This window comes from Danio rerio, chromosome 5 (assembly GCF_049306965.1).
Source record: "Danio rerio strain Tuebingen ecotype United States chromosome 5, GRCz12tu, whole genome shotgun sequence".
NCBI lineage: Eukaryota > Metazoa > Chordata > Actinopteri > Cypriniformes > Danionidae > Danio > Danio rerio.
Window position 1 is genome coordinate 8,857,904 of NC_133180.1, and position 121,896 is coordinate 8,979,799.

General features: G+C 38.1%; 2 protein-coding genes and 1 long non-coding RNA gene across 13 annotated transcripts; 2 read left to right on the plus strand and 1 right to left on the minus strand.

Moving 5' to 3' along the window:
• Positions 1 to 27,004: 27,004 nt before the first annotated feature.
• Positions 27,005 to 61,729, plus strand: lmbrd2a (LMBR1 domain containing 2a). 2 transcript variants are annotated; one of them, NM_001327914.1, is given in 18 exon segments: positions 27,005 to 27,150; positions 29,414 to 29,652; positions 31,641 to 31,738; positions 31,901 to 31,999; positions 34,395 to 34,562; positions 34,667 to 34,877; positions 37,244 to 37,318; positions 37,411 to 37,524; positions 39,399 to 39,582; positions 45,009 to 45,190; positions 46,880 to 47,013; positions 47,096 to 47,201; positions 49,601 to 49,698; positions 49,802 to 49,905; positions 51,572 to 51,618; positions 53,038 to 53,146; positions 57,249 to 57,348; positions 60,792 to 61,729. In NM_001327914.1, coding segments are annotated over 17 exon segments (2,067 nt in total). In that variant the 5' UTR covers positions 27,005 to 27,150; positions 29,414 to 29,478; the 3' UTR covers positions 60,856 to 61,729.
• On the minus strand, positions 52,475 to 57,907 carry LOC141385748 (uncharacterized). The gene is made up of 3 exons (XR_012406681.1): positions 55,780 to 57,907; positions 54,385 to 54,579; positions 52,475 to 53,724 (listed from the first exon to the last, which is right to left on the minus strand). It is a non-coding gene; the product is annotated as an uncharacterized lncRNA (long non-coding RNA).
• Positions 61,730 to 64,327: 2,598 nt separating the features above from the next.
• On the plus strand, positions 64,328 to 97,923 carry fam111.2 (family with sequence similarity 111.2). 10 transcript variants are annotated; one of them, XM_073951939.1, is made up of 10 exons: positions 64,332 to 64,470; positions 64,618 to 64,708; positions 70,043 to 70,139; positions 70,231 to 70,293; positions 70,621 to 70,689; positions 89,463 to 89,577; positions 89,671 to 89,733; positions 90,510 to 90,578; positions 90,739 to 90,792; positions 93,382 to 97,923. In XM_073951939.1, exons 5-10 carry the CDS (start codon positions 70,667 to 70,669, stop codon positions 95,155 to 95,157), a joined length of 2,100 nt encoding a protein of 699 aa, XP_073808040.1. In that variant the 5' UTR covers positions 64,332 to 64,470; positions 64,618 to 64,708; positions 70,043 to 70,139; positions 70,231 to 70,293; positions 70,621 to 70,666; the 3' UTR covers positions 95,158 to 97,923. The 10 variants fall into 10 exon arrangements, 8 of the variants coding, with proteins under 8 accessions (XP_073808042.1, XP_073808041.1, XP_073808040.1 ...); XM_073951938.1 differs by lacking the exons at positions 64,332 to 64,470; positions 64,618 to 64,708 and adding an exon at positions 65,069 to 65,170; XR_012406678.1 differs by lacking the exons at positions 64,332 to 64,470; positions 64,618 to 64,708; positions 89,463 to 89,577; ... (2 more) ...; positions 90,739 to 90,792; positions 93,382 to 97,923 and adding exons at positions 65,069 to 65,170; positions 71,327 to 71,380; positions 74,272 to 76,533; positions 77,703 to 78,579.
• The last annotated feature ends 23,973 nt before the right edge of the window (positions 97,924 to 121,896 follow it).

Consider the following 121,896-nt stretch of genomic DNA (forward strand, 5'->3'; position numbering starts at 1 on the left):
TCCCCATCTACGAGACGCGGCGGGGGGGGAACTGGAGTGTGCGGATTAATTGCCGTATGAAAAACGGGCTTTACTTTGGATACATGAAATACGGGATGAATTCTCCTGTACGCTGGAGGTAATTTGAGGCGGATTGCCACTGGACTAATGATTTTAGTGACAATAAAAGGGCCAATAAATTTAGGAGCTAACTTATTGCAAACGGTGCGGAGAGGAATGTTTTTAGAAGAAAGCCACACTTTTTGACCGACAACGTAAACGGGAGGCTTAGACCGGTGGCGATCGGCTTTAGCCTTGGTGCGCGTCCCCACTCGAAGGAGGGTCTGTCTGGCCCTGTTCCAAGTGCGACGGCACCTCTGGACAAAGGCGTGAACAGAGGGAACCGCGACTTCGGATTCCAGACTGGGAAAAACTGGTGGCTGGTAACCTAGACTACACTGAAACGGAGAAAGGCCCGTGGACGACACTGGTAACGAATTATGTGCGTACTCCACCCACGAAAGTTGTTGACTCCAGGAGGAGGGATTCTGCGAGACCAAACATCGCAATGTGCGCTCAAGATCCTGATTGGCTCTCTCGGTCTGGCCGTTACTCTGGGGATGAAAACCAGAAGAAAGACTAACAGTGGCCCCCAATAAACGGCAGAATTCTCTCCAGAATCTAGAGACAAACTGAGGCCCCCTGTCAGAAACCACGTCCATCGGGAGGCCATGAATGCGAAAGACATGATCAATGACAGCAACCGCTGTCTCTCTGGCTGATGGTAATTTGGGCAGAGAGATAAAATGAGCAGCCTTCGAGAACCTGTCCACCACGGTCAAAACTACCGTGTTACCGTTAGAGGATGGAAGACCCGTAACAAAATCTAGCGAGATGTGTGACCAGGGTCTTGAAGGTACTGACAGCGGTTGAAGGAGCCCAGCAGGTGGGCGATTGGAAGACTTAGAAACCGCACAGACAGAGCAAGCCAATACAAAATCGCGCACATCACGAGCCATAGTTGGCCACCAGAATCGTTGTTTGATAACGAATAACGTGCGACTCACCCCTGGGTGACAAGCTACCTTGGAGGAATGACCCCACCGGACAACGTCGGACCGTAATTCCTCCGGCACGAATAACCGACTCGGTGGGCATCCGATCGGGGGCGTTACCCCATTCAAGGCTGTGCGAACCCTCGACTCGATCTCCCAGGAAATGTTCGCTACAACAATCCCCTGAGGAAGCACAGGATCAGGTGATGACGTGCGATCCGACGAGTCGAAAAGACGTGATAATGCGTCAGGTTTGATGTTTTTGGAGCCTGGTCTGTAAGAGATCGTAAAATTAAACCGTCCGAAAAATAATGCCCACCGAGCCTGCCTGGAGTTTAATCTTTTAGCGGATCTAATATATTCAAGATTCTTATGATCAGTCCAGACGATAAAGGGCACCCCCGAGCCCTCTAACCAATGACGCCACTCCTCCAAGGCAAGTTTGACGGCCAACAACTCTCGATTACCAATGTCGTAATTTCTTTCAGCAGGAGATAATCGATGAGAGAAATACGCGCAAGGATGGATCTTGCCATCCGAGGAGGAGCGCTGGGACAGAATGGCTCCGACCCCAACCTCAGACGCATCGACCTCCACCACAAACTGCCGGGAAGGATCAGGGGCAATGAGGATCGGGGCTGAAACGAAGCAGCCTTTTAGTTTGGAAAAGGCAGCTTCAGCTGCACTGGACCACCTGAACGGCATCTTGGAGGAGGTCAAGGAAGTCAGAGGTGCGGCGAGCTGGCTGAAATTGCGAATAAAACGCCGGTAAAAATTGGCAAAGCCCAGAAACCTCTGCAGGGCCTTACGGGAATCTGGGGTTGGCCAATCTACCACAGCCTGAATCTTCTCTGGATCCATGCGCATCCCCTCGACTGACACAATATGTCCCAAGAACTGAACCGACTGTGCATGAAAAACGCATTTCTCCGCCTTGACATAAAGCCCATTCTCTAACAGCCTCTGCAACACTCGCCTGACGTGTTGAACGTGTTCCTGGAGAGAGTGAGAAAAAATCAGAATGTCATCCAGGTAGACATAAATAAACTGATCTATCATATCTCTCAACACGTCATTGACGAGTGCCTGGAAAACAGCCGGAGCGTTGGAAAGGCCGAAGGGCAGAACGCAGTACTCAAAATGCCCTCTAGGGGTGTTAAACGCTGTTTTCCACTCATCCCCGGGTCTTATGCGAACCAAATGATAAGCATTGCGGAGATCTAACTTTGTGAAAAAGTTCGCCCCCTGCAGGCGCTCGAAGGCCGAAGACATCAACGGCAAAGGGTAGGTATTCTTAACCGTGATGCTGTTCAACCCTCGATAGTCAATGCATGGGCGAAGGGAACCATCCTTCTTTTTCACAAAAAAAAATCCCGCTCCCGCCGGTGAAGAAGACGGGCGGATGATCTTGGCTGCTAGAGAATCAGAAATATATTTCTCCATGGCCTCCCTCTCTGGAACAGACAGTGAATACAACTTGCCCTTGGGCGGAGACGTACCTGGCAATAAGTCTATAGCACAGTCATAGGGACGGTGAGGAGGTAGAGAAGCAGCCCGGGACTTACTGAACACTCTCTTCAGGTCATGGTACTCACGGGGCACGTTTGACAGATCCACCTGCTCCTCCTGAAACACAGAACAAGGAACAGTGGAACAAGCAGACAATAAACAAGACTTGTGACAACTCTCACTCCATGAAAAAACTGCACTGTGGCCCCAGTTAATGTGGGGCTTGTGTAGGACCAACCACGGATGTCCCAAAATGACAGGATTATTAACAGATTTAGTAAGAAAGAAAGAAATGCTTTCAGTATGATTTCCTGAAGTGACAAGTCTAATAGGAGCTGTGATGTGTGTGATGGTTGGAAGAGATAATCCGCTAAGTGCTTGGACTGCTATGGGTGAGGAAAGAGGAGAGAAAGGAATTTTTAACTCATTAACTAAATCAGAGTCAATAAAGTTCCCTTCAGCTCCTGAATCAATGAGCGCATAACAGGAATGAAAACTTGAATTAAATCCCAACTTAATGGGTAGAGATGTGGTATTGGGAGAGTCCTTTCCAGTCATAATCTCTCCCACCAAAAAACGCTTACCATTAGGTGAATTATTGTTCTTGACCGTGCATAAGGCTGCAAAATGCCCTGCAACCCCACAGTACATACACAAACCACTTGTGCGTCGGCGGTGTTTCTCCTCCGCTGAGAGGCGAAATCCTCCCATTTGTTTGGGCTCGGATTCTGGAACAGGAAGTGTAGCCTCCGAACAACCGGTCTGTGAAGCCAAACATTGTGAACGAAGCTCTCTGTGGGCACTCCTGCGCTGAAGGCGATTGTCCACCCTTATGGCCAGGTTAATGAGACCGTCCAGTGTCTTGGGAAGCTCCAAAACGTAGATCTCATCCTTAATACGGTCCGCCAGTCCGTGAAAGAACATGTCCCACTGTGCTTCGCTGTTCCACCCGCACTCGGCCGCCAGGGTGCGAAAGTCGATGGAATATTCCGCCACACTGTGCTCCTCCTGACGGAGCTCAGCGAGTCGTCTGGCTGCCTCTCTCCCCGAAGTCGCTGGATCGAAAACCACCCGGAGTTCCTCTGAAAACGCTTTAAAAGACACACAACAGGGAAGTCTCTTCTCCCAGACCATTGTTCCCCATAATGCAGCTTTGTCCGTCAGTAAGTTGATTAAAAATGCCACCTTGCTCGCCTCAGTGGGAAAAAATGAGGGCTGGAGTGATATAAAAAGATCACATTTGGTAATGAAGGATCTGCATAAATGGGGTTCACCTGAATAACTTTGTGGTGGTGGTAGTCGTGGTTCGGAGGTCCGTGAACTCTCATTAAAAACAGGACTGGGTGGTAGTTTGACTGGAGACACTGACAACGTGGATCCGGCTTGGAGACCCGAACTGAGTTGCTGAACTTGATTAGACAGCTCGGTGATTTGATTAAAAAGTGCTTGGATGGTCTGGCTGGAAACCTCCATACTTGCTGGGTTCAAATCTGGTCAGTTCGTTCTGTCACGTGACATAAAAGATGAGGAACCCAATTGCAAGAAAAAACAAAGTCTTTTAATATAGTTCTCACAATTAGACAGATAATTGGTGAGTGGCTGGAGGCACTGAAAAGGTGAATAATATAGCGGTGGTCTGGTTCGGCAGCACTGATCAAATGTTTATAAACTCATCAACAGAGCAGATAAAACATTCGTCATAGAAGAGACCGGGATGTCTCAGATGTACTTCATCAACAGAGCGGATCACACATTCATCAGGAAGAAACAGGAAGCATCAGATACTGCAACATGGAATATAACCAGACCACTCACCACCAGCGAAGAGAGGAGCCTGACAAAACACAAAGAACCGTGAGCAAAACAACGAACTGACAACGTGAGACAGGAACGCTGAACATTTATAGGCACAACAAATGTGCTACACCTGTAGCGCGCTGATTATCAGCCGAGCGGCGCTACGGAACAGTTCCGGTAACAAAGATCATGTGACCGCTCAGCTGATGACATGAAAACAAACACCCACTGACAGCCACGCGACACCCACACAAACACAGAGAGAGAAAGGCACACATACTTAGAAACACGTATAATAATAATGAACTGTCACACAACGCAGACACTTCAAATAAGGAGCAGATGAATCCACAACCGTGACAATAGTACTTAGTACTAGTTAAATAAGCTTAAATATGTAAGTTTTGGGAGACTCCATTACTCAATTAAATTAAGGCAATGAGTTTACTCAATTATTTTAGTTCAGTCAACTTATTAGGGTTTTCAGTCAGTGCAACTGATGTTTTCAAGAGTACACATGAAAAAACTAATGGTCTCAAGAAGTTTTTTTGTTCACTCAACTTCAGGCATTTCTGCAGAAAATATTCAGTAACTTAAAATATTTTGTTACAGAGTAGTTCACCTCTCCAGAAAACTAATAATCTTATGTTAACCCAACTAAATGTTTTTTGTATTACTGACTAATAATTTTAGGTCAGTGCAGCTGATGTTTTCAAAAGCTGAGTGAACAAGAAAGAACAAGTCTCCTGTGTGTCTCCAAATAGTCAGCATTTCAACACTTTTTCAGCATTTTTTTCCAACCCTGAACAGAGTCTGCTAAAGGCTCTAAAGGGGCTCATCATGGAGACACAGTCCGACCCTCAGCAGCAATAGCAGTTGTTTCGCAATTATGTTCAATGAGCTGATGATTTGGACAAGGATATCAGGTGATTCAGCGCCCACACTCGAAAAAAAAAATAGTTTTGCTGCTCCTTCAAACTACTGATTTAAAATGAGCTGAAACAACACAATTATTGAGACTTTTTGGGACAACTTAATCAATTTATGTTCAATCTACTTAAATTAGTAAAAACGAGTAGGTTAACGGGCGAGGCAGTGGTGCAGTAGGTAGTGCTGTCGCCTCACAGCAAGAAGGTTGCTGGGTTGCTGGTTCGAACCTCTGCTCAGTTGGCGTTTCTGTGTGGAGTTTGCATGTTCTCTCTGTGTTCGCGTGGGTTTCCTCCGGGTGCTCCGGTTTCCCCCACAGTCCAAAGACATGCGGTGCAGGTGAATTGGGTAGGCTAAATTGTCCGTAGTGTATGAGTGTGTGTGTGAATGTGTGTGTGGATGTTTCCCAGAGATGGGTTGCGGCTGGAAGGGCATCCGCTGCATAAAAACTAGCTGGATAAGTTGGCGGTTCATTCCGCTGTGGCAACCCCAGATTAGTAAAGGAACTAAGCCGACAAGAAAATAAATGAATGAATGAGTAAGTTAACAGGCGACATGGTGGCTCAGTGGTTGGTTCTGTCATGTCACAGCAAGAAGGTAACTTTGAGTCCCGAATAGACCAGTTGGCATTTCTGTGTGGAGTTTGCATGTTCTCCCCTTGTTGGAGTGTGGTGCTCTGGTTTCCCCACAGTCCAAACACATGTGATTTAAGTGAATTGGGCGAACTAAATTGTCTGTAGTGTATGAGTGTGTATGGGTGTTTCCCAGTGCTGGGTTGCAGCTAGAAGGGCATCCTCTGTTTAAAACATATGCTGGAATAGTTGGAGGTTCATTCCGCTGTGGCAACCCCTGATACATAAGAGACTAAGCCGAAGAAAAATGAATGAATGAGCTACATTCTTATATGCACATATTGGCCCTAACGCAGCTTAAACCACAATAAATGCTTGCAGCTATACTTACTGTACTTAAATTTCATTCTTTTTTTATTAAACTGTCTGACATATATAGAGATTGTGCATTATAAAGTATCCTCTAAAAACATTCAGCTCCAGGATGGTGAATGAAGCCTCTTAATAATAAAGCTCTTGCCTGAAGGGGTGACCGTGGGGTTAAAAAGTCAATCAGATCGAGGGTTGTAGGGGCATATGGGGGGAAACAAAAGAAGGATGTGTGACTTACTAGCCCACAGAAACCATGCTGAGAAACATCTGCTTGAGTCTGCTCTCTGTTTCACATTTATTTATGATTTTGACTTGCATTATGGGAGCTTGATCTTTCTTTTAACAACTTTTAACCATGAAAAGTTCAAAAAAGAGGCTTTTATGAACATTTTTAATGGTTTAAAGTGATTTATTGTCTGGGTTGGTGTTGAATATTATGGTACGAAAACCTTGTAATAAACTGACAACACATTTACATTTGACTTGTTGCTCTTTTTAATATTTCTTATACTAGTTCAACCTAAAAAATGTCAATAAAGTCACTTTGTTAAACTGAAGAGTTGAATTTTTAACATCAAAAGTCGACAGAACAAAGATCAACATCACATAATGCAATTCACAGTCGTAAATAAACAGAAAACCCCTTGTGAATTACAAAATACAGAAACTGTTCATTAACAGATAATTTTCCAGTGTATACTTGGAAAACACTTTAATTTAGGGACCAAATCACACTATAGACTATAACTTCTGCCTCAAATAAACATCTAATTGCTGTCAGGTTAAATCTGGTTAAGTTTTAAGTTTATGTTTCTAAGGGATCTGAAATTTGATGATGCAGAATAAGACATTAATCTGTAATGAAGTGCCAATATTCCAGTAATATTCCCCTAATAGTTATTAATCATAATTAGTTTAATATTTTTTTCTGCATGTGAATCAGTTAACTGAGGTTAAAGTGATTAAAAGAAAACTGTTCCCCCAAAAGTGTAAATTCTGTCATTATTTACTAACACACATTTTCAAGTGTTCAACAAAATGAAGAAACTAATTGAATCATTTGAGGGTGTGTAAACTGTGAGCAATTTTCATTTTTGAGTGAATTATCCCTGCAAACTGAGGTATGGGAAAAGTCTGTTTAGTGAATGTTTAAATGTGACGTCACTGAAAAGCAAGTGTTTAGTTTAGAGCAACAACATCTCTGTAACATGACAACTGATGAATTAAATGTAATGATATGACAATTTTTACTGATAAGATTTCATTATTACTCATAATAAAAGTGTGACCTTATATTACAATTATAGAAGCTTGAACCACATCACATCTAAGTGACACACACACAGTCACACTTTATTTTAAGGTATAATTCTTGCAATTGACAAAGTATTAACTAAGACTTTTAGCTTAAGAAAGTACTAATTGTCTGCTTATTGAGTAGCTATTTAGGTAGTAGTTGGATTTAGATATTGGGTAGGATTATTTTTGCACAATAATCTAAAACACTTTATACTATAGTACTAATAAACAGCCAACATCTTAATATTATATTATATTATATTATATTATATTATATTATATTATATTATATTATATTATATTATATTATATTATATTATATTATATTATATTATATTATATTATATTAATTTATATTATATTATATTATATTATAGTATATTATATTAATTTATATTATATTATATTATATTATATTATATTATATTATATTATATTATATTATATTAATTTATATTATATTATATTATATTATATTATATTATATTATATTATATTATATTATATTAATTTATATTATATTATATTATATTATATTATATCATATTATATTATTTACTATAGCAGTTAATAGTGGGAATTGGTACTAAATTAAATTATAAAATATATTTATACAACAGTTTATACTATTTATACAGTTATTTATACAACATACAATATATATATATATATATATATATATATATATATATATATATATATATATATATATATATATATATATATATATATATATATATATATATATATATTAGGGATGGGAAGATTAACCGATATGTATCGATACGCGGTCATGCGCGTGCACGATGCGAGTGCATCGGTTGAGCAGCAGAGGATGAATGAAATTTTGGAAGCAAATCGAGATGCATCGGTTTTTGCGAGATGCATCGATTTTTCCGAGATGCAGCTTATATTTTTAATATAGAATGTATTTTTTATTTATTAACAAGTGTTGTCAACCTGTTTTTGGCGCATAATTTAATCGACCTACATAAAGTAAGCCTTAGCAACGGACTTGCGGATGTGCACACACTACAACTCAGTGTATCAGGTGTGCGGATGAAGCTAGTGGAGCGCCCTCAGAAAGCGCGAGAAGCAAAACAAACATTTTATTCCCCACTGAGTTTTAAATCTAAAGTATGGCAACATTATGGATTTAAGGATGGACGACTTGACAGGACAGATGCAATTTGCAAAATGTGCCGCGCATCTGTAAAATACGAGGGCAGTATGACTAATCTGAAATCTCACTTGAAGCCGCGCCACGGTGTTGTTGTGAAAGCATCTTCCAGTGTTTCTGCATCCCCGGCTTTCGCACTGCTTCAACCAGCTCCAAAAGTGGTGAGAACAGCATTGCAAGTTTTTTTTCCATGCGCAACAGTTCTGCTCGCTCTACGCCAATAACGAATGCTATTGCATTGTTCATCTGCAAAGATATTCAGCCTACTGTCACGGAGAACGAAGGTTTTAAACACCTCCTCCTGTTTATTTTTATTTAATTATAATAATAATAATATTAATAATAATAATGATAAAAATAATGGGTGTCACGGTGGCACAGTGGGTAGTTTGACCACCTCACAGCAAAAAGATTGCTGGTTTGTTATATTTTTATTAGCCTGTTGTTTACAGTGACAGTGATGTTTCAAAGCAGCATAACACTGCTAGTTCACAACCTTAAGTTTTGAATAATCAGTGGCAAAATATCTTTGTAAAACTTGTTTTCATAGTTGAAAAGTTAAATCACAATTCTTGTTGTGCAATGCTAAATTTATTTATGTTGAAAGAGTGCAAATATATACATATTTTTTTAATATATATTGCACTTATACATTCTGTTTATCTTGAAAATACTTAAATAATATGTGCTATATGTTCTAAAATGGCACTCTGGCTCTGAGAGAAAAGCCAGTTTGTAAAAAAAAGTCTTGGTTTTGCTTGGTTTATAAATAATCAAACTCATTCAATGGCACAGCATCCTCTTTTACATAATCTCATAAACTTGATCTAATTAGTTAGTGCTGAATTATCGCATTGTATCGTGATATGGGTGTGAATCGTATCGTGTTGCATCGCAATATGTCACAAATGTATCGCTAATATATCGGATCGTATTCTTTGTATCGAGATGCGTATCGGATCGGCATTATAGCTTAGATGCCCAACCCTAATATATATATATATATATATATATATATATATATATACCAATCAACATTCATATTTAAACCAAAAAATATACAATTTTTATATAAATATAAGAATAAATATTTCAAATAAATATAAGAATACTTTATAAAGATAAAATATTTTACATATTAGATTAAATAATAAATTATTGGCTCATTTATCAGATGAAGAACCATATGTTATTACTTAATTGACATAAATAACAATATTCATTCATTCAGAATTACTTTTAACCCCCTTCATGTTATCTTGTTCTGCAATAACAATCAGTATTAACCGTCAATATTTCAGTATTCAGTTCAAAATAATCAGTATTTCAATGAGGGGCTTAAAAAGTGTTAAATGGTCCTACTTTCTATCATTATTTGTATACACCATAACATCTTGATAAACTATATGCAAATGGGACCAAAGTTTCAATTCTGACCTCAAACTGTGGGGTGACAATTAATGGGACAAATCTATAAAGAAAAACTGTGGATTTTTAGTGTCTCTGTCTAAAAACAGAGTGTGCCAAAAGCTGCAGCAGAACTTCTTAGGGTGTACTTACACTAGGCTATCCTATCTCAAACCTGTTTGACCTCCATTTCCCGGTTCGTTTGACAAGTGTGAGTGCTCTGAATCAGGCCCAGGTGCATTTCAGTCGGGCGGCCCTGGCCCGGTTGGAAGAGGTGTGCCAGACTGGGTTCAGTTGGGATTTAGCATGGTACACTTATAGTGTTAGTGCAAATCGCAACTGAGCGCAAAACTGAAGACATGACGTGACTTTTAAGGGACAGCTTCATATGGATTTATTAATCATTCTTTTCAATGAACATGAGCTGTCATAGTTGATTATGCAACGCCCTCACTACACGTCAGCTGCATCTTCAGCAAACCTCTTAATACATGCAGCAGATGACTTTATGACAGTTAATGATCGTCAAAAGTTGTGGATCTGTTCAGTAAAATATTTGACTGTATGTCACCGCATACCAAATGACTTAAAATTAAACAAAACAATATAACTAAAGCAGTCTCCATTCTAAAGCTGCGATCACATTAGAGTTTGTGTGTGCGAAATTCTGTCGTGCGGCGCTGCGAAAAGGGACGCGATTACTCCATGTTTTAAATTTCTGTCCAGAGAGATCATGTTTTGATCCTCGACGGGTCTCACGCAGTCAAGTAATGCGATTTAGCAGGTCAGAGTTCACCAAGCTTGAACTTTGCACCGAAGCAACCTGCGAAATTTGACGCATGACCTTGCGTTTTCGGTCTGACTCATTCGCGTGCGTATGAATGAAAGTCTACGGGGAGTAAAGTCAAGTGTGACCGCAGCTTAACTGAGCGAGAGCGCTTCTCTTCCTAACTGAACAGTCGCATCAGTGACGCAAGTGTGTTCAGCTCGGAAGGCAAAATTGCAGTGTGTGTGCAAGCCGAGGGGTACAGGGGGACAGGGGACAATCGCGCTTGGGTACAGTTCAAGATAACCGTGCCTAGTGTGAGTACCCCCTTACACTCAAAAAAAACATGTTTGCTGTTTGTTCAAACTACTTACTTAAAATAAGCTGAAGTAACACAATTGTTAAGTTTTTTTTTTTTTTGCAACAACTTAATTGTTTTGTGTTCGATCCACTTAACCCTTGTGTGCTGTTGGAGATGTTTTCATCCACTCTGGGGCAAAATTTGGCCACAACTTATTTGTGCCTCAGCAAATAAACTAATTTTTGCCGACAAATCTCATTTTGACACACAGTTTTGGAAAATGCTTTGAAATTTTTCAAAAACTCAGCAATACACTTCTGGCAAATTGACTACACTTTAATTATATCCGTGGCTGTTTTTGCTTGATTGACTTTTATTATTATCACATTTTTTGATTGCGAAGCTATGACATGATATAATGATGCATTCTTGATTGTTGCTGGTTTTCCCTGTTAGGAACAGGTCACATTTGTAATTTGTACTGTTGGTCATCAGTTACAGTCCAACAAAAGCTAAGTTTCTTGCTTTTATATTGAGTATAGTGTGTGTGTGTGTGTGTGTGTGTGTGTGTGTGTGTGTGTGTGTGTGTGTGTGTACGTGTTTTTGTGACATATCAGGACACAAATCTGTATAATGACATGGGTATGATACAGGTATTACAAAAAGGAGGTGAAATATGAGGACATTGGTGACGTCCTCATTTCTCAAAATCCTTATAAATCCTACAGGATGAGTTTAATCAGGGAGTAAAGCTGCACACAGTCTCCTGTGATGGTAGGGTTTAGGGGTGGGGTGGGGTGAGGGCAATACAATATACAGTTTGGGCTGCATAAAATGAACGGAAACCTATGTAATGTCCCCACTTCTCACAAAAACAAACAATACATGCCTGAAGTTGAGTGAACAAAAAAACTTCCCGAGTCCATTAGTTTTTTCTTGTGTACTCTTGAAAACATCAGTTGCACTGACTGAAAACCCTAATAAGTTGACTGAAGTAAAATAATTGAGTAAACTCATTGCCTTAATTTAATTGAGTAATGGAGTCTCCCAAAACTTACATATTTAAGTTTATTTAACTAGTACTGAGTACTATACTTAATTTGGTGATCTGAACAATTTAAGTATAGTCAATTTAAATAAATTAAACTGAGGCAATGAGTTTACTCAATTATTTTAGTTCAGTCAACTTATTAGGGTTTTCAGTGTGTGTGTGTGTGTGTGTGTGTGTGTGTGTGTGTGTGTGTGTGTGTGTGTGTGTGTGTATGTGTGTGGTGTGTGTGTGTTTGTGTGAGAGACCTTTGCACACATACCTTGATTTATTTGAGAAAACAAAAATAAGCAGCTCAGCTCTCAGACCATAGTAAACATTGTAAGTGTATTTAAACTCTATAATCTGCTGTTTTACTCCATATAAAAGCTAGAAACCTTTTTTGCCCAAGGCTATCTAAAGGTTTAATGCTGCCAATTGATGATCAGCAAGTGAAATTACTTATCTGACCTCTTTCCAACAGGGAAAACCACCAACAATCAGGAATGCATGATTACATGGCGCCATGCCTTTGCAATCAAAACATGTGGTTATAATGGAAGTCAATGGGGCAAAAACAGTCAACAACATAACAAAAGAGCTGTTAATTTAAACACTACAGTAGGGTTAAATTTCTAAAAACTGACGTTAACTTAATTCCTTATGTTTACCGAACCCGAATCGATTGTATGAAACCCAACATTTTTTACAGTGTATACTTCATTTCTCGCTCTCCAAGTCAACATTACATCACTTCAGCTCTCCATCTGTCCCTTCAAGAAGCCCTTTAGTGCCATGTGCAGAGTCAGGGCGGGTGTCTCCCGCGGGACTGGCCTGTATTTGGGGCAGGAGATGCGATCCGCTCGGCTCTCCTCCCTCCAGAGAGCACAGACAGTGGGAACGCGGGGAGCTGTGCACCGGCTTTGTGCTGCGGGGCTTTTGTGCGGCGGGTTTCCCAGGATCAGACTTCAAACCTCAGGACAACGAGGCCTAAGTACATCAGTCTCAATTGACGAAGCACAAAAACACTGGTCCTGGAGCGACGCTGGGGCTGCGGCGTGGGGGCGGGTGAATGAAGGCTGCTGATCTCAGGTCAGAGGAGCAAGTACAGTCTACTCGCTTTAATGTCTGCCAGATATCTGCTGATTGTCTGCAGGTGTACAGATTTAGACACACCCCATTATGATGATCTATTATTAGGTATTATTAATAATGACTATTCAAATAACAAAAACAAACACTATGAATGAACTCGATGGAATTATGTTGTGAACATAAAACAAATAAAAGATTCATAATGTTTGGGTTTTATATAGATCCCAGTTATATAACTAATATTATTAGCGGCTAATATAGTTAGCATATTACTTTTGTCAGGTAGTGCGTGTATGTCAGGGTTCTGCCACTCTGGTCTTTGTAAATTCTTGTTTTGGTGGCAGAGCTCTGACACTACCCATGTCCGGTCCTGTTTCTGTCTCTGTGTGCGCGCGCGCCGTCGTGGGTGTACGCAGAGTGTGCGCGCTTCTGCTTGACGCGGCCGCGCGCGCGCTCTGCGTCCCTCAGACGCGTGCGCTCTTGTACTCGTGTTTGTGTTTTCGTCTGTCAGCAGCGTGGTGTTTCATTCCCAGCGTCTCAGTCTTGTTGGTTTCGGTTTTGGTCGGCGCTGGGATGAAGCATGCATGCTGCATATGTGAGCGCATGGTGAGTGTTTTCATTCATCGTGTGCTCGTGTCTTGCGTCTTTTGTCAAAGCACATGGCTCGGTGTTTACATTGGTCACGTGCTTTTGTCGTGTGCTTCAGTGTTGTGTTATGTGAGCGCATGGCTTGTATTGTCTCTCTGTGTCATGCGCTCTCCCGTCTATTGTCTAGTCCCACCCTCCTTGTCAACCTATTATTAGTTAATTGTGTTCACCTGTGTGTCAATTTACTTTTTTGCTTTATAATCCCCCTCATGTTTTCAGTCCTTTGCGAGTTCGTTGTCTACACTCCCCGTGTTCCTGATCCTGTCTTGCCTTGTTCTTGTTGAGCCAAGTTTGTGTGTTTTGTTAATGTTTTCCCCCTCGGGGTAGTTTTGTTTTGCTTTTTATTTTTATTTTTATTAATAAATACCCATTGTTTCTTTGCACTTGAGTCCTCGCTCCTTTTCCCCACCACAACCGTGACAGTACGAACTCGCCATAACAGAGGACTCAGCAGAAATATGGGTATCTTCCTTTTCCCATCTCCCAGTTCACGTCCCTCTGCATGCCAGCAGAAGGAACGTTTGGGCAAACTCTTTGGTCTTCATCAAGGGGAATCTTCAGTCAAGGAGTTTGCCTACCAGTTTGTCTACGCAGCAGAGGGGCTTGAGTTTACCACCACAGCACTGAAGGAGGCTTTCAATGCTGGACTCAACAGCCCCCTTCAGGCCTGGGAGATGGGGATGCTGGGGATACTGTCATTCTGGCAGTTTGTGAGCTATTTGTACCACAGCCAGGGAGACGGTGGCCTGCCTCCCCTTGGCCCACCGCCAATCCCGCTCACAGACTGCCAAATCCCCAGTCCTCCGATGACCCACCAACGGAGACGGAGGAGGAAGAACGGGCCCTCCTCACCTGTCACCCACCTAGAGGTGACTGAACCCACTGCAGCCCATCCAGCAACCACCCTGGCGGCAGCAACATCCCTCGAGGTGCCCGAAACAGACACTGCAACACTGTCAGAGGTAGTGGAGTGCCCAGCAGTGTCTGAAGAGGTGGCCAGCTTCCCGCCACCAAAAATAAGGAAGCGTAGGAGGAGAAAGGGCTCCTCCACCATACCGGCTCCAGCCCCTGAGCGCCCTCCAGTGTCGGCTCCAGCCCCTGAGCGCCCTCCAGTGTCGGCTCCAGCCCCTGAGCGCCCTCCAGTGTCGGCTCCAGCCCCTGAGCGCCCTCCAGTGTCGGCTCCAGCCCCTGAGCGCCCTCCAGTGTCGGCTCCAGCCCCTGAGCGCCCTCCAGTGTCGGCTCCAGCCCCTGAGCGCCCTCCAGTGTCGGCTCCAGCCCCAGAGCGCCCTCCAGTGTCGGCTCCAGCCCCAGAGCGCCCTCCAGTGTCGGCTCCAGCCCCAGAGCGCCCTCCAGTGTCGGCTCCAGCCCCAGAGCGCCCTCCAGTGTCGGCTCCAGCCCCAGAGCGCCCTCCAGTGTCGGCTCCAGCCCCAGAGCGCCCTCCAGTGTCGGCTCCAGCCCCAGAGCGCCCTCCAGTGTCGGCTCCAGCCCCAGAGCGCCCTCCAGTGTCGGCTCCAGCCCCAGAGCGCCCTCCAGTGTCGGCTCCAGCCCCAGAGCGCCCTCCAGTGTCGGCTCCAGCCCCAGAGCGCCCTCCAGTGTCGGCTCCAGCCCCAGAGCGCCCTCCAGTGTCGGCTCCAGCCCCAGAGCGCCCTCCAGTGTCGGCTCCAGCCCCAGAGCGCCCTCCAGTGTCGGCTCCAGCCCCAGAGCGCCCTCCAGTGTCGGCTCCAGCCCCAGAGCGCCCTCCAGTGTCGGCTCCAGCCCCAGAGCGCCCTCCAGTGTCGGCTCCAGCCCCAGAGCGCCCTCCAGTGTCGGCTCCAGCCCCAGAGCGCCCTCCAGTGTCGGCTCCAGCCCCAGAGCGCCCTCCAGTGTCGGCTCCAGCCCCAGAGCGCCCTCCAGTGTCGGCTCCAGCCCCAGAGCGCCCTCCAGTGTCGGCTCCAGCCCCAGAGCGCCCTCCAGTGTCGGCTCCAGCCCCAGAGCGCCCTCCAGTGTCGGCTCCAGCCCCAGAGCGCCCTCCAGTGTCGGCTCCAGCCCCAGAGCGCCCTCCAGTGTCGGCTCCAGCCCCAGAGCGCCCTCCAGTGTCGGCTCCAGCCCCAGAGCGCCCTCCAGTGTCGGCTCCAGCCCCAGAGCGCCCTCCAGTGTCGGCTCCAGCCCCAGAGCGCCCTCCAGTGTCGGCTCCAGCCCCAGAGCGCCCTCCAGTGTCGGCTCCAGCCCCAGAGCGCCCTCCAGTGTCGGCTCCAGCCCCAGAGCGCCCTCCAGTGTCGGCTCCAGTCCGGCTCCTTGCCCTGCCGGCACCACCCAGACGTCTAGCCCTGCCGGCACCACCCAGACGCCTTGCCCTGCCGGCGCCACCCAGACGCCTTGCCCAGCCGGCCCCAGCTCGGCTCCTTGCCCTGCCGGCGCCACCCAGACGTCTTGCCCTGCCGGCGCCACCCAGACGCCTTGCCCTGCCGGCTCCCCTCTGGTCTCCTGCCCTGCCGGCTCCCCTCTGGTCTCCTGCCCTGCCGGCTCCCCTCTGGTCTCCAGCCCTGCCGGCTCCCCTCTGGTCTCCAGCCCTGCCGGCTCCCCTCTGGTCTCCAGCTCAGCCGGCTCCCCACAGGCCTCCAGCTCAGCCGGCTCCCCACCGACCTCCTGCCTTGTCTCCCCTGATAGACTCTCCCTGGGTCGTCCCTCCTGCTCCTCCCTGGTGTTCCCTCCCTGCACCCTGGACGGACCCTCCGGCTCCACCCTGGCTCCCTGCCGGGGCCCCCGACCCACTGAATCCACCCTGGACTGTCCCTCCTGATCCTCCCTGGTCTTGCCCTCCCATCCCTCCCTTGTTTGTCTTGTTGGGTCTGGCTTGGCTTCCCTCCCTCCCTCCCTTCATGTCGTCTTGCCTGTTCACCCCCCTGTCTTGTGTCTGTTGATGTTGCCTGTTTTGTTTTCTTGTCTGTCTTGTACCTTGTTGGATGTTCCCTTTAGGGACGCCAGGTGGCGTCCCTTTTGGGGGGGGCTAGTGTCAGGGTTCTGCCACTCTGGTCTTTGTAAATTCTTGTTTTGGTGGCAGAGCTCTGACACTACCCATGTCCGGTCCTGTTTCTGTCTCTGTGTGCGCGCGCGCCGTCGTGGGTGTACGCAGAGTGTGCGCGCTTCTGCTTGACGCGGCCGCGCGCGCGCTCTGCGTCCCTCAGACGCGTGCGCTCTTGTACTCGTGTTTGTGTTTTCGTCTGTCAGCAGCGTGGTGTTTCATTCCCAGCGTCTCAGTCTTGTTGGTTTCGGTTTTGGTCGGCGCTGGGATGAAGCATGCATGCTGCATATGTGAGCGCATGGTGAGTGTTTTCATTCATCGTGTGCTCGTGTCTTGCGTCTTTTGTCAAAGCACATGGCTCGGTGTTTACATTGGTCACGTGCTTTTGTCGTGTGCTTCAGTGTTGTGTTATGTGAGCGCATGGCTTGTATTGTCTCTCTGTGTCATGCGCTCTCCCGTCTATTGTCTAGTCCCACCCTCCTTGTCAACCTATTATTAGTTAATTGTGTTCACCTGTGTGTCAATTTACTTTTTTGCTTTATAATCCCCCTCATGTTTTCAGTCCTTTGCGAGTTCGTTGTCTACACTCCCCGTGTTCCTGATCCTGTCTTGCCTTGTTCTTGTTGAGCCAAGTTTGTGTGTTTTGTTAATGTTTTCCCCCTCGGGGTAGTTTTGTTTTGCTTTTTATTTTTATTTTTATTAATAAATACCCATTGTTTCTTTGCACTTGAGTCCTCGCTCCTTTTCCCCACCACAACCGTGACAGTGTATCAATAGGGACAATTTATATTTACAAAAAATTGTATAAAACTCCAAGTTAACCAATATTGTATTAAAAAGGGAAAAACTAGTAAAATTGACCAAACACATACAATTATTAAAAGCTAAATTAATTGGGTAACATATTTACAGTTCAGAATTATTAGTCCCCTGAATTATTAGCCCCCCTGTTTATTTTTTTATTCCAATTTCTGTTTAATGAAGAGCAGATTATTTCAGCACATTTCTAAACATAATAGTTTTAAAAACTCGTCTCTAATAACTGATTTATTTTATCTTTGCCATGATGACAGTAAATAATATTTTACTAGATATTTTCCAAGACACTTTTACACAGCTCAAAGTGACATTTAAAGGCTTAACTAGGTTAATTAGGTTAACTAGGCAGGTTAGGGTAATTAAGCAAGTTATTGTATAACGATGGTTTGTTCTGTAGACTATCGAAAAAAAAAAATTAGCTTAAAGGGGCTAATAATTTTGACCTTAAAATGGTGTTTAAAAAATTAAAAACTGCTTTTATTCTAGCCGAAATAAAACAAATAAGACTTTCTCCAGAAGAAAAAATACTATCAGACATACTGTGAAAAATGTCCTTGCTCTGTTGAACAACATATGGGAATATTTTAAAAAGAATACGAAATTCAAAGGGAGCTAATAATTCTAACTTCAACTGTATTTGCTAATTTGTAAAAAAATGTTTTAGTGAAAACCCTAAAATTATAAATTGGAAATTACTAAAAAATGTTATTAACTCTAAATAGCTATAGTGTATATAAACATAACAAAAAAAAATCTTAATAATAAAAAATAACAAAATCAATTAGCAAAAATGATTAAATATTAAACAAAAATCCAAGTGAGAACTAATAATAGTTACTTAAAGGCAATTTAAAGACAAATTTGGATTTATTGCTGCCTTGGAGGTGAAGAAATATAATAAACTGAAAATATAAACCATAAAAGCTAATTCAAAAGAAAAATTACTTTCTAAAATCATACTGAAAAGTGCAACTTTAATAAAAATGTAGAAACTTATTTGAAAGTAGTCTACACTACACTACACTGCAAAAATGCTTTTCTTAAGTACATTTGGACTCGTTTCTAATCCAAAGGTTTTAACATTTCTAAACCAAAAAGCATTTTCTAGACAAGCAAAAAAATATTGTCTTAATTTAAGAAATAATATGTCAAAATTAAGTGAGGTAAAACAAGCAAGATAATCTGCCAATGGGGTAAGCTAAATCATTTTAAGTCATATAAGGAAAAACAAAATTAAATGCTTACCCCATTAGCAGATTGCTTTGCTTGTTTTAAGTAAAAACTCACTAATTTTTGATGTATTATTTCATAAACAAGACAATATGGTTAGCTTGTTTAAAAAATGTTGATTTAAATTCTTACTTTAAGAATTTTTAGATGTTTGCACCAGAAACAAGACAAAAATTTTCCACTTTTTTGCAGTGTAAATGTACAAATAATACCAAAACGATGGTGATGGCACTGAATTATGTCATTATTCACATGCACTTTGATTTAGAACAGCCGTACATGTTCACGGTTAATGACTTTCGTAAATTACACATTAACTATAATATGAACTGTATTTTACTGTAGGATGGTTATGCATATGGTAATGTATTTTAAAGTTGCATTGTGAAAAATACTGTATATTTACCAGTAAAGACGTATACACCACTGTAAATACATATACAGCAAAATAAATGGTGCTGCGAATGTAAATACAGTATTTTTGCTGTAATTGTTTTACAGTAAGTCGCTGTAGATTCTGCGGGAAATTGTTAACAGTGTTTTATTTATAAGGTCAAGAATAGTTTAGTGTTTGCGTCTGCATGTGTCTGGTCTGTGGTAGTTATTGTACATTCAGTTGTAATAATGAACCGCTGTGAGTTTGTGATCAGTCAGAATGGAGCTGAAAGCAGACCCAGGATCAGTTTGCTCAAGCTTTTGTGCTCTGCGTGTTTTAGGTTTCTCTCTGGAACAAGAGCGCAATAGCGGCTTCCTTCATTTTTAATTGACGCACTTTGAGATATTTGATGTAATAAGCCAAGATTAACAATAGCCGTTGATAATGGGCAGAATATAAAGGCAGCTGCTGTAACAATAGCACATTATGGCTCTTCTCAGGCGTCTGATTTCTTTATCATTCATCAGCGTTCGGCGAGAGGAGGCCTGAAATCCAGCCGTGGGAAGAACAAAACCAACTACGCAGATGAACGGCTTATAGAGCCACTGTAGAGCTGCAGCATGAAACAAATTACTTTTAAAATGAAAACAGACATGCATGACAGATCTGCTGAACTGTTGCGCTTTCATTATGAACATGTTCAACGCCGACATCTAGTGGACAGATTGCGCATGTGCGACGAGACGAGCGAAGAGGGATTTATTTAAAACATCGCCAACTAGTGTACAAATCAGAAAAACATTTAGCCTAGCCTACGAGTGAATCTAAAAAAAGCGTTATTTTTTATTTATTAAATTGTTTTTTAAGTGTTTTTTTTTTTGTAAATGCTAAAATAGTTTTCCATATTTTAAACGGCTTTTTAAAAGCATTATTTTAAATAATAGGAAAAGGAAAAATCTGATAAAAATCTAATGAATATCCGTGATGCATTTTTTAATTTTTCAATAGCAATTATTCATTCATTCATTTTCTTTTTGCCTTAGTCCTTCTAATGATCTAGGGTTGCCACAGCGGAATGAACCGCCAACTTATCCAGCATGTGTTTTACACAGCGGATGCCTTCCAGCTGCGACCCATCACTGGTAAACATCCATACAGACTCATTTACACACATACACTACGGTCAATTAAGCTTACCCAATTCACCTATAGTGTATGTCTCATGCCAACACGGAGAGAACATGCAAACTCGACAAAGAAAATACCAACTGACTCAACCGAGGTTCTAACCAGCGACCTTCTTGCTGAGAGGCGATTGTGCTACCAACTGCGCCACTGTGACACCCCCTCAATAGCGATTATAAATCCATAATATCCAAATATTCACAATGCATTAAAATAAGCCTTCAGGGTAATCTGACCTGGACAAAACTGTCCTGAAATAAAGGAATTGCTGGGTAAATATTGATTAATTCATTCATTTTCTTTTGCTTTTCTAGGGCCACGTCGTGGGGGCAGCAGTCTCAGGAGAGAACCCCAGACTTCCCTCTCCCCTGACACTTCCTCCAGCACCTTTGGGGAGATCCCGAGGCATTCACAGGCCAGCCAGAATGAATTAAACACTTGCAACAATACTTGAGCTTCTTGCAACAACTTAATTGTTTTCTATTCAATAAACCAAACTCTTGTGTGCTTTTGTGGATGTTTTCATTCACTCTGGGGTGATTTTGAGGCTTAATTTGTTTCAATTTTTTTTTTAACTCAACAATACGCTGGACAAATTTACTACCCTTTCATTATGTTACATGTATATATATATATATATTTATATATATATATATATATATATATATATATATATATATATATATATATATATATATATATATATATATATATATATATATATATATATATATATACACAGTTGAAGTCAGAATTATTAGCCCCCCTGATTTATTAGGGCCCCTGTTTATTTTACTCCCCAATTTCTGTTTAACAGGGGGAAGATTGTTTCAACAGATTTCTAAACATAATAGTTTTAATAACTCATTTCTAATAACTGATTTATTTTATCTTTGTCATGATGACAGTAAATAATATTTGACTAGATATTTTTCAAGACACTTCTATACAGCTTAAAGTGACATTTAAAGGCTTAACCAGGTTAATAAGGTGAACTAGGCAGGTTAGGGTAATTAGTCAAGTTATTGTATAACAATGGTTTGTTCTGTTGACTATCGAAAAAAAAAATAGCTTAAAGGCGGCTAATAATTTTGTCCCAAAAATGTTTTTAAAAAAAATAATAACTGCCTTTATTGTAGCCGAAATAAAACAAATAAGACTTTCTCTAGAAGAAAAAATATTATCAGACATACTGTGAAAATGTCCTTGCTCTGTTAAATATCATTTTGGAAATATTTAAAAGAGAAAAAAAAATCAAAAGGGGGCTAATAATTCTGACTTCAACTGTATCTTTAAAAAAAGTTGAAATAATGAATTAAAAATGTAAATTAAAATAGCTAAAAGGAAAAATCTGATATCGAATAACCATATTGCATTTTTTTAATTCTTCAAATTAAAAAGCATCCAGAATGCAAAAGTAAAACTTTATCTTTAAACTTTATCTTTAAACAAGCAGGAAAAAGTATATATACAGTTGAAGTCAGAATTATTCGTCCCCCGGTTTATTTTTATCCCATATATCTGTTTATCAGAGAACGGATTTTTTTCAACACATTTCTAATCATAATAGTTTTAATAATTCATCTCTAATAACTGAGTTATTTTATCTTTGTCATGATGACAGTAAATAATATTTGACTAGATATTTTTCAAGACACTTCTACACAGCTTAAAGTGACATTTAAAGGCTTAACTAGGTTAATTAGGTTAACTAGGCAGGTTAGGGTAATTAGGCAAGTTATTGTATAACGATGGTTTCTTCTGTAGACTATCGAAAAAAGAATTAGCGTAAAGGGGCTAATAATATTGACCTTAAAATGGAGTTCAAAAATTAAAAACTGCTTTTATTCTAACCAAAATAAAACACACTTTCTCTAGAAGGAAAAATATTATCAGACATACTGTGAAAATTTCATTGCCCTGTTAAACATTATTTGGGAAACATTTAAAAAGAAAAAACATTAAAGGGGGGCTAATAATTCTGACTTTAACAGTATATCCATACTCCCAGGGTCATTTTTATCAAAGTGGATATTTAGCCGCACCATGTTGGTGTTTTGTAACACCTCTTTTTCACGAGGTGGGTCATTGGCCCAATGCTCATCACCCAACCTGGAGGACCTCGACATACTCACATAAACTACTGACAATTTATATTTAATAATTTTATTTATTTTATTTATAAGTGGTCATCACAGAAGAATGAACCACCAACTTATCCAGCAAATGTTTTACGCAGTGGATGCCCTTCCAGCTGCAACCTATCACTGGGAAACATCCATACACACTCATTCACACTCATACACTACAGACAATTTAGCTTACCCAATTCCCCTATAGCGCATGTGTTTGGACTGTGGGGGAAACCGGAGCACCTGGAGGAAACCCACGCCAACACGGGGAGAACATGCAAACTCCACACAGAAAGGCAATTGACCCAGCCGAGACTCGAACTAGCAACCCTCCTGCTGGAAGGGCATCTGCTGCGTAAAGCATATCCTGGAAGAGTTGACATTTCATTCAGCTGTGGCGACCCCTGATAAGGGACTAATGTTGCATTCGCAAGTCTGTGTGTGTCTCTGTTGCCCCATGTGCTCTCTCTTTCTCTCTCTCTCTCTCTTTCTACCTCTCTCTCTTTCTTTCCCGCTCTTTCCCTCGTCGCAGGTCCAACCCTATTTACGTCATCGACGTCACTGGGGATTGGCTGGAGTGACGTGGGGCCTCTTTTAAAAACAGGAACAATCGTGGAAAGCGGAGAGGGAGTTGCATGGCATGTTGTTTGCAAGTGTTGTTAAAAACTATAAGAGTGATACTTGTTGTGGTTTGTGTATTTCTGTGTTGAGTGTATAAATTTGGTTTCTTGTTGTTGTTATCCCTCCTGTGTCCACCCTTCCCTTGTAATTTTTGTTCTGGCTTTGTTTGTTATCACTGTAAAAATTATTATACGGTTTGAAGCAGTAGGGGTTGAAATTTATATAGCTGATTGAAACGTATATATATATATATATATATATATATATATATATATATATATATATATATATATATATATATATATATATACATACAGTATAAATGAGCAATATCACACAATTAGCAGTGTATTATGGCTGTATATCGGCACTGGTGGGAGGCGTGCATTAGCGCCCCACCAGTGCAGATATACAGCCATAGCACACTGCTACGAGTGTGATATTGCGTTTATACAACAGTTCGATGGCACAATCATGTACATAAAAAAGAAAATCAAACACGGAGAGTCTAAAACCCTTTTGTATTAGGAACTACTTTCTTCCGCCATTCATTCACATCTGCAGCTGACGTCAGAACAGCAGAAGCCGTTACTAATTCACCAACGTCACTTTAGAGCTAGTATTTGAATGATTCTCTATAGCGCAATGTGAAGCAACGCTTGTGGTGTGTGACCCCCTTAAGGTGATGACATAACAGCAAATTTTGCTCACATTTTAAGATTATAAGGCTGAGCGTGACATGAAATGCCATCCATCTACAGAGATTTCTAACCAGACTGCTGTTGAGTTTGCGATAAGGAGAGACAAGGCTGAATCCAGCTTCTTATTCGCAGCTTCTAATTGACTCTATCCGGTCCACCTTAAAACCCAGAGACTTCCGTTTTTCAGCTTTTTAATTCGCGCTCAAGAGAACACACTGAGGAAGGGCTTATTATGCAGTTCTGGCGCCATCTTGGGGATAGACAACATCAACCGCCGCCGACGAGCTTTCAGAAATAGTAAATATTTTAAAATAGGCACTATTCTTACAAAGAAACTGCATAGTTGCAATCTGAACAACAACATTCTCGACTAAAAAAGCCTCAAAAGTACATTTTGCTGTCTAACAACAGTAATATTTGTCAAACTGTAGCCTGCTTGTTGCTTGCTGTATGTGGGCGGAGGAATACACAGAGGTGAAGAGGCCTTTGTGTGATGTTACTGGCAAAATATTGCACGGCTATCAGCCAATCAGATTCAAGAACAAGACAGAACTGTTGTATAAATATATATAGGTAGAAAGTAAGGTGTAGTATTGTATTTTAACTTCTGTTATTTTCTTTGTAAGGTGTAGGCAGTTTTATTGTGTGTGTTTAGGTAGAGTGTACTTTTTGTTCATAATTTTTTTGTTGGTCCTCTCCGAGGTATAGGCTTCACGTTTTGGGTGTTTGAAAAGAGAAAATGACAAAAAAGGCAAATAAACAGACCTAACTCTAAGGGTTCTTATAAGTTATTTTATTTGTCCAGTGTTTTAATTATGTTGCGCCCTTGACCCTAGACACTTATCGTAACACAAAGCCGAAGGGAAACAAATATATATATATATATATATATATATATATATATATATATATATACACACACACAGTTGAAGTCAGAATTATTCGCCCCTTTTTTAATTTTTTAATTATATATATATCGTAACACTAAGCCGAAGGGAAACATATATATATATATATATATATATATATATATATATATATATATATATATATATATATATATATATATATATATATATATATATATTTCTCAAATGATGTTTAACAGAGCAAGGAAATTTTTACAGTATGTCTGATAATATTTTTTCTTCTGCAGAAAGTCTTATTCGTTTCATTTCAGCAAGAATAAAAGCACCTTTAAATTTTAAGGTTAAAATTATTAGCCCCTTTATAATAAAGCTAATAATTCTGACTTCGATTGTGTGTGTGTGTGTGTGTGTGTGTGTGTGTGTGTGTGTGTGTGTGTGTGTGTGTGTGTGTGTGTATATATATATATATATATATATATATATATATATATATATATATAGTTTCTATTTTGGTATGAGACTTCTTTTTCTGACTTTCAACCCCCCCCCAAAATATATTGCACCCTAATAATAACCTAATAATGCACCATAATAGCATCAGAGTGAGCGGTGAGCTTTGGCCGTCTGGTGTTAAAGTGTTTAACAAGATGAGAGTAAGCAGCACACAGACTCTTTATCTCCCGCCCATCTGCTCCTCTCAGAAAACTGCAGGAACTCAGAGCCTGCGGGACGGACTGACCTGAACTGAAGATGAGTCTGCAGGAGTGGCTGTGCTCTGCGGACGCTCTGCTGTCTCTGCTGCTGGAGGACACACAGCCCGCGGAGGACTGGGATCTGTGTGTGCGTCTGCTGGAGAACCTGAGTCTGGATCTGATGGGTCAGCTGCAGTGTCTGCTGGAGGACAGAGGGGTGTGCGTGCGTCTGCTGGGCTCTCTGTGGGCCGATCAGCTCTCCACATGGGCTTTCCTCAACATGTAGAGCTCTGGGGACGAGGATTTCAATGCAGAGATGACATCTGAGTGACTCTTTCTGATATCTTCATTATATCCTGCTCATCATGCTGCATTCACAAACACAGGCAGAAATCAAATGGAAATACACATTGTAAACAAGGATTAGTTGACTTTACTTAAAATAAGTGAGTAAACTTGTTTTCAAACCTCTCACCTATGGTCACTAGCTTTGGGTCATGACCAAAAGGATAAGATCTCGCATACAAGCGGCCGAAATGAGTTTCCTTCGAAGGGTGGCAGGGCGCACTCGTATGGATAGGGTGAGGAGCTCTGACATTCGGGAGGAGCTCGGAGTAGAGCCACTGCTCCTCCACATCGAGAAAAGTCAGCTGAGGTGGCTCTTGCATTTGTTTCGAATGCCTCCTGGACGCCTACCTAGGAAGGTGTTCCAGGCATGTCCCACCGTGAGGAGGCCTCGGGAAAGACCCAGGACACGCTGGAGGGACTATGTCTCTCGGCTGGTCTGGGAATGCCTTGGGATCCCCCCTGGAGGAGTTGGAGGAAGTGTCTGGGGAGAGGGAAGTCTGGGGTTCTCTCCTAAGACTGCTGCCCCTGTGACCCCAAAAAAGTGGCAGAAAATAAATAAAAGAATGGATGTTACTAAAATTAACATTCATATTTAAAAATTAGAGAAAAATTTAACTCTATGTAATAACTTTATAAAATTTCACAGGATTTAATCTTTAAACTAAAACAATGCATATTAATGTAAACAGTAATGTGAAGCATAAATAAATGGGCAGATCTTTAATAGCTACATTTATAAAATATTTACTTCAACACAATACGAATTGTAAACACATTAATATTACACTTTAATCTCTTGTAAATACTAAAATTTACTTCACAAATAATTTTTTGAAGTAATTCAGTAATATGAAACAAACTCGACGACCTTTAGTCTTCATCTTAGTACGAAATTGTTTCATTGACAACACTTGAAATTCAGCGTAAAAACACGGTAATATAACATTTAAACAAACAAGAACACCTCGAATCGTCATGTATGTGCATGTTACTAAAACCAACCTTACTTAAAATGTTTAAAAACTCATCCTACCACAAATAAAACCAACCTACGCAAAAACATAGAAGAAAATACAACTACCACAATGCATCACGAAAGTCGGAAGTGCATCACTGCACAGTTACGTGACACGTCAAGAGATACAGTACACAAATATCTCGGGCTGCTTAATTTTTACCACGAGAATGTGACCTGACTAAACACTTTCTTCAAGATTTCGTCCCGAGTGTCTGCTTTACCTCGTAAGTTACTGTCCAGCTCTTTCTCTAATGCTTCATTGACGGTTAACGTTAGAGGATGAACTAACGTTAGCGGAAAAGTCGTCCGGTTGCTCTGACAGAACATCTTTGACTCTGTACTATTAATTACGCAATAGCTACGTGTCAAAAATACATATATCCAACGCTATTTACAACATGTGGCTCATCCACATAATTTCAAGTAGCCGATATTAGCGACTGTAATGTCAATAGTTTGACAGCAACTTGTTTAACTTGTTTCTGATGCTTTATTTATTCTGTTTATTGTAGAATGTAAACAATAATCAAAACGCTAAAGCTGGTTTAAACGATGATTTGAATTGTTTATGATATTTTGTATGTATGTTCAATATGTTCAATTATTAACTGGTTAGGCAATACAACTGTCTTTTTTTCATTTCTTAATATTATTATTATTTTTATTATTATTATTATTATTATTTATTATTATTTTTTTAATTTTCTTTTTCGGCATAGTCCCTTTATTAATCTGGGGTCGCCACAGCGAAATGAACCACCAACTTTTCCAGCACATGTATCATGCGGTGGATGCCCTTTCAGTTGCAACCCATCACCAGGAAATATTATTATTATTATTATTATTATTATTATTATTATTATGACAATTTGTATAATAAATTAATTATTTGAATAAAATATTTTATTTTCATAATTTAATTTTAGTATTTAGTATTTTAGTATAATTTTAGTAATAGTATTATGCTTTATAAATTATATTTTTGCTAAAAAAATAAATTTTCTGAACAGTTGGGTATTACTGTGATGATTGTCAATTTGTTTTTAAATTACAATCTAAAAACATGCTGACCAAAAAGTGGGTCATATGTAAACAAATAATAATATAGGGTTAATTTTTCCAATAAAATTTTAATTACACTTTTTAATCCAGTGAATGTGGTTTGTCCATATTTATTCCAAATTTAGGTTACAACTTTTCAGAGTGTAGGTTAAAAAGTGTTTTTTAAATCTAGATTCTTATTCTTAAAATGTCATGATCTTACTTTGGATTTTGTGGTACAACTCCATCGAGAATTTCTACTTAAAACTTTTACCTTTACGTCCAGTATTGCGTGTTTAAGATGTTAAAGTGGGATGCTGTAACATTTTGGTGAGACAGGTGTAATGTGTGCGACAGATCAAGAATGAGGCAAGAATCAATTCTCTTAAGAATTCTCTCTAAAAAGACAGAAAGAAAACATAAATCATAACATCCAGTATTAATTAACCGTTTAAAAATGTACTTTTTAGCAAAATATAGTACAAAAAGAGTAATATGATAAAATATGAAATAATGAAACTAAAATATATAATTTTAATTATTATTTTACTAAACAAATTGTGCAAGTATTAATAATAAAAATTTTAAATGGAAAAACACACTTGTTTTGCTGAACCAGTTTATAATAATTAATCTGAACCACATTAATATAAAAGTGTTAAGCAAACAAACAGCCCAAAAGGTAAGGGTTTTATGTAGAAGTTTGAGTTGTACCACAAAATCTAAAGTAAGAATTTGAAAAATAAAAATTGTGAATCTAAAAAAACAAAACAAAAATGTTTGAACCTACACTCTATAAAATGCTGTGTTGTTGTAACCCAACTTTAGGTCAAATATGGACACTGGGTTAAAAAAAAAAGTGTAATTTAAATTTAACTGAAAATATGAACCCCATGTTGGGTTTGTCCATATTTGACCCAACCTTGAATTAGGACAACCCAGCCTTTTTTTAGAATTTGGTTTAAAAACAAATTGACAATCAGTATAACAGCATTACCTAACTGTTCAGAAAACATACTTGGGCTTTCACTTGGGCTTCGGCGCAGTAAGCTTGTTGTGTGAGTGCAAAGCGCGCCTGAGCACAAAACTGAAGGCAAGACGTGACTTTTAAGGGACTGTTTTATATGGATTTTTTAATCATTCTTACTGTTCAATGAACACAAACTTTCGTAGTTTAGTAAAGACGCAAACCCTTCGCTGCATGACAGCTGCACCTGAGCAAACCTCCTAATTCCTGCAGCATGAAGACTTTATGACAATCTATCAGCTTCAAAAGTGGCTGATCTGTTTGGCGAAATATTTGACTGCGTGTCATCGCATCCCAAACAACTAAAATGAAATAACTAAAATATGCATTCATGTTAACATGGTTCAAATGAACTTGTTATGAATGTCAATATGTGATGTATATTCCTGAATCTTGATGAATTTGCTGTACCCAAACAGTGCTTGTGTTGATGGCGTGTGCTGGTCCAGTCTGACGGGTTACAGAGAGAGAGAGAGCAGTCAGGATGAGTGGTGTGGCTCTGGCGCTGGAGGTGGTGGTGGTGTTTTTCCTGGCGCTCTTCCTGCTCCATCGATATGGAGATTTCCGCAAGCAGCATCGGATGGTCCTGTTCGCCACGCTCCTGGCCTGGTTCCTGTGCTTTCTCATTGTCTTCATTTTACCGCTGGATGTTAGTACGGTGAGTCCTGCTGGATGACTGAAAACAAACTGAAGTAAAAAATCTACACGTTTAATGAGGAAACGCATTAAAGGGATCTTTCAACTAAAAATTTAAACTCTGTCATCATTTACTCATCATCCACTTGTTCGAATCCTGTTTAGGTTTCTGTTGACCACAAAGGTAGATACTTAGAAGAATGTTGGGAAAAAAAATATCGTTTTTTTCCAACATTCTTCCAAGTATCTTGTATTGTGGATTCACTTGAATGTAAGTAAATGATGAGGACATTTTTAGTTTTAGGTGAACTTTATCTTTAAATATGGATTTAAATGTTAGTTAAAAACATTCATGAAAAGTTTAAGAAAATTCAAATTCAAATGTAATGATATTGAAAATGATTATGCAATCACTGAAAGTTTCGCACAAAAGTTATGGATTTCTACGAGTCCTAAAAGTGACTTACTTTCTCATATTTAAACATAGGTCTCAAACTCGATTCCTGGAGGGTCGCAACTCTACTACAACCCTAATTAAACACAGCTGAACCAACTAATAAAGGTGTTCAAGACTACTAGGGACTATTAATCAGGTTTGAGTCGAAGATGTTTGAGGCTAAACTATGCAGAGTTGTGGCCCTCCTAGAATTGAGTTTAAGACCACTTAATTAAGGTCTTGAAATGACTCTAAATCAGAGAAAGTTAAAACTATTCATGTTTTATGGAAATAAACGTCAATAAAAACCATTATTTCTGTATTGTTAATAATACAAATATGTAGACATTAAATCCCACGCTTTGATTTCTGGGAAACTGAAAGAAAAAGCGTATGCTTAAAGTAAGAACAGTATTTGTGAATCATGTATAAAAACCTGTTTTAATCAGAAACTGTTGTTTTGACCTTTTTATTTATAAAACAAGACCTTTTGCCTCTTAAATAAATCACCTATTAAGGATCTTTAATAGTTAGCACTAAAAAACAACACTGAATTACTGAAGATCAACACAATTGTGCAGTGTGGTCAGAGGTTAAAACTATTTCCATATATTAATTCCTGAGAGCAGAGTTTATTTAGGCTATAAGCATGTTTTATGTAATAAATTAACTAAAAAGACATTGGTTGAAAGTTGTAATTTCAAACCTTAAAGAAATACTATTCATTCATTCTTTCATTTTCTTGTCGGCTTAGTCCCTTTATTAATCCGGGGTCGCCACAGTGGAATGAACCGCCAACTTATCCAGTAAGTTTTTCTGGATAAGTTGGCAGTTCATTCCGCTGTGGCGACCTTGGATTAATAAAGGGACTAAGCTGACAAGAAAATGAATGAATGAATGAATGATTTCTTGCCGTGATTGACATAATATTTTATTAGATATTTGTCAAGATACTTGTATTTAGATTGACATGAAATTTAAAGGCTTAACTAGGCTTATAAGGCAAGTCATTGTATAATGATGGTGTGTTCTGTCGAAAAAAATTTTGCTTAAGGTGGTAGTAATATTGACCTTAAAATAGTTTAAAAAAATTCAAAACTGCTTTTATTCTAGCCTGAATAAACAATAAGACATTCTTCACAACAAAAAAATATAATAGGAAATACTTTGAAAAATTCCTTGCTCTGTTAAACATCATTTAGAAAATATTTGAAAAAGAAAAAAAAAAAATCTGAATAATTCTGACTTGTACATACTGGCATTTCATTCTATTTACTCCTCGAATTTTCTTGGTCCCAAATGAACCTGCATTTAAACGCCTGTGCAACTTAAGACAGAATAAACTCAGAGGATGATGTTTGCATTTATAATTAAGACATGTGACACGAGCTCTCATCTACAGCCTTTTTCAGTTGTGTATAATTAGTGTATACGTGACTGTCACGATCAACAGATGGCAAGCGTGCAATTCAAAACATTTCCTGAGGTGCTCTTTAAACAAAAAGGTGAAATACCAGTCTGTTGTCTTTTACCCTTCACCCCTGCTAATGCTTTGTTTCTTTTTGCATCTGCAGACCATATATAACCAGTGTAAGATTGACAATCAGGTCCACCTCGTGCCCAGCAACAGTAATGATAACTCCTCCAACACTTCGGTACTTCCAACACAAAGGTAAAGAGGTTTGCTTTGCTCTATTGAATAGCACTAGGATGAAGTAAAGCTGTGGGATTTGTTTAAACACTGATGTGCAAATAGTGCGAAGACTTTTTATGTTCGGTTAATATTGTTATACATTAACTTCATCAATGTCACCTCACCTTCTCCTGATTAAAGGATCCCAAAGACTTGCTATAAGCCCTGGAGTTATATCCCAGATGGAATCCTGCCTGTATTTTGGAGGGTGGTGTACTGGACTTCACAGTTCCTGACATGGTACGAAAGAAAAATGACCTTATTACTCCATTTCATAAAAATTTTTTCCACTTCTGAAATTACTTATTTTTTTAAAGCACTGAAAGAGTATTCAACTTAACATATATACAAAGCATAAATGAGTACACCCCTCACAGATCTCTTCTTTAAATGACATTTTGTTATAGGATGCTTTACAATAATATAGTTGAGCGTTTATGTAAGATTAATCTGGACCAAACGCCAAAACTGGAACTAATCTAACAACAACAAAAAAACTTTAAGTCACAGAATAAAAATGGTTACACACAAATTAAAATGATGGGAAAAAAATATTAAATCAAATTTTAATAAACAGGAAAAATCAAGAGAAACATAAATATTAAATTAAGTGATAAAAAAAGTAAATTATTATCTTTCTATTCCTAATGATGTCAAGTGACCAAACTCTTCTTTTAGTGGATATAACTGTTTAATAAAACATTTTTGTTTAAATGCACCACAAATTATTGGCGATATTCACAGAGAAATTGATAAAAATATTCATATTTAAAAAGGGTGTGGTCATTTATAATAAGCACTGTACATTTAAATGATTACATCACACAAAAAAATATGTATTACATTTATTTAAAAAAAAAAAAAAAGATATGTCACAAAATTATGTTATTCCTTTGCTTTTTACAAATGAAAAAAATAACAAAATCAAGGCAGACTTACTGTGAACCCTGATATTGTTGAATGATGGATACTCATTATATAAATATACTAAAGCCACAATTCAATATTTTGTTCTTATTAAAAAATAAATTGTTTAAAATGAATTGTTATGAAATAGTTTACTGTAGAAGCTGCTGTTGAGAATGCCCCCCAAAAACCCGTCCCTTAAAGCATTGCAAATGAAGCAATTTTGTGTTAATGCATAGAATTTATGTACATATTGAAATATTTTTAAATAAATCTATTGCAAACTGTTAGCATTTTTACCCATAGCCATCACATCACCGTTTTTGACAAGGTGTTAGAGCAAAATAATGATTTCCACACACACACAAAAAAAAAAAAAATCAATCTTAGGGTTCTGTAAATAAACGGAAATGTTTTTTAATTATTAATTAAACAAGACAGACTTACCATGAACTCTGTTGCTGTTGAATGATGGTATATTATAGGCATTCTGTATCCACACTGAAACCACAATTAAATATTTTTACTAATTAAAGAAATTAAGTTGTTACAGAAGTTGCTTTTATTAATGCCTAAAAAAACTAAATTTCTTTAAATTCCCTGCAAATCATACACAGTACATTATTTTATTCACTTTAATCTGCGATGTGGAAGTGTGCTCGCTTTTTGCACTTGCTTTAGCTTCCGCTTCAGTCGCCTATGGGAGAAATGACTAGTAATAATAATAAAAACAGTCAAACTACTTGTTCTACAAGCAAGTGTGTTTATGACTATACATAACAAGTGCAATAACACAATAAGAAAATATCAGTTTTCAACATCAAGCAGCAGAACATGCTGTTTTTAATGTCTAGAAATCAACAGAAGTAAATAAGATCAGAAGTAATGAGCCAAAAAGATTCCAATGGCGGCACCTGATTGTACGTCAAGAATAAGGTCAATAGTGTACACACTGTATTTTCTATCAGTCTACCACAACCCTACAGCTAAACCCAGCCCTCATAGGAAACTGTGTGCAGTTTTACTTTCTAAAATTAATTAATTCTTTAATTAATTAATGATTTATATGCTTTTTAATTTAATAATTACCTAAATAATTCAATATTGGATCATAGTGGGGGTTTTTTGAGCAGCACTTGCTTCTGGAATGACATGCCTGTATGAAATAATACTATTGAATATTTCTTTAAAATTATTATTATTGTCACTTATTTTGTCGTTTTCAATTTTTTCAATTTCAATTTTTTTTTTTATTGGAGTAGATTTCTTTTGAGTAAATAAATGGGAATGAAACACCTTTCAGAAATATATTTGGTTGCACTCCAGAGAACATTTCTATCAACAATAAATAATTTCTATTTTACTGCACATTTTTTCACCTTTGGTTGCACAAACGTTTCTCTTATCGAAGTAAAATTCAATTCAAGTTTATTTGTTTAGTGCTTTTCAAAATAATTGTTGTTCCAAAGCAGCTTTACAAAAGATGCACATTACTGCATTACAATCAAATCTGGAAAAGTTAAGGTTATTAGTTACGATATACCATAACCTGAACTAATTAACTAGTTACTAAGTTAAAGTTATTATATAAAAGCATAGTTAACCTGCAGTTATATAGTATATAGGTGATGTCTATGTGTGCATGTTCAATGAAGTGTATTAAGTGTATGTGTAAAAAGAAAATTGGTTTTAAAGTGTTGTTTAAAACGTCTTGTTTGTATGTGTGCAGGCTTCTGATTCCCTTCATGCAGTCGTATGCACGTTCAGGAGGTTTCTCCATCTCAGGAAAGATAAAGACAGCCCTGATAGAAAACGCCATTTATTATGGCACATACCTGCTTATCTTCTGCTCTCTGCTCATCTACGTCGCCGTCAGTCCACAGTGGCATCTCACCTGGTCTGAGTCCCGCCTTCTTCCTTTTCCTACAAGCAATCACAACATTCCTGTTTATGCACATCTAACATTTCTTTAACTTAAATGTGTGTTTTTTTTTTTTAAAGGTATGGCTTGCGTACAATTGGCATCACTGCCGCTAACACCTGGGGTTTGTTCCTGCTGGTGCTGTTGTTGGGATACGGCCTTGTTGAAATCCCACGCTCCTGCTGGAGGGCATCGTGCCACGGGCATCTGCTTGCAAAGACATACTTTAAAGCAGCAAAACTGATGACCGAAAAAGCAGATGCTGAGGAAAACTTGGAAGATGTCATGGAGGTGATTTTTTTCTTTTTTTCACATATACAGTTGAAGTCAAAATTATCCGCCCTCCAGTGAATTTTTGTTTTCTGTTTTCAAATATTTCCCAAATGATGTTTAACAGAGCAAGGAATTTTTCACAGTATTTCCTGATATATTTTTTCTTCTGGAGAAAGTCTGATTTGTTTTATTTTAGCTAGAATAAAAGCAGTTCTTAATTTAAAAAACAAAACAAAAAAACATTTTAAGGTCAAAATTATTAACCCCCTTAAGCAATATTATTTCTGATTGTCTACAGAACAAACCATTGTTATACAATAGCCCCTTTCACACAGTGGTACCAGTAAATATCCGGAAAATTTCCGGAACGACTTTACCAGTGAGTTCAAAAAAGCGCTGTTCACACAGGCAAGGACGTTGCAGAATTTTTCCGGAAAAGAGCATTCACACATCCATTCCAATACTGGTAAATCAACAATGGCTTATCATAAGCATATTATTCATAATTATTTACACGGTTGGCATTAAGATGAACATATAAACGTTATCTGACTAACATCTAAATGTGTCTGGAAAAATATTCAAAGGCTTTTATTCTCATAAACAGCGCAGACGTGAATGCGTCTGACTGTTCTGATTGGCGTAAATAGAGGTTTCACGTCAGCACGTTCTAGACGTGCACGCGCTCTTTCCGGCAATTTTCCTTCTGCATTCACACAGCGCAGCATTCCGGCAAATTACCGGTAATGTTACAACTTCTCTTTCCGAAAAATAGCTGGAACAAATTTACCAGTATTTTTAAAAAGGACCTGCTCACACATAGAGACCTTTCCTGAAAATTGTCGGTAATTTTCTGTAAAGGTCTGTATGTCTGAAAGGGGCTTATGACTTATATAAGGGGCCTAATTACCCTAACTAAACTAATTAGCCTAGTTAAGCCTTTAAATGTCACTTTAAGCTGAATACTAGTATCTTATAAAATATCTAGTAAAACATTATGTACTGTAATCATGGCAGAGATAAAAGAAATCATTCATTCATTTTCATCCGCTTTTCCGGGGCCGGGTTGTGGGTGCAGCAATCTTAGCAGAGAACCCCAGTTTTCCCTCTCCTCAGACACTTCCGCCAGCTCCTCTGGGGGGATCCCGAGGCATCCCCAGGTCACCTTTCCGGGTGACAGAGCTCCTCACCCTATCTATAAGGGTGCATCATGCCACCCTGTAAAGGAAACTCATTTCAGCCGCTTGTATCCGAGATCTTGTCCTTTCGGTCATGACGTAAAGCTCATGAACATAGGTGACAGTAGGAATGTAGATTGACAGGTTAATCGAGAGCTTTGCCTTTCAGCTCAGCTCCTTCTTTAACACAACGGGCCGGTACTTCAACCACATTACTGCTGCTGCTGCTGCTGCTGCTACGATGTGCCTGTCATTCTCACGTTCCATCTTTCTCTCACTTATGAACAATACCACAACTTGAACTCCTCCACCTGTGGTAAGGACTTTCCTCCAACCTGGAGGTGCTGATTATCATCCCAGCCGCATCACACTCGGCAGCAAACCGCCCCAGTGCATGCTGAAGGTCTATGTTCAATGAAGCCAACAGAACAACATTATCTGCGAATAACAGAGATGAAATCCTGTGGTCACTGAACCGAATCCCCTCCAGCCCAAAGCTGCACCTTGAAATTCTGTCCAAAATAATTGTGAACAGAATTGGTGACAATGGGCAGCCCTGCCAACATGAACTGGAAACAAGTCAGACTTCTTGCTGGCAATGCAAACCAAATTCTGTTCATACAGGGACAAGACAGCCCTTAACAGAGCACCTCTTACCCCATACTCCCCAAGCACCTTCCACAGAATGCCACAAGGGACACGGTCAAATCCCTTCTCCAAGTCCACAAAACGCATGTGGACTGGTTGGGCATACTCTCATGAACCCTCGAGCACCCTGGTGTGGGTATAGAGCTGGTCCAGTGTAAAAATAAATAAATAAATAAATAAATAAAACTCTTCTTTTATTTACATTACCAAACTTAATAATTTAGAACTTCAGAATTTGCCAGGGGTATGAATAATTTTGGTCTTGACTGTATATCAATAAGAATACTATCCATATTCATGTAAATTAATGTCACTTCTTTAAACGTTTAAATGTTGCCCGTCCTGTATTCAGGATGTTTTTCAGTACATTTTACAAACAAAACAAAGATTTCTACGCCTAAACTTATTTGGACAAACTATGAATAATATGTATCACCAATAATTTTCTAGTGTGAATTCCAAATTGCTGGTAACAGTTATTGTGTTAATTAATGTCCATGCTTTACCCAATCAAAACATAATAAAAGCATACTTATGTGTCCCTTTCTATGTGTACAGGATGTCAAAACCGTTAATGAAACAATAAAATATAATCATCCTCTAAGGAAATGCATCGACACTATTCTAAGGAAGGTAAGATTCATGTGATCTCGATTTACATCTGTATTTTACTGACTCTGCATGTGGAAATATATGGAAAATCAACACCCTCATGTCTTTTTCAGTGTCCTGTAGAATACCAGGAAAAGTTGGGCAGAAACATGGACGATTACGAGGACTTTGATGACAAAGGAAACCCTTATCCTAGTAAAAAGAGTTTGGTCAAACTACATAAGCAGGTAATACAACTGCAGCAACTGCATGGAATATGAATATAAAGCAAATTTATTGGCTTAGCCGTTTATTATTTATAAATAGTATTATTTAATAGAGGTGTAACGGATCAAAATCTCACGGTTCTGATCACATTATGTTTTTTTTTGTAACGGATCGGACCATTTTTCAGATCAGCCAAAAAGGGGAGGAGACAAATATAATTTGCTTTCCATTAATTACAGAAACAGTATTGCAAGCACTTGGTTTTAACAAACAGAACTGAAGAAAATGAAGAAAATAATCAGCTGAATAACAAAGAACTAAAACATTCAGTGCTGTAACTACTGTTGCTGATAACGCTAAATGTAGAAATCTAACATAATTTGTACAACCCATATTTATTTTTAGTCTCATTTTCAATAAATGTTATATAAATATAATTTGTACAACATAAATTAGTTCATGTTAATATCTGATAATTTATTTTATCTGATGATGTTTTTATAATAATTTAACGGTATAAATCATGATAGTAACTTTTCATTTATAGCTTGGATATAATATTGTTGATACTGTACAGTGATGCCGTTTGGATGAAATACTTTTTATAAGTATTTTTTAAAAAGTAAATACTCAAAAACACACACATTCAAAAATGATTAATTATTTTTTTCTTACTGTATTTAGAACTTCAGGGAAAATATTTAATTATGTAGAAATATCAGATAAATATAATGAAATATAAAACACTTTTTAAAAACTAAAGATTACAGACTCAACATAAAATATAGCTAAATAAAATACAAAATGAACCTCGGCTTAATTGGCGTTTCTGTGTGGAGTTTGCATGTTCTCCCTGCCTTTGCGTGGGTTTCCTCTGGGTGCTCCGGTTTCCCCCACAGTCCAAAGACATGCGATACAGGTGAATTTGGTTGGCTAAAATTGTCCGTAGTGTATGAGTGTGTGTGTGAATGTGTGTGTGGATGTTTCCCAGAGATGGGTTGCGGCTGGAATGGCATCTGCTGCGTAAAAACTTGCTGGATAAGTTGGCGGTTCATTCCGCTGTGGCGACCCCGGATTAATAAAGGGACTAAGCTGACAAGAAAATGAATGAATGAAAATACAAAATGTAAACATGTAAAACAAGAATGTGGTTGTCTAAATTGTAAATACCAAACATAATTAATGTAAACAATGTATTTTGCGACACCACAACATAAACGACAGGGCATGATATGAAGTGATGGACTTTTTTTTTTTATTATGTTGCTATACGCTCTTGATTTGTTCTTGATTTAATTTCATTTTCTTGTTTTACATCTTCATGCAAGGTTGTTATGGAACTTATGAGCTCAGTTTTCAGTTGTTGTTTATTTATTTTGGTGTTATCAGTTTCTTGAGCCATTCTACGCTGAGTTGATAACACTAGCCATTTCATGCATGGGCAGATCTACAAAACCATTTTGCCTGAAATAATAAAATAAGAATAGAAAATGCCTGATGGTGGTTTCAGAAAACCCCACAAAGCAAAATTCAGATGCTTAATTGCTTATATAAACTATTATCTGATTGTTAAAGCTCAATTCAATTAAATAAGTCCCATCTGGGGTGCCAATTTTTATGAAACTGACTGACTGCTTTGGGGTGCCAACTTATAAATCATTTATAAGTAAAAAAAAATTCTACATAGGATTCTTTTGAACATAAACATAGTGAACCAACAATAAATTAAACAAAAACTAAATCAGCTTAAATTGCATGTGAGTGTCATACAATTTTCCCTCTTTATGAATAAACAATTTTACAATAACACAAAAGAAAATATTCAGGACAAAATGAACTGTTATATTTCCCAATCCCATGTCTGAGACATCTGTATTGTTCTTTATCCTGTCAGGTAATCTATGCTGTTCAGAGGCACAACCGCACAAAAGTTCAATGGCAGATTCTATTGGACGAGGCCTTTCACTTAGAGGACGTGGCCAAAAATGAAACAAGCCCCGCCCACCAGTTTGTCCACAGCTTCCCCTCCACAGAAACGCCTGGATGGATCAGCAAGTACCTGTACACACCCACAATGGGTGAGAAAAGCCCGCAATACAATACCTTTCTGCTCTCACTACAATAAAAGCTTTATGAGAGAACACAAATCAGCTCTTCTAAAGCCTGAAGGCCTGTTCACTGTCTGCCTAAATGCTTTTAAACAATGCATTGCTGTCAACCTATTAACAGACTAAAGTTGTGTGTATTTTAAACAATCTATGAGTGGTTGAATTGAATGAGTTGTTGAGATGTAAAGATTTTTCACAAGAGATACACCCGTATGCATTTGATGATTAAGGTATTAGAGGCTATGTTAAAAAAAAAAAAAACATTTAAATATACTTGTATTTAATTAAGATTTATTTAAAATAATTAATAAAAATGTAATGTGCATAAATACTTTAATAAAGCTTTGATTAAATATGAAAATATGATTATTGAAAATAAATAATAATTTATTAGGATGAACACACAGTTGGATTTTAAAATAAAATTATTTTAATTGAAAATAAAATAATAATAAGTATAATGAATATAATATAATATAATATAATATAATATAATATAATATAATATAATATAATATAATATAATTTAATATAATATAATATAATATAATATAATATAATATATTATAATATAATATAATATAATATAATATAAAAATAAATATAATGTAAAAATGTTTGGGGTGATAGCAAAAGGGGAAATTGGGTGATATTACAAATGGACGGTTTATTCATTTACTTTGTGAAGGCTTTAAATTGTATGTCTGTTGCATTAAAATAATTACATTTAGTTATAATAATAATTCATTCATTCATTATCTTTTGGCTCAGTGTGATTGATCAGAGGTCGCCAGAGCGGAATGAACCACCAACTATTATGGCATATGTTTTACGCAGCGAATGCCTATCTAGCTGCAACCTAGTACTGGGAAACACCCATACACTCACATTCACACACACTCATACACTACGGCAAATTAAGTTTAGCAAATTTACCCATAGCGTATGTGTTTGTACTGTGGGGGAAACCCACACCAACATGGGGAGAACGTGCAAACTCCACACAGAAAAGCCAACTGATCCAACCGAGACTCTTCTTGCTATGAGGCGACAGTGCTAACCACTGAGCCACCGTGCCACCCTTATAATAATATTAATGTTAATAAATAATAATATCATTAATGTTGGTCTGCTGAATGTTAAATGCAACAAAACAACATTGTTTTATTTCATGGCACAGCAATAAATTGCTAAATGCATGTCTTTCTAAACTCTGCTAATTTAAAACATAAGTATATCTTAAGTACATGACAAAAAAAATGGCTTTATTTTTTACGTAAGATTGAAAGTGAGCATTGTAACCTAATTGTGTCAAGACTTCTGGGGCCTCATGTATCAACGCTGTGTACCACAAAAACTTTGCGTACGCCAGGTTTCACGCTCAGAATCGCTCACGTTTGGATTTACTAACAATGAAGTGAACGTGGGAATGTGCGCAGCTTCACGGCAGCTTTATGGCTGGCGTACGCACTTTTTTTGTGTGTGTCTGTTTTATTTCCATTGGCGACTCCTAGAGGCAGTTGTGTTAAATTCCTCTCTACAAAGTGTCTGAGCCTTGCAATGGCAGCTGTATGAGACGGGTTCATCTAGTAGGTATGTAAGGTTTCCATACCATACAGTTAACCAGCCAAACATTAAAGCGCAATTTGCAGCGGTCGCCTGTTTCCCCAATGTAATCTGAGCTATCTACTGCACGCACATTGCTATAAAGACACTATCTGAAGATCAATTTGCATGCGTGAATCAGAAACATTTCCATTCACTAAATGTGCAAATAAAATATGATGCACAGACTTATTAATGATTCCTACTTGTCTTTCTCGTGATAAATAGTTGGCAAAATCTGATATGTAGCGGGGGAAAAAAGAAGAAAGAGTTCATCAGACGCTGGATTCGAACCGATTCATGCTTGATCGTGTCAACACATGTTAACATGCGATTTACGAGTTGCGCCACTGAGACTGTTAAGGGTACTGCAACATTTTACACCTATAAATCACACTATTTCTCTTTTAACTCCACAGTGCGATGTTCAGACCCAACTGTGTTAACCGCATCAGCTAAACTCTCCCACTCTATTTTTTTCTTTTGTTGTTAATTCCGGAGAACAAATTTGCAAATAACACCGCTTTTCTCCGGTCTACATCCGAAAGCAGCACCTCCAATTCACATTCTGTTCAAAGTTTCTCTTTTTGCTTGCTTTTGCCTTTGCTTTTTCGTTGGGTTTTGCCAAAGTAGAGTCATTAGCATATTCATACGGGGGAGGAGGCAGGGAGGGGTTTTGTGCTCGTGCATGTTGCGCTCAGTTTCACGTTCATTCAGATGTACAAAAGAATATGCGTGAGATTCGGCGTACGCAGTGTTTCATACATCTGAATTTTTTTCTGCGTACGCACATTTACAGCTTTGTGCGTACGCAATGTTTTAGTATGATTTCCACGCAAGTCTTCGTACATGAGGCCCCTGGTCTTATTCACTTTAACTTATTTTCTACTATAAAAAGCAGCTTGTTATGCTGCCTAAAGTTAAAACTGTTATTTTCTTGCGTTATTATTTTAACATTATTTTTTAAAATTATTTTAATTTTAGTAAACGCATAAACACAGAGCAAATATTTTGACCGTTTACTGTCATTTGTTTCTAGACTTTTCCCTGTTGTCCAATGAATCAGAATTTTAACACATTAGCAGAAAAGATCTTTCTTCTGCATTGTAAAATAGGATAAATATCTGGGCTTTTACATATCCCAACCATAAAAGAAAACACTTTTATTATTATCTTTAAAAATAAATCTACACAAGCAATGCAGACATTGAAACCTAATTCATAATGCTGCGCAAATGCTTATTATCTATTACTTCTATAGCCACCATGATAAACATGATCATAGACTGATGTTTTCAGTGATCAGTGTTCTTTCTCAGTACATAGCATCTAAATTAATATTGTGACATGGCAAAGTGTAGAAATGTTCCAGACTTGTAAAAAAAACTATTTTAACATTGCATAATTTATTATTTTAATAAATATAAGTATCAAAAATATACATTGTATGACTTCTACTAACATTAATCTGGTGCCTGCAACTGTTTGCTCATCTTTTCTTTAATTCATGTTTAACCTGGATGATTTCAACAGCTTTTATTTACAGTTTTTACAAAGCCAGACTGTTGCACAAAAAGTTTAGCAACACTCCTTAGCCTCTATCAGAAAGCTAACGGAAATATCAATAGTTTATTTCAAATATTAAGCCACTATCAAGTCTGCATAGTATGTATGTTTGGATTGGTTGGTACATTAAAAAAAACACACAGATGACTAATATCACCCACTTGTGACCTTTCCGTTTGCTGTAGTTTGCTTTCATCATTGAACAGCTGCACAATTAATGTTGTCATTCAAATCAAAGCATATTGAAGGTTAGGGCTGCTGGAAAAATTTGTAATGTTGTTGCGATAACGATATTTCTTAAAATATAAAATTTCCCTGGAAAAATGCTATTTTTTATTAGCTATGTTTTTAAACTATTGATTTATTTAATGATATTAAAATAAACATGAAAAATATATATTTTCAGATCTAAATCATTCTAATTCAGGCTAAAAAACTGTTGAGATGCTAATATTTAGGGCTCTGTTTTAACAATCTAAGCTCAAAGTCTAAAGCGCAGGGCGCAAAAGCATTAAGGGCATGTCTGAATCCACTTTTGCTATTTTAAGGACTGAAAAATACGCTCTGCACCCCGGCGCATGGTCTAACAGGGTTGTGCTTATTCTCTTAATGAGTTCTGGGTGTGTTTTGAGCATAACATGCATTAAACCAATCAGAGTCTCATCTCCCATTCCCTTTAAGAGTCAGGTGTGTTGCACCATGACACGTTTGCTATTTACATGATGGACTTTGTAAGAGGAAAAACTGAATGATTCACTAGCGAGAAAACAGTTAAACAGACCATCTGCAGCGCAAGGATAAAGAATGAGCCTCCTCCATTCAGCCTCTTTACTTTCTCTTTACTTTACTTTTACTCTTTACTCCTTTACTTTTGTGGAGTAAGGAAACGGTGGAAGCTCACTCCACTGAAACATCCGTTTCATTTATCCTTTAATTTGTTAAACGCAAATATTTGTTTCAAAACTATTTTAAATTCAATTCTAATTTCCAGCAAATGAATAAATGAACAATAATAACGAAGTGTGGTCAAAAAACTGAGTTTTATCCAAACACGCGTCCTGACAGGTGGCCAAATTGACACTTGTTTTTATTAAAACAAGTATAAATATACATAATTAATACTACTACTACTAATAATAACAATATTATCCAAATGCAAATTGTCATGAATAAATTGAAAAAACAATGCGTCTTAACACACCTCCTTTTTAGACCAGCACGCTCCACAAAGTGCCTCAAATAGATTTGCTATTTAAACAAAGTTGCACAAAACGTGAAAATTAGGTTTGATAATAGAAACAAATCACGCCAAACATGTCTTATGTATGATATGTATGGATGTATGATAGGGCGCTTTGTCTTAAAAACAATATGGGTGCTTTCACACCTAGACTTTTGTTTCGGAACCTGTCTCGTTTGCACAGTTAGCGTGGTTCGTTTGGCATATGTGAATCCAGCAATCGTGCTTAGGTCCGTGCCAAATAAATCGGTCCCAGATTGCCTGAATGAAGTGGTCTCTACTCGATTAAAAACTCGGGAGCGGATCGATTGTAGTGAGAAAGCGATACAATCTGAGCCTGAGTATATCAGAGTGTATCATGGATATGTCATAGGCATATATATTGCTCATCTTCACAAATTAAAATAAGGATGCATGACAGTTGAACGGGACTCTGCTAAATAAACCCTGAAACTCTGACCAATTTGAGGAGATTTTAATCGAACATGACTTGTTTTAGCTCTTTTGTTCCGATTAGAAACTTTGCCATGTGAAAGCGAACCGCACCAAGAACAAAGAGCAACATTGTAACAATTTAAATTCCTGTTTCGGAACAAATGAATCGATTCACAGGTGTGAAAGCACCCTAAGAATGAGTGAAAACCTCAACAGATATTCTGACTCTGATTGGCTGTTGTCGTTTTCCTCTCTCGTCTCGACTATTAGTGTATATTTTCAGCTCTGGGTTCACCTTCTAGCCATTAGCAGAACCGCAACTACTGGGGAGATGGGGATAAAGATAGGATTTAGATAAACTACCAATGTATAAAATGAATTTAATTTATCACGTCTGGGTTACATATATGCATATACTATTATCGCAATAACAATAATTTAGCCATATATTGTGCAGCCCAAGCTAGAGGTTTGTTCAAAATCGCTAAGCTTCAGTAATAATGCTGTAAATGAGAAGTTTGTGTAATGAGCGTCTCTTTCTCTTCTCTAGAGTGGTACTGGGAGTGTGTTTTCCGCCGCTGGTGTTATCGCGTGCTGGCTGTGGTTTTGTGTGTGTTTTCTGCGGCCGTGGTTTGGTCTGAATGCACCTTCTTCAGCACACAGCCTGTTCTATCTCTGTTCGCCGTCTTCATTCAGCTCGCAGAGAGAGACTACAACTACGTTTACATAGAGGTGAAGAGAAACACACATGCAATGATGACAAAAGGCCAGTCAGAGTTGAAGCAGGAATATAGAATAAAACTTTTGAGTTTTTGGGGACCATAATAATGTATTTTGAATTTATTATTATTATTATTTTTTTAATCTGATAGGGTTAAGCCCACCTATTAGTTTGAAATCATATGAATAATTGTTTTTTTAGGGCATCTTAGATTAACATTTGCTGCTTATTAGTCTATTAAAGTTCTTTTAAAAGCAAATACCATCCACAGTTGGTGCAAGGTTTTTATTAATAATTTTTAAGTGCCTGTTCACAGTTGTTTGCTATTTACACAATAAATGTGCAGTTTAAATAATCACACTTTGTAAACCAAGTGAGGTAAAATTAATGTGAAAAATTGTCAAATATATCAAATAAAGGCCTATAAGTTTATTCAGGCTGCATTACATTATTTTATATTATATTCCACTACATAAAAGTCAGTTCTCTGCTAGATTTATTTATTAATTAAATTATTATTATTATTATTATTAAATTATTATTATTATTATTATTATTGTTGTTGTTGTTGTTGTTGTTGTTAGGTATGGGTCTGAGAACATTTGTCCACATTTTTCATTTATAAAATGTTATTTTAGAGCTTTTTTTTTCTTAAAAATGACAACTGGTCAGAATAACAAATGTTTATATTTACTCTGCTTAAAAATCAGGCTTATTCCACGAAATACACTTACTGGCCACTTTAGTTCTGGGTTCGACCCACTTTTATCTTCAGTACTGCATTAGTTTTTTGTGGCGTAGATTTAACAAGGTACTGCAAATATTCCTCCGAGATTTTGGTCCATATTGACCTGATAGCATCAAGCAGTTGCTGCGGATTCGTTGGCTGCACATCCATTATGCGAATCTCCTGTTCCACCACATTCGAAAGGAGCTCTATTTGATTGAGGTCTGGTGACTGTGGAGTCCATTTGAGTACAGGGAACTCATTATCATGTTCAAGAAACCAGTCCGAGATTATTTGTGCTCTATGACATGGCATTTGCGCTCGCTGGTTATTTTCTCTTTTTCTGACAATTCTCTGTAAACCCAAGAGATGGTTGTGCATGAAAATCCCAGTAGATGAGCAGCTTCTGAAATACTCAGACCAGCCTGTCTGGAACCAACAATCATGCCATATCTAAAGTCACTTAAATCACCTTTCTGCCCAATTCTGATGCTCTGTTTGAACTGCAGCAGATGGTCTGGACCATGTCCACATGCCTAAATGCATTGAGTTGCTGTCATGTGAGTGGCTGATTAGAAATTTGTGTTATAGAGCAGTTGGACAGGTGTACCTAATAAAGTGGCCGGTGAGTGTATATCTGAATATGTAATGATCTTTTAAATTAAAAATACATTCTGAGTTGTCAGTAAACATGTCTCCTTTTTAGTTATTTTATGCAAAGTAATGCTCTAAATTAAAACGTATTTAATTAAATTGTAGAAGCAGTAGTACTTAATGTAGTAGTTAAAAATAAATAATCATCAATTAAAGTTCACACATGGTGCAGTAAAAATTAAATAAAAATTTTACTTAGTTGTAATTTTATATAAATACACTCACTTGATTTTATGTATCATGATTGAGTGATTTAAAAGTGTTTGGAAGGGTTGCAAAACTAAAACTTCCATATGGTTATTTTGTCTTTGTCCACCAGATGGCGTGTTTTGTCACTATATTCTTCTTGTGTTACTGCGTGTACTCCACTGTCTTTCGGATACGAGTCTTCAACTATTATTACCTGGCCCCACATCACCAGACAGACGCCTACAGTCTGCAGTTCAGCGGCATGTAAGAGACACCATCTGATTGTCACAAAATACTATTGATCAGTTTGTGTGTTAGTATTTAGCATGTCATTGCGTTTGTGCAGGTTGTTCTGTCGTCTGACTCCTCCACTGTGTCTGAACTTTCTGGGTGTGATTCACATGGACTCCACCATCTCTCACCAGCAGAGACAGCCCACAGTGTACACTTCAGTGAGTCACACACACACAACAGTCAGATACAGTATCATTACATAACTGTACATATAATAAATGCGCTAGATTTTATTTCTAATCACTAAGGCTGAATGATATTAACCCGTATAGAAATCTGATATATGGAAATGTATGCAAATTCCATACAACAGACAACTTCATATTTGAATTCAACATATATAAAATAATTGTCATATATATAAATACACACACACACATATATATACACAACTTGTATTTCAAAATATTGTATTGCAAGAAATGGCCTTTTATACATGCAATGATGACAAAAGGCTGAAGAAAGCTTAAATCGGAGCTTATTTTGAAGAATAATTCAATTAATATAACTTTATATGTGGCCATGTATGAACATATATAAAATATATATGTAATTTTATCTAATGTATTTTAACATATGCTGCATGTAGATGTTTGTTAATCCAATGGTTGAAAAAAGATAAATGGAAACATCCATTTTTGCAGTATTTTGAAATGCATGTTGCATATATGACACATTTTATATATGTTGAATTCAAATATGAACTTGTCTGTCATATATGTAATTTGCATATTTTCCATATATCCGATGGCACTATAATAATGCATGTCCAAAATGTTTATTTTTTCATACGAAATACATGTTCATGACTGCAGAAATCACTTTTAAATAAAAAGTAGAAATAATTTGTAAAAACTACTATCAAGAATTGTATTATTAATAAGAATAAGAATGTTTGTGATATATTTAACATGTGCCAATACTTAATTTAATCCACAATAAACAGGAATATGCAGTTTACTAAATTAAATATTATTTATTTGTTAATTAAAAACGCAGTATGGCATCTGTATTTGATGATAAAAACAAAAGACTGAATATTCAAATTCAAATCAAAATCTTTGCATATGAAATTGTGCTTAAATCTGATATATATATTTTTGATATCTGATATCAAATATTTTTGATGTATACGTTACACTTTACATAGTTTTTTTTTTTTTTTTTGTACTTAGTAGAAATCAAGAATTTGTTGTTAGATACAGATCTGGCACTTTATCTTGTGACTAGTTGTATTAATAATATAATTTTTATGGAATTAAATTTAATATTATTATTGTTTATTTTTATTATTATTATTATTATTATTATTAATATTATTATTATTATTATTATTATTATTATTTTATTAGGTTCATCTTAGGTCATACATTAAAATCTTAGGTCATACATTAAAATATATATAATATTGATACATATAGATATACACACTGATACAATTCACCAAACAAGAAATTTTCAGAAAAACATAATAATACACTAAATAAGTATATAAAAAAAGATAAAATACCACATTTATACACAAAGATATACAAACACAAGATAACAAAAATAAAAGAATAAACAAATAAAAATAAATAATACAAAGGAAAGAAAGATAGAAAGACTTTCTGGAACTGTTCTTGCTTTTGTTTTATTGCAAACCGAATCTTTCGAAGAGCATGCAGGAAATCAAAAACCCATTGCCGATAAGAAGGGGGAGCTGCTGACTTCCAATTCATAAGAATAAGTGGTCTAGCCAGTAAGGTTTCAAAGGCTACGCTTTCGGCCTGTAATGAATTTAATTCATCACTTTACATAGTTTTAACATAGTTTTAAAGTAATATTTTGTCAATATGAAATGCTTATAAAAAATGCTTTTTTATTTTCACTTCTAACACTTTATTCTAGACCAGGGATCACCAAACTTGTTCCAGGAGGGCCGGTGTCCTGCAGATTTTAGCTCCAACCCTAATCAAACACACCTGAACTTACTTGAAACATCCAGGCAGGTGTGTTGAGGCAAGTTGGAGCTAAACCCTGCAGGGACACCGGCCCTCCAGGACCGAGTTTGGTGATCCCTGTTGTAGACAATGCATAGTTCATAACATTGAGTATAATTGTTTTAAATTGCTATCATTTAATGCATTATTGTATTAATCTATTATTTCACTGTGATGAAATGTATTGTTTTGCAAGTCGAACATGTTTAAAAATGTAATTTATTAACAATGTTTAACCACGTCATTGTCATTACGTTATTTTAGTATCATTAGATTTGTTACGATATTATAGTTTTATTTGTTTTAGTTTAGTCACCTAAAATTAAGAAAAAAATCCTTCATGTTCAACAAGATGTTTGTTTACTTATATATTTATTAATATATTATTATATATACAGTTAACCTATTTTATAAATAACAAAAAATGTTAATTACTGTAGTTTAATCTTTTTTATTTTAATTATTTGTTATAGTTCTGGTCCAATTTCTATATCATAACTGGTTTTAAGTTAAGTTATCTCTTAAAATATCTTTCTCTCTCTTTCTCTCTCTCTGTTTTTTTCTCTTTTTGAAAGATAATGGGATCCATGCAGGTCCTGTCATTCATTGCTAATGGATTTTACATTTATTATCCTATGCTCATTGTTTTGCTCTGCATCGCGACTTATTTCAGGTGAGATGTAACTCAAATATTTATATATTTTGCTTTCAGATAACCACAGAGGTTGTTTAGCTGTTAGCTAATGGTTTCTCCTCATGTTGTTGTTTTTTTGTAGTCTGGGCACACGCTGTTTGAATCTGCTGGGTTTTCAGCAGTTTATGGGTGACAATGATCTGACCTCTGACCTGGTAGACGAGGGGAAAGAACTCATCCGGAGAGGTGCTAACACTACTCAAAAGACTATTTACCTAAAAACTTTACATTTTCTTATATTTTTAAGAAAGTATAATCAAATCGTTAAAAAAGACACATTTAGATGAGAGTTTTTGAATTTTACTTACATTTTTACTTACATTTCCTTAATAATTAATACATTTATGAATTTAAGCAAGTTTAAGCATCTGCTAAATATTCAGTTTCTCAGCATCCAAGCAAACATACCTCATGTCCATTTCTTGCTAAATAATTGCATGCTTTAAAGTGCTGTTATATTTTGCCATCTGAATAATGTACAGGGTGTCCGTAGGGTCTTAAAAAGTAGTAAAAGTTGATAAATCAGTTATGAGAAAATTAAGGCCCATAGTGAAGTTTATTCATAAACTAATTTCAAGAGGATCACGTGCTTATGATTGACACGGCTGGCCCAGAGTCAAGCAAACGTACGAACCACCAATCAGACTATTCCTAACCAAGTATAAATAACCAAACACCTTACCTTTAGTCATCTTCGTCTTGAAGAATCCCCCCCTTCCACCCCTTCGCCTCCTCTTTTGTCTACAGGGCAGCACGGCGGCCCAGTGGCTAGCACTGCGGCCTCACAGCAAAATGCCTCCGGCTCGGGTCTCTACCCAAGCGGTCAGCATTTTCGTGTGAAGTTCATGTTCTCCCCGTGCTTGCGTGGGTTTTCCCCGGGTCCTCCGGTTTCCTCCCACACTCCCAAAAACATGACACCTAAGTAAATTGACTAAACCAAATTATCACCTTTGCAACCCTTACGCAGCAAGAGGGGGGGGGGGGGGGGGGTTTCTCGAGATCTACCCGGGCTCAAACTCCCCTCTCGCCCTGCAACGGGAGGGAGCCCTGGGCTCGAGGCTCTCATGAGCTTGGGGCTCTCTCCCGGGACAGCATGCCAAACTAGCTTATTACCAATCATCAGCTAAGTGTGAACTCTTGAAAAGGTATTAAAAAGTCTTAATCCCATTTATACGAGGTCTTAAATTTTGTTCCAGTGTTGTCCAAAGTGTTTGACTTCAAAAAAGCATAAGTATATATTTTTTTCTCCTAATATTACCAACGACATGCTCGATCCATGCGATTGGTTTAGGCCGGGGCGCGTCTGGCCATGCTACGAAACCATAGAGCGAAACAGTCGGCAAAATGGGAAAATGTAAGTTCGCGTACTCCTGGTTGGAGAAAAACAAGTTTAAACAGTGGCTGAAGCCTGATGCTGAAAACAACCACGTAGTTTATTCCTTCAAGCTTTCTTTCTTCTGAGCTTAAGTTCTGTTGCATGGTTGTGATCCATTGATTTATGTAACTACAACTGTTTATTAACAACCGATTATTAAATTAAAGGTTTGATACTGATTAGAACTTGAAGTGGCGATGAGGTCTTAAAATATTCTGAGAAGGTCTTTAAAAAGTCTTTAAAAGGTATTGAAATTACCTTTAGGACTCCTGCATATACCCTGATGTAATAGCATAGCATACGGTTCACCTTAAGGGGTGCGTTGAGCCTTTGACGTAAATGAAAGGTCACTAGGCTTTTTAAAAGCTGCTTCAGTCTTATCTTGCATATTTCAGAAACAAATACAGGACAGCAAACTGCACGTGTCAAGCCATATCATTGTTTTTGTAAAATGCTGTAAAATGTCTTCATTTTCAGAAAGAAGAAAGCGTCAGAGAACAGAGGACGGCGAGAGCAGACGGAGAGTGAGTTTGATCCTTTTAAACCCATTTTGTTTTTAATCATTTGAATTCTTTGCTTTTTTTATTCCTCGTATGTTTCCTTTATTCTTGTTTATGTAAAGCACTTTGAATTACCATTGTGTATGAAATGATTTGCCCTCCTGTGAAATTTTTTTTTCTTTTCCAAATATTTCCCAAATGATGTTTAACAGAGCAAGAAATTTTTCACAGTATTTCCTATAGTATTTTTTCTTCTAGAGAAATTCTTATTTGTTTTTATTTCGACTAGAATAAGCAGTTTTTATTTTTTTAAAACCATTTTAAGGTCACAATTATTAGCAATATAAATTTTTTTTTTGATTGTCTACAGAACAAACAGACTAATGACATTTGTCATTAAAATAGCGCCATAGGTAGTTGGAAGATTTGTGTAAAGGGCCTGCCGCCCTTCCCTCTAGTATAAGTTGGCGGTTCATTCCGCTGTGGCGACCCCGGATTAATAAAGGGACCAAGCCGACAAGAAAATGAATGAATGAATGAATAAAATCAGTGCATTGTACAATAGGCTTTTTTTTTTAACAAACATTCAAATGTTGCATTTCAAAACACAACAAAGGCAGTGCATTGCAGGCTTCTTCTACATTCAGATATGTTCATTCATTCATTCATTTTCTTGTCGACTTAGTCCCTTTATTAATCCGGGGTCGCCACAGCGGAATTAACCGCCAACTTATCCAGCAAGTTTTTACACAGCGGATGCCCTTCCAGCCGCAACCCATCTCTGGGAAACATCTACACACACATTCACACGCACACGCTACGGACAATTTAGCCTACCCATTTCACCTGTACCACATGTCTTTGGACTGTGGGGGAAACCGGAGCACCCGGAAGAAACCCACGCGAAGGCAGGGAGAACATGCAAACTCCACACAGAAACGCCAACTGAGCCGAGGTTTGAACCAGCGACCTTCTTGCTGTGAGGCGACAGCACTACCTACTGCGCCACTGCCTCGCCCAGATATGTTCATATGTTATGTTTTGAACTGCATAACAATTAGGGATGCAACAATTATAGATTTTGGTTGTACGATTCTGAAGAATAATCATGGTTTCACTGTTATCACGTCTAATGTAAATTTAAGCTTTATATTAGCTAAGTATTTAAATAAACTGTTGTTATCATTTGAGTTCATACATACATTTTAATAGTTTGTTATAATTCGTCTAACATAGCTTTTGTTTACACTGTTTACACTGCAATGAAAGCCACGCACAACTCTCACCACTACATAAAATAAAAACTAATAAACAGGAGGCTAATAATTCAGACTTCAACTGTATATAAATAAACTTGTCTTGCCTAAACTGCCTCTCAATCAGTGATGAGAATAAATCAACACTAATGCCTGTCTAAACCCTTGTTCATTGTGTCTCTGTCAGGAATGGAGGGAACGCTATGGTGAACAGAGGGAAAGATACAGCGGGAGGAACAGAAATGCTTACTCTGAGCTGAAGGAGACGGATGGATCCAGCACAGAACCAAGCAGAGGTGATGCACGCCTCACAAAAACACTGTATTGAAAGCGCTACTGCAAAATGCATTGAGCAATAATAGAGTTATATTAGGGCTGCCAAACTTGTATTAATTTATGTGGACCATGAGAGCATATGATTCTCACCAAATGTGAATTTAAGTATTTGTGCAAGTAGATTAAATGCAAAGTCAATGCAAACTGGGTGGTGTGAATGATGTGCGATGTGTTTGCTGGGATTGCGAACATGCAGAATCCATTTCAATTGTGTCTTTTCATATTTAACTTGAGCTGAAAATTCGCTTGAGGCGAATAGCATCCCATGAGAAATCTATTCTACAGGGTTCCCACACTTCTTGGAAGTACTTCCAAGTGCTTGATTTTCAGATATATGAATTCAAGGTCTGGAAAGTACTTAAAAACAAACACAGGTCCTTGAAAGTGCTTGAATTTAAAGATTATGCGGTTATTTCACCAATTGTACTATACTGCTTTTTAACGCCTGAACGAAAAAAAACTGAAGAAATTCTTAATTTAATAATCTTAAATCTCAATGAACTATAACAACCCACATAGGAAAATTTCTCTGGCCCAGCTATGGCCCACACCAGGGGTTTTCAAAGTGTGAGTCGCGCCTCCCCTGGGGGGCGCCAGAGCATGTCAGGGGAGGCGCGGGAAAAAATATTATATAATAAAAATATACTTAAGTTTAATTATTATATGTATTTTTTATAATTTTAAAACGTTTTATTTAAACAAAGCTAAAAAAATATTACGTCAAAAATAAGAAAACCTTTTTTACCCAGAAGGCATAGCTGTGAATTCGCTTCTGTTTGGCAAGCCCGCCAATACAGGTATATGCCTGCTAATACAATGGATCGGTTTCTGAGACCCCCCGATTCAAAGCCTTCAAGCTCAGGGCTTAAACCCAAAAGACGACGATATGATGATCAGTATTTGAGTTTAGGATTTACGTGGACAGGACCAGCTGATGAACCACGAACTTTATGTGTGGTTTGTCAAGATATTTTGGCTAATGACAGCATGAGACCCGCTAAACTTCGGCGACACCTTAAAACCAAGCATGATGAGGTAGCAGGAAAACCTCCAGAATTTTTGTGTGTGTGTGTGTGTGTGTGTGTGTGTGTGTGTGTGTGTGTGTGTGCGCGTGTGTGCGTGCGTGTTTGGGAGGAGGGGGGCGCCAAAGGATAAGTTGTGTCAAAAGGGAGGCCCACTGTCATAGATTTTGAAAAACCCTGGCCCACACAAATCAGGTTTTGCTTAGCAGTGAATTACGGTACATGACTGAACCAAGTCTGGCTTCCAGACAAGGGCCAAACATGGACATATTTGGGTCAAGTCACGGCCAAGTTAATAACTCATAACTGGGCCTGAGCTGAATATGTTGGTGTGCGCCGATTGCAATGAAATTGATAACCCACAAACAGGGCTCGAAATTAAGCTTTTTGCTTGGTAGCACCGGTGCTACTAACTTAAAAAATTTAGGCGCATCAGTCAAAATTTAGTCGCACCCACCAATTATGAGCACCGTTACTACAAGGTTTATACAAACATATTTATTGAATTTGAAATCAACACTAATCAAACTAACAAGCAAAAAAAATTTATACATATATGTAAGCGTGAGGAAAATATGTCTCGACGAAATCCCGTTATCACAAGAAAATATATTTTTATAACAGAACTGAGTGACCAAAACATACACGGAGCGCTCACCGGCCCTGCACGCACTGCTTGAATGAATCTGTTAACGGTAAAACTGTGCTGTTCTCACAAGTGCTGTCAGATATTGCACTGATGCTTTTGACACATACTGTACCTTATTATATGCATACATGTTAATAGCAATACCGTTTTTTTTTTTAGGAGTAGCGATGTTAGTTTATGTTTCAAGCCTGTCTGCGATGGTGTACGTGGTGTTAAATTTGACATATAGCTGCTACTTGCACGGCGGACAGTATCTGGCGATTATCTGAAGGATTAAACAGAAGCTCTCGTGCTAGATGTGGCAAACAGTTACCTGAAAACTCCATCCCACAGACTTTTCATAGCGGACTTGAAGCCAACGGAAGTCTTTTATCCACTCTTGGAAAAGTGTAGATGGTTGATTAACATTCAGCACATAATCACTAGTAAGATGTGTCATTATTTGTAACTTTAGATGCCATGGTTTCTAAAACTAAATCTGTCAGTGTTGTCTTCATTCTCATCTTCAGCGCTTTACAATTTTTCGCGGTTGCAGCTTTCTCTGTCATCCCAAGCCACAAGGCGCTGAGTGATTGACAGCTGATATTAACCAATCATTCGCGTTCAGTGCTAGAGCAGTGGGCCAATAAGAAGAGCACGAAGGCGGGGCAAGCATTACGGACTTGGATTTGTTTACTGCAGCAAGTTGACATGACAACTGTTTTAAACCATTCCTGAGCGGTGCGTTTCAAGTGCAGAGATGCATTCTGCGTGAATGCCTCCCGAATCCGCGCATGTGGTGAACATTTTGCAGAAAAACTGGTCGCACACAACAATTTTAAGCACTCGCAGAAATGCTCTCAAATATATTTTAAGGTCACATAGATAAAATTTCGGGCGCATATGCGACCAAAATGGTCGCAATTTCGAGCCCTGAAAAAGCATTGAGCTTTTGGCACACTATGGGCATGCTTTTTTCTCAAAGCGAACTGATTGGTAGATTTTTTTTCAAAAATTATTGTAATATATTTTAAATGTGGGTCAAGACAGGCAAAACTTACATGGTCCACATATTAATTTTTAACATCTGGGCCAAATACTACATTTTACATCCGGCCCAAATCTTGTGTGCTGCCTTAAAGACAGTGCCACCTCTGCCAAACCCGGGCCATGTTTGGCCCACATGCTGTATGCCAGTGCCGGATGATGCCTGCTGTGCCAGAATTCTATGCTACCTGCAAATAATGCATTTTATCAATATGTCAGAAACTGCATTTGAATATCGCCAGTAAAGAATTCACCTCTTTAAGCATGACTTTAATATTGTTGTTTAAAATGGTCAACATTTTTAAAAATGACATTCAAAACATCATCATTATCACATTTTGATGTAAATATTAAGTGTAAGTGAAATGTTAATTACAGGAAGGACTTTGATGACGCTAAATGCTGGGGGTGTGAATTACAGAGGTAATCGATTTAAACTATTTATGATTTTAAAAAGTCCTTGAATTTGGTGTCCATGAAAGAGTGGGAACCCTGATTCTAATGAGTGAGGGACAAGGTGCTTTTGGTGTAAACCCAGCATTATAAATAAAAATCTATGCTGTTGTTAAAATCTTGATCTTAAAATAAATTAGTGCACTTTTGTCTTGTTAATTTGTTTCAAATTGGACACCAGTAATAATTGTTTTCTAAGGCATATTTGAAAAGATTACTTTAAGATCTTCAAGATGGCCTAATTCTGGTTTAATCTAAGCCTGTCTGTGAAACCAGGCCATAAATGGATATATATAGGTAAACATCCACTTGTTAAGTGTGACGTCACGTGAAGCGGCTTCCGAGTCCAAGCGCTATATACAACTGTATAGGGAGACTCAACAAATGGGAATAATAAACGTTTACAAAGTTCTGTAATACTTTCAGAAATTACGATTGTATTGGTCATAAAGTGAGTGGTGGCTTGGACCAGGAAACAGTATTCCATATGTCACGACTTAGCAAGCAGATAGCATAATTTTGTGCAAATTTAAATCTTTGTGCAACTAAATTACATGAGAAGCCATTGCAAACTGGGCAGTGCGAATGATGCGTTTTGGTTTTTATTATTATTATTAGTTCTTTTTTTTCTGCTGTGAACACACAGAATTTGCTTCTATCGCACAAGTTTAAGATATTCAACTCAAAAAATATCCCATGAGTAAACTAGACTAAGTGACTTGGTGCTTCGAAATTTGGAGTGAACCCAGGATTATAATACAAATCCATTCTGCCTTAAATCGAATGTTGACTATAAACTACATCTCCCATATTGCATGACAGTTTTGAGACTCAGCTCAAAATCATCTGTTGGTCGAAAGTTCTGCTTCTCTCAAATGTGACAAGGTTTTGTGTGTGTGTGTGTGTGTGTAGCTCCGTCTAGAAGAGATCGAAACGACAAGGCTGAATTACTACAAGACGTTGAACCGTTGGACTTTAATGGAGAAGAACCGCTGGAAACAGACAACAGGAGGTCTGTATGATTATATCCCACTATATAAACTCATTATATTGCGGAAAATAAGAGCATGTTCAAAGTAAAACTCAAGAACGTTTTTCTGATCCAGTCACTCTAAACATTATTGAAAAGTACATATTATATAACCTTGAATGTCATATATTTCATTGTTTTAATAGAAAATTATTTAACTATTTTGTTTTTTTATTAATATGACATTACTCATATATCCAAAGTAAATGCTTTTGTCTCATGTTTGACGATGTTGTTGAATCATACATTATTTAACTGAACAGATGCTAAAGTCACAGGTGAGAATAAGAAAATCACTCATTTAGATGTTTTGCATATTTTTATTATATACACACATTAGTTCATGTAGATTATGTTTAGCTTTGATAGATAGATAGATAGATAGATAGATAGATAGATAGATAGATAGATAGATAGATAGATAGATAGATAGATAGATAGATAGATAGATAGATAGACAAATGGATAGATAGATAGACAAATGGATAGATAGACAGATAGATAGATAGATAGATAGATAGATAGATAGATAGATAGATAGATAGATAGATAGATAGATAGATAGATAGATAGATAGATAGATAGATAGATAGATAGATAGATAGATAGATAGACAAATGGATAGATGGATAGATAGATAGACAGATAGATAGATAGATAGATAGATAGATAGATAGATAGATAGATAGATAGATAGATAGATAGATAGATAGATAGATAGATAGATAGATAGATAGATAGATAGATAGATAGATAGATAGATAGATAAAAACAGTTGATAGATAGATAGATAGATAGATAGATAAAAACAGTTGATAGATAGATAGATAGATAGATAGATAGATAGATAGATAGATAGATAGATAGATAGATAGATAGATAGATAGATAGATAGATAGATAGATAGATAGATAGATAGATAGACAAATGGATAGATAGATAGACAAATGGATAGATAGATAGATAGATAGATAGATAGATAGATAGATAGATAGATAGATAGATAGATAGATAGATAGATAGATAGATAGATAGATAGATAGATAGATAGAAACAAAGAAAGAAAGAAAGAAAGAAAGAAAGAAAGAAAGAAAGAAAGAAAGAAAGAAAGAAAGAAAGAAAGAAAGAAAGAAAGAAAGAAAGAAAGAAAGAAAGAAAGAAAGAAAGAAAGAACATAACCCTGGTTTCACACACAAAGTTAACTATAGTCAGAGCTGTTTCAATTAAAGGAAACTTTCACTGCCTGATCTTAAAATATATCACCAGTGCCTTTTATCTAGTTAATGGACACCATCAACCTGTAAGAATCATTTTCTAAGGCATATTTTAAAAGATGACTGAAATTTCTTCAAGATGGCCTAATTCTGGTTTAATCGAAATCCTGTGTGTGAAACCAGGCCATAGATGGATAGATCTAGATTAACATAGCATACTTTTGACCATTTATTTGACACTTGACATCCACTTCTAAGACTATATAAGTATGGGATTAGAATTACAGTGTAATGTTTTGCCCAAATAATAATGTTGTAAATGTTCTTTTATTTCATTATTTCATGTTTTTAATGCATCCAAAGTGCTGTTTAATAAAGTGAATATTTTTTTCCAACACATTTGTAAAACATAATAGTTTTAATAACTATTAACCAATTATTTTGTCCACTGTCATGATGACAGTACATAATATTTGACTAGATATTTTTCAAGATACTAGTATTAAGCTTAAAGTGACATTTAACTAGGTTAATTAGGTTAACTAGGTAAGTTGTTGGACACAAGTGGTTTGTTCTTTAGCCCAGTGGTTCCCAAAGTGGTCGAGATCCCCTGGTGTGTCGTGGGACCATGAGAGGGGGGTGGGGGGGTATGGTCGCTTGGCAATTACCAAAAATCAAATTTATTTTATTGAACTATTAGAAGGACCATATTTTATCCATAACCTACTGAAGAACAAAATAGTAGTAAATATTGACAATGAGAAAGTTTATATGAACATCAATAATCAGATTTGAATGCGATTAAAACAATACTCTGATTAAGAGTCTAACAGCGATTTTTGATTAACTTAATAATTTATTACCTCCGACTAAGGTCATAATCGAACTAAACAGAAACGGAATTAGGGCATGTGGAGTATGCCGATATGAGTATGGAGTATGTTGATTTTCGATGCATTTTGCAACAGGATAGTCCATATACACACGGCTCCGAGGAAACGTGGATAGCGCGATGACACAATGACGTTAATCAAATTATGTGCTATAACATGTGAAACAGGTTCATGAAAGGAACATTCAAAAAGCACCTCATGATGTAAACACATTAATCATATTATTGTCTTATTCAGATTAAGGGAAATCATTAGATTACTGAAGTTTATGTAAACGTAGTCATTGTTAACATGTTAATAATAAACATTACATAAACAACATGCAAATAAAAAGTCATCAACCTTTTGATTTTTTTTTATTTGATTTTTATTTTTTAACCCTAACCCCTGGGGTAATTACATTATATTAAAGACACAGCAGTAGTGTCAGATGCAGCACATTGATTTTGGTCGCAGGCTAAAAAGTTTTAGAACCCCCTGCTTTAGCCAATCGAACAAATCTCATATTTTAAGAGGGCTAATAATATTGACCTTAAAAATGATTTAATTTCAGTCTAACTAAAGGAAGGGGCGACACGGTGGCTTAGTGGAAATCACAGTCGCCTCACTACAAGAAGGTCACTGATTCGAGTCCCGGCTGGGTCAGTTGGCATTTCAGTGTGGAGTTTGCATGTTCTCCCAGTGTTGGCGTGGGTTTTCCCCACAGTCCAAACTCATGCGCTATAGGTGAATTGAATAGCTTAGCTCATTGAATTGAATAGAATTAGCTCAATTGACTGTAGTGTACTGTCTGTCTGTCTGTCTGTCTGTCTGTCTGTGTGTGTGTGTGTGTGTGTGTGTGTGTGTGTGTGTGTGTGTGTGTGTGTGTGTGTGTGTGTGTGTGTGAATGGGTGTTTCCCAGTACTGGGTTGCAGCTGGAAAGGCATCCGCTGTGTAAAACATATGCTGGATGAGTTGGCGGTTCATTCCCCTGTGGCGACCCCTGATGAATAAAGGGACTAAGCCATGAGTAAATGAATGAAACAAAAAGAAATAAAACTCTCCAGATTCAAAACATGATAGAAAATACAGTGAAAATTCACTTGCTCTGTTAAACATCACTTGAGAAATATTTGAAAAAGATTTAAAAGTTATAATAATAATAATATGTATGTAATAATATATATATATATATATATATATATATATATATATATATATATATATATATATATATATATAAAATAATAAAACGATAAAATTATAATATAATAAAATGTAACAATTCTAATAAAAATATTAATTTTGCATTCAACTGTATGTAATTGTCTTTCTGTAGGTACCCTGGAGGACATTACCTCTCCACGTCTGCATCTCGCACCCGCATCTTTGATGATGTATAAGAACAAGCAGAACACTGAAGGGAACTTGTTTGCACTTTTTAAATCTTCACACTTTTCCTGAAGTGTCCATTTAGAGACTGCAGCTGTAATGCTCACTTGTCTTTCTCTAATGATTTGTGTGTGTGTGTATGTATGGTGTGTGTGTGTGTGTGTGTGTGTCTTACATCCATCCATTGCCCCTTTACTTCCAGATGAAGCCAAATCTGCTGTAGAATCATGGTTGTGGTGCACTGACTAGTGTGGCATCCTCACGGCAGAGACGGTTATATTTTATGTTGAAGATCTTTATTATTATTATGTGGCTGAAAAGGGAAAGAAAAGGGTTAGGTTTGCTTTAGAATGCTATTTTGAATTTTTGAAACATTCTTTAGAATCCTGTTTAGAACTTTTGAACATTCTATTTGCGATGAAAATGTATTTAAGGGATGTTTTTGGAATGAGTCGGAATCTAGCTCACACTCTGACCTTTGTGCTCTATTGTGACGTCTGATCTAGCGTTGTCACGATATTGGAATTCGATACTAAAATTTTAAAAACTTCCATTTTCCGCTAACATTTGAGCGTTGTTGAGCGCGTTCCTAAACAGCGCTGATTTACCATTGTGTTCACATGCTGAACAGAAATGACTGATCGGGCATATGTAACCACGGATAAAAGGACACTGGAGCATTTCAAAGTCATGTCGATCAGGTGGTTTGTCTATAAGCTGACATGCTGTATGAACAATCTACAGCTTTAAAACACTTAAGAACGTGGATGATTCCGGTTAATCAGTGAATGTTTAAGAACACGTTCAACTGGGCTCAAATGTTAGCAGGAAATGGACGTTTTTTTTTTAAATTCTGTATTTATTGGTACCAAATTCCAGTATCATAAAAACCCTAGTTCTATTTGACCTCTGACCTAGTGTTGATCATGATACTGGAATTCGATACCAATCGGTACAAAATTTTTAAAAACATCCATTTCCCGCTAACATTTGAGCGCTGCTGAGCAAATTCTTAAACAGCTGATTTGCCATTGTGTTCACGTGCTCAACAGAAATGACTGTGATTGGCCGTGAAGGTCATTCAGTGAACTCACCGCTGTTTACTGAGTGTAACCACAGATACAAGGATACAGGAGTGTTTTAAAGCCGTGAAGATCAGTCAATTAATCAGCAGATAACTTGTATGTCAGCTTTTAAACAGACCAGCTGATCGTTGTGGTTTTAAAACACGCCAGTGTCCCTGTATCTGTTGTTACACTCAGTAAACGGTGAACTGTAAACCGGTGAGTTCGGTGAACTGATGACCTTTATAAGCTGACATACGAGTGATCCGCTGATTAATCAACTTATCTTTGCGGCTTTAAAACACGCCAGTGTCCCTGTATCTGTGGTTACACGCAGTAAACATCGGTGAGTTCAGTGAACGGATGACCTTCACGGCCAATCACAGTCATTTCTGTTGAGCATGTGAACACAATGGCAAATCAGCGCTGTTTAAGAACTCCGATTGGTGTCAAATTCCAGGATTGTGACAACACTACTCTGACCTTTGAACTTCAGGATGGGAATCTGTTCGACCAGTAAATCACCAAGAGGAAATGCTTCTGTCTTTCTGTTTGACTGTTTTAGTTTAATCATTCATTATTTAACAGATCCGACTATATAAAGGGTACAGGTTTTGGCTGTACATCTCTGGTTTTGTACTGTAAACTTCAGTTCTTTTCTGAAAACATGAATGCTGTTTTACTTTATTTATTATAAACCTCCCTGAATTTATATTAATTAATTGCCAGATGCTACTGACATGTTAAAGGATAATGAAGGAAGTGCTTTTGTTTATTTCGGGGATGATACAGAAGCTGGTTTTATAATTATTTTCTTTTATTTTGTGCCCTTTTTTCGCATTTCCTCAATACCTCAAATAAAAGAGACCTTTACTATCTTTCTGTGCAGTTGTGTTGAACTTGGTGGAAAGAAAAATAGCTCAATGCTGCTGTCGGAACCTTTCATTTTCTATTTAAAGGCACACAGTATGTAATTTACACCACATTTCTTGGGATTTGAACATTTTTCGAAACATTTGGGATAATGCAAGTATGTCAGCAAAATATAAAACACTGTTCTTGTGGGTTTTCAATATTTTAAAGGAAAAAAAATCCCCTTTATGTTAACAGAGTTCTTTTAGCTCAGCGTTATTAACGTGTAGAATGACACACATGACATTTCACTTGCACTTTTTCTAGTGCAGTTACACTGACTGACATAGGCATTTTATTTAAACTGAAACACCTGTATTAACTGATTAAATCACGTGACATGATTGACAGTGATGAATATTTTAAATAAATACAAATAAATATGAGAGAATAAACAAACATTCAACAATTTACATCTTTGACCTGTTGTTTTCCCCTACTATGCTGCCACCTACAGGGCATCCCGGTCACTGCACTGTAGAGAAGTGAGAGAGTTTTTAATCCAGGGGTGTCCAAACTTGGTTCCTGGATCCTGCTGAGTTTAGCTCCAACTTGCTCGAACACACCTGCTAGGAAGATTCTAGTAGACCTGGAAATAGCTTAATTAGCTGGTTCAGGTGTGTTTGATTAGGGTTGGAGCTAAACTCTCCAGGACACCGGCCCTCCAGCACCGAGTTTGGACAGCCCTGTTTTAATCACACTGGTTTTAGACTAGGGGTGTCCAAACTCGGTTTGACAAAGTTTGCCCACCACTGGATTATTTTGTTTGTTTTTTTGTCCTTTTCTTAGAAAATTCATTCGTTTATTTTCTTTTCAGCTTAATCCCTTTATTAATCAGGGGTTGCCACAGCAGAATGAACCGCCAACTTATCCAGCATTATGTTTTACACAGCGGATGCCCGTCCAGCTACAACCCATCACTAGGAAACATTCATACACACTCATTCAAACACACACACACACACACACACACACACACACACTCACACTCTACGGACAAATTATTTTACCCAATTCACCTGTACCGCATGTCTTTGGACTTGTGGGGGAAACCGGAGCACCCGGAGGAAACCCACGCCAACACAGGGAGAACATGCAAACTCTACACAGAAATGCCAACTGACCAAGCCGAGGATCGAAGCAGTGACCTTCTTGCTGTGAGGCGACAGCGCTGCCCACTGCGTAACCGCGCCGGCCCTTCTTCAACATGTTTTGGACGCATCAAGGAAATGGACGACAAAACAAGCCAATTACCTGTGTAAAAACAGATATTCATATGTAACAAGTGAATTCGCTTGACAACTGAATGGTAGATTTGGCTGTTTTAAAACTTACCAAATCCCCTCCCCCCAAAAAAACAGTTTGAGACCTTGAACAACTCCAATGCGACACAATTCAAAGTCTGCAGTTAAAAACCTGTTTTTTATGTGGTAAAAATTGTGATTTTGCTACATTTTCGTTTACACTAAGTGACTGAAGCCATCAAGCTGTTTATTTTTGAATCCTTGTGCACTGTTAAAATTCTCTACCCCTTTGTTATGATGAAAACATCCACTGAATTAAGCTGCTGTAAAAATCCATCAAATAAATGATTTTTCCTTTCTTTTTTCTTTTTTTTTTGCACAAATCTGTTAATCAACCCCAGCCCTGGTCAAGACTATTAAATGTTTAAAAATTACAGGATTTTTAACTCCTAAATTGCCAAATTCACAAATGATGTCACTGATTTGGTGAAAAAACACAAAATGACGTATTTGTGGACTGGATTTTTTTATTATTTTTTTACTTTTATCACAGTCCTGGACATGTGAAACAACATTTTAAGGGTCGTTTGACTGCATGGAAAATCGGAAAGTGTACGGAACATGGGTAGTCTTTACATTAAATGGTGAGTACATTTTCAGTTTTGGGTGAACTATGCCTTTTATTACGGTTTTAGAAACCAGAAAAACAGCTTTAGTTCACATCTAAATAATATCTGAGGAATAGAGATAAGAGAGTTTTCCAAATTGCATGCTGTAATTGATTTTACTCACTCCAACATAACAGGTGACTTAAAAACTTGACTGTTTAGTAAAGTGGGAGTGGAACAGAGTTTATTGTTTGCTTAGAATAACTGAATTGATCAAATTAATTATATATAAGTAGTTTATGTTTTTTTGAGAATACACAAACTCTTGTTCACACTGATTCCGTCTCAGTAGGTGGCGATAAATGAATATAAACGTTGGTGTTATCCGCCATTAAAGAAGACATTTGATATGTTAGCGCGCGAAACAGCAGCATATGATCACAAGACTGAAAAACAGACGACGCGCACTTTCTCCAACTTCATTTTAACTCACTCAAGGTAACATTTAAACACGATATACAACATTCCCCTTTGGACTGTTTGTGAATGACTAGCTTTTGACTTTTGTCAGCGACTAATTCGAGTTATATATGTTAAACATGGACAAACGAAAACAACTGGAACACTATGACATGTAACGTTAATGTTATGGCGGTTTACACTAATTAATCCAACAAAAGCCGTATAAATACAATCTTGTGACTTATTCGAGAAGGCAAAAAAAAAATACATTGTAGTTTGTTTAACTTTAAACCCCGTAAAACTTAATAGCACTTAAGTAGTTTGGATGAGCGGTGTTTTAGCTGTGGATGATTAACGGCAGTCACTTTTTTCCAGGGGTTTCAGTAAAGCGTAACCGCTACTACGTCATCAAGTGGGCGTGGCCTATCTGTGAATTTGCATAGGTCACGGATCATGCGCAGATTATGAAAACAGCCGTTTGATTCAGATACCTGTACGTATTCGCAGGGGTTTCGTGTCCAATGCCTTTTATATGCAGTACTTTAAAATAGCTGTCCTGATCGCAGGTGTTTCATGTGAAGTCAGTGTATGTTATATTAAACAAATTAACTTAAGATACCTCTCAGATTACATTAATACTGTAATAACTTAAGATACATCTCCTGATCCCAGGGCTTTTGTGTCAAATACTTTATATATCATATACAGTAGCATCAGATACCTGTCCTGATCTCAGGTGTTTCATGTATGATCACTTTTATATTATTTAACATCAGATACCTGTCCTGAACCCAGGTGTTTCATGTATGATCACTTTTATATACAGTAGCATCAGATACCTGTCCTGATCCCAGGGGTTTCATGTATGATCACTTTTATATACAGTAACATCAGATACCTGTCCTGATCCCAGGTGTTTCATGTATGATCACTTTTATATACAGTAGCATCAGATACCTGTCCTGATCTCAGGTGTTTCATGTATGATCACTTTTATATACAGTAGCATCAGATACCTGTCCTGATCTCAGGTGTTTCATGTATGATCACTTTTATATTATATACAGTAACATCAGATACCTGTCCTGATCCCAGGTGTTTCATGTATGATCACTTTTATAAACAGTAACATCAGATACCTGTCCTGATCCCAGGGGTTTCATGTATGATCACTTTTATATTATATACAGTAGCATCAGATACCTGTCCTGATCCCAGGTGTTTCATGTATGATCACTTTTATATACAGTAACATCAGATACCTGTCCTGATCTCAGGTGTTTCATGTATGATCACTTTTATATACATTAACATCAGATACCTGTCCTGATCCCAGGTGTTTCATGTATGATCACTTTTATATACATTAACATCAGATACCTGTCCTGATCTCAGGTGTTTCATGTATGATCACTTTTATATACATTAACATCAGATACCTGTCCTGATCCCAGGGGTTTCATGTATGATCACTTTTATATACAGTAGCATCAGATACCTGTCCTGATCTCAGGTGTTTCATGTATGATCACTTTTATATTATATACAGTAGCATCAGATACCTGTCCTGATCTCAGGTGTTTCATGTATGATCACTTTTATATTATATACAGTAGCATCAGATACCTGTCCTGATCCCAGGGGTTTCATGTATGATCACTTTTATATACAGTAGCATCAGATACCTGTCCTGATCTCAGGTGTTTCATGTATGATCACTTTTATATACAGTAGCATCAGATACCTGTCCTGATCTCAGGTGTTTCATGTATGATCACTTTTATATACATTAACATCAGATACCTGTCCTGATCTCAGGTGTTTCATGTATGATCACTTTTATATACAGTAACATCAGATACCTGTCCTGATCTCAGGTGTTTCATGTATGATCACTTTTATATACAGTAACATCAGATACCTGTCCTGATCCCAGGTGTTTCATGTATGATCACTTTTATATACATTAACATCAGATACCTGTCCTGATCTCAGGTGTTTCATGTATGATCACTTTTATATACAGTAGCATCAGATACCTGTCCTGATCCCAGGTGTTTCATGTATGATCACTTTTATATACAGTAACATCAGATACCTGTCCTGATCTCAGGTGTTTCATGTATGATCACTTTTATATTATATACAGTAACATCAGATACCTGTCCTGATCTCAGGTGTTTCATGTATGATCACTTTTATATTATATACAGTAACATCAGATACCTGTCCTGATCCCAGGTGTTTCATGTATGATCACTTTTATAAACAGTAACATCAGATACCTGTCCTGATCCCAGGGGTTTCATGTATGATCACTTTTATATTATATACAGTAGCATCAGATACCTGTCCTGATCCCAGGTGTTTCATGTATGATCACTTTTATATACAGTAACATCAGATACCTGTCCTGATCTCAGGTGTTTCATGTATGATCACTTTTATATTATATACAGTAACATCAGATACCTGTCCTGATCCCAGGTGTTTCATGTATGATCACTTTTATAAACAGTAACATCAGATACCTGTCCTGATCCCAGGGGTTTCATGTATGATCACTTTTATATACAGTAACATCAGATACCTGTCCTGATCCCAGGGGTTTCATGTATGATCACTTTTATATACAGTAACATCAGATACCTGTCCTGATCCCAGGGGTTTCATGTATGATCACTTTTATATACAGTAACATCAGATACCTGTCCTGATCCCAGGTGTTTCATGTATGATCACTTTTATATTATATACAGTAGCATCAGATACCTGTCCTGATCCCAGGTGTTTCATGTATGATCACTTTTATATACATTAACATCAGATACCTGTCCTGATCTCAGGTGTTTCATGTATGATCACTTTTATATACATTAACATCAGATACCTGTCCTGATCCCAGGTGTTTCATGTATGATCACTTTTATATACAGTAGCATCAGATACCTGTCCTGATCTCAGGTGTTTCATGTATGATCACTTTTATATACAGTAACATCAGATACCTGTCCTGATCTCAGGTGTTTCATGTATGATCACTTTTATATACAGTAGCATCAGATACCTGTCCTGATCTCAGGTGTTTCATGTATGATCACTTTTATATTATATACAGTAACATCAGATACCTGTCCTGATCCCAGGTGTTTCATGTATGATCACTTTTATATACAGTAACATCAGATACCTGTCCTGATCCCAGGTGTTTCATGTATGATCACTTTTATATACAGTAACATCAGATACCTGTCCTGATCTCAGGTGTTTCATGTATGATCACTTTTATATTATATACAGTAACATCAGATACCTGTCCTGATCTCAGTTGGTTTGTGTATGATGACTTTAAATAAAAATAGAAAATAAATATGAGTTATGTTAATTGACTAAGATAGAGAAAGAAAAATTAACCACGGTTTAATAAAGAAAATGTGGTATTTATTTGTTTAAACATGACTTAATACCATATTTTAAACTACAAAAACACGGTTAACCTTACCACAACCATTATTATTTGGTTTAAAATGGAAGTACAAAAGCCCAGAGACAGTAAAACGGAGTAAAACGAGGTCAGCCGTTTTTGCTAATGAAATCTTTAAAATATAACATTATAAAAACAAAAAAATAACCTCTAAGATTGTTTTTTTCCCTCGTTATCCTCCGCGGTAGGTTCTTTATCCATAATCATCCTGTTTGAAATGACCGCGCTAAAAAAGAACCTGTACTGCGCATGATCGGTGACCTCTCAGTATTGTTTTTTTTAAGGGGGCGTTTCCCAAACACCGACCGAGCCATGCCCATTTTACGTCGTGGTAATGAAACCCCTGGAATTTAGTGCATGCCGATGATTAACTTCTCTGCTTCCTGTTCCTGACGCTTCTTTATGGAAGGCCGCTGGGGCCAAAACGTTTGCACCTAACTCGTTTACACTATTATAACGTTTTTTTTTTTTGTTTTTTTTTTTTAGTTTTTTTGCATGATGACGTATTTTTAAGGATATAATGAAATATGTGAAATTGTGAATAATTACTATATTGAAAGGCTAAAACTTATGTAGTTCAACTAATTATAATGGGAAAAAAATCCTATACACAAAATGAACTGGTCAGGTGGTAATGTATTGTATTTTTTTTTTAAAACAAATTCAAACAGTATTGCAATATGGTGTATAAATGTAAATTAAATAAAACAAGTAAATTCTAAATTGACTTGCGTCTTACTACTTTTATCTTAATTTTAGTTTATTTTTTGTTCTTCTGGCTGTAGTGTTTTATTTTATTTTATCTACTTCCCATAACATGTACTGTTGGCATATTGTGTGAATCTTTTGTTGGAATATTTGTTTATATGCAAATATATATATATATATATATATATATGTGTGTGTGTGTGTGTGTGTGTGTGTGTGTGTGTGTGTGTGTGTGTGTGTGTGTGTGTGTGTGTGTGTGTTTGAGATTAGTATATGTCATAAATTGTTACAAATTGACTGCTTATTTTAGAGAAAAAATATTATTTGAAAAATGTTTACATTCGTTCATAAAAGTACAGTAAACGCATTATTTGTGATAGTAATATAATCAGCATTTGTAATGATTTATCTGATCTATATGAGTTGCACTTTTGAAACAATTAAATTGTATGCATTTTCAGTTACACTTTATCACAAAGTCCAGTAGTTAATACTTAATATTAATGAGCAATAGATTTGTTACATTTATTAAACTTTCTTAACACCTAAGAAATGAGGGCAATGTCATTTGTATGCAAGTTATTGCATTCTTTAAATGTACCTCTATTTTATTTAATTGCTGCTGTTTACTCCCATAATTCATGTAAAGCATCATGGGATGTGAGAAGTATTGTGTCAGCTGTTTTGAGAAATAATGTGATTTGTCTTCTTCACAGAAACGGTGAACTGTCAATGTCACGTTTGGTCATCAAGAGCAAAAAAATGAAGAAAATGGACAAAACTGAGATCAATAGCATTCACAAATTCTTAGTGGTGACACCATTTAAATATTGCCATATTTATAATATTATATTGAACTGAAGTGTTTATAGTGAGGTCTGTTGATTTTGTTTTTATTTTTCAGAAAAAGTCGACTGACAACAGCAGTGGAGCCAGGAGGATCTTACAATCCAATGCAAATGTTCAGGTATACTATAATAATGATGATGATGCTAATTATGATAGTTAACTAATAATTTACAAATACATCTACAGTGTTTAATTATTGTATAGTTTTAGCAAATGAGCATTATTGTTAAGCCTCACAACAGATTTTGTCAATCAGCTTGGGCAAAAGAACCAGTAATTTCATTAATTAAAAACATAAAAGTACTTTAGTAATGCATATAAACAATATTTCATGTTTTGTCCTGCATATAGTTTAAAATTTTACAAACAAACAAACAACTAACTTTATTTTAATTATCAATAAAAAAAAATAGATAAACAAATTTGCCATCTACTGTCATTTTAGGAAAGAGAAAACTGTACAAGCATGAAGAAAGAAAAACTGCTCAGCAATGATCATCGTAATCCACTACAGGTTTGTTGCATACCAACATACATTTATAGTCAGTATTATACGCCCCATGTTTATTTTTTTCTCCAATTTCTGTTTAACGGAGAAAAATTAAACACATTTAAAAACGTAATAGTTTTAATAACTCGTCTCTAATAACTGATTTATTTTATCTTTGCCATGATTACAGTAAATAATATTTGACTAGATATTTTTCAAGACACTTCTATACAGCTTAAAGGGAAATTTAAAGGTTTAACTAGGTTAATCAGGTTAACTAGGCAGGTTAGGGTAATTAGGCAAGTTATTGTATAATGATGGTTTGTTCTGTAGACTATGGAAAAAAATATAGATGAAAGGGGCTAATAACATTGACCTTAAAATAGTTATTTAAAAAATTTGAAACTGCTTTTATTCTAGCTGAAATAAAACAAAAAAGACTTTCTCAAGAAGAAAAAATATTATCAGACATACTGTGAAAATTTCCCTGCTTTCTTAAACATCATGTGCGAGATGTGGAATTTACCAAAACTTTTTGCAAAGACAAATTCTGGTGGGCTGCTTTGAAAATCCAATGCATTGCACACTCTCATTATGATTTACAATATAATAATAAACAGTGCGCTGGTGGACTTGATGAATGCTGTTGACATTTACTCAGGAGAGGACCAACAATATTTCTGAAGAAGGACTGTTTAGCAGCTTTTTGCAGCAGGTATTATATTTTATACTACAGTGTGTGCTGAATGCTTGATTCTGATTGGTTTATTAACCCTCTAGTTGTCTTAACTCCGTATACACCATTCCACCTTCGGGTCAAAAATGAGTCGCCTTTACTAAACCACTAAAATAAAGCATCAAATTTAATTCCAATCTTTAAATCTATTTTGCTTGAAGAAACAACCCCATTTTCAACACAAACTGTGTGAATGTCTAAGTTTTTCCCTGATCAGTGTTGATTATTTTATCAGTGTTTAATCAGAGTGCACCATTCGTTTTTGACTAAAGTAAATGGTGTATTATCTAATGCTAAAAGTGTAAAGTTTTAGCTAGACAGTATTCATAAAAGATAAAGCAGCAGATTTATATTGTTTGTGAAGGTGTGTCTTGGAATGTGCACATGTGTGCCAGTAGTTTTTGTGGTGTGCAAATGGTTTTGTTGTACCCTAAATGTGTACAGCCTTCATGGAAATAGAAAATTTATTATTTTTTTCTATGTTGGGGTCATTTTAGGAAAAGTCACCAAAGTTCAAGATGTTTTTCGGCTGTTAAATATGGTTTTTGGGTTAATTTTGACCTGTAAGTCAAAAGTAGGGTTAATATTTGACGGTGCGCATTTGTTTAGAGAAATGCAGAGCTTAAGTAGTTTCTGGTCTTGACTAAATTAGTTTCATAACACTCTGCCAAACAATTTCACCTTTTTTTTTTTAATCCTACAACAAATTACATGCCTAATTTGGCCTACAACCACAAAAGAACCACAGAAACACACAAAAACATCAACCAAGAATGTAAAAAATACACTTTAAAATTAGCAGTTGAGGTTTTAGATGAGATGTGTAAGAAAAAGCATTTTTTGGACAAAAACTTACACAGGGTATATGCAGGAATCCTAAAAGTAATTTTAATACCTTTTTAAGACCTTCTCAGGAATATTTTAAGACCTCATTGCCACTTTAAATTATAATTAGTATCAAACCTTTAATTTATAAACAGTTGTTAATAAACAGTTGTAGTTAAATCAATGGAGCACAACCATGCAACAGAACTCAGAAGGAAGAAACAAAGCTTGAAAGAATAGATTATGCGATTGTTTTCAGCGACAGGCTTCAGCCACTGTTTAAACTCGTCTTTCTGCAACCAGGAGTACACAAACTTACATTTTCCCATTTTGCCATCTGTTTCACTCTATGGTTTCGCTACATGTGGAGAGCGTCACATCACCTTCCCACGTTTGTCACAAATTGGCCTGACGCGCCCTGGCCCAAACCAATCACATGGATCAAACATGCTGTTGTTGTTGTTGTTATTAGGAGGAAAATAAATATATTTATGCCTTCTTGGAGTCAAACAGTTTGGAAAATGCTTGTACAAAATTTAAGACCTCGTAAAAACGTGATTTAAGACTTTTTTGAATACTTTTTAAGAACCTTAACTTTCTCATAATTGATTTATCAACTTTTAAGACTTTTTAAGACCCTACGGAGACCCTTTTACAAATGTCCTGAAATATAACATCTAAACAATGTAAAATTAGGGACTCCAGAAAATTATTTATTTAAAAAAATACACAAAATTGTTGGATACAAAGAAATGCATGTTAAAAGAAGAATTAGCAAATGGTGCAGCTTCCAGTAACTAACTTATTCATGCCACAATCAGGAGCAATTATATACAGATACCTTACCAGTCAACCTAATTTATAGTACCTGAGAATGAGCCTTTATTGTTTAAATCTTGAAATTCCATTATTTTTGGATTTTTATTATATGGGTTAACACTGAAACTACCAGACTTCTAAAACTGCTAGAATTACCATAGCAGTCACTCTGACTGTCCTCATATAAGATGTCATATTTACAATCAAAGCTTCTATTAAGATATTAAAATTGAGATTGGAATGTCTGTCATCCTATTTAAGCCATCATCCTAAAACTGCCCCCCCGCCCCCCCCATCTGAGGGTTTTTCCCCAAAAAAATTATTTAAAAAAAATTGCATTCTCTATTGTGAAAAATATATCTATGTATAGCTAAAATAATTTATATAATAATACAAAATAACTGTTGTTCTAAAATAAATGTGTAAATAGAAAAAAAACTGCAACAAATGCATTTAGAAACAGTCGAGCGCCTGCTTTCCCAGTTAATATCACCTACTCTACACACACACTTGAGTCAGGTGTGCGGCTGTGGCTCAGTTAATGTTGAACAATTAGCATATTGTTTAGCTGTGCATTTACTAAATGAGCACTGTGCTACGTCCAAACTGACCCCACATAGTTTTTTTTTTTTTTTTTTTTGTACAACCTTTTTGGTAATAAACATTTAGCTATGCTACGTAAGAACACCCGCAAATACCTGCAACTCATTTTCACTTTCTCAAGCAGGGGTAAAGACATTTCGAAGCACTGAATATGTTGTTTTGAAAGACATATCTAAAGTAAAGTTTTTGGCAAGAGAAAGTTATGTTCTTGATAGCGGGAAGTGGCTAGGCAACAGAGGCATGCAATTTTAAAGTCACAAGGAAAAGTAGCAGACACTAAACATATGCAGTCATTTTGACAACTGTTCTAGGTAGAAATAATCAGAACAGTTTTGTAATTTTAATTAAACAACAATATTAGAAGGAAATATATTTATTAAGTCAGGGAATTATTGATATTGGTGTGTTTTTTACCAAATTATTAAATTGCAAAAATTAAAAGGTCAAAATGACTGCCTTGGTAGTTCTAGTGTTGACATACCTTGGAACGTTTTTAATTGACCAATCAGAATCAAGTGTTCCAGAGCAGTGTAATAATTATTTATATGACATCTAAATAGTAAAATATTAAACTATATTTAATGGAAATCTTTAATGCATAACTGTTATTCTGAATTTAACAGAGTGAAGAAGGGAAAAGTCACACTTTCAATTTCCGCTACAAATACAAGAAACATGCAGTGGCGTCTGACATGTCCAAGACTGTCCTTGATGCTCTCAGTACAAACAAGATGTTTGAAAAAATTATGGGAGAAAACAAAAATAAAGAATTAGTCATCCAGAGATCCCAAGGAGACGTTCCTAGAGCTGCTGTGAGGAGAGATTTCCCTTGCTGCCTTATTGAAAAAGATGAGCTGTTGGATATAACCTTCATCAAGAGTAGTGGAAATGTTCCTACAAAGCGAAGGACTGGAAGACGCTCATTATCTAAAGAAACACAAAATATAATAACCTTTAACATCAAAACTAAAGGAGGCAAGAAAGTGAAACGCTTGATGAAAAACAACGAGCTGAGGAAGAAAGTTGAAGATGAGATGTTTGTGTGTATGCATTCAAAGAAGAAAGAATCAAGGATGCACTTCGGCACGACGGACGGTTCATCAATGCCATTTACAAGAAACATTGTGCACTTACCGAATTTGGGAGTGAGACCATCTATGAAATGACACAAACTGTAGAGCATCTGGACGGAAAGCATTTCGAGATCATTGTTGTCAGTGACAGTATCCAGCCAGAAAGTCAAGATGCCTTCTTGAGTGATGAACCGTATGAAGCTTGCTCTGCTGATCTGCAAGAAAACATCAATCCCAAGCAACATCCTATTAACAATAAACTAGAAATTAAATCCGTTATGAAATCCACAAATCCAACCAATTCCTGGACTCTTGAAATGATTCCAGACTCTGAAGAAACTGTGAGAATTCTGCGCTATCAGCGTCCATTTTACCTGGAGAGCTTATTGAAGCAGCCAGAGAGCAGAAGGAAGAAATCTGAGGTCCGAAAGCTGTTCAGAGCAGAATATGATAAAAGCGTTCAAAGCTTCTCTGAGGTGTTTAAAATAAAGCAGATCATGAGACTCTCGGACTCTGTGTGTCAGATTCGAGCTGAAGGGTCTGCCAGAGGATCAGGCTTCATACTCTTTAACAGATTTATCCTCACCAATGCACATGTTGTTAAGGATTTTCTGCAGAATCCAAACAGGCTCTCCGCTTCAAAATATCTAGAGGCTGCATTTGATTTTGATCGTCTCGACTCCAAGGTGAAGCTGGTGCCAATCAAGAAACAGATTCCTGCTTACTGTTTTATAACCGATGCTAATAAAAGCCGTCTTGACTTTGCTCTTCTTGAATTGGATGCTGCTGATGAAATCTCAGGTCGCCCAGAGTTGCTCAGTTATTACAGCCCTGGAGTTCCTTCAACTGGTGGGGTTTGCATTGTGGGACATCCTGATGGCGGGAATAAGAAAATGGATGCCTGCTTCATCATTGCTAAAGATAAAGCACTAGAGGCGGCGGATGAACACATCTCTAAGAATGTCACTTTCATTCATGTGGTTTCAAAGAGGTGTATAGAAGAGAAATGGGACATTTATGGAAACCAGTTTAGTTATAACTCCTGCTTCTTTTATGGATCTTCTGGCTCTCCGGTTTTTGATGAGGACTGCAAGCTGATTGGTGTGCACACTGGTGGATATGTGTACCCGGAGAAAGGAGGTAAAACTAGAAGCGTAATGGAGTACGGCTATACCATGCAGTCCATTCTGGATATGATCCGAGCTCAGGTGAAGATAAAAGGTTTGAATGAGATTGTCAATCTCTTGGAAAACTACAGCGGTGTGTTTGAGACTCCAGAGAAAGAGGAGGAGACCGACTGTGAGATGGAAGATGTTGAGTGAAGCAGTCCATTTATTTTGGGAGGAAATGACTAAAAAGTCTTAATGACAACAGTTTTGGATGAACTAATCATTTAATTACTCACCCTCACGTCGTTTTAATCTCCTGAGACCTTCATTCATCTTCAGAACACAAATGAAGATATTTTAGATGAAATACTGGAGCTCTCTCATCCTCCATAGACAGCAATGGTTCAGAGATGTTCAAAGTCCAGAAAAGTAAGCAAAAACATTGCCAATACAATTTCAGTGGTTCAACTGTAATCATACAAAGCTCCAAGAACACTTTTGTGCTAGAAAAAAAAAGTAAATACAACTATTACTGTCTATTTAGATTTTTTGTATGGCTTTATGTAGGGCTGGATGATTAATCGAAATGAAACCACAAATGCGATTGAGCAAAGCTGTAATTGTCATGCACATTATTGTGATTCGTAGTAAATTTCCTCTGAATGCCAGAGGGCGATTTGAGAATCCCTGGAAATCCCAAGCGGCAACCTCCCACTCTCCCTCAGGAAGCCAATACGGAAGTAACTAAAACTGCAATTCATCCGAAATTCCGCTAGTCCTGGCCGCTCCTGGCTCCAAAACAGAGCAAATTTCAATTGAGCCCACTGTTAGAATGGCCAACTTTACCGCAGAAAAAAAGTTGTTTACAGCCTGGTACAAAAAAAGATTTTGGTTAATACAGCTAATATTACCCTTCATGACAACTGTGAGGGGGTGAATTTTTTTATAACTCATCCGTTTCCTTTATATTAAGTTATATTAAGTTTGCATAATTAAGGACGTGGTCACTTGAGTGACAGCTAGGTCTCGTTGGTTGCCGTCACGTCACCTCAGCTGAATCCTGCAGATTAGCCACTGAACTCTGCATATTTATCGTATTTCTGTGTTGTTTTATGTGGCTTTACACAGTCAACTGCCTTTTGGACTTGTTTCCCACAATTATTAGATGGCATGGCATGCTGAGGGCACTTAATTGTGCTCACAAACCATTCATGTGGCCTCTGTTTCCCATGTGAGTAAAGTTATATACTTATCTACCATCTCCATACATGTATTTGTTTTATTTAAGATCATTTATGGTTTATATTTATATTTAGAGCTGTAATGCACTCCAGAATCTGTCAGATTGATTAGCTGTAGGCTCTAGAACAGTCATCTGAAGCGTTGTCATACAGTGTTATGCTGGATTTCATCAATAGTCTAACATTAACTAACACAGACTATATCTGATGTGTTTGTAAGTAATTCGCGTTTTCCTCCTGTTGAAAAACGTCATAAGAGCAATGTTTAGTGGCTCAGTGTGTTACAGCAGTGTTTTTAAAAGTCTAAACACTTTATTGATATAGTATAAAACCAAGCACAAGTGGTCAGAATACAAACGATTCTCAGGTGATAAAGTATTAAGCATTTCTCCCAAAGTAAAGTGTGTCTGAACCAGGTCCAAGTTAAATGCTAGCAGGTGTCTGTAGCTCCGCTCACTCTCCGCCTCTTTGCCCTTGTTTGGTATCCCGCCGTGGGTGTGATGACGCGCGAACAAAATGGCGACGGTTGGCCGCGACTACTTGTGGCTTCTTTTGCGCTCTTCAGAAACCTATGGGTGACGTCACGGATACTACGTCCATATATTTTACAGTCTATGGGAAATCCCCATAGCATTAATAATGCATTTTATTTCTAGACCATTGTGAGGGATGTAAACAAAAACAATGGTCCCAACGACTTCCTGTTTTACATTTTTAATTAAAGTAGCTTACGAGAATCCAAAAAGAGCAACATATTGATTAATAATGTTATGAGAGCTGTTTTAACATTAGGTTATGATTAAATTGCCTTTTGTTACAGTTATGAAATAGTTTGATAACAAGCAGGAAATGTTCATGGGCCAATGACATGACCACATTGAAATGGTCTATACCAGGGGTCACCAATCTCAATCCTGGAGGTCCGGTGCCCTGCAGAGTTTAGCTCCAACTTGCCTCAACACACCTGCCTGGGTGTTTCAAGTATACCTAGTTAGACCTTGATTAGCTTGTTCAGGTGTGTTTGATTGGGGTTGGAGCTAAAAATCTGCAGGACACCGGCTCTCCAGGAACAAGTTTGGTGATCCCTGGTCTATACTGTGCTTTTCTTACACCCAAAGTAATTTTAAGTTTCTTACACCCCAAGTAATCTGGTCGGGTTCCACGGCTCCTGCAGTACAGCCGCGGGAATGCAGACCTCTATCCAGAAGTATCACGGTAACAGCCGAGAGGAGAGGAAAAGTCACGCCAGCAGGTCAAATGGGCCACAGTGTGTGTGTGTGTGTGTGTGTGTGAGAGAGAGAAAGAGAGAGAGATGGTGTTTACTTTCATTCTCTCACTTACAGTGAAATAGGGGCTTCTGCTGTAAGTGTCAGTGACTGTCCAGCAAACAGACTCCCAGTGAAATTGCGCACAGTTTCTGCGTTTTTAAGTAGTCAGAGCATTGTAAATACTCACGCTCGCCTCCCTCACCATAGTAAGCTATGGCGACAGAGTGCATATGAGATAAATGACGTCAGTACATAACAACCGGTTATGATTATTACTGAACCAATTCCAAATTGTCTGCATCTGCATCGCTGTGCACCGAAGAAACAATTCATTTTCACACCCCTACTGTGCTGTATCTGACAGCATCTGCCAGAGGTTCACTTGAACCGGCTTTACTGACAAAATGTGCATGATAATCAGTTTTGAGTAAATACCCATTTTTGTTTTTTTTTTAAGATAAAGTGTTAATAATTAAAAGTTTTCCTTTAAAATTTTTGGTTTTGATGTGATTGTAGGTCTGTTTGATAACCAAAGCAGAACAATTTGGCAAAGTCCAAGTACAGTTTGGTTCATTTTTTACATGCTTATGTGTTTGTATATTCTCTAACACAACAAGAACACTCGTATAATTGTTTTACATGTTTTATTTTATTCATTCTTTTCTATATTGATGTTTAATGCCGTTTATATGATTTACAACACGTTTCATAATCGTCATCTCTGAATCACATACTGAAAGTACTTTGGGCAGTGGTGCTGTCAATGGGCAATCAGGTGAGAGACAGGGCAACTGGATCTAGATGCGGTTTTGTTTCATATATATATATATATATATATATATATATATATATATATATATATATATATATATATATATATATATCATCTTCTTTACAGTACACAAAACTTAATGTTATGGCAGAGTCATGTAATGAGACTACAATCCACACTTAAAATTGTATTTCTACTAATACATTTAAAAAGAAAATCTAGGTCTCAAATCCAATTGTGTTGCTGAATGTGTTGATTACAGCAAGCACATACATTTAATATAACAAATACAGCTTTAATTTTCATTACTTCAGTATCCATATAACTTGACCTACGGTTTGTTTTCGTCTTGCTGTTCATACTGAATGATTTCTTTGTACATTTATACAATAAACATGAATGAAAGCATGAGGAGTTTTCTTGTATTAATGTATTTCACAGGAAAACAGGAAGTTCTGAACTATTTAAATTTTTTGTAGGCGTTTTTATGCATTATATTTTACCTTGAGGACAAACCAAAAAATTTATATGAAGATTCATTCTTTTTTTTTTTTTGTCTTAGTTCCTTTATTAATCAGGGGTCGCCTCAGCAGAATGAACCACCAACTTGCAGCACATGTTTTACACTGTGGATTCCCTTCCAGCCACGACTCAACACTGGGAAAACACCCATACACTCTCATTCAGAACTCCACACAGAAATGCCAACTGAACCTACTAAAAACAGTCTGCAGAATTCATGTCATTGCATGCAAATACACAAACGGCCCTCAGCACATCATTTTGGGCGTATACATTTTTAAAACGAAATATAACAACATAAACTCCCTTTGTAATAAAGAGATGTGCAACCACTATCATTCTTGATGGCGTAAACAAAAACGTTATCGCTCCAGGCACAAAATAAACCGACACCTGTATGGCACCCAGAAGGTAACTTCCAATGACTCAGCAACGGTTATAATGTGGTAACAAGCATATGGCCTACGTGTAAAAACAGATATTCCCATCTGGAACAAGTGAATTCACTTGACTACTGAATGGCAGATTAGGCTGTTTGAAAACTAACCCAATCCCAATAAAAACTGCAGTTTGTGGTCTCATGCAGCTCCAACTCGACATACTGTAATTCAAAGTTTGCAGTTAAAAACATGTTTGTTAGGTGTTAAAAATTCTGATTTTGTTTAGTTATTCGTTCACATTTAGTTACTTGAGGAAGACATCAAGCGGTTTATTTCTTTAATACTTAAAGGGACAACAGCAGGGCCAGATTAACCAATGGGCCTTATGGGCACAGGCCCAGGGGCCCGTGCGCACTCTGGGCCTCAGTGAGGGGGGAGAAAAAAAAAAAAGACTATTTCGGAGTGTCTTTTTAGGCTAATTGCAATTAGTGCACCTAGTTGGAATAAGCTGTTCACGGTTTACGCCTGTCGGTGCCTGATTGACATCGACAACATTGAGGCCTTTTCCATACACACCTTCTTCAAACAGACCCATGATCTGGAAAATGAGGGTATAGAAGAAGACATTATAACGTTAAATGAGTAAGCTAGCATTAACCAGGCGGAGAAGACTAACGGCAGCGCAGCGCGGACTGGATTCTTTGTCAGAGAGACAGACAGAAAAGGAGAGAGAGAGAGAGTAAAGCCTTGAAGAGAAGAGAGACGGGAGTAAAGAGGTATAGTGTGTGTGATTTCGGATACTTTAGGAGGAGGAGGAGAGAGACAGTAAATCATTAATAAGTGTGTGTATTATGAAAGAATCAGATTCATAGAACTGGATTGGAGAGGCATTGTGTGTAATATGCCATGCCAATAATATGCTTTATACGTTTGTAAAAGCAATACATTAAAATACTCTTTAAAAATTATATATATATTATATAGTACTGTTTTAGTGAACTTAAACAAGTATACTAAATAAAATTAATTTTCACTAGTTTTATTAGTATTTTTATTCAATGCTTTGAAAATTAAGTTAAATATTTGTAGACTATAAATACATATGTACTATATATTATTTATTTAAATATGTGAGCAACAAATTATAGATTCGTTTTATTTAAAAATTATTATATTATTCTTATTTTATTAATTCAACTATAGGGGTGTGGCCAGGTAGGGGGCCTTACAAGACAATGTGCCCAGGGGCCCCTGAGTTCTTAATCTGGGCCTGGACAACATTAACTAATGTTATATATTATTTGGGATAACATTGTGTTACGGGTTGTCGATAAGCTGTTTATCATAAGGAGATAATAGCTACTTGTGCTACTATTGTGGTGAGTACATTTTCAGTTTTGGGTGAACTATCCTTTTTTATTAAGGTGTTGGAAACCAGATCAACTAAACGGCTTTGATTCAAATCTAATTTATATTATCAGAAGAAAAGAGTTTTCCAAACACTCTGCTGTATGGATTTTACTCAACATAACAGGAAGCCTATTAACTCGGCTGTTTAGTAAAGTGGGAGTGGATGAAAACTTAAGAGGTGATTTTGTTTGCTTAGAACTGTATTGATAAAGTGAATTATATAAATATATAGTTTTCAGAATGGACGTCTGGTTCACACTCCTTCTCAGTAGGTGACGTTAATACACTATAAACATTGGTGTTACACGCCGTAAAAGAAGAATAGCCCGGATGTTTACTCTGGCTATTTGAGATGGTAGCGCGCGAAACAGGATATGGGAATCACAAGACTGGAAAAGGCGACGCACTTTCTCCGTCTCCACTGAAACCGTTTTGAACTCACTCTAGGTAAGTTAACATTTAAACACGATATACAACATTCCCATTTGAACTGTTTGTGAATGACTAGCTTTTGACTTCAGCGACTAATTCGATAATAAAATAACTGTAGACTAACTCTAAAACATAACCTTATACATACCCAGCGACGTTATATGGCGGTTTACACTACTAAATCCAGCAAATACTGTATAAATTAAACCTTGTGACTTATTCGTGAAGGAAAAAACTTACATTGTAACGTAAATATAAGACAAGCAAGTCAAAAACAGCATATTCAGTGCAGCGAAAAGCCTCCCCTCCCCTTCTTGAGAAAGCGAAAATGAAAGTGAGGCGCGGACATTAGCTGGTGGCCTAATGTAGACTTAGTTATAGGCTGTATTACCAAAAGGATCCATTTTTAAGGTGATGATGACTTAATTAAATATGACAGATATTCAAAGCTTAATTTTATTTTCTCAGTTAAAGCTTTGGATGTAAATACATGATAATATGATGTCTTTGGTCAGAAAGACTGCTATGAGCATTTCCAATGTTATGGATGTGACATCTGCAGTAAAATCCCAAAACATAAATTCTTATAGAAAGTATTTGTTAACATTATATTAAAACGTTTGTTCATATTTTACAAAACTACTAACCACAGAGTTATAGGATCAAAAAAAAAAAATCAATCCATAAACATTTCTTTATATTTTAAATGAGGAAAATGAATATGCGTCATGGATGTGACCAAAAATTCTGCAAGTTTACAGTAGACAACATACTTCGTAGAAATACTGTGTTAAACTAAACAACCCAAAAGAAATAATGCTAATCAAAAGGATAAGAGTTGCTCTCAGAACAAAAATTATTTATTGTATTTTATTTTTGCATTTATGAGGAAAAGCTTGGTTATGGATGTGACAGATGTGAAATTGGCAATTGTGTGACTTTGGAAATATGATTGTTTGAAAACATCAAAAAAACACATTTTGAGTACTTTTACAGTACTGTAAAATACAAGCCTACAGAAGAACAAACTTTAAAAAGGTTTTGCTATTTTGGTGAAAACTGTTTTTTTTTTATGGTAAGGTTGACATGGAATTGCTCCTATGGTAACTCTAGTGGAAATAGAATTCTGGTAGTTTCAGTGTTAATAAAACAACACAACATGTTAACGTTACTGTGAGGTTGGTTTAGAGTTGTGGTAGGTGTAGGCATGGGCTGGTGTAAGAGTCTGACGGTATGATAACCTTAAATAAAAATATCAGGGTTTCACGGTATCACGATATTGTGATTTCTGCTCTAAAATATATTCTTTTAAAATGTCTGGGTAAAAAACAATAACGTTTTCCCTTCTGAATATATATATATATATATATATATATATATATATATATATATATATATATATATATGTATATATTCCAATATGTTTATTGATTTTTTTTCCCTTTTCACCCCATCAACAAGGCATACAGACAACAATGCAGCCTACACAGCACATATCTACACCCTTCTTATATACAGTACACTGTAAAAAAAAAAAAAAAAATCGTAAAAAAAATAGGTAAAATGACTGGCAGCTACGGCTGCCAAACAAAAACCATAAAATTACGGTGAAATGTCTTTGTTGAAATAAGTGCAAAAATTAATAAAGCTACAGATATTTTCATTAAAATGTTTACAGAAAAACACTGTTATTTTACAGACTTTTCCTAGATTATTACGATCAAATCCATTTAATAAGTTAACACAATAAGAGTTTTACAGAGAAACGCTGTTATTTTACAGACCTTTTCTAGATTATTATGATCGAACACCATCAATAAAGTAACTGCACTAAAAGTTTAAGAGAAAACAATGTTATTTAAAAGAATTTTCCCTAAATCATTACGATTAAACTCCTTTAATAAAATGCCAAGACATGCTCATGGTCGTAATTTAACAGTTTTATTTTGGATCAAAAAAGTTTGGAAAAAACAACAAACGAGATACAACAGATTAACTATAGCATTACAGTTACATTTTATTAAATAGTATTCCATTAAAACATGTAGAGGTTTAAGTTATATGGAATGATTAAGTTCCAAATCTTAAATGAAATGGAACTGTAACGTGAAGGGGACCCTGACAAAGAAGTGCAGATCCAAATGTAGGTTTATAACAGAGTGATGGTCAGGTAAGCAACAGTCAACACAGGGGCAAACTGCAAACAGATGTATGCAGGGAATCCAGAGTCATGGTCAAATAACAGGCAAATGATCAGTCCTGGCAGCAAACAACGTAAACATTTAACAAACAAAGCAAGGCAAAAGAAGAGAAACGCGTCTAATGTGCACAGTAACAGTATAACTAGACTAAGCAATTGGTGTGTGTGTCTGTGCTGCTTTTAAAGTCCATGTAATCAGTTTATAACCATCCTCTGACTGTGTGTGCAATCAGTGGAATCTGGAACAGGTGCATGTGATCGCTCTTAGTGTGTAACTAAATTGAACGGATTTGATCGTAATAATCTAGGAAAAGTCTGTAAAATAAAAGTGTTTTTCTGTAAACATTTTATTGAAAATATCAGTAGATTTATTTATTTTTTGCACTTAATTTCAACAAAGAAATTTTACCGTAATTTTATGGATTTTGTTTGGCAGCCGTAGCTGCCAGTCATTTTACCTTTTTTTACGATTTTTTATTTTTTTTACAGAGCAAGTGATTACAATTTATTACTTTAATTTTACGTAATTTTAAATATACTTCATAAAAAACAGGAAAAAACACTGCGTAAATAATACGGCAATTTTATTGTATAAAACAGACAAATTGCTGTAATTTGTCATTACTTATATAGTACATAAAATAACAGTCAAGCTGTTAATTTACAGATATTGTTTACAATTTTTACGAACTTTTGAATATAATTTGTCCTTAATAATAAAGTAGCTGAAATGAAAGTCAAACTGTTAATTTTGAGAGATTGTTTGTCATTTTACAAAGTTTTGAATATAATGTGAAATGACAAAAAATTACTGTCAAAATTTTTTTTTACAGTGTATATATATATATATATATATATATATATATATATATATATATATATATATAATATGTATACACATATACATATACACATTCAAATGGGTAAAAAAAAGAAAAAAAGATATAGTAATTTAATTATATATATGTATGAAAAAACATGTTTACAAACATACAATTTACATAATATTCATATATGGTTCCCAAAGGTATTCAAAGTTTTTCTGCTTGCCTGTGGTGATATAAGTTAGTCTCTCCAGTCCAATAGAGTATAATGCAATAGCCCTTCTAGCTTGAAGGAAACCAAAATCCAAAATGTTTGTGTTTCCAATGAAAACTATATATTTTATTTTTTGAAATATTTATAATATTTTGGAACAGTTAACATGTCAGGCTAAATAATTCTAATGAATCATTTACTTCTGCTGTCTTCATCAGTTTTAAAAACACTGATTTCTTTACTATTTAAAAAGGCATCTTTGGAAATGTTTTTCTTCTAAAGATACTGTTGTCCTAAAAAAAAAATGTAAAAAGTAAATAAAAAAATCTTACACACAGGAACGGTATTACAGAAAATTTTGGCGGTTTTAAAACCTTGACTTTTCTAAACCATGGTGTACCTTGAAAACGGTTATCGTCCCAGGTTGGTGTAGACAATAATAAAACACAACAAGTTACTGACTTTCAAAAATGTTATGGTTCATTAGATTGATCATTCATTCATTCATTTTCCTTTGGCTTAGTCTCTTTATTTATCAGGGGTCGCCACAGTGGAATAAACCGCCAACTTATCCAGCATATGTATAGTGGACAGAATCTCTGCCTCCACACTGCATTAGTCCCACACTAGCAAGCAAGTTACCCGTTAGCACCGTTACCCGTGTGACCCAGCTGGACTGCTCAGTTATACTTATCATTTAGCTACACCTAGTGGACAACAAAAATCACTACAACACAAAAAAGTGGCTCCTACATATGTTTCACACAGCTGATGCCCTTCCAGCCCTGCTGAAAAATCCAGCTTAAACCAGCCTAGGCTGGTTGGCTGGTTTTAGCTGGTTGACCAGGCTGGTTTTAGAGGGGTTTTGGCCATGTCCAGGCTGGTTTCCAGTCATTTCCAGCCTGGTCTTAGCTAGTCAGGCTGGAAAATGACTAGCCAAATCAAGCTAAAACCAGCTTGACCAGCCTAGTTTAAGATGGATATAGCTGATTTTGGCTGGACTCTCAGCTTGGCTAGGCTGGTCAAGCTGGTTTTAGCTGGTCATCTCCCAGCTTGACCAGCTAAGACCAGGCTGGAAATGGCTGGAAACCAGCCTGGAAGTGGCCTAAACCCCTCTAAAACCAGCCTGGTCGACCAGCTAAAACCAGCCAACCAGCCTAGGCTGGTTTAAGCTTGTTTTTTCAGCAGGGAGCTGCAACCCAGTACTGGAAAACATCCATACACACTAATTCACACACATACGTCCAATTTAGTCTCTTCAATGCACCCAGAGGACACCAACACGGGGAGAACATGCAAACTCCACACAGAAACGCCAACTGACCCAGCTGGACTCGTTCCAGTCACCTTCTTGCTGTGATGCGACAGTGCTAACCACTGAGCCACCGGGTGACTCCAATAAAATATCAATAACATGAATATTAATTTAAAAATCTAATTATGCATTTGTAGTATTTTGTGTATTGTTAATAAATATTGTACATACTGTAGGCCAAGAAATCATGTTAATATTCTTGACATAGCTCATTCTTAAATTTACATTGGGTACAGTAGGTGGTAGGGATGCTCATTTCGGATAATTTTGCTAACCGACAACCGCCGCTCATTAATCGGTTATTAACGGTTAACTGGTCAGATTACTAGTAATTGTATATTAAACAAATTGACGTGTCTATTTTGTGTCCGACAAATTAAATATTGCATTTTAAAATACTGATTTATTTTTATATGCTTGCATATTAATAACAGAACACAACAACAGAGCATTTTCACGCACCTGCAGTGTTTAGCACAGAAGAACAGAATAAACTAAATAAAATAAATAGGACTGCCCTAAATTATTTTCACTTAAATAATTAATTTATATTACAAAACGAAAATACTGACTGATTCTTTTTAATAACTGGCATAGGCTGTTTTTTTCCAATCATATGTTTTTTTTCTTCCGTCAAATAAAAATAGCTGACTTCCTCAAATTGCCTGCTCCACGGAAAATATGCATTTATCTAATGCCCCGCTGTTATTATTATAATAACAAACTTTTTACATTTTTATTAGAAATCATTATTTTAAAGAATATGTCCTGATATATGGTTTCCTTTCTCTCCCTCGCGGTTCAAGTGCGCGCGCTGCGTGATGAAAAGACAGCAACAACGCGCGCATATGTTGACTTTTTGTAAACAGTTTTGTTGTTTAAATATTATATAGCATTAATGTGCATACATGCTTTATAAGCTGTAAAATAAAAGGTAAAGCCTATTTGTTGCGTTTATGACGCAGATCCAGGTCAACATCAGCGCTTTTTTTTGGCATCAACACGTCTGTTTCAAACCGCAATATTCTTCTTCCATTTTGCTTCTTTGGCAAATGTGTCTGTAGCCACGGGTTATACGTTATCGTCCCTCAAAGTTAAGTATGTCTTGCAGTTGAACAAGTGGCCGACCACAGCTAACATGTTTTTTTTCATTCCAAAAACGCGAGGCGCACCTCATGCCTTTAGGTTGACAAGGAAAAAGAAGAGAAGAAAGCGCGGTCCTCTTATGAAACGACTGAATCGTTTGAGTATCGAAGTACCTAAATGAGTATCGATTGTGCAAAAGTGTTGCTGTATATGTTGTTACAATTGTAATATTTAATAATATTATGATATTCAGGATTTGTACATTCATCCAGCTCTGGATAACTTAAAACAGCGATTAGACCTTCAGAGCGGCATTAATGCGTCCTGCAGTAAAGCGAAACGGCTATAAACTCCAGCATGATAGAGTGATTATATACAGAGCCATATACCTTTATCTCGAAATAAAGTATAACTATAGAATCTGTGTTCATCTTAACTGAAAGCTTCTGCGTGTTTGCTGACCTCACGCATCGCGCACCTGTCAGTCAGTCAGTCAGCACGTAACCCCAAAGGATTAAACAATAGCGCACAGCACTATACGGTTACAGAAAAGCTTACGCTGTTATAATCCACTTACCTTTTAATACGTTTTAATGCGATTTTAATCCGCTTAAAAACAACAATAACTGAATGTTTTGAATGGGTAATGTAGCCGTGGCGGGATGCATTTTGTTCCACGCCATGGAAGAATGAATGTAGCGGAAACCAAGCTGTTTAAAAGTTCTTTGTAGTTGTCTTGAAAACAAACTGCTGCTCTGGGATGAGCCGCGTGCAAAATATGCCCCTCTTAACGCAAAGGCGCATTCAATCCGCCCCTTATGCAGTCAAACTAAAAATATATAAAATAATATTTTTAATCGTTTAACTGATAGCATTAATCGGTCACAAACGCACCCTTTCGGTAATCGATTATTTTGAGCATCCCTAGTAGGTGGCAGTAATGCTTCTAAGTAGTTAATAACCATTGAACGGGAAAAAAAAGAAGACAACTGATCCATTATTGACCATATATGGTTCAATAATATAATGTCATCTTATTGTTCACAAGTTGTTGCCTTTGTTAGATCACACTCTCCACGCCAGATAATTAGCAGAGCAGAGTTTAATGAATAATCTTAATTGCGTATGGTTCAAGGCTCAGACTTTGTCTGACCAGGAGAAATCCAACAAGTTATTATACCACAAGCAACAGCAATAGAAAATTACTGCTTCACAACATTGTCCAGAGACAATACAGACCTTGAATTGGATGCATTCTCTTATCTCCTACTCATGAAAACAAGTGTGTCTTGAATCCGCGCAGTCATAAGATTATAACAATATGGAAAAATGGAAATAAATAATAATGAAGCAATAATTATAGGAAAATAATAATACTAAAATATATAAACGCAATAATATGAAAAATAATAACCAATAGTAATTAAATCATTTACCAATGATCAATAAAATGAAGTAATTTTATAAATCAATGGATAAACAATGCACATCGATGGAGTTGCTCTTCAGTGTTTAAACTTTCAGCAGTGAAAATTAAACCACACTGAACTGAACTTCAACACTGAAAACTAAGCTGACACAGTTTCAGTTTACTATAATCTTCTATGTGAAGCTGCTTTGACACAATCTACATTGTAAAAGCGTTATATAAATAAAGATGAATTGAATTGAAAATGACTTATGTTGATTTGAATAAATAAAATTATTAAATTAGGAATAAATTAATGTAAACAGATGAAAATAAAACACAACACAAATGAATGGTTGCTTTCTTGAAACAACACATACATAAGTTTGCTACAAAGTTTATCAGATCCATAGTTCGATTCTTCACCTTCTTTAAGTGTTTCTCTATTTTATTTTATTGGTACTACTTACTCATAATTCATCTAAAGCATCATGGGATTTAAGAAGTATGTATTGTTTCAGGTTTTTCGTGAAATAATTTGTAATTTGTCCTTTTCACAGAAACACTGAACTGTCAATGTCACTTTTGGCCATCAAGAGCGAAAAAATGAAGAAAATGAACAAAAAGAAGAAAATGGACAAAACAGGGAACCATAGCATTCGCGAATTCTTAGTGGTGACAACATTTCAGTATTACCATATTTATAACATTATATTGAACTGAAGTGTTTATAGTTAAGACTGTTGATTTTTTATTTTTTTTTTTCAGAAAATGTCGACTGACAACAGCAGTGAAGCCAGGAGGATTTCACAATCCAGTGAAAATGTTCAGGTATAGTTGAAGCCAGAATTATTAGACCCCCTGAATTATTTACCCCCACCCCCTGTTTATTTTTCCCCCCAATTTCTGTTTAACGGAGAGAAGATTTTTTCCACACATTTCTAAACATGATAGTTTTAATAACTAATTTCTAATAACTGATTTATTTTATCTTTGTCATGATGACAATAAATAATATTTGACTAGATATTTTTTAAGACACTTCTATACAGCTTAAAGTGACATTTAAAGGCTTAACTAGGTTAATTAAGTTAACTAGGCAGGTTAGGGTAATTAGGCAAGTTATTGTATAACGATGGTTTGTTCTGTAAACTATCGAAAAAATATATAGCTTAAAGGGGCTAATAACATTGACCTTAAAATGGCTTTAAAAAATTAAAAACTTTTTTTTTTCTAGCCAAAATAAAACAAATAAGACTTTCTCCAGAAGAATAAACATTTCTTGCTCTGTTAAACATCCTTTGGGAAATATAAAAAGTAAATTCAAAGGGGGGCGAATAAAAGTAAAGTCTCACAACAGAGTCTGTCAATCAGTTAGGGCAAAAGAACCAGTAATTTAATTAATTATAAAATAATATTACATTGTTCTTTATTACTTTGTTTCTTAAATTAGGGTTTTATTTTATTAAACACAGAAATAGATATTAGAATACGATGGAAGCAATAAAAGTAGTCTATATGGCTTGTGTACGGCTATGTTATGGCTATGTATCTTAATTAATAATAATAACACATTTGGCATTTGATTGTTGCTACTATTATTCTAGGAAAAAGAAAACGATACGAGCATGAAAGAAGAAAAGGGGCAACGAAATAACGACCGTAATCCACTACAGGTTTGTTGCATATCGATAAACATCATTGAATAATTTATTTGCACAAACACTAAACATTTTTAAACTACTTCCAAAATCCAGTTTATTGCATGATCACTTTTATGATTCACAATGTAATCATAAAGCATGGACTTAATCAATATTGTTGACATTCACGCAGGAGAGGACAAACGATTTTTCTGAAGAAGCACAATCAAACAGTAATCTGCAGCAGGTATTATATTTTATCTATATAATATTTTATATTTTATTTTATATAAAATAGCTGAATGCTTGATTCTGATGAATTGACAAATATTCCAAGCATGCTTTTTTAGACATATGCACAACTTAAGTAGTTCCAGGCAGGTCTTGACCGAACATACAGATTGGTATCAATGTGCCAAATGATTTCACTTTTATTAAAATGCTGTAGTTAATAAATGAAGACTTCAGCAACTGTCAGAGTGTTACTATGGTTTCTATTAATGCTTGAGGTTAGCACAATTACATCAAACTGCGTTCAAAACTGACTGGAACTACCTGTGCATTAAACGATTTTATTGCACATGTTCTAGCCGATCAGAATTAAGAATTTCAGCAGACCATGGAATAAATAGTATTTTTACAAAGAGCTGGGTATATTTGTAAAATGTCATCAGACTTTGATAAAATGTTTAGTCGGTAATAATCTTAACAAATGACTATGCATTATGATAACATAATCGGATTTTGGATTATATGTTGATTACTTTTGAGTTAATCCTTATTTGATGTCACATATATTGAAGTAGGATAATCTTTTAGTATTTTGACAGAAACAAACAAACAAACAAAAAAAATAGTCCATTCTTTATCACCAACAAGATCCTTGCGTGCTTCCTAATAAAGTGCAGTGGTGGACAAAATAATGAAAAATTATATATAATCTGTATTTAATCTTTATTGGTGCTGTCAAGCGAATTATCATGCACTGTAAAAAAACTAAATCCTAAAAAAAAAAAGGTCAAATGACTGGCAGCTACGGCTGCCAAACAAAAACCATAAAATTACGCAAAAATTTCTTTGTTGAAATAAAGTCTACAGATATTTTCATTAAAATGTTCACAGAAAAACAATGTTATTTTACAGATATATAGCTATTTTGGATAAAAAAAAGTCCGGAAAAAACAATATATAAGATACAACTGATTAAAATTCTCAAAACTTTAATATACAGTTGTTACATTTTATTGAATAGTATATATGTAAAACATGTAGAGTTTTAAGTTATATGGAATGATTCAGTTCCAAATCTTAAATGAAATGGAACTGTAATGTAAAGGGGACGCTGACAAAGGAGTGCAGATCCAAATGCAGATTTATTACACAGTTGGTTAGCAACAGTCAACACAGGGGCAAACAAATGTATGCAGGGAATCCAGAATCGTGGTCAAATAACAGGCAAATGGTCAGTCCCGGCTGCAAACAACGTAAACAATTAACAAACAAAGCAAGGCAAAGGAAGAGAAACGCATCATAATGATCACAGTGACAGTATAACAAGATTTAGCAATTGGTGCTTGAGTCGGTGCTGCCTTTAAAGTCCATGTAATCAGTTCATAACCATCCTCCGACTGTGTGTGTGTGTGTGTGCGCGCAATTAGCGGTATCCGAAACATATGCAGGTTATTGAACGGATTACGGATTTGTAATAATCTAGGAAAAGTCTAAAAAATAACAGTGTTTCCCTGTAAACATTTTAATGACAATATCTGTAGATTAATTTTTTTTTTGCACTTTATTTCAACAAAGAAATTTTACCGTAATTTTATGGTTTTTGTTTGGCAGCTCATTTTTTTGCCAGTCATTTTTTTACTTTTTTTTTTTTTTTTACAGAGCAATTAATTACAATTTATTACTTTAATTTTACGTAAATTTAAATGTACTTAAAAAAAAAACAGGAAAAAACACAGTGTAAATAATACGGCAATTTTATTATATAAAACAGACAAATTGCTGTAATTTGTCATTAATTATATAGTACATAAAATAACAGTCAAGCTGTTAATTTACAGGTATTGTTTGTAATTTTTACAGACTTTTGAATATTAATTAAAAATAACAGAAAAAATACTGTATAAATAATACTGTAATTTCCCTGTATAAAAAACAAAAATGTCAGTAAATTGTCTTTAATGATAAAGTAACTAAAATGAAAGTCAAACTGTTAATTAAGAGAGATTGTTTGTCATTTTACTACGTTCTGAATATTATTTAAAAATGACAAAAAATTAATGTAAAAAATTTTGAGATATTTTCTGTAAAATTAAGGCTTTTTTACAATGTGTTCAAAAAAGGTTTGTACAGATGGATGCATTGAAAAAATTACATGCCGCCTTTTGTTCCGTTTGTCAGACAGTTTCTCGAACTGTTCCCCGTTTATGAGCAAAAAACGTTTGAAAGTCTATAAAAGGGGTTTAACATTTCTTATTTTGGCTGATTTAAACAATTATAAACAACAAAACAGAAACATTTTGATGTTCTGATAGCGATTCCTATATAGAAGAATCACTTCCTGCCCTCCATCTGTATTTCGCACGTCATTAATGACGTCATGTGAAAACAATCTATAAAAAACAAACTTTAGGCGGATTATGAACATTTTAAAACAAGTTTTCTTTAATTACAAGTTCTTGATTTTTGGAATCTGATTACATAATCCATATTACATTTAATCCCTTACTACCCAGCTCTGATTTCACAATATTGTTTATAATTTTATGAAAAATATTTAATGCAAAGTTGGTAAATGAAATGTTTTGGTTGTTGTTATTCTGAACAGAGTGAAGAAGGGCAAAGCCACGTTTTCAGTTTCCGCCACAGATACAAGAAGCATGCTGTGTCATGTGACACATCCAATACTGTATTCGATGCACTTAATTCAAACCCTATTTTCAAAAACATTATGATAAAAAACAAAGGTAGAGAAATAGTTATCCGGAGATCAAAAGGAGACGTTCCTAGAGCTGCTGTGAAGAGAGATTTCCCTTGCTGTCTTATTGAAAAATATGAGCTGTTGGATATAACCTTCATCAAGAACGGTGGAAACAATCCTACAGAGAAGAAAACTGTAAGGCGTTCGTTCTCCAAGGAAACAGGAAACATAGTAACCTTTAACATCAAAACAACAGGAGGGAAGAAAGTGAAACTCTTAATGAGAAACAGAGTGCTGAGGAGGAAAGTTGAAGATGTTTGTGTGTATGCATTCAAAGATGACAAGATAACAAATGCTCTTCAGCGTGATGGGCGGTTCATTAATGACATTTTCAAAAAACGATGCGGCCTTTTCGAGCGTAAGAGCGAGACAATCTTTGGAATGTCACAAAGTGTAGAGCATCTTGACGGAAAGCATTTTAAGATCATTGTTATGAAGGATAATCAGCAAGATAGTCAAAATGATTCCAATACTGATGTAAACAGTGAAGTGAATGCCGCATCCTCTGCTGATTTGAACAAAAGTGCTGATTTTCAGCATGATACTATCAACACTGAACGAGAAAAAACCCAAAAGCAGAAATCCACAAATTCCTCAACTGAATTTGTGAAAAAAATTCCAAACTCAGAAGAGACTCTGGAATTTCTGCGTGCTCAGTTTAAAGATTTACTGGAGACATTAAAGCAGCGAAAGAACCTGAAGAACAACTCTGAGGTCAAGAAGTTCTTCAGAGCAGAATATGATAAAAGTGTTCAGAGTTTTTTGGAAGTTAAGAAGGTGAAGCAGCTCACGGGACTCTCTGGCTCTGTGTGTCAGATTCGAGTGGAAGGATCCGCCAAGGGAACAGGCTTTCTTCTCTTTGACAGATTCATCCTAACGAATGCTCATGTTATTGGAGAATTCGACCCTTTCTCCAGGAAGCTTTCAAAGACCTTCACAGCAGTATTTGGTTATGAAGATTTGGAAGCAAAAGAGACCAAGAGTGTGTCCATCAAGCAAGACGTTGCAGCGTACTATCATGGAAAGTTCAGCATGGACAGGCATCTTGACTTCGCTCTTCTCGAACTCGATGACACTGATGAAGTTGCCGACTGTCCTAGATTGCTCAATTGCTACATTCATGGCCCTCCTCCTAACCGTGGTGGAATCTGCATTGTGGGACATCCAGATGGAGGAGTCAAGAAAATGGACCCCTGCTTCATCATTGAGAAAGAGCATCTACAAGAGGCTGCAAATGAACACGTATTAAAAAACATTGAGTTCATTCAAGTGATTACACAACAGTCTTTAGCAGAGAAATGGGAAATGCATGACAACCAGATCATTTATAACTCGTGCTTCTTTCACGGATCTTCCGGCTCTCCAGTTTTTGATGAGGACTGTTATCTGATTGGCATGCACACTGGTGGCTATGTGTACAAAGGAGAAAATGGCAAAACCAGGAGCATCTTGGAGTACTGCTATTCCATGCAGCCCATTCTGGAAAGTATCGGCACACAAGCCAAGAAAAATGGGAGATCTGACATCTTGAAGTTGCTCTCTGAAAATGGATGCTTAAATCTCAACATGGACGACAATGATGTGGAAATGGAAGATTTGCAAGATAAGGGTGACCATCAATAAAGGGGCAGTCACATGTCGCAGTAGGCCCTGTCCACATGAACATGGGTATTTTTTTAAAACACAACTTTTTCATTGTAGTTTGGCTGCTTATCTACACTTTTCGCCCCATAGACTTCCATTTATACGCATGCAAATGAGGTTGAGCAGAAATGCAAGCCTGTAGGACAAGTTTCGCAGTTTGCTGCGTTCTAAGGCCTAATCCCTGTTCTACCCCTTAGCCCTTCCCCTTACCCCTACCCCTTGTTTTGTGCATTCCCGTAAAGGGGTAGAGTTGTTCCAATTCTCTTTAGCTTGAAGACGTAGGGCTAAGAGGAAGGGGTAAATACCATTCGAACAAAGATTTGTCAAGACCACACTCTAAACCAAGGGGTAAGAAAATTTCCCAGAATACACCTGCCACAACGGCAGGATAGCAGCACCCGGAAGTAAATTAGTATTTTTATTGTCATTATTACAAATTTTTACAACAAACAAGCACATGTTTTAATATATTCATAACCGCATTTGTGTTTTACCAACATGCTTTAAAAAAACGCTAAAATAAAACCGCAAAATTTCATAATCTTTAATCCATAATAACTCCTGTATACAATCCACAACATTCTGTCTCTATGACACTCAAATATCCTGTCAGTAATGTCTAGTGGCTGGAAATGAGCTTTTTACAGTGTCTGCTATACTGTTAATGTTGTTTTTGGTGTGTTTACATTGATGCATATGGCCACTGTGTAGTGCTGTCCCAATTCTTACGGGTACATTTTGAAGCCCGTCCCCTTTTCCCACTCAATTTTAAGAGTCAAGGGGAAAGGGAAGTTGTAGGGGTACAAAAATAGAATTGGGATTGGGCCTAAATTTCAAACTTGGTGAACTTTGACTAGTGAAATTGCATCACGTGACTCAGTGAGACCAGTAGAATATCAAAACATGGCCTCTCTGTACCAAAATTTTAAACATCTTTATTTTTTAATGTCTAATGATCTTGTTTAATCCCGTACCTTTTCTCAGCGCAGTACCATAGAATTTCGCATGCTCAAACTCTAGTGTGACTGCAGCTTAAGTGAAACCAATCCTATTTGAAACATTATCAAGATTTTCTCAAAAGTTGGGTTCTTTGTAGCTGGTGAAACCAGAGCTTTTTGGATTGTCTGTACTATCACATCCCCACTTTGACATCAGATCTCCTTTGTTTATACGGCTGTGTGATGGTGATCGTAGTCAAAATACTGCTGGTAATAACTTTGCTAATAGGGCTAAACACAAATATGATAACTTGGTGCACCATGGTGACAGCCTAAGTAACAGCCTATGTAACATAAGTAGGCCTACACTGAATCTGCGTGTGCAGAATTGCGCAGATTTTTAGCTCATCATTGATTTATTAATTTCAATAATATTTTTGACTAATATGAAAATCTTTATATGATTTACTTGTAGTATAGTTTGTACAGTAATATTTTCTGCCTTTTAGTAGCTATATTACATGATAGACTTGCTTTGTTTTAAAAAAAGGTATTACTTTTCATTTTTTTATATTAAGGCTTTAGTTATTATACTCCCAAAATCATTTTGCATAAATCCGCAGATTTTTACCAAAATTCTGTGCAGAAAAAGCAAAAAATGCCCTAAACATAAGCCACCTGTTGTTGGCTTGTCTTGATGGTGCTTAACGGGCGTTTTTTGCATTTTCATGGGACAGTGATTTTTTTATTTATTTATTTTTTTAGCTGTGCTTTGTGAAGATTTTTTTAAGTTTGTAAAAATACCCATGTATGTGTGGACATGGCTTAAAGATCTGTTTGCTGCTGTGTTAGTGTGCGGGGCTGCAGATTTAAATTTTCCCGTGTTTGCGCAAGCAACAATTAGGGTGGGGCTTATGATTCGTAGCCACGTCACGCCAAAACGGCTAAAGACTAATTACGAAAACAATTCATACTAACCACTGTGAGTCGACTCCTTTTTTAGATGAATCAATAGTTTTAAAAACTGTCCACTTTCAGATTTAAGCCTTAGCTGAAAATTTCACTTCACTTAGAGCTGTTATACACTACATGGAAGGTCGTTTTCAAAAACCTATAATAGGGGCTCTTTAAGTCATGCAATGTCTGCAGAGTGAGCTCAGCTGAAAAATACATGTGCCAGATTGCATGAATTCTATCATAGCAGCAGCTCATAAAAAAGTTGTGCAATGGCCCAAAATCTGCTCATAGCTTACTTGATTATGGTTACTGATGGCATCAGTGCCTTCGTCATTCTGCCTTGCCACGTGAGACCAGGCATTGGGACAAGGATCCTTACAAAAGACAAAATGGGAGATAAATCAATCAGGTAGCATAAAGAGAGAACAACTGTATGTGGCCACTACCTGCAAAACCTTTGGGATTCGTGATGGTGTTGCCTTTCTAGTGCTCTTTGTGTCACATTCAATAACACCAAAGCAGTTGAAAAAGGATTCAGATACTTTTATAATTACCTGTTTCCTTTAGTTTTTGAGCAGTGCTTAAAAAACCTATACCTGTTTATAAACTGTTGACACTACATACATGTATCTCTTTTGTACTTTCTACTGAAAAAAGGCTTTTCAGTTATGAGCAAAATTTTTATATACATCTTCTGTTATACTTTTGCTTTGTAACTCTATTGTCTGATTTGTGCTTTAATTCTTAAAATTTGCTGCCACATTATTGGCATATATTAGATGGTTAACAATATATATTTTATAATGCTGGGAAAAAATTAATCACATCCAGAATAAAAGTTTGTTTTGACGATTTGTGTGTGTACTGCGTATATTTATGATGTATAAATAAATACACACATGCATGCATATATTTGAGAAAATGTTCATTCATATTTAGATATAAAATATATGTATGTGATACAAGTTATATATCAATTGAAACTCCTATGTTACAAAATTGTTTTGTATAGTTTTGTTTGTATGTATATGTGTGTGTATTAAATATACATAATAAATATATAGAATATAGACACATGTCAAAACAAGCCCAGCATTATTATTTTATTATTGTGAACAATTTGAGATGACTTTGCTATGGCACCCTTAATTTGTCTGTTATATGAAATTTGATATGTACAGGCAATATATATATACAGTTGAAGTCAAAATGATTAGCCCCCCTTTGAATTTTTTTTCTTTTTTTTTAAATATTTCCCAAAGGATGTTTAACAGACCAATGACATTTTCACAGTATGTCTGATAATATTTTGTCTTCTGGAGAAAGTCTTATTTGTTTTATTTTGATTAAAATAAAAGGAAGTTTTTAATTTTTTAAAACCTATTTTAAGCCCCTTTAAGCTATTTATTTTTTCGATAGTCTACAGAACAAACTATCATTATACAATAACTTGCCTAATTACCCTAACCTGCCTAGTTAACCTAATTAACCTAGTTAAACCTTTGAATGTCACTTAAAGCTGTATAGAAGTGTCTTGAAAAATATCTAGTCAAATATTATTTACTGAGATACAAAGATAAAATAAATCAGTTATTAGAAATGAGTTAAAACTATTATGTTTAGAAATGTGTGGAAAAAAAATCTGCTCTCTGTTAAACAGAAATTGGGTAAAAAAAATAAACGGGGGGGGACTAATAATTCAGGGGGGCTAATAATTCTGACTTCAAGTTTGTATATATATATATATAGATGCTTATAACTATGTAATTAACTTAAATTAAACCGTTTTAGAGTATAGCAGAGTGCATCTGCTATTGTAAAATATAAAGGCAATTGATTGTTTTGAATATATATATATACACAAATATTTGCTATCATAATTGGACTGGAAAGTTTAAAAAAGTGTAGTACTTGACCTTTTTAAATTTCTTTGTTATTTCACATGCATCAATAAATCAATTTACATAAAATGCTGGATACGTGTATGTCATTACCTAAAAGGGGAATTTTTACTGGAGAACATATGAAAGCGATGAGAGAGCATAAGAAGAATTCTGAAGTCCATAAAGTGCTTAGAGAAGAATGTGATAATGTTTAAAGCTTCTCTGAGGTATTCAAAATAAACTAAATACTCTTTAACATATTCATCATTACCATTGCACATGTTGTAAAGGATTTTATAGAGAATCCAAACAGGCTCTCCGCTTCAAAATATCTAGAGGCTGCATTTGATTTTGATCGTCTCGACTCCGAGGTGAAGCTGGTGCCAATCAAGAAACAGATTCCTGCTTACTGTTTTATAACCGATGCTAATAAAAGCCGTCTTGACTTTGCTCTTCTTGAACTGGATGCTGCTGATGAAATCTCAGGTCGCCCAGAGTTGCTCAGTTATTACAGCCCTGGAGTTCCTTCAACTGGTGGGGTTTGCATTGTGGGACATCCTGATGGCGGGAATAAGAAAATGGATGCCTGCTTCATCATTGCTAAAGATAAAGCAATAGAGGCGGCGGATGAACACATCTCTGAGAATGTCACTTTCATTCATGTGGTTTCACAGAGGTGTATAGAAGAGAAATGGGACATTTATGGAAACCAGTTTAGGCTCCTGTTGTCACGAATCAAGACAAGGAGGATCCAAATGCGAGTGTTTTAATGAACAAAGGACACACGAAAGTTCAAACAAAAGAGAGCCACTGACCACAGCGATGACATCAAACAGACAGCGGATGATACCGGGAGACAACAGTCAGGAACAAGGACAAACAAGGACAACAACGGACTGATAACCAGCACATACCACAGGAGGAATTTTATAGCCAGCCAAATGAGGTTCAGCTGGAGGATGATAAGTCAGCTGATGACATCAGCTGATCCTAGCACGCTGTCAACACAAAAGGTAAACAAACACACACCCTCACACATGACAACACACAAGGCATGATACATAACATACAGGAGGAACACACAGATCCATAAACCGTGACAGTACCCTCTCTCCTAAGAGCGCCTCTTGGCGCTCCCAGAAGAGTTTACCTGGCGATTGTAATCATCGATGAGAGAATGATCCAATATGTCCCTTGCAGGAACCCAACTCCTCTCCTCTGGACCGTAACCCTCCCAGTCCACCAAGTACTGGAATCCTCGTCCCCTCCGTCTCGAGTCCAGAATGCGCTTAACCGAATAAACCGTCTCCCCTTCTACGAGACGCGGCGGGGGGGGAACCGGAGTGGGCGGATTAATGGCCGTATGAAAAACGGGCTTCAATTTAGAGACATGAAAAACGGGATGAATTCTCCTGTACGCTGGAGGAAGTTTGAGGCGGACTGCCACCGGACTAATGATCTTGGTGACAGAAAACGGGCCAATGAATTTAGGTGCAAGTTTGTTACATACGGTGCGGAGAGGAATATTTTTAGATGAAAGCCACACTTTTTGACCGACAACGTAAACGGGAGGCTTAGACCGGTGGCGATCGGCTTTAGCCTTGGTGCGCAAACCTACTTGAAGGAGGGTCTGTCTGGCCCTATTCCAAGTACGTCGACACCTCTGGACAAAGGCGTGGGCAGAGGGAACCGCGACTTCGGATTCCAGACTGGGAAAAGCAGGTGGCTGGTACCCTAAACTACACTCAAATGGAGAGAGGCCCGTGGCAGACACTGGTAATGAGTTATGTGCGTACTCAACCCATGAGAGCTGCTGGCTCCAGGAGGATGGATTCTGAGAGACTAAACATCGTAACATGCGTTCAAGATCTTGGTTGGCTCTCTCCGTTTGACCGTTACTCTGAGGATGGAAACCAGAAGAAAGACTAACAGTCGCCCCCATTAAATGACAAAACTCTCTCCAAAATTTAGAGATGAACTGAGGCCCCCTGTCAGAAACCACATCCGTCGGGAGGCCATGAATACGAAAGACATGGTCAATGACAGCAGCCGCTGTCTCTCTGGCTGATGGTAATTTGGGCAGAGGAATAAAGTGAGTGGCTTTCGAAAACCGGTCCACTACGGTCAAAATCACCGTATTCCCGTTGGAGGGGGGAAGACCCGTAACGAAATCTAGCGCAATATGGGACCAGGGTCTCGATGGCACTGACAGCGGCTGAAGAAGTCCAGCGGGGGGGCGATTGGAAGTCTTAGAAACAGCACAAACTGAGCAAGCCAACACAAAATTCCTTATGTCACGAGCCATAACTGGCCACCAGAATCGTTGTTTGATTAGATACAAGGTACGACTCACCCCTGGATGACAGGCCAACTTGGAAGAGTGACCCCAACGGATGACGTCAGACCGTAATTCCTCTGGCACAAATAAACGACTCGGTGGGCATCCAGGCGGAGGCGTTACCCCTTCTAAGGCCATGCGGACCCTCGACTCGATCTCCCAGGTGACAGCAGAGATAAAAAGTCTGCGTGGCACGATGGTCTCAGGAGATGATGCGCGCTCAGAGTGATCAAAAATTCGAGAAAGTGCATCAGGTTTAACATTCTTGGAACCTGGTCGGTACGAGATGGAAAAATCGAAACGTCCGAAAAATAAAGCCCACCGCGCCTGCCTAGAGTTCAATCTTTTGGCGGATTGGATGTACTCCAGATTTTTATGATCGGTCCAAACGATAAAGGGAACCCCCGAACCCTCTAGCCAATGACGCCACTCTTCCAATGCAAGCTTGACGGCCAACAGCTCTCGATTACCAATATCATAATTTTGTTCAGCATTGTTGAGACGATGAGAAAAATACGCGCAGGGATGCATCTTGCCGTCCGAGGAAGAGCGCTGGGACAGGATAGCACCGACCCCCACCTCTGATGCGTCAACCTCCACCACGAACTGCCGTGATGGATCAGGGGCAATAAGAATAGGTGCTGAAACAAAGCAGCTTTTCAGACGATCAAACGCAACTTGCGCTGCATTGGACCACCTGAACGGAGTCTTGAGGGAGGTTAAGGCAGTCAGAGGTGCGGCGAGCTGGCTGAAGTTGCGAATGAAACGCCGGTAAAAATTGGCAAAACCAAGAAACCTCTGCAGGGCCTTGCGGGAATCTGGGGTTGGCCAATCTACCACAGCCTGAACTTTCTCTGGATCCATGCGCATCCCCTCGACTGACACGATATGTCCCAGAAAAGGAACAGACTGTGCATGAAAAACGCATTTCTCCGCCTTGACATAAAGCCCATTCTCTAGCAGCCTCTGAAGCACTCGCCTGACGTGCTGAACGTGTTCCTGGAGAGAATGAGAAAATATCAGTATGTCATCCAGGTAAACATAAATAAACTGATCTAGCATATCTCTCAACACGTCATTCACGAGTGCTTGGAAGACTGCAGGGGCGTTGGACAGACCGAAAGGAAGAACACAATATTCAAAGTGCCCCCTGGGGGTATTAAAGGCAGTCTTCCATTCATCGCCTTCTCGAATGCGGACCAAATGGTAAGCATTGCGGAGGTCTAATTTCGTGAAAAAGGATGCCCCCTGCAGACGTTCGAAGGCAGAAGACATCAGCGGCAAAGGATATGTATTCTTTACCGTGATAGCGTTCAGCCCTCGGTAGTCTATACAAGGACGGAGGGAGCCATCTTTCTTTTTCACAAAAAAAAAACCCCGCCCCTGCTGGTGATGAAGAAGGGCGGATGATCTTGGCTGCTAGAGAATCAGAAATATATTTCTCCATGGCCTCCCTCTCTGGAACAGAGAGCGAATAAAGTTTGCCTTTAGGCGGAGACGTACCTGGCAATAACTCTATAGCACAGTCATAGGGACGATGTGGAGGCAGAGAAGCAGCTCGAGACTTACTGAACACTCTCTTCAGGTCGAGGTACTCCTTGGGCACGTTTGACAGATCCATGTGTTCTTCCTGAAAAACAGAACGAGACACAGAAGAACAGGCAGACAACAAACACGTAGCATGACAGCTCTCACTCCAAGATATTACAGATTCCTGTCTCCAGTTAATATGTGGATTGTGTATTACCAGCCAAGGATGCCCAAGGACTACTGGAGTGACAGGAGCTTCTGTTAAAAAAAAATGAATAATTTCAGAGTGGTTACCAGAGGTGATCAGTCTTATTGGACCAGTTGAATGAGTAATGGACGGAAGAGAAGAACCATTAAGAGCATGAACAGATATAGGTTGGGAGAGAGAAATCACAGGAAGTCTGAGTTTTTTTACTAAAGCAGAGTCAATAAAATTTCCCTCCGCCCCAGAGTCAATAATTGCTTGAGTACTAAAATTGCCAGATGACCACTCCAACATAACATTCAAAAGAGTAGCTGCAAGGGAAGATTTGTTCAAAGATACTCCACCCGTCAGTAAACTCTTTTCTACTGACGGGCTCTGGCTTTTACCCTCAATCGCGATGTGATCAACACCACCGCTGTGAAACACCAGGTCCTTGCTGCGGCGTCTGCGCTTTTCCTCCAGCGACAGCCTAGAGCGGCCCATCTGCATGCCTTCGGGATCCGCGAGGGGCGTGGCCTCCTGCCCCGGAACTACCGTGACAGCCGGAAAAGGTGATCTCACCAGAGCGTGCGTGCGTCGCGTGTTTCTCTCCCTGAGCTGAAGACGAGAATCCACACGAATGGCCAGATCAATGAGTTCGTCGAGGGTTTTAGGAAGATCCAGGGCGAATATTTTATCCTTTATCTGGTCTGCCAGCCCATGGAGAAAGACGTCCCACTGCGCCTGCGCGTTCCATTCGCTCTCGGCCGCCAGGGTGCGGAACTCAATGGAGTAGTCAGCGACACTCCGTTGCCCCTGCTGCAACTCTGTTAGCGCCCGTGCCGCCTCTCTGCCCGCCAAACCTCGATCGAATACCTTTTTAAGCTCTGTCGAAAAGGTGTCAAATGAAGAGCAGCATGGGAGTTTCCTCTCCCACACAGCAGTTCCCCACTGCGCCGCTCTCCCGGTGAGAAGCGTGATGACAAACGCCACTTTCGATTCCTCCGTGGAAAACGAGGAAGGCTGCAGGGAAAAGTACAATGAGCACTTCGCTAAAAAGGCTCGACAAAACTCAGGCTCTCCGGAGTAGAACGCTGGAGGTGGAAGGCGAGGCTCGGAAAATCCAGCTGTTCGCTCAGGAACCGGCATAGATGGACTAAGGTTAGCTGCAACAGGCTGCTGAAGACCGACAGCATGAAGACGTTGCAACCGTGTTGTGAGATCAGAGATCTGAGTGACCAGCGCCTGGACAGCGCAACTGATGGTGACCATCTGATCATCATGTCTGTTCATGCGTGTGGTAGCGTGTGCAACAACCTCAGCCAGACCGGAGACACTCGCTGGATCCATGTTTGATCAGTCCGTTCTGTCACGAATCAAGACAAGGAGGATCCAAATGCGAGTGTTTTAATGAACAAAGGACACACGAAAGTTCAAACAAAAGAGAGCCACTGACCACAGCGATGACATCAAACAGACAGCGGATGATACCGGGAGACAACAGTCAGGAACAAGGACAAACAAGGACAACAACGGACTGATAACCAGCACATACCACAGGAGGAATTTTATAGCCAGCCAAATGAGGTTCAGCTGGAGGATGATAAGTCAGCTGATGACATCAGCTGATCCTAGCACGCTGTCAACACAAAAGGTAAACAAACACACACCCTCACACATGACAACACACAAGGCATGATACATAACATACAGGAGGAACACACAGATCCATAAACCGTGACACCTGTCTCCTGTTTAGTCTTCTGGCTCTCCGGTTTAAGATGAAAACGAGGAGAAAGGAGTTCACACTAAAAGTGTTATAGAGTATGGCTATACCATGCAATTCATTATGCATATGATTAGAGCTCAGGTGAAGGTTTGAATGAGAAATTCAATGTGGTGGCATTAGGTTAGCACTGTAACCTCACAGCAAGAAGGTCGCTAGTTCCAGTCCCGGCTGGGCCAGTTGGCATTTCTGTGTAGAGTTTGCATGTTCTCCTGTCTTCACATTGATTTCCTCCAGGTGCTCCGGTTTCCCAGCCCAAAGACAAGCGGAACTAAACACATGCCATTGTGAATGAATGTGTGAGTGTATGTGAATGAGAGATTGTATGGGTGTTTCCCAGTGCTGGGCTGTGGCAGGAAGGACATCCGCCACATAAAACAAATGCCAGAGAGTGTGGGTTGGTGGTTTGTTCCGCTGTGGCGACCCTTGATAAGGATAGTGAGTGAGATTGTCAGTATCTTGGAAAACTACAGCGGTAAAAGCAATGTTTGAGACTCCAGAAAAACACGAAGAGACCAACTGTGAGATGGAAGATGTTGAGTAAAGCGGTCCATTTCTTTGGGAGGAAATGATTAAAGCATTAAAGATTAGATTAGTTCATCTAAAAATAAAAATGCTGTATTATCTCTTGAGACCTTCAAATTAAGATATTTTAGATGAAATCTGAAAGCAGGGACCAGAGATAAAGCAGCCCTCAAAACAGCAAGAGCCAATTTTTCCAAACAATTACTTATTGATTATTGTCAATTAATTCAGCTAATTAACATAAATCATATATTAATGATATGATTATTGTCTCAAAAAAATCAATAATCACTTTACAGACAGCAGAGACACACAAAGCCTGTGGCAAGCCTTCCTGTCCGTCAGTGACTACAAGCCTCCACCACAGGCCTGTGATGATGATCTCCCAGATGCACTAAACCACTTTTATCCACAGTTTGAATTACAGAACAAAACACTGGCACAAAAACTACCCTCAGCTCCCAACTCTAGCCAATGTGAGGTGGACCAGCCTGATCTCATGAGGAAACGTAAGTATTTTACGTTTTGCCAGTTTAATGGCTAATTCAGTAGTTCAGTCGTATGAAACTGTACGATTTTAAAAAGGAGGCGTGGCACATATATATACATACATACATATATACACATATAGACACACACACACACACACATATATATATATATGTATATACAGTTGAAGTCAGAATTATTACCCCCCTTTGAATTTTCTTACATTTTTTTTATATTTCCCAAATGATGTTTAACAGAGCAAGGACATTTTCACTTTCTGGAGAAAGTCTTATTTGTTTTATTTCGGCTAGAATAAAAGTAGTTTTTAATTTTTTAAACACCATTTTAAGGACAAAATTATTAGCTCCTTTAAAATATAGTTTCCCGATAGTCTAGAGAACAAACCATCGTTATACAATAACTTGCTTAATTACCCTAACCTGCCTAGTTAACCTAAGTAACCTAGTTAAGCCTTTAAATGTCAATTTAAGCGGTTGTAGGGTCCAGCCAGTTGGTCCAATGACGGTATCCAATGGTGGATGAAGGTTCACTGCATGTTCGGTCATTCCAGTGCACAATGTTGATTTATATTAAACTTAGCTCATATCTGACTCCAATTTTAGTATGAGGTGGTTTAGAATATTAATATATTTATCCTCGTTTTATCTGACTCCAATTATAAAACATTGAGAAGATTATTTTGTTTCCTTTCACATTATTTTAGATTATGATTTAATATTATTTTGATTTGTTATTATACCTTATTTTCATTTACTCAGATTCCTATAGCATCCCGAGTCTTGCACCGGCCGGGTATATAATCTCTTAATACAAGCTTGTCAGTCTTGGTCATTAAACAGAGGCGATTAACCACTCTCCTAGAAAGGCAGAACACTACTCACTCAATTTAGGAGATTTTTATGTGGTCCCCTTAGATCTGTTATCTACTTAATCAAGACAAAGTATTTTAATAATAATCGCACAGGATTATACGTTTGTAGATGAAGGCCTAAATATCCACATTTAAATTAGTTTTAACAATATTTTGTTGTTCTAAATAGTTGGCCTTTTACAGTCCAAGTATACTTGAATTAATGCCAATTTATTAGTCGGATCTCTAACAACATTGTTTAGCGTGCCACGCTGCTCCGTCTAACATGTTTTAGTTCGTTAATAACCTGTACAGTGGCTTGTAGTGCTATGGACAACAACATTTATCAGTGATAATAACACGAGGTTTGAATAATTCAAAACATAACAATTTATTAGTCAGGTAAATGTATTATGCCAATTCAATCAGTCAATTCATAAACGATCAATACAAAACATCAAATTATCAAAGATAAATCCAAGATGAAAAGGTGCATACCTGACCTTTTACATAACGTGTAAATTTTACATAACGTGGAGCCTAGGCTCCATGTTATGGGCAGATCTGGGTAGGCAGAATCGCGCTGAGACTTTCTCAGACCTTACCTTAAATAATCCAAGAATTCCCTCAAGGAAGGGGGTGTGAATAACAAAAGGCATTCACACTTAGTGACAAAGTCACACCCTTCACAGTGGTTCAAAAGATGCCTGAAGTTATATATTTATTGTTTTGATTATGTCTGTTTCTGAGAGAATGAGACCATTGTACCAATCGCACTGAGACATTTCAAATGATATCAAACATGATAGTTAAAGTTAAAGGTTAATCTAGAACATTCAAACATTGAAATGACCATATGTGTGAGATGGGGGAATGAAGCTGAGTTTCAGCATACTCAGATGCAAATGCAGCAGGAACTGGTTTTTCCCGCATTCCCACCTGCTGGGTTGTGAAGTCACCAGTCTCTGTTTTCAGCTCATGTTTTGAATTGTCAAAGATATCAAAATATTTGCAATATTTCAACTCTTACACTGTAGAAGTGTCTTGAAAAATATTTAGTCAAATATTATTTACTGTCATCATGACAAAGATAAAATAAATCAGTTAATAGAAATGAGCTGTTAAAACTATTTTGATAAGAAATGTGTTGAAAAAATTTGTTCTCAGTTAAACAGAAATTGGGGAAAAATATAAACAGGGGCGCTAATAATTCTGACTTCAACTGTATATATGAGCAATATCACACTCGTAGCAGTGCGATATGGCTGTATATCAGCACTGGTGGGAGGTATGCGTGCCGCAAACAGAGTGCCTTAGTACCCCAACCAGTGCTGATATACAGCCATATAGCACTGCTACGAGTGTGATATTGCGTTTATACAACAGCTTGATGGGATAATTGTGTTTGTGTATATAAAAACAAAATCAAACATGGAGAGTTTCAAAAACCCTTTTGTATGAGGAACTACTTTTTTCCACGTTGGATTCAAATCATAAGCTGACAGTTAAACAGCTGAGCAAGCATCTTTTGAACTTTAGATCTGTAGTGTCTGCTTTTTGCTGGCTGTATGTGGGCGGAGTAAAACACAAAGGGTAAAAAGGTTGTACGGGTGCTGATATTACTTAAATATTATATGATGGCTATCAGCCAATCAGATTCGAGAACCAGACAGAACTGTTGTATGTATATATATATATATATATATATATATATATATATATGTGTGTGTGTGTGTGTGTGTGTGTGTATATATAAGTCAGAATTATTAGCCCCCTTTTGATTTTATTTTATTTTTTTAAATATTTCCCAAATGATTTTTAACAGAGCAATGAAATTATTCATTATTTTGCCACAGCTCCGCTCTTTTTCATTTTTTTTTTTTGTCAGAGCCCCATGAGCTAAATGCAGCCTGCAGGTTAATAATCATGTAACTGACCCCAAAACAGTGGCACCTTAGTGAAAATTCAAATGAATTCAAATAATTAATATTAATGAATATATATGTGTATATATATATATATATATATATATATATATATATATATATATATATATATATATATATATATATATATATATATAAATTGTCTATGTAACAAAAACAAAAGCCAATAAATAATAAAACTTGTTCTATGTGCTGTTTGAGCAGAATGATTGTGCTCAGTTTTAACTAAGCTTTCTTGCCATGTATTAAAATATCATGCCAACATGATACAATTCTGTAATACTGAAGATCTTTTAGAATTACAGTTATCCATTTGTTCAGGAAAAATCATAACAAAAGGAGTAACATTTTTATTTCTCATGCTAGTTCTTTGACGTCATACACAAATAAGCATAATTAATCATGAATTATTTCTGTTCATGATTAAAACTCATATCTTTATTTAAACAATAAAATTAATTTAATTAACACTAAATCCTAACCACCCAGCAGGATTTCTTAGGATTGTAGGATAAATGGTCAAGGCAAAAGGGTTTGGTTTGGTTGGTGTATTAGGGTAATTTATCATAACTAATGTAGGCTATTGCACAAACCTTTAATTAAAACATGAATATTGTGTCCCACTGTAACATATTTTTGTGGTTGACAGGAGGTTGCACAAAGCACAAACAAAGATTTTTTTTCTAATGAAAGGTTATTCAAATTCTTAATAAGCATAGGCTTTGAGCACTGTCCCATCCACTTAAATTGTGTAGGTGGGACAAAATATAAAAACCTAATACTAAAAAAAAAACCTGATATTACCATGATTATTACTGATTTTATTGCAGTAACAAATCATATTCATGTTTTCATTTTCGTTTGTATTGTATAGCCTTATGAAAATTAGCTAAAGCTTTTTTTCCTGACATATGGGCCTTACTTACCTTAGGCTGCTGAGTCAACATCCTGTTAGACCTGTTAGGCCACGCTCCCCTAGGTGATGTCACACTAAAGAGGGCATGCGATTTTTGTAGTCGAGGACACAGGCTGTTGAATCTGCACTTTACCTCAACGTGTTTCTCGATATTTGACAGTAAGTTTTTAAACACCAATATTTATTTATCTCCAGTTCGTTCATTGCGGGTATTCACTTTCTTAACAGCAGTCTTGCTATAATGGTTTTTGGGCTTTTCAAATGAGCCGCGGAGGTTTTGTGAGGCTGAGCACTCGACTACACTCGACACGATTTGAAGTAATGCAGCAGACCACTGATTTGTCAAACAGACGTGTTGTCTTTGTCTTTGTAAGCAACGGATGGTCCTTCTGGGAAATGTACAGGAGGAGTAAAATTATATATATATATATATATATATATACTGTAGAAGAACTGTAGTCAAGTAAAAGGGAGTAAAAAGTAAAAGTTGCCAGAAAAAAAAGCAAATAATAGTACTTGAGTATAACAAAGTATTATCTTATATATTACACCGCTGTTTGAAATATAAGCTTATGTCGTATGGTATGTGAAATCCATACATGAACTTGTATATTAAGTATGTAATTTACATATTTTGCCATAGGAGCTCCTCCCAACAGTTACTTTCATTTCCTCTTAAAGGGTGTGGATTGAAGAAGAAACGAAAGAGAGAAGAACTCCATACGTGTGTGTGTGTGTGTGTGTGTGTGTGTATACATACACAAACACACACACACACACACATACACACACACACATATATATATGAATGCTGTAACGATACACCAAACCCACGATTTGGTTCGTATCACGATTTTTGACCCACGATTCGGTTCGTATCACGTTTTTTTTTTTTCCGTGGGGGGTGGGAAAAATTTTTTTATTAAACATTTAAACATTTATTAACATTTGAAAAATTTTTATAAACTGAACATCAAAGAACAATATTAACTATTCAAATTATTAACAATATAAATAGCCATATATAAAATAAATAAATAGCCAAAGCTATATCACTTCTGTTTTCTTTGTAACAAAATACTATTGAAAAACTGGTGCTGGCAAACAGAGTGCCTTAGTACCCCAACCAGTGCTGATATACAGCCATATAGCACTGCTACGAGTGTGATATTACGTTCATACAACAGCTTGATGGGATAATTGTGTTTGTGTATATAAAAACAAAATCAAACATGGAGAGTTTCAAAAACCCTTTTGTATGAGGAACGTTCGAGGTTACAGAAGTAACCCTTCGTTCCCCGAGGAGGGGAACGGAAGTGCCATAGAGTGGATTAATTGAATCCACGAATGGGAGGATTCGGATCAGAAGCCGCTTGTCTGGAGAGTTATTGAACGGGCCAATGAATGAAATTAATTGGCAGCGTAAGCTTGCGCAGGTGTGTTGCATCGGCAATTATCCCAGCTTATAAGCACACCTGAAGCCAGCAAACGCTATCCTTTTAAGCTGAAGAGACTTTCAAACAGCTAAGGGACAGTCATTATGGCGACGGAGTATGGCACTTCCGTTCCCCTCATCGGGGAACGAAGGGTTACTTCTGTAACCTCGAACGTTCCCCTTCGGTTGGGGAACTTCAGTGCCATAGAGTGGATTAATTGAATCCACGAATGGGAGAAGTATGGTAAGCGCCATAATGACTGCACCTTACCAACGCCCCGATGAGGGGATAGTCAAGCAAGCGTGACGCACCCACATCATGGGAGGCGCGGTCCCCCAACGTGTCCCTGGCCCTAATTTATCCTACTTCAACAGAAGTTTTACGGATTTAGATATATTTTTTGGGAAGTCGTGAGCATCTAGATAATTCTAGGAAAATACGACAGTACGTTGGGAAGCGTGCAATCCAGATAGGGAGGACGCTGCGGAGGCCATCCGTTACCCAAGGGGGGGATAGATGGCAGAATTTACATATGGATTAGCCCTAAAAAGGGGGAGTACGCATAGCAAAAGAGTGGTTAGCGGAGAGAGAAGACACGGATCCGCCCAGGGGGGGACTTAACCGTGGCGGAATAAGCATATGGGATCGCCTAGTGGGGATCACGCATAGCAGGCACCTATACCCAAAACGCGGGCTGACCAGCAGGCAGACCTACAACGTAGTGGGCCAGCAAGTGACTCCTCCGCTGAGTCAGTGCCGGGGGCCACGGAGGAATCTGCAGGGCTCACCTGACGGGGAACTTTACTGACAGATAAAAGGGCGCACGTATCTCCGTGTTAGGGAAAATGGCGCAGCAAGCGTGTCTCAACACCCTACCGAGTTGTCTCCTCAATCACCAAAGGGTTACCTAATACCCTTGAGGAAACCGGCTCCACTCGCAGATTGTAAAACCTTGCAAATGTGTTGGGTGTCGCCCAGCCCGCAGCTCTACAGATGTCTGTTAGAGAGGCGCCGCGTGCACGCGCCCAAGAGGATGCAACGCTCCTAGTGGAGTGTGCACGCACTCCCGGGGGACACGGCTGACCTCGACTCGAATAAGCGAGTGAAATGGCATCCACAATCCAGTGGGATAATCTTTGTTTCGATACGGCACTTCCCTGCTGCCGACTGCCATAACAGACAAAGAGCTGCTCAGATGATCTAAAATTCTGAGTACGGTCCACATAAATACGCAGAGCGCGAACTGGACAAAGTAAAGAAAGGGCTGGGTCTGCCTCCTCCGGGGGCAGCGCTTGCAGGTTCACTACCTGATCTCTAAAGGGGGTGGTAGGAACCTTGGGTACATAACCCGGGCGGAGTCTCAGGATGACGTGAGAGTAATCCGGCCCGAATTCCAGGCACGAGTCACTGACCGAAAATGCCTCCAAGTCCCCGACCCTCTTGATGGAAGCCAACGCAACCAGCAGAGCTGTCTTCAGGGACAGAAATCTTAGAGATACTGATTCGAGTGGCTCAAAGGGATCGGATCGCAAACTCGTGAGAACGAGGGCGAGATCCCAAGAGGGCATGAGAAGGGGGCGAGATGGATTAATTCGCCTAGCACCCCTAAGGAACCGGATGATGAGGTTATGCTTTCCCACGGTGCCGCCAGCTACCGCGCTATGATAAGCGGAGATGGCGGCCACGTAAACCTTGAGAGTGGAGGGCGACAGCCTGCTGTCCAACTTCTCTTGAAGGAAAGAGAGCACAACACTAATCTGGCAGTTTCGGGGGTCTTCTGTGCGAGAGACGCACCATTCAGTGAATAGACTCCACTTCAGGGCGTAGGCGCGCCTCGTGGAGGGGGCTCTAGCCTGAGTGATGGTATTAACCACCGCAGTCGGTAGGTTACCTAAGTGTTCCTCGCGTCTAAGGACCACACGTGGAGGTTCCAAAGATCGGGGCGAGGGTGCCAGATGGTGCCCTGTCCCTGAGAGAGTAGGTCCTCTCTCAAAGGGATCCGCCAGGGGAGGGCCGTCGCGAGGAGTGAGAGCTCTGATATCCAGGTCCGGTTGGGCCAAAAGGGCGCAACTAGCAGAACCTGTTCCTCGTCCTCCCTGACCTTGCACAGTAACTGCGCGAGCAGGCTCACTGGGGGAAACGCACACTTGTGCATGCCCCGAGGCCAGCTGTGGGCCAGTGCATCCGTGCCCTCGGTCAGGGAAAAAAACAACTGGCAATGAGCGTTCTCGGGGGAAGCAAACAGATCGATCTGGGCCTCCCCGAATCGCGCCCATATCAGCTGAACAGACTCGGGGTGGAGTCTCCATTCTCCAGAGCGTAACAGCTGTCGTGAGAGCGCATCGGCTGCACGATTGAGCGTGCCTGGAACGTGAATGGCGCGCAGCGATTTCAGCCGCGGGTGACTCCAGAGGAGCAGACGGCGGGCGAGTTGAGACATGCGGCGAGAGCGCATACCCCCCATGTGGTTGATATACGCCGCCGCCGCCATACTGTCCGTCCTGACCAGTACGTGTTGCCGCTCCAGCACCGGTAAAAAGCGGTGGAGAGCCCCCCAACCCGTGTTGGAAGCATCTGTTGAAACAACAACATGGCTGGACGCCTGTCCTAGAGGCACACTGGCCTGTAGGAACGAGGGGTCGTTCCAAGGGCTGAGGGCGCGGCGACACAGCGCAGTAACAGTGACCCAGTGTGTGCCCGCGTGCCATGCGCGTCTTGGGACCCGATCGTGAAGCCAGTGCTGAAGTGGTCTCATATGGAGCAATCCGAGCGGCGTGACGGCGGCTGCGGATGCCATATGCCCCAGGAACCTCTGAAAGAACTTCAGTGGGACCACTAGTTTGCTGTCGAGCTCCCTCAGACAGTTCAGCAACAGGCGAGCGCGTTCCTCGAAGAAGTGCGCTACCATGGTGATCGAGTCCAGCTCCATCCCGAGAAAAGAGATCCTCTGCACGGGGGCGAGTTTGCTCTTTTCTCGGTTGACCTGAAGCCCCAGTAGGCGGAGATGCCGAAGCACCTTGTCCCTGTGCACAATCAATTGCTCCCGCGAGTGGGCTAAAATCAGCCAGTCGTTGAGATAATTGAGTATGCGGATGCCCGCGAGCCGAAGGGGCGCTAGGGCACCCTCCGCGAGTTTGGTGAAGACCCGCGGAGACAGAGAGAGCCCGAAGGGGAGGACCTTGTACTGCCACGCTCGACCCTCGAACGCAAACCGCAGAAATTGGCGGTGGCGTGGAAGAATGGAGACATACAAATACGCGTCCTTCAGGTCTATGGCTGCAAACCAATCCCGAGGACGAACGCATTGGAGAATGCACCTCTGCGTGAGCATTCTGAACGGCAGCCTGTGCAGACAGCGGTTCAAAACGCGCAGATCAGATTGGCCGTGACCCACCGCTCTTTTTGGGTACGATGAAGTATGGGCTGTAAAACCACTCTCCATCTCGGCTGGAGGAACCGGCTCGATTGCACCCTTCGCCAGGAGGGCAGCAATCTCCTCTCGCAAGACAGGGGCGGACAGGGGGTTGACCCTGGAGAAATACACGCCCGTGAACTTGGGGGGCCGTTTCGCGAACTGAATCGCGTAACCGAGTCTGATTGTGCGTATGAGCCACCGCGAGGGGCTGGCCCGCGCTAACCAGGCAGGCAGAGCCCTCGCTAATGGAGTCATCGCTACAATCGCTGACGTACCAGCGGTGGGGCAGCGTGGAGTGAGTGTGCTGATCCGGGAAGCCAGGGGGGCCCTGCGGAAGGCCTGGAGGAGAGCGATTCGCTCTGGCTCCGCACCCTGACTCCGGAGAGGGGGCTGGAGGGCTGAGGTAAGGAAGACTGTCGCCCCCGCGCTCGTGAGCCACTGGCGAAGCACGTAGAATCTGCGAGCCGGAAGGCAGCGCGTCCCGGACTGGCAAAATTCGTGCTGTCACATCCGGGGAAGGGGAAAAGTGCTCTTTTATTGATGTTTTGGTGGCACTGAAAAGTACCGTTGTTATCGGGGCCCCACCCTCCAGCGAGGAAAGAGCAAGTTTCCTCTTCTCCGGATGGCCTGTCTCAGGGACGCTTCGCGGTCCGTTTACCGGACTTAACGGCGCCCTGGGCAGGGGGGGCTGCCTGCTTTCGAGGTGTACGCCGCTTGGCCAGAGGCGAAGGTGGGGCAGCACTCGTTGGCGGGCGCCCTCGGCGAGGAGCAGCGGAGGTGGATGGCTCGGCGGGCGGAGCGGGCTTACGGCCACGCTAATAGATGACATTGCCCATCGCATCCGACTGCTCTTTCACCGCCTTGAATTCCTGGGTGAATTCACCGACGGTGTCGCCGAACAGGCCAGCCCGGGATATGGGCGAGTCAAGAAAGCGAACTTTATCGGCCAGGTTTAGCCAGAGGTGGCGTTCCTGAACCACAAGTGTGGACATCGTCCTCCCCAGCGCACACGCGGCGGACTTAGTAGTCCGAAGAGCATAGTCGGTCGCGGTGCGCAGCGCATGTAATAAGCTTGGGTTGGACCCGCCCTCGTGCAGCTCGGCCAGCGCCTGCGCTTGGTAGCGCTGGTAGGTGGCCATCGCTTGCAAAGCAGAAGCAGCCTGGCCCGCAGCCTTATAAGCTCTGGCTCCGAGGGAGGCAGACAACCTACAGGCTTTGGACGGGAGGCGGGGCAAACCCCGCCACGTAGAGGCGCCGCGCGGACAAAGATTGACCGCGATAGCGCGCTCCACTGACGGGATCGCCTCATACCCCCTGGCAGCTCCGCCGTCAAGGGCGGTGAGGGCAGAGGTACACGCAGCACGGGCAGAGAAAGGTGCCCTCCAAGACTGCGTGAGCCTACTGTGCACTTCCGGGAAGAAGGGGACGAGAGGCTTCGAAGGCTTCGCCTTCTGGTCCTCTACGTAGCACCCATCTAGTCGGTCTGGCCGCGGAGCTGGGGGATGAACCATCTCCAACCCCACGGCCGAAGCAGCCCGGGAAAGCACGGCTAACATGTCTGCTTCAGGATCCGATTTGACGACGCTCACCTGCCCGGAGGGGGCGAGCGGGTCCGGATCTTCGTCGGACAGTGAAAGCCCACCCTCCGATGCCACGGAGGTCATCTGATCTCCGGTGTCAGCGAGTGTGAGAGCTACCATCTGGTTAGACGGATCACTCCCACTACCCGAAGCTTGGATGGAGCGCCATGAGGAGCGAGAGGTCCGCGAGCCCGTGGGCGGCGGATTATCTCCCGCTGGAACCCTCAGATCTGCCCGAGCGCCCGCTGCTTTTTTAGAACAGGAGGCAACTGGGGTGGCTCGCTCTCTTGCGAAAGTTAGCCGCGATCTTAGCTGTGCAACGGTCATGGCATCGCAATGACGACATGAACCGCCCGCGAGCACCGCATTAACATGCTGGACCCCCAAACATGCAATGCAGTGATCGTGTCCATCATCCGGAGCCAGGAAACCCCCGCATCCAGAAACGCACAGTCGGAGCGCCATCCTGAAAAGGACGTGCTGCACGACTGTGTTGCTCTTTTAGGAAAGTTTGCAACAATACGCACCGCTCTGGAGGACCGGACCCAAAGAACCACAGGCAAGGGAGAAACCCAGCTCGACCATCTGCTCGTACGCTTTGAAGTGCTGAACAGCAAAAGGAACCCTCATCGACTCACTCAGAAAGGATCTGAAGCGAAAAGGATAGCGTTTGCTGGCTTCAGGTGTGCTTATATGCTGGGATAATTGCCGATGCAGCACACCTGCGCAAGCTTACGCTGCCAATTAATTTCATTTATTGGCCCGTTCAATAACTCTCCAGACAAGCGGCTTCTGATCCGAATCCTCCCATTCGTGGATTCAATTAATCCACTCTATGGCACTGAAGTTCCCCAACCGAAGGGGAACTACTTTTTTCCACGTTGGATTCAAATCATAAGCTGACAGTTAAACAGCTGAGCAAGCATCTTTTGAACTTTAGATCTGTAGTGTCTGCTTTTTGCTGGCTGTATGTGGGCGGAGTAAAACACAAAGGGTAAAAAGGTTGTACGGGTGCTGAAATTACTTAAATATTATATGATGGCTATCAGCCAATGAGATTCAAGAACCAGACAGAACTGTTGTATGTATGTATATATAAATGTGTATATATATATATATATATATATATATATATATATATATATATATATATATATATATGTGTGTGTGTGTGTGTGTGTGTGTATATATATATATATATATATATATATATATATATATATATATATATATATATATACACACACACATTTATATATACATACATACAACAGTTCTGTCTGGTTCTCGAATATATATATAGTTTAAGTCAGAATTATTAGCCCCCTTTTGATTTTATTTTATTTTTTTTAAATATTTCCCAAATGATTTTTAACAGAGCAATGAAATGTTCACTGTATGTCTGATAATATTTTATTTCAGCTAGAATAAAAACAGTTATTAATTTTTTAAAAACCTTTTTTAGGACAAAGTTAATAGCCCCTTTAAGTTAATATTTTTTTCGATAATCTACAGAACAAACCATCATTATACAATAACTTGCCTAATTATCCTAACCTGCCTAGTTTAACTTATTAACCTAGTTAAGCATTTAAATGTCACTTTGATCTGTATAGAAGTGTTTTAAAAAATATCTTGTCTAATATTATTTACCGTCATCATGTCAAAGATAAAATAAATCCGTTATTTAGAAAGTTTTTAAAACTATTATTCTTAGAAAAGTAGTGAAACAATCTTCTCTCCATTAAACAGACATTGGTGAAAAAAATTAACAGGGGCGCTAATAATTCAGGGGGGTTAATAATTCTGACTTCAACTGTATATATATACAGGCCCAGATTGGCTGATTGGGAGGACAGGGAAAATTCCCGGTGGGCCGGTCCGTTTTTTGCTAGTGGGGGTCGGTGTCCCTAGCTGCTTGCACTCAGAAGTCACACTTTTTTCATTTATTTATTTATTTGACCATAGCCTCACTCTTTTTATTCATTATTTTGCCACAGCTCTGCTCTTTTTCATTTATTTTCATTTATTTCATTTATTTTCTCACAGCCCCATGAGCTAAATGCAGCCTGCAGGTTAATAATCATGTAACTGACCCCAAAACAGTGGCACCTTAGTGAAAATTCAAATGAATTCAAATAATTAATATTAATGAATATATATGTATATATATATATATATATATATATATATATATATATATATATATATATATATACATATATATATATATATATATATATATATATATATATATATATATATATATATAAATTATCTATGTAACAAAAACAAAAGCCAATAAATAATAAAACTTGTTCTATGTTCGGGTTTGAGCAGAATGATTGTGCTCAGTTTTAACTAAGCTTTCTTGCCATGTATTAAAATATCATGCCAACATGATACAATTCTGTAATACTGAAGATCTTTTAGAATTACAGTTATCCATTTGTTCAGGAAAAATCATAACAAAAGGAGTAACATTTTTATTTCTCATGCTAGTTCTTTGACGTCATACACAAATAAGCATAATTAATCATGAATTATTTCTGTTCATGATTAAAACTCATATCTTTATTTAAACAATAAAATTAATTTAATTAACACTAAATCCTAACCCCCCAGCAGGATTTCTTAGGATTGTAGGATAAATGGTCAAGGCAAAAGGGTTTGGTTTGGTTGGTGTATTAGGGTAATTTATCATAACTAATGTAGGCTATTGCACAAACCTTTAATTGAAACATGAATATTGTGTCCCACTGTAACATATTTTTGTGGTTGACAAGAGGTTGCACAAAGCACAAACAAAGATTTTTTTTCTAATGAAAGGTTATTCAAACTCTTAATAAGCATAGGCTTTGAGCACTGTCCCATCCACTTAAATTGTGTAGGTGGGACAAAATATAAAAACCTAATACTAAAAAAAAACCTGATATTACCATGATTATTACTGATTTTATTGCAGTAACGAATCATATTCATGTTTTCATTTTCGTTTGTATTGTATGGCCTTATGAAAATTAGCTAAAGCTTTTTTTCCTGACATATGGGCCTTACCTTACCTTAGGCTGCTGAGTCAACATCCTGTTAGACCTGTTAGGCCACGCTCCCCTAGGTGATGTCACACTAAAGAGGGCATGCGATTTTTGTAGTCGAGGACACAGGCTGTTGAATCTGCACTTTACCTCAACGTGTTTCTCGATATTTGACGGTAAGTTTTTAAACACCAATATTTATTTATCTCCAGTTCGTTCATTGCGGGTATTCACTTTCTTAACAGCAGTCTTGCTATAATGGTTTTTGGGCTTTTCAAATGAGCCGCGGAGGTTTTGTGAGGCTGAGCACTCGACTCTCGACACTCACATATTTTGCCATAGGAGCTCCTCCCAACAGTTACTTTCATTTCCTCTTAAAGGGTGTGGATTGCAGAAGAAACGAAAGAGAGAAGAACTCCATACGTGTGTGTGTGTGTGTGTATACATACACAAACACACACACACACACACACACACACACACACACACACACATATATATATATATATTAAGGCTGTAACGATACACCAAACCCACGATTTGGTTCGTATCATGATTTTTGACCTACGATTCGGTTCGTATCACGATTTTTGACCCACGATTCGGTTCGTATCACGTTTTTTTTTTTTCCGTGGGGGGTGGGAAAATTTTTTTTATTAAACATTTAAACATTTATTAACATTTGAAAAATTTTTATAAACTGAACATCAAAGAACAATATTAACTATTCAAATTATTAACAATATAAATAGCCATATATAAAATAAATAAATAGCCAAAGCTATATCACTTCTGTTTTCTTTGTAACAAAATACTATTGAAAAACCAAACAGAACTAAACTCCATAGTGTAGATGGTTCAAGCATGTTGAAAAATCTTTTTCAAGTTCTCTTACATAGAAAAAGTAAATTAAATGGCTACTAGGGATGCTCATTTCGTTAATTTTGGTTAATCCCATTAATCGGTTATTAACGGTTAACTGGTCAGATTACTATTAATTTTATATTAAACAAATTGACGTGTCTATTTTGTGTCTGACACATTAAATATTGCATTTTAAAATACAGATTTTCTTATATGCATATTAATAACAGAACACAACAACAGAGCATCTTCATGCACCTGCAGTGTTTGGCACAGAAGAGCAGAATAATCTAAATAAAATGAATAAAATAATAGGACTGCCCTAAATTATTTTGACTTGAATAATTAATTTATATTACAAAACGAAAATACTGACTGATTCTTTTTAATAACCGGCATAGGCGCTATAAACAGGGGCGCTAATAATTCTGACTTGAACTGTATATATGAGCAATATCACACTCGTAGCAGTGCGATATGGCTGTATATCAGCACTGGTGGGAGGCATGTGTGCCGCAAACAGAGTGCCTTAGTACCCCAACCAGTGCTGATATACAGCCATATAGCACTGCTACGAGTGTGATATTATGTTCATACAACAGCTTGATGGGATAATTGTGTTTGTGTATATAAAAACAAAATCAAACATGGAGAGTTTTAAAAACCCTTTTGTATGAGGAACGTTCGAGGTTACAGAAGTAACCCTTCGTTCCCCGAGGAGGGGAACGGAAGTGCCATAGAGTGGATTAATTGAATCCACGAATGGGAGGATTCGGATCAGAAGCCGCTTGTCTGGAGAGTTATTGAACGGGCCAATGAATGAAATTAATTGGCAGCGTAAGCTTGCGCAGGTGTGCTGCATCGGCTATTATCCCAGCTTATAAGCACACCTGAAGCCAGCAAACGCTATCCTTTTAAGCTGAAGAGACTTTCAAACAGCTAAGGGACAGTCATTATGGCGACGGAGTATGGCACTTCCGTTCCCCTCATCAGGGAACGAAGGGTTACTTCTGTAACCTCGAACGTTCCCCTTCGGTTGGGGAACTTCAGTGCCATAGAGTGGATTAATTGAATCCACGAATGGGAGAAGTATGGAAAGCGCCATAATGACTGCACCTTACCAACGCCCCGATGAGGGGATAGTCAAGCAAGCATGACGCACCCACATCATGGGAGGCGCGGTCCCCCAACGTGTCCCTGGCCCTAATTTATCCTACTTCAACAGAAGTTTTACGGATTTAGATATATTTTTTGGGAAGTCGTGAGCATCTAGATAATTCTAGGAAAATACAGATAGGGAGGACGCTGCGGAGGCCATCCGTTACCCAAGGGGGGGATAGATGGCAGAATTTACATATGGACTAGCTCTAAAAAGGGGGAGTACGCATAGCAAAAGAGTGGTTAGCGGAGAGAGAAGACACGGATCCGCCCAGGGGGGGACTTAACCGTGGCGGAATAAGCATATGGGATCGCCTAGTGGGGATCACGCATAGCAGGCACCTATACCCAAAACGCGGGCTGACCAGCAGGCAGACCTACAACGTAGTGGGCCAGCAAGTGACTCCTCCGCTGAGTCAGTGCCGGGGGCCACGGAGGAATCTGCAGGGCTCACCTGACGGGGAACTTTACTGACAGATAAAAGGGCGCACGTATCTCCGTGTTAGGGAAAATGGCGCAGCAAGCGTGTCTCAACACCCTACCGAGTTGTCTCCTCAATCACCAAAGGGTTACCTAATACCCTTGAGGAAACCGGCTCCACTCGCAGATTGTAAAACCTTGCAAATGTGTTGGGTGTCGCCCAGCCCGCAGCTCTACAGATGTCTGTTAGAGAGGCGCCGCGTGCACGCGCCCAAGAGGATGCAACGCTCCTAGTGGAGTGTGCACGCACTCCCGGGGGACACGGCTGACCTCGACTCGAATAAGCGAGTGAAATGGCATCCACAATCCAGTGGGATAATCTTTGTTTTGATACGGCACTTCCCTGCTGCCGACTGCCATAACAGACAAAGAGCTGCTCAGATGATC

Excerpts from the sequence above, each read along its gene's own strand:
- fam111.2 (XM_073951939.1), top strand. The coding sequence starts at position 70,667 with ATGATCATCGTAATCCACTACAG. Across the intron at positions 70,690-89,462 it reads ATCATCGTAATCCACTACAG|AAACACTGAACTGTCAATGT; the intron begins GTTTGTTGCATA and ends TCCTTTTCACAG. Across the intron at positions 89,578-89,670 it reads GCATTCGCGAATTCTTAGTG|AAAATGTCGACTGACAACAG; the intron begins GTGACAACATTT and ends TTTTTTTTTCAG.